A 144,179-nucleotide genomic window follows, 5' to 3' on the forward strand; every position below is an offset into this window, starting at 1 on the left:
CAAGATTCTATAAATTCATGAAACAAGACCTTAACCACCTTAACCATGGCTAAAATAGCCAAAATTCTGAACCTTAGTTGTATCTTGTGATGAAAGACATTCTTGTTTCTCACTTCTCGAATGGCCAGCAACACAACAACCCTTAGGTACAACCAACTCACCACTAATGTGAACGGTAGCTTCGAGGTCTCCCAATAGAGGGATTTTCCATTGGAATCCAATCCTAAACTTGGCCATCAGTCCCAACTGGCATACAGCCAGCTCCATCTTATGCGATACCTCTCGCACCACCGAGCATTTTAATAGAAAGTGTCTCAAGTCCTCTATGACCTTTCCACACATGATGCAAACTGGGTTAACTTACACACTTTTGATGATCTTTGACTTCACCAGCAATCGACTGATTAATATTCTTCAAGAGAATAAATTTGGCCTTGCCTACAGTATACCCCTCCTGTATTTCCTTTAGCCTAGCCTCCACAGCACCATACTGTGACTCAATCCTCATTTCTTGTTACGGGAGGCCGATGTCCCTTGGTCTCAATTAGCCATTTGTAAATCACCTTGGCCGATAGTTTCTTTACGGGAGTGCTTTCCAGGGTCCATTGCATACTCAACCCCTCCCTTACAAGTGTATAGTTTGACAGCCAACCCGTTAGGAATTTTCTCCAAGACCACCCTTAGCAAAATCTGTCTCCCCATCTATCAAGTAATATTGCACCATACCATGCCTCAATCCCCATTTATCGTTATGGGAGGATGTTGCCCCTTGGTCTCGATTAGCCATTTGTAAATCGCCTTGGTCGACAGTTTCTTAATGGGAGTGGAGTCCATTGCATACTCAACCCCTCCCTTGAAAGTGTATAGTTCGAAGGCCAACTCGTCGGGAATTTTCTCCAAGACCACCCTTAGTAAATATGTCTCCCCATCTGTCAGGCAAATTAGCACCCGCAGCTCATTAGCTGATCTCTAATCCACCCACTTCAGATCCAAGTCTCTCCAACCTGGTTTGGAATGTCATGCCAGGCAAAGTCCTCTCCCTGCCTCGTCGAGGCCTTACTCCACTAGATAGACTCTGATAGGCTGCCATCTACCCTTAGGCCCCTTTTACCTTTCCACCTAAAAATTCATAAATTATCACTAGGAAATGAGACACCAGTCTGTCATACTAGTTTAGGCCTAAAACAGACCTTTTCCTTTCAATTCACACATGAGCTCCTTAACTAACTCTACCCATGAAGGGGATATCTCGAATAGATGTGGCAACCATTTTCCTTTCAATGTTGTGTTTCAAAGCCTAACATCTGGCAACCCTACCCCACCATGCAATTTTAGGTCGTTTGGCTACTCCCATGGGGATGTAATGCATTAGAGTATCAAGGAGGTGGCAAGGGGGTCGATCTTGGCTTGAGAGCATCGGTTTAACTTCTTTAAGGATGCCTACAAAGCTCTCACCCACTAGGATCAGTTTGGGAATGTTGTAGCACTACTAAGTAGAGGGGATGCATCTCAGTAATTAGAAGAATTTTACTGCAAGAACTAAAATGTGGGTGCAAGGACAATTGGTAGTATACCTTCGAAAGGTTGGGGTATGCTACTTTTGTGAATTGCCCTAAGAGAGGGTCCTAATGCTCAAGTCGCTCCAACCCATAGATATGTTTAGTAGCGAGGAAGGGTGGTTTTGCTTCAAGACGGCCAATGTCTATTCAATACAACAGAATGTTGGCGGGCTCTCAACTCGAAGGCGGATAGGCCCTCCTTTCCTTTTCATAATAATGGGATTTGCGGCAGGGCTTTGGGAGATGTGGGGGCCATGCATTACAACATTTATAAGAGTAAATTGTGACATTTCTTATCCACGACTCTTATAATTCTATGGCTAATGTATGTGAGGGTTTCAACTTGAAGACACTAACCTTCAAGGCTTTCATAGCATACTAGTAAGAGCATTTGTGGTCCCGTACGAGGGTAAGTGAGATAAAACACCTCGCACTCTCAAGAGAGTTATGCTTTTTGGGGATGGATGCGGTGAGTTATGAGGATAAAATTGAGGGTTTTAACATTGAAATGAGCACTTATTGCAAACAAGGGTGCATTGGGTGATGGGAGCATTGCCCTATCCCTATCCAGTTTGATTTCGAGTCCCGTAGATCCTAAAGGGTATCTAGTGGACTTTAATAGGATCATATCATATTATATCATTGCAAAGAGACAAGCTACACAAAAAAACAAGATGGGCACAAAAGTGTAGAGAAAAGCAAAGGCATGCATTGTAAAACAATAACCATGCGGGAGGAGAAGAGTGGATGGTCTTAGAGAAACGTTCCAACAATAGGGAGCGTTGACAGCAATTGCAATGTTTGCTATTTTTGTCCCTACATGATGCCCATTGCACTTAGATGAGAGGTGCTTGCTTCACCCCTTTGCGAGTCAGGGTTGCTTGATCAATGTTCACCAATTGTTGCATTCACACATCTTGCCCGCTAACCAATGTCTAGCCAACCGCGTCCGCCACCTATTGCATTCACCATGTTCATTGTGCTAGACTATGATTAGTTCTGCACAAAGCACCGAAGGTGCTAAGCGAGTAGCAGCAATCTCCCCAAATGAAGCCATGAGGTGTTTGTCGATGTCACTTATGTTTTAAATGCCGATTTCACGCTTTATGAATGTGATTGGCCCTTGTGATTTTTCTGCCTCCTTTGTTTGAACCATGCAACTCCACAAGTAAGCATCTGCCTTGATTGGTTGAGTTGCTGTTGGAGCGTATGAGGCAAAGTATAGGGATTGCTTAGAGGTATAGTGTTAGGAGTATAATTATAGTTATCCAATAACGCCATGAGATCGTGATTGATGAGCTCTAACATGTGTTCCCTTGTAGAAATGTTGCCATTTGTGCCTAGTTAAAACACTTGAATCTTGATGCGTTTTGTCTCTTTGTTGAGGTTTTAGAGCGCGCGTGCGTGAGAGTTGCACATTAAGATTCTCCATGTTGCATTGTAGCAGCAACTAGAGCAAGAGTTTCTCTATGTTGCATAGTAGCAGCAAGGTGCCGGTTTAGGTGTTGACACGAAAACCTATAAACTATATACAATGAATGGTCATTTTCAACCCATAAACTACAATAATGAATGTTCATTTTCAAGTGTACTCTCAATTTTGTAAAATAGGCAAAATGTGAGGCAATTTAGTTTTAGATTGTAGCGGGAAAAAAAAACCTGCAAATTCTAAATTAAAAAATGTTGAAACCCAAAGTGTTGTGATGTGTTGTACTTTGTGGCAGGACCAAAATTATCCAATAAAAAGAATGCAAGGCTGGTCACATGTGCAACCTTCCAGAATGACTCTGTTCACAAGCTGATTCACAGGACCCTGCAGCCTCAAACTCCCCGTGGGATTGATGATCATTGGGTGGTCTGCCTTCTTCAGACAGCCATCATCTTCACTTACTCACACAGAAATGCAGCAGCAGCGACCTGAGACACAGTTGCTGCTGGAGCAGGACACCCACAGTAGAGCGAGCGCCAGCGAGAGCTCGAGAGCTCGAGAGAGCTAGATAGATAGACAAACAGACAGAGAGAGACAGAGACAGAGACAGATAGAGAGAGAGAGAGTGTTTTCCCATAGCTCGCGAGCTCAAGAGTCAAGCCCCTCAAAAACCCATCTCGAGAGCGAGACAGATGAGCGAACCGTGAGATGAGCGCATGGTGTACCGTACACTGATTGATTCATTGCTCTCGCCCAGATCGTCTCAATCGACATATGACTCAATCGGAGTGCATCTCCACGCATTGCACACACTGTGCGTCTCGTCGCATTGCACACATTGCTTGGATACGCTTCAGATATCGAGCTGAAGAGGAAGAGACACATTCAGATAAGAAAGACGGGCACAGAGATCGAGAGAGCGCGCCCTTTGGTTATACTTGTCAGCTCCCTTTGCTTGCTTGAAGAAGCTCTATCATCTGCCCGCCCTCCATTACCCAAGTGCATGGGCACAAGCTAGCTACTCCTCGCTTGTCTGGGCAGGTGCTCTTCTGTCCAGCATCTGTGCTTTGTCGAGTTCACATTTCATCTTGTTGGATTCCTGGATAGCGAGAAGGGAGCTCTTGTGCACATCTTCTTTATACGATTTGTCGTCATAAATATTGCTAGCTTCCTAAATTTCAGCCACAGCCTGCTATGGTTGATGTCCTATCAGTTCGGATTTGCCTCCCATTGGGAAATTATAACGAATAAACCGCTCACATCCTTATTTTGTTCTTCCATTCAATTGCAGTTAATTTGATACAACAGCTGCTGAGGTACGCCAGCGCTCCAAGGCGTTCCGTTCCGGACTATATCGATGTCTATCGCTGCTCTTAAATCTCCGCTTTGCAGTCCTTCTCCTGCTGCATCTCCTTTTTTGACCGGTGACTCTGCATCACAGTATTTTTCCTCCTTGTCGAACAGTTCATTGCTTTCAGTCAGTACCAGCGGCGCAATTGGCAGTAATTTCTGCAATCAGACAAGATGTAGCAGCCGGAGTTTGGCTCGGCAGTCGGTCCTCCCCTCTAAGGGTATTACTTGTGTGCAATTGATAAATAAGAGCTTTGGGAAACATACCAAAGGGCGGATCAGAAGAAAAAAATTCGAGGTGGGTGCGCAAGTGAATGCAGAAGGTGATGGAAGCGCAGACACCGAAGAAGGTCCAACTCAGGCTACTGTGGAACAAGGCAAAAGGATACTTGCGTTACAGAAAGACCTTCTTGGGCAGGTGATACTTGCTGTTCTTATTTTGTGAACACCTATGATCTCATGGAGATTGAACTCAGCAGGAACCAACTGTACGTCGGCTCGTCGTTTGAAAGTTTCTAAATAATCATAGTAGTTACGGGCTTATGTCATGGAGAGGGAGTAGGGATGTTCCCCCTCAGCACTCAAAGGAAAATAAGAGAGGCACATCAATGAGAGGGGGGGCTCTAGAGAAGTGTCATATCAATGATTCTCAAATGTGGGGGAAATAGCTCCAAGCATGGATTGCTATTTCACTCAGTCCCCTCTATTTGGCCCATATTTTTCTCGGTCTATTTGCACAGCATAAGGGAAATACCTACTTCCCCTTTTTTTACTGTCCATGACACAAGCCTCTTACTCACAAATACATTGTAGCACACAAGGTGGTGATGTTAAGATAGGAATTGTCTGTGTGTGTGTGTGTTCTAACAAAACCAGCCCCCCTCTCCTCTCCTCCCGCCCCTTTCTTTCTCATGCAATCCCTATCTCAAAAAGAGAGGAAAAGAAGTCTGGAACATGTAAGCATTTGTTCACGACTCAGACAAGGGCCCCCCATTACATCCTCTACCTCAGGAAAAGAAGAAATGAAGTCGAGAACATGTAGGCATGTGGTTACACACACTTTTTTTTTGGTGAAATTTCTTTTGTGTTATATTACAGAGTCACTATCCCAAAAAAAGGGACGTGCCCAAATACATCAAGAGAAGATCTCAATATATGACAAGTATACATCATAGTCTATATACTGAGTTTGCAGACAATCATAAAAGGATTGCTGCAAAGAGTGCCTGAAAAAAGAGAAAAGTGAAAAGAGAAAAAGGATTACACACACACACACACACACACACACACACACACACCCTTTAAAGTATGTGTGGGTGTGTGGATGCTCAAGTACGTGTGGGTGTGTGGATTTGTATGTGTGAGAGCATACTTTTATACTATGGTCTACACCCACTGTTGGGCGCTGATGAAGTCAGTGGCGATGTCATAGTAGCTAGTCCCTGCTATGTCTGATGGAGTTTATATTTTTCAATCTTATGAGTGACTATCGTAAGATTGAAACTGCACTATGTTGTGTTTTTAGAGGATGAGTTTGGGAATGTTCCTAGATTCATCTAGGTATACACACACACACCCACCCACCCACCTACACACACACACTCACTCACTCAGACAAAGACCCCATGAGAAGAACCCCATCATGCTAAAAGAATCCCTCAAGGTTTCGGAAAAGGTCACTCACTATACCAAAAGAGCCATCAGTCGTAAATCTCCATATTACATTTGCATAAATTAGTACTGATTCAGCCAGAGGCCCCCCTTATCCTCTATCTAGTGGTGTTGCACGTCAGATTCCTGAGAATGGCACCATACTAAAACAATTGCTCTAATTAGTGTAAAAAGTTACATTACCAATAAACTTTCATAGTGTACTTTATTAACTTTCTGTACAGCACAGCGAGTGATATCAAAACTACAAGTACTAAGTCTATACTGCAAAATGATTCTTATATTTTTCTTTGGGCATTCCTTTGCAAAGAGTCGAGATCCTGCTCCTTTCTTCTAGGATGTTTGTGGACGTTTCTGTAATGTGAGAATAAGGTTGCACTTTTGTCTGGAGTATATGCTGATCCTTATCATTTCTCATGAGGAATTCTAAAGCCATCTTCTTGTGTGACATCTCAATTGAGTAGTATTTATCTACATATCGGAGTCCCTCCTATAATAAGGTTTTTTTGTCATGGACCCTTTTTCTATAGAGTAAGGTCGCAGTCTTAGCTTGTTCTTGAGGTTTGCTATGATCTCATCTACCCTTATATGTCTATCATGCATTCTTTGTCTACAATAATTTAATTGGCTGTCTGGCCGTCTATGCCATATGGTCTGCTCGCAGAGGGGCTGTCAATTTTACTTATATTTGAGCTTTTCATATACAGTAGAAATTGGCTGCATTTTGGTCGTTTAATGCAAATATAATTGTTTTTGTCTTGTTTACATCGACATTTTAGGCCACTCGTCAAGGAAAATTTTACTAAGGCCTCAAAGAGGTTTTGTACTTCTTTTACTGAGATTGTGCTGTAGAACCATAACTGTCAACGAAAGGCTTACATGAGGGTTTATAAGTTTCTTCCATAGAATCATGTTTTTGGCATAAAATAGTGGGTTGAGTATTATGTAATTCCAAAGAAGATGGGAGCTAGAGGCCATTCTTGCAGGACCTTAATGTTTCTGTTCGTGGCTGAGACAAACATTCTTCTGCCTTGATTAAGCATGTAAGCTTCTTATTTATCTTGGTATTGCCCTTGTGCTATTTATTGGCATCTGGCCTCTTCCATGGACATACTTTGAGCATCATATTGAAAACGTCTTTGAAACCATGAAGCATTTAACTTTTCTCAAACGCTGAAATGGATAGACTCACGACTAACATTATCACGTCAAACACTAAAGGAGGCAAACCATGTAGATCAGATACAATGGAACGTGAGATTTATTGACGTATGCAAAAGAAAAGAAAGGCCTATGAGACCAAAATCCGAAATACCATCAAGGGGAATTAGAGATGTCGAGCACACCTCTGTGATATGTAATTTGAATGTTGGAAGAAAGAAACCCTTGGAGACTACGGGTATGGTTCAAAGGTGAGCTTGGGCTTGCCTTTGAAATATATCCGATATTTTTATCTGTATTCTTGCAACCTGCTTAGTGGGTCCATGGCATCGTGAGGCTGTTTGTGGTGTGATAGGCTGACGTCATAGGTTAGAGAGGCTTGGTCTAGAGTCCGCCATGAGTACTTGAGGCTGTGAATGATCCTAGCTAGGGTCGCCGCCATGGTCGTGGTGTCTATGGAGCATGTTGGAAACCTCTTTGTTGGGGTCCTTACATGGGTGGGGGACCTCACCTGAGGATATTGTGAAGCAGCGTGATGGTAGCTATCTTTCCACTCTCTAAGAGCACATAGATGAGCAACCAGACATAGATGCCAAAGGTCCTTATAGACTCCCTCCACATTGTTGCACAACATTTCTTTCCCTACACCCTCAAGAATAGATGGAAGCCACCAGAAGTGTTTTTACCTCAAAATAGTTGGTAAGCGCTTGCTTTGGGATCTTGTGGCCATTTGACCATTTGAATGAAATGACAATTTCTTGCCCACCATGAACAAGAGCTCTTAAATATTTTTGTATAGTAGTAACTTCAACGACTTTTGAATGAAATTCCTAGAAAGGAGATCACCATGTCGAATCTAGGAGCCTGTGGAAAGCTTACGTGGATATGCTTAATAAGGACCCTGACCAGTTTGCACCCATCCTAGATGACATCCCTTGCCTAACCACTTCCACACTTTTCAGCATAGCTCATTAAAAGAGTCCATGAAAGAGTTACAGAACGACGAAGCGAAGGATCAGGAGGTTGGCAAACCAGAACTTCTAACCCACAGGTGGAAGGTACGTGCCATGGGCGGTGAGTAATCCTAGTCAAGTTGTTCAATGAGGCCCACTATCATATCCATTCACAAGGCAGCGTATCCCATGGATGCAAATAACTACCTGACTATAATGGTTGGCCATTGACGGCCAAGGTGTAGAGGTCAGCTTTGAAAGATACACATTGATGAGCATTCGGAGAGCATGCGAGCAATTGTATAGGTAGGTGTTAGAGGTAGAGTGTGCACCATACATGGATGCGTCCTTCAACACTTTTCTTTCTTCAATTTGGGACCCCAAGGCTGCCACCCGTTTCTGTTTGATGGACAACATGTCCTCGTTGATTGGCCTTCTGTCTGTAGTCAAATGACGAGCTCCTCTGCATCGTGGTTCTTATATTGTGCAAGATTTGAGGTCGATTTGCACCGAACAATCTGCGCCTCATATTTTAGCCTGATATCCCGGAGGTGATCCTTGGTAGCATGAATTTGATTATCGTAACATTCCATGTTAGGCCTCTATTGCTTCTGCCATGGCCTAACAATGTTTCATGTATCGAGAGGCCTTCTTTGGACTTTCATTGATCTTTTGTGGACATACGAGGTGGTCAATGTTTGATCTCGGTATAGATGATCATACTTATCTTGCTATATGCTGATGATATGGTGCTGATCTTACGACATACTAGAGGGACTAGGATGCACTTGATAGCTTTGCAGGCCTCCTGTGGGAGCGGAGACATGAAGGTTAACCTGGGTAAAATCAAGGTTATGATCTTCAAAACTAATGAAGCTCAGCTTCAACATGAGGCTTTTAGACTTGTAGGGGAGCTGATTGAGATAGTATGCTTGGGTTACATTTTCACAAGCCCCAAGTTTACCATGAAACCGACAACACATGCATGGTTGATTAGAGGGCATTCAACACTGTCGGGATTGGAGAGTGAGTGTTTCCAAGCATATTTCCAGCACTTACACATGAGATTACTCATGAGAAAACTCTTGTTGATTCACTAGTCCTACTCGATGCCCCTATATGCAGGTGCTTTCTGGGCAGTAGATGTTAGAAAGGGCGAATGGAAGGTTTTGAGGGTCTATGGGTCATGATGTCGTCTGGCATCATTGCGGGAAGAGAAGTACTCTTATCCTAGTAGAATTTGCAACAAAAGTCGAGACCCTCCACACAAAGGCCTTTTTCTAGATCATTATCTATCTAGATTGTGTCAGATAGTTTGGATGGACAATGCATGGCTACATGGATTAACATAGCTGGCCCTCTCGTCATCTGTGCAGCTTGCAACTGAGGGAGATGAGTATTGCAAGTACACACGACTCTCCAAATGGCTCTGTGCACAAGGAATGCCTATTGACTGCTTATTGCCCTTCTTGCACTTGACATAACGAGAGAATTGCCATGTCATCAGGGACAATCTATGGCCCCCATGTATGTAGCCCTAGGACATGCGTATCGCGCTCATAGCCACATGTAACGAAAATTTCCTTCTATGGAGACCTCCTACTCCATCTCAATGAGGACCGCTTCATCTAGGCTTCACCTTTCCATGCAATATGGATCCCCATGGGCCAGCTTAGGGCTTCATCCCACAAATTCCAGATTGAGGCTGGACATGAGATTGCTTCCACATGTCATCGTAAAGATCTAAGGCTCTATACTCTTTGGGACAAAGGTCCATCAAGCATTCACCTCATTCGGGGTACTTTTCTTGTCGCATCTCAACATCAAGCCACCTCACGGCACCCTCTAGTACACATAGAGAGGAGTCCCGAACACCAGTAGCAGATCTTAGATATATCCATGAGACATCGTGACTCTTTGCGGGATCCTGGTGTCAAATTTTCTTCACTAAATACTTTAGTCGAGCACCATGCATAGCTTAGGTTACTCGCGATTGACACGACATATGATAGGACATACATCATGGCATGACAAGATCCACTCTAGACACACGGAGTTTTTTCATGTTTTTTGAAGTAGCGCGGTGGAGCTGTGATAAACAAGGCATCAAACATGTCAACTTCTGGCTTAGCTTTGCAGTCCACAAGAGGAGAAGCCGAATGTTCAGCAAAGATTACATCTCTATTGACAATAATCTTACGAGTATTTGGTTGGTACTCTGTTCTCTTGGCTGTAACCAATAAATATGCATTTGATTGCCTTATCATCAAGCTTATGTCTTAGCGGAGATGGTACATGAACATATGCAAGAGACCCAAAAACTCTCATGTGTGAAAGTGAAGGCTTCCTGCCTTTCCATGCTTCATAAGGTGTAACAGTCCTCAATGCCCTTGTAGGTGATCTATTTAGCACATAGTTGGCACACATCACTGCATCAAGCCAAAATTTGTTGGGCAAGGACTTGGCCTTAAGCATGTGTCTAGCCATCTCCATTAGTGGACCTGTTCTTCCTTTCAGGAATAGCATACCTTGTACATTCATAGGTGGCTATATCCCTTTGGATGAACATCTACCACCATGACCAGAAAATACGAGGTATTTTGAGACGTTTCCTGAATGCTTCAGCCCATACCATGGAAGGGGGTTTGTAGGCCATCTTCTCCCGGTCATATTGATGCCCTCTGGGCCCTAGTATGTGCCATGGAGCTTTAGTTATTGGCACTTAGGTCACCTAGTACTTTTAGTGTCTTATGACACCTAGTACTAGTGGTACCACTAGGACACTAGGTCCTAGGGTTCTCTTTAAATGTACCTTGTACTTTCATTTTCATTGTTGTTGATGTGATGGCTTCCACTTCTTGCTCCACTCTTTTGCATCCTTTTGCTTCCGTGACCTACACAATGGTAGGTACTTTTCCCAGTCTGAACCTTGGTCACCCATGTAGCATTTCAGCATATCCAATGCTGTAGAATTTGCTACCTCACTTTGATCATCTGTCTGGGGATGAAAGGAAGAAGAAAAATTCAGATTCGTCCCCATATTATCAAATAAAGCTTTCCAGAGTAGACCGGTCTTTTTGGGATCTCGATCACTGACAATGGAATTAGGCATACCATGGTGCTTAAAGATTTGTACCATTTCGCATCCCTGGCCAAAAGAAATACCTCTCTAGCGCTTGAGTTGTTGCTGTAATTCCTCTATGCCCAGTATTCCTCCAAAATCTTTTTTCTCATCTCCAAAATCTTTTTCCTCATCTCTTGGGTGATGCATAGGCAGTCATCTTTCATTAGATACCCATCTTTCAGGGAATAGTGACTGGTAGACTGCCCCTCTTGTACTTGCTGTAAAATCTCACCAAAATCTGCATCATTAGCATATTGTTCCCTCATGTCTTCCATGTCCTGATGATAAGCAATAGTCACATTATTGACCTAGGGTCTTCGGGACAAGGCATCTGCCACTCTATTCCGAACCCCTGGAGTAAGGACAATCTGAAAATGGTACATTGACAGCATATTTGCCCATTTCATGTGCTTCTTGGAGAGCTTTGTTTGAGTCTGACAGTATCTCATACTTTAGTGATATGCTTTAACAGTAAAATCTGCACCCAAAAGATAATGCTTCCATGTATGAATGGCATGAATTACAGCCAGCAACTCTTTCTCATAGATTCCCATATATCTCTCTGCATCTCAGAGTTTTTTGCTCTCATAGGCCACTACATGTCCATTTTGATGCAATGCAGCTCCAAACCCCACAAGCATCACGATCCACATCGAATGGCTGATACAAATTTGGAACTATCAAGATTGGCTCTGTGGTTAGCCCCTCTTTGAGTGTGGTGAATGCTGTCTTTTGTGGAATTCCCCATCTGAAAGCTGCATTTTTCTTAGTGAGATCGTGGAGTGGAGTAGCTATGTCCGCAAATGCCTGATAAATTTTTTGTAGTAAGAACACAGGCCTAGGAAACTACGGACTTCATGCACAGTTTTCAGCTCTGGCCATTCCTAAATGGCTCGAATCTTTGCTGGATCCATGCGTATCCCATCTTTGGATATTATATGCCCCAAGTAATGGATCTCTTCCAGGAAGGATTCACTTTTCTTATTGTTTGCATAGAGTTGGTGATTTCTCAGCCCTTGAAGTACTGTAGCAAGATGTTCCTTGTGCTCTTCTTCCACCTTAGAAAAGACAATTATGTTGTTGAAGAAGGTACCAGTGACTTTCTGTAGGGTCAGAAGATACGATCCATCATTCTATTGAAAGTAGCTGGGGCATTAGTCAATTTAAAAGGCATCACCAAATACTCATACAACCCAAAAGTAGTGCGGATATGCACATCTTGAGGCTGTATCCTCACTTGGTGATAGCCTCTCTTTAAGTCTATCTTGTTGAAAACTGAAACCCCATTTAATTGATCCATCACATCATCAATGCGCGGAATAGGGAATCTATTCTTAATGGTCATTTTATTTAGAGCGCGATAATCGACACACATATGGAATGAACCATCTTTCTTATGTACCAGCAGTACAGGGGAGCAAAAAGGAGAATAGTTGGGCTGAATCAGCCTTTTGGACAACAAGTCCCGCTAACCCATAATCTCCTCTCATTGAGTTGCACTAACTCTGTATGGGGGCCTATTGGGTGGCTCACTGCCAGGAGTAAGTTCTATGCCATGATCTTCAAGTCTCTCAGGGGGTAACTCCCTTGGTAGAGCGTTAGAAAAGCAATCTTGAAGAAGCTGAAATTTATTTCGATCTGACTCACTTATTTCAGCATGCATTTCCACATCTCTCTCTTTTACATTACCATGTAAGCTGAAACTGCAGACTTTATTTCTTTTCCAAGAGAACTATTTGATACAATGGGAATAGTTTCCCCTCTATTCCTAGCAACCACACGATGTACTTTGCCCCTATCTACAAACTCCAACACTCTCTCAGGAAGAGTCAACTTCAATTCCTTGCGATGGAACCAAGGCATACCCAAGTCTACATCATGATGATTCAATGGAGAAATGAAGAAGTCTTCCTGATCCACATTAAGGAAGGAAAAAGTGCAAGGGTATCTTAAGGGGAAAAGTGCAAGGGTATCTTAAGGGAAATTCTCTTCTTTTCAGAGACATACTCTCCCTACCAACAAGAACCTCCCATGCATAGGCCACAGTGCAACAACTACTACTACTAGGCATTTATTTTTTGCGGGCTTTGATCGTGAGCTTTTTCATTATTTTGCGAGCTTTCTTGGGCTGAGAGCTCAGGGGACTTGATTTTTGTGGCCATTTTTTAGAAAATTATATAACACCACTCTTGGGGTACTTCACATGATATAAGACTCACATATGTTGAGAACACTTATAACATAACCCTTAATCTATGATCACTTGAGAAGTCTGTACATGAAGACGGAGCTTCCCTATCAATGGAGTGATTGACACAGGGTTGCCGTAGAACATTTGGTTAGCATCCAGAGCCCTACCGAACTCCTCCGTCTTTATTCCGAGCGTCAGGGCTAAATCCTTTGATATAAAGTTATCTGTAGCCCCTGGTTCAAATAAAATCAGCACTTGCTGGTCTCTGACTTTCCTACATGATAGTAGCAATTCTCGTTCCTTTGGGTTCGAAACATGACCCAATATATAAGGAATTCCTTCCACCATTGGTTTGTGCAGACCCCGTGGCTTGGTTGCCTCTTTTCCCTTTAGAGTTGAAGGCTTTTCTAGGCACTGGGCAGCCACTGCCCCTCTTTGCCGCATCTGAAGCATTTACCCTCTTTCCTGAAAGTTTCAATCTGTTCAGGGGGTAAACTGTGGTCTTCCCTTATAGGGCCTTTGTACCTGGTTTCCCCTCAGTTTCCGAGGCTGAAATCCCCTCTTTTGAGCCTTGGTAAACTCTCTTGTTTCAGACTTGGGGGTCGCTGACTTTTTATCCCCCGGTATCCCTGCCTGTAGTGAAGGCATAGTAGTGGGATCCTGCATGTACACAAGACTAGCCACATTGGTTGAATGCATAAGATCTGAAATTTCTTTGATATCCTTAGTGTTCACTTGGGCCTGTATCTTTGGAGTGAGTCCTGCCCGATACTTCCTGAGTTGAGTCTTGTCAGAATTTTCTCGAAAGGCGAAACCTGCAAGTATCTTGTGGTTATCTTTGGAGTGAGTCCTGCCCGATACTTCCTGAGTTGAGTCTTGTCAGAATTTTCTCGAAAGGCGAAACCTGCAAGTATCTTGTGGTTATAAGACTCAAGTGTATCTTGTGCTTCCATATCTATACTCTCCCAACCAAGGAGATGATCCCGAAACTGTTTGGGAATAAACTGTTTGTAGAAACCTTTCTTGAAATGCTTCCATTTCTTGGGAGCTGTATAGCTAGCAGTTTTAGCTAGCCACCATGTACTGGCTGTACCAGTCAAGTGCAAACCAACCATACGAAGTTTGACGACTCACTGAAGTTTTCCAGTCTGAAGGCAGCATCAAACTGCCTTATGAACTGCATTGCCTTTTCAGCTTGGCCATACCGGCGATTGTAAGTGGCAATCTCACTGACTTCTCACCATCTTTGAACTCTTTAGTCTTTGCCTTCTTGCCGGACTTTTTCTTTTTCTTCTTCTTCTTTGGCTCTGAAGATCCTGAAGAAGAAGATGATGTCGAGGGTAGAGCTAGAAGAAGAAGAAGAAGTAGATGAACTATGATGATGCTTCGTCTTTTTCTTCTTGGGAAGAGGACTTGCTATCTGCATAGCCTCTGCTGCTGTACCTGATCAGACTCTGCCATTCCCTCGTGGGATGATTGGGCTTGCTGCTGTGAAGCCATCAATGAGATTTTGCACACAGAGTATATGCAACCAATGCACTCAGTCTGAGAAAAAAAGAAAACCTCAACAAGAGGTGTATTGCATTCACGACTTGTGCCAGTAATAGCTGTCAACTCGATGCATAAACCCCCAAAGTTTCTCAAGCATTCATTCTCCTTGTTGCCCCTTTTCTGGCTGCTGCAGAAAGCACTCAGAATGTGTCCGTTTTCCATTTTTTCTGTGCAAAGGCATGCATCTTTCTTGACTCAGCAAATCTCTGATTTTTCTGCTGTTTTCTGACAGATATTAACTGTCTCTGTCAGACAGAAAATGACAGGAAACACCCCTTCTTTTAAAATACAGGGTAACTGGATAGGTAACCGGCTGGTTACTCTAACCAGACTAGTACTGTTCTGGTCTGGTTAGAAGAACAGTCTAGTTGGTTTGTAACTAGACCACTGACTGAACTGAACTAGGCACAGTCTGATTACAGTGACCAGACTAGTCTGGTTGGGTCAAGCTAACTGGACCTCTAACCAGGTCACTAACCAAGGTTAAGTTAGATTAACCCCTGGTCTGCCACATCAGCAAATTTGTCCACCTCAGCTGTCTGCCATGTCAGCATGCACAGTCTGGTCTCCACGTCAGCCACCTGTCTGCCTCATGTCAGTGCCATGTCACCAAGGCTGACTTGTGTGCCACGTCATCACGCATGTATGGCAGCGTGTCACTGCCACGTCAACATCTCTCAGCCACTTGGCATTTCTTCTCAGCCCACGCCTGCATGAAAGGTTCAATGCACGTGAAGGTATCACCATCGCCGTTTTTCAGCAAATTCTTTGCAAGACTCAATCGAGCCGCCTAGTGCATGAGTTCTTCAGGGCGTCACTGATCACGGAAAGGCATGTCACGGCGGGGAGATCTCCATCGTCAAATTTCTCCTCAAGCACACACGATTTACCATATCGCCAAACACACGTCCGTTACTGCCGGCATAAAATCACTGGACATTGTGTTAAGCGAAACCTCAAAACGAAATCCCAGATAAACGTGTCCTGCGAATATTCCTCCGTCGTCAAAGGCTCACGTTTTACCCTCACACCAACACACGCCCATTATAGAAAATACTCTTGGAGTTCTTGCGCTGCCTTAAAGCCTGTGCTTGTAGGAAGACTTCTCCAAAGTTTCACCCGTGCACCCTCGTCTGGCCGGCTACCTTTGCCATTCAAGCTTTATTACAAGTGTATCGTCGGTCATTCGTCAATTTTGTCCGCAATCTCACGTGAGTCATTAGTTGCAAGCTTGCATACTCTCCACACGCTCCCAACGTAAATCATCCGTCTGCTTGCTGTCTTCAATCGTCATTGCCTAAGAAGGTAATGATCCAGGCTCTAATACCAATGCAATCTACGCCAGCTTCATCACTATGAACAGCTGTTTGTCTCTAGGACTTAGTATTGCCATTTTTCATTTTTGCATTTTGCAGTGGTATGGACGCTTGTTTAGTAGCTCCACTACCATAGCTTGTTGTATCATGATTTTCACAGTCTCATAGACCCATCGGTCTTCCGAAGACTTTAATAAACTTTCTTTCTTTCTTTCTAATGTAAAAGCCTCAATAAACTGCACACTCTCTCTTTTTCTCTCTCTCTCTTTTGCTCTCTGAATGCACTACACAGGAAATGGCAAACAGCAGAAAACAAAGATAAATTTGAGTACTATCGCACATATATCAACCCCGAATATTGGTCAATTTATACAGGAAGGGAGACAACAACGCAGAAGTACATATGTACACCTATAGCAGTGCATAAACGGAGGGCTTTAGCCTCACTTCGCACCCGATCACACCAGCTGCAAATAGAAACAGGGGGATGGAAAAAGATGCCAAGGGAGAGTAGAATATGCCAACTATGTGATCAAGGTATGGTTGAAACAGAAGAACACATGGTAATGATATGCCCTCACTATGCACACATTAGGGAAGAGTTCAATCACCTCCTTGAGGGACATAACAAACTGGCTGATTTGCTGCATAAAGGGTCACCTTCAGCTTTAGGAACATTTGTGTATAAGCTCTTCAAGCATAGGAATCCACCTGAATCCTAGAAGGTGGTTTCTCTTTCCACCCTCCCATCTTCGGGAGGAGCTTTCATGTACTTGTGATATTGTATTGCTCAGGTCCCATAGGCCGGTTTTGGTCTTCAGAGGACGATAATATATTCTTCTTCTTCTTCTCTCTCTCTCTCTCTCTCTCTCTCTCTCTGCAAACATGCTAGGGCCTAGGACAACGTGTCGGGCTGGACCCCCCCTTTAGGTATTTAATTCAAGAGAGAATTTTTGTTACAGAGTTCAGCGTAGAGCTGTGTTCCCAAAATTCTTGAACATGAATCAGAATACAAAGGAGCTCAAGGTTCATTCTTTTGGCAAGCTGCCACTTGTCTAATTTCTAGCCTAATTCTAATCCCATGTCCATGGGTAAGGTCTTTTGGGGTCTTCTTAGCACTTGGTCATGTGAATAACTCCTAATTGTTCGCGAGGCTCAGCAATACCCAAGTCTGGAACCTTTCTTATACCTGTAACGATTAAGTAAAGCGCATAACCATGGCACCCATTAATTGTTAGCACTTCACATGCAAATAATAATCTCTGGACTAATCCTAGTCACTGTGGGCGTCCCCACTAGGCAAACATAACACATAAACATAGAACAATTTATCTGGTCGACCAAGGCCAACCCTCTTGGTCATAATTAAGAGCATTGACCGACAGTCAAAGCGCCTTAATTATGGCCAAGTCTCTCCAACCGAAGTTGGCACATCTCTCCAATGGAAGTTAGCACACCTTGGTTAACGAGCTTAACCAAGTCTCGTTGATCGAAGTCAACACTCTCTGACCAAAGTCAACACTTTAATTGCTTGGTTAACCATTTTGGTCAAAGCGAGATCTTCCTAACCGAGGTTAGGCTTACTTAACCGAGGTTAAGTATCTTTGATCGGAGACAAGACTTTGACCAAATGAAAGTAACTCTTTGAACATAATTAAATTAAAGAAGAACTCATTAATTATGATCAATAAATGGTCAACTTATGCTTTGACTTTGGAATATTTAGAGCTTGGTGACAGACCCACATTGGCCCGATCCTAAATTCATCGATGAAGATGCTCCAGTAGCTCTCGTGTTGTAGCCTTCTGAAACACTTTGGTGTCGTCATAGTCTTCTCTTGGTTTTTCAACCAGTGGCTCTTGCTTTGCCATTAAGTCATGAACCCGCCTCTGAACTCCAGCTCTCTAGGTACCAATATCCTCCAACCGTCCCCCTCATGATAGGTGAACAGCTTGAAGTCCTCTAGGCACCAAGCTCTCAAGGTCTGTTTCTGTTTCAACCTGTCCTCTGTCTGGCTAGGTCTGCAACCAAACAACATACCTGAGACATCATATCCCAGGCACAAATCAGATTACCTAGACCGTCAAGCTCCAACTGTGGTTCATATTGTTGTCCCCTTGCCTTCGCCTAACCCTGAGTGCTCATGTCTTGTCGAGGAATCCACTTTTGCTTCAGTAACACCAGCCAAGCACCCATATGACTCCAAGCACTTGTCACTATTCACATAGGATCCTGACTTTTCTTTTGACCAATCCTCAACGCTTGACATTCTGATAGTCACACTGGGGTCCACATATCTAATCTCAGCAGCACATGGAGTTGCTACCAAGAGAAGTTCTTCTATCGCCACTTTAGCTGACTCCTCTGACGGGCACCCTTGTTTTTCTGATCAGCCTTCTCTTTTTGCTATCTTTCACAAAATGTCTTGGCTCATCGCAATACAAGCTCTTCCTCTCTTTCTTTCTCTTCTTCTTGTTGTTTTGATATGAAGAGTCCACTATGTCGTTAGATTTGGGCTTAACTTTACCAAGCTTACCCTTGCCTTGAGCTATTAGGGCCTTGTCATCCTTCTCTGTACCCTCGTACTTCTTTTCCCGAGCTTCTTGCTGCAGCAGTAATAGAACTAGCTCGTCAAAATGATAGATTCGTCATTTTGATTCCCAAACCTCATCCGTCAGCTTATCTGTCTCTCATTCCCTAACCATCATTTTGAATCCCTAATCTCTCTAGATGCAATACTTGGTAGTGTGAGTCAAATGGTGAGTGAAGGTCTGAGCGACAAGTGGCAAGGCCATGAGATATACCAATGGAATAGTGCATTATGTCAACCATATCCTTCATTCAAGATGGATGTATGTGCGGCACATCATGTGGCCCCTTTTAAATCTTTTACGCCTGTCCACGACATAACGTCATGGATGTCCGTACCTAAGGACATAAGGTCCACCCATGAGTCTTTTTGACCTTTTATTACTCCTAACCCAAAATCACCCAAAGGGTACTTTAGTGAACCAAGTCCGTAGCTCTCCACTTTTTCCAACAATTTCATTTGGGTCCCACTTGAAGGCCACCATCTGTAGGCCCGGATTATATTGTGTTGGGAGCTAATTGGGAATGTTGCAGGGATCGCACTCATGAAAGGATGGGTTATGGAGGGGCTATGCTGATTGTATGGCTGGCGTCTGCTGAGGCTATTGCTGAGGAATGGCTGCCGACTGATGAGACTGATGGGGCTGGTGGAGTAGGCACTGCTGCTACTGTGGGAAATGCTGTAACGTGTCCTGCTGAGCAGACTGCTGCTGCAAAGCTGTAGGGGCTGCCGGTAATACTGGGGTTGACCCGGAGCAAACAATCCTTCGCATCTCCCATCTCAGGAGTGTGCAAGGAATCTACTAAAATCCTGTAGAAGGAGAGCCTGGTCACTTGTTGTGGAGCTTCTATTCTAAGCTTGTTTTGGGAAGCATCTATACAGATCTTTTTTTCTTTTCCAAGAAAGGACTTAAAGCTATTTGTAAGAAATATATCCGGAGGGCAAATGCTCATGGCAGAAATACATTGTGCAGAGCATGACAAACAAAATATCTGAAGTGGGCAAACAACCTGCTCATCATGAAGAGCTAGTCAAGCACCAAGGTTGAAGGCAAGGGAGGGATTTTCAAAATATTCCCAATTCTCCAAACCTAAGTACTTTTAAGGAAATGCGGTCTACTGAACTCCTTCCTACCATAATATGAATTAGGGAGAGGCTGAAAGTGCCATCCCAGACCCCTGTTGAGCCACTCCACTCCCCGAGGAAAATAGTCCTCCTAGTAGATGCTGCCTGGTATGCAGATCTGTTTTGATTCCTCTCTCTATTTCTCTGCCGCCGACACTGCCTCCAGATCTCACAGGAGGGCTTCATCACACCTCCGGGTTACACACAGCTTCACCTACCACATGCGCTCTGGATCTCCCTTGGTCAGTTTAGGGTCTTGTCACACCGATTACGGATCGAGAGTGAACGCGCAGAGGGTATCCCACGAGAGGACCGCCTTTGCCCACTTTGCAACTTGCAGGAGATCGAGTCGGAGGAGCACTTTGCTTTCAGATGTCCTATCTATTATGCCATTCGAGGCCGGTACCACTGCCTCTTCCGCGACGGATTCGGCTCCCTCCCACACATGCTGCAGTTCCCGGATCAGCGATGCCTAGCCGCTTTCTTACATGAGGTGACTCGCCACCGAGATACCTCTCTCTGAGCACGGCGACACGAGCAGCACACACAGCGTGAGGACACCCAGCGGCCTATCACTGACTTCTTCCAGTCACAGGATACCTCTTCTCAGTCTAGTCGACAATGCGGACGTGAGCGAGAGCCAGAGCCACGATAGCTGCGCCAGCGGAGAGACTCACACATCCAGATCCATGACATCTCGTCTTTGCTCTCTGCCCGCCCCACCGAGGTTACCGTTGCCCTCATCCACAGGGCCACCCGCCGCCCTCGATGACCGAGCTCGACTAGGCCGCGTGACGTCAGAGGCCATTCATTTATCGTAGGGTTTTTTCCGACCTCCCATTTGACGGCCCCTCTATGATTGGTCTCTGACGATCACCACCTGCACATGTATACTGTATCTCCCCCCTCTGCCCCATTTTTGGTGCCCCCCCCTTCTTTTTTGTATCATCTGGAGGTAGACACATATTTTTTGTATCAGGACTAGACACACAGTCCTTCATAACCTCTTTTTTGTAGAAACGGTTGGCTGGCCCATTTTGAGACCGCCACCATTATGCTCATTGTATCAGTTATCTTTAGTCTCATAGACCTTCACAGTCTCCCGAAGACTTTAATAAACTTTCTTTCTTTCTTTCTTTCTATATATATACACACCGGTCCAGAGTTCAGATTGGATTTGATTTGAGACAATGATGGTGATGATGATATAGATGATGTTGATGTTAAGACTGTGTACTACTGGTACCTTCTATGAGTGTGACATTTAGCATCTAGCATGGGTGATGATTCTCATTTCAGTAGCTCCAACCTTTCAGAATGTTGCATCAGTTTTCTTATAGTCTCATAGACCCATCGGTCTTCCGAAGACTTTAATAAGCTCTCTCTCTCTCTCTCTCACTGAAGTGTATGAGAGTTTTTGGTCTATATATACTTCTGGTATTTCAATAAATATCTGTATAGTTTGCCAATGGATGTGAATATTGAGTTGTCCTTTCTGCTTGTTTATGGTAAGTTACTGATTTTCTTCATAGCAAATTTGAAATGACTTGGTAAATGGAAATTAGGGATTAAAGTTTTATTTTTTACTGTTTGTTTAAAAAAATAATCAATATTGAAAATGAGGTGTTTAATAATATTATTGAACTTATGTTTATGTTGTAGATTGCAGAGCGCAAAAAGCTTTTGACAGCTCTGAAGGAAAACCTTGGCAAACCAGCTGAGAAAATCAAGGCTTACAATGATGCAGACAAGCCAGCAAAGGAAGAAGCCACAATTCGACCTGAAGAGTCTCGAAGTCAAAGCTCACTGGGACTAAGAAATCTGTCTAAGTCTCTTTCTAATAATATAGCCATGCCAACTGATTCAAGACTGCCAATGGATGCAGCTTCACAGCCTGATACATCTAAACATATGAAGTCACTGAATCCAGAAAGAATGGGAAAGTATGGACCTTCAAGAACACCTTCCAATGACTATGTTCCTCCACCTCTACCAAGAACTCCAACTGTCCCTTTCCCTGCTCCAGATGTGCTGAGGCCAGAAAGAGAAACCAAGGTTAGGCAAGAAGCTGTGGAAGAACAAAAAGAACACATAATAAAGGAGTCATTGGAAAAGTCAGAGACAGAAGCTACCGTAGGAATCACCGAAGAGAAGCCACCACCTCTTGCAGGACCTAATGTTTTGAATATTATAGTTGTTGCTGCTGAATGTGCCCCTTGGTCTAAAACAGGTATTTTCTTTTCTGAAGGATCATTCCTCTGTTTCTGCTCACGATCAGCAGTTGAGGTTTTGTGTGTGCTACTTCCTGCGGATTTGTTTATAAATAACTCTATATATTTCAAGGGAATTCTGTATATCAGGCCTCTGTTTCAGAAAGTATATTCAAGGAACTTGATTGTGCTGTTATGAATTTTCCTAAGAAATTCTGTGTTTTAAAGGCATAACTTGTTATGTACTCTCTGAAAAGATTGCTTATGGACAATTTTTTTTCGTTTAAAGGAGGATTGGGTGATGTGGCTGGAGCTTTACCCAAGGCATTAGCTCGACGAGGCCATCGTGTTATGGTACTTGTACACTTTATTACTGGTCTACACAGCTAAATGACAATTCTTGCATGCTGCTCTTAGATTTTGGTGTGTCAATTCTAGACAAGCGTTGCATATCACAATGTATCAGCAAGTTTTTTCCTTCTGCGAAAATGTACATGAACTAACCACTCAGCATGTGTCAAGCCCCAATTTTAAATACTCTTGGCACCCTGAGGTAAGCAAACAGAAAAAGGATTGTAGAAGCATAATGAAGCTGATGGGGCAGGGCTAACATCAGTGTTGTTTCCACTCTTCTGCCGGATATGTATGGTGATTTATGTAATTGGTTATTGCTGAAATTTTTGAACAACAGAAAATCACTAATTGTCTGCTGGACTTCATGAATCAGTCTGAAAATCACAGAGACAAAGTCGAGCACAGGGATTTGAAGCAAGATTATGTTGGGCTTGTTAAAGATGGCAATTTGTCCTTGCTGGTCCAAATGCATGAACTAACCACTTTGTAGAGCCCAAATTTTAAATACCCTTGGCACCCTGAGGTAAGCAAACAGAAAAAGGATTGTAGAAGCATAATGAAGCTGATGGGGCAGGGCTAACATCAGTGTTGTTTCCACTCTTCTGCCGGATATGTATGGTGATTTATGTAATTGGTTATTGTTGAAATTTTGAACAACAGAAAATCACTAATTGTCTGCTGGAATTCATGAATCAGACTGAAAATCACAGCTACAAAGTCAAGCACATGGATTTGAAGCCAGATTATGTTGGGCTTGTTAAAGATGGCAATCTGTCCTTGCTGGTCCAAATGAACAAGGAGGCTTAAGGACTTTCTCTGTCTGATGGTGGTTGGTCAAATGGATATGTGAATCACTCTCTCTCCGATCTCCCTCACTAATTTCTACACAAGTAGCACCAAAAGAACACATAAATTCGGAAATGGCTCAGGAATATAGAGGCTGCAAATGTATACTGCGATGCTCAACTGAAAGTGGAGTGGTCTAGTGAAACACTCTCACAAAATTGTGCATGCAGGCAGCAATGGGCAGCTCTACCTATAGGGGGTGCACCAAAATGAGGACTCCTATAGTTAGAGGGGTTCCTACAACTGCTAATCTCTCTCTCCTTGCTGCATGCCTTATGAGGTTTAATGGCTGATGATGGCTGTGAAAGAAAAGTAGGTTTATTTGTTAGTTCGACCAAGAGAGGGTACACACAATAGCCCATGAGCTCACACGGTGTGTGTGGGGAGTGGAATCGCAAACCTCTTTTACTTGTGTGCATCAAATAGATGTGCAGACTCATATTAGGCCTAATACTATGTAGTCTTTGCGATATGCATGAGGTGGAGGCACGCTCTGATGTGATGCCCCACCTACTACATTCAAGGGTGTTATCATTGCCCATTTATTCATGGGTACCTAAACCATGAATCAGGCCATTGATTATCGAAACACCAATGCACTGCACTTTTCGTACACGAGGTCAATGAATCCCTTCTGTTGGACATGGCCCCAAACAGCAAGAGATCACACACTAGCTCAGCAAAAGAAGCCCACATGACTATAGGTCGTCATCGGGCTTGGGAAATTTAGGGACGTTAGGTCAGCATGAGATTTGACTCAAGCCCAGCCAACTCCCACAACATAAAAGGCACTCTCATTGCCACATCACAGCATCATCCTGCCCTGCAACACCCACTCGTGCAACCCAGTAGCAGATTTCAAACATGGTCTAAAGGCACTAAGACCCACAGTGGAAATCCATGCAAGCCCGCATTCAGCCAGATATAGAAGCTACCAAAAGAATATATGTTTCCGTCCAAAGCTATGGACACGATACAAAAGAGAGAGAGATCCGAAGTCCCACCAGAGCGTGGTCCTTTGATCTTACCACCACATACTTCTACTATCTGCCGGATATCTCTAAACTTGAGTCCGCGTGCTCCACCTTGAGCGTATGTAGACTCTCCATCCTTTGACCTCAGCTCCTTGCTGCCCTAGAAGAAAGCCAAAGTCCCGGCCCTCTACGAGCTCAGTCTGCAGCTCTTCTTGATCTCGTCTGCCTCCTGGATGTAGGCCTGAGGGAGTGTGTGCTGCTGCTCCTGCTGCTCCCAAGTGTGCTGATTGCTGGATGCAGTTATGAGGCCCAAATGCCTCCTTTTATAGGCCCCAAGGGCCACTTGAAATAGCTGACTGGTCAGCCCCTTGATGGCCGACTCAGTCTGTCAAAATCCAACCTGGTTGGCTGCCCCTACCAGCCCAACCAGGTCCCTATATAAGGGCTTTCACTTGCCATTTAAGGCCTGCTGGTTCTGCCTTTGTTCAGTCCTCTAGTCAGGCCTGGTTGGCTTACTATATCAAGCCTAACCAGCCTGCCCGCCAAGGTCTTCTCCTCTGCTGTCCATCTGCCATCCATTGAGCCAGTTCCAGGGCCTTGCTGCAGGTCAATTTCCTGCCCACAAACACTGCCAACAGGTTCACCTCTTAGTCGTCTTTCTCCTGGGTATATTCCGCTATCTGGTGCTGCTCCAAATCTGCCTCAACCAGGCCAGATGAAGGCTAACTATACATAGCCAACTCTCCGTCCATGAGCTCCATTTGTTGCAGCCACCATGGCTCCTCCAGGTACCTCACTTTTCTTCACTCTTTGATTCCTACCTACATGGCAGACATAACCTTGCCCATGTGTCAGTCTCCCAAGACCCAAGTTCACCCCCCCCATGCTCTCCTCATATGGGGGCTTACAGATGGGGAGGGGACGTTTCCAACATTGTTAACGTATGCGAAGGGCCAAGAGGCCTATGACAAAATTACATTATGAGAAAAAACACCCCTAATAGGCTATCTAGTGTTGTCTAGACCACCCCTAAGAGTCTAATGTCGAAACTGAATTGGAAGTAGAAGTAGGAATACGCCCCATGTGTCAAGAATTGTCTTGTTTCATCCACGAGTGATCTATAGTGTCATATGTCTACAATGTCATACCTTGCTATTAAGCCCCTTGGTTTGGGTCTACTAATACTTGCTCGAAGATTCAAGCTACGACGACATAGGATTTCGGCATCAGACTCATAACCCAACTTATGGTAACTCTCAGGCTGGAAGATCTAGGGTGGTTATAGAAGCCTTGGCATCCCATACCACTCAAGCCTCAATCCTTAGGTGAATCCACAATCCCTAGGGGCCAAGACTACATGAAATTGTCTAGGCTCTAGTCCCCATTAAATGCTTATATAGCTTTAGCCCCTTTCATCAGTAGCAAGGCTAATCGTAATTGACTTGCTGACATCCCATTAATACCTTAACCACCTAGGCTTCCCTCAACCCGGATTAGGTATATACTAACCCTTTCTTAGTTAAAATAGCCCCAATCAGCTATGCATGCAAAATTATTACCCTTGTGATTAAGCATTCATTGCCTATAGAAGAAGTTAAGTGAATCTTTTCTTAAGACCATGCATCATCTTCCCGTCAATATCTGGCATGTTGTCGTCTATACCCTGCGAGCTATCAGGGAGCAGAGTATGGAGGGGTATAGGAAGACCACCGAAATGTGGGAGTGCTTCTGTAAGGTGTGGCCTACATTTCACGGATTGAGGAATCCACTAGTTGTATAGCCCTCTACCTTTGCTAGTAGTGTCTCCTTCTAGATACCTTAGGCAGTGAGTTGGGATCATTAGAAGCAAGCTACATAGCAGCCTCTACTGATCAGCATTAGTTTTTCCTTAAAGTTTCTTGTAGTCTCTAGAAAAGGAAAAGGTAAGTTCAATTGATCAAATACTGATAATGAACACTCTTTCTGAAGTGTTTCTTTCTTTGAACAAGAACACTCTCTGGTTATAAGGATATATATGAAGATGTTTCTAACAAAGGAATCTGCTCCTTTTGAGGAATCAATTCATATGTTGCACTGAGATTTTCATTTAGCCTGCTCACCTCAAGCACTGGATGAAACGTAACATGATAGATCCCTCATCCTCAATGGGAGCACCTAATACATAATGCTGGTTCCTATTAAGAATATATAGCGCAAGGAGAGAAGACATTTCTACCCTCTCAGTCATCTTTGTATCCATTATTCATGACAGTGTGTCTGGTAATCGTTATCTTTTTGTGACTTTGCAACATGCATTTATTGTGTACCAATAATGTGAAGGACAAAACTGAAATAGGAAAAGGGTTTAGATTGTCGTACACCTGTTTGAAGCTGAGCCTCCCACCTGGGTACAATCCTTCAAGCGCCTACCTGAACTTGAGCCTCCTGTCTGGGTACGATCCTTCAGACACCAAAGCTTATTCCTCCAAGCAATGAATCAAGGTCGTCCTCCAGCAATGTTCTTGCCTTCAAGCTCCACTTCCCAAGAACTTCCGTCAGGGCTCTAATACCATGTTAGAAAAGTGAACTCTCACATAGAGGGTATCCCGCAGCAGCGGAATACTTATAGATAGCCCAGGAATTATACACGGAAGTGTTTCACTATGGAATCAAGCTTCATCAAGTGTGTATACTTCACATCATTCTTGTGTGTGTGCAGGCTAGCAAATATGCTGTGCTCAGAGACAAATATAGAAGCAATGCTTTAGATTTCCATCCGTCCACCAACTCGACAGGATATAATACCAAAAGATTTTCCTACTATATGCTTGGCATGTCTAGATCTCTAAGCTCGTGTGCTCCACCTTGAGCTTATGTGGACTCTCCGTCCAGATCTCTAAACCTTACTGCCTTGGAATATAGCCTAGGCTTCAGCCTCTCCTGAGGTAAGTATGCAGCCCCCCTGATCCTTCTTCACCTCCTGGATGTAGGCCCAAATAGAGGTCTTCTTGCTGCTTTTTCCTGCGCAATTGGTTGCTGCTTGCTGGATGCAAATGAGGCCAATGGCCTCAGGCCCCAAGCCCGCCCAAAACAGCCGACCAGGAGAGGGGAAATGGCTGACCCAATCATCCCTTCCCTAGCTGACTTTGCTGCTGACAAAACCTCCCCAATGGGAGTATCAAAACCGGGCCTTAGGCCCTCTTTTCCATGCACAGGCCCAGGTCCTATGCTGGTCTGTTGAGCCGACTTGGTTGGTTGGCTCAGGCCAACCAGCCCTTATAAAAGGCCAGCCCCCCTTGCTTCTTTCTCTGCCCCTTTTGTCCTGCTGGTCCTGCACCTGTTCAGGCCTGTTCCAGCCCTTAGAACCTGCTCCAACAGCTCCGTACAAGATGCTGTCCTTTCCAGTACAGTTGCTGATGTCATCGCCAGGTCAGTGCGTCTGCTCCAGCTTGTTTTCCCTGCGCAGTACTGCTCCAGCCATCTGTAGAACAGTCACGTGGCGTTGCGCCACCTTCCCTTGCTTTCCTGCTGCTTCTCACAGCCAGGTATGCCATGAGGTGTGCTGCCCACATGGCAGCCTGTTTGCTGCCCATGTGGCAGCCCCACAATCCTTTCCTTCTGTCTGAATGACGCCCCACATGGCAGTCACAATCCTGCCCATGTGAGCATTCTCTCAAACGCTACCAATGCTGTCCTCATTTGGGGGCTTACAAACGGGGAGGTGACCTATGCATTTCCAACAGAGGAGAGCTATACTTTTATACGCTCATTTAGAAAAGTCTAATATTTTATAATCGGCGACTACATTACTGCCAGTTAAGCAATGGGATTAGACATAGTCTTTGTGGTGGGGTGAATTTTCTAAACATGCTTGTAAGACATGCTGTCTCTTTATGACAGTTCTGACGAGGAAGAAATATCTAATGTGTTGGCAGGTCGTTGCTCCCAGGTATGGTGAATATGACAATGCTTGGGAGACTGGTGTACGGAAAAGATACAATGTGGCAGGACAGGTATTGAAATCTAATTTGTATGGGGCATCTCAGTTGTGTAAGAACTGCAACTCCATGTGGTATGGCGTGGAATTTTTGGACTAATGTGTAGAATGCAACTTTCAAGGATATGGAGGTTGGCTATTTTCATGGGTACATTGATGGAGTAGACTATGTCTTTGTGGACAACTCAGTATTTCACGGGTTTGCAAACAACATTTATGGTGGAACGCGTGAGGTTGGCGCTTTTATTTCCATTCTTGATGTCCAAACATAGTCTCTCATGTTTGCCCTTTAGGAAGGTGAAATACTTGTTCTGCCAGTGTTCCTGCATATGCGAGTATGAAAGTAGTTTCTTACAAAATGACAGTGATTGGGAGTGCAGGATGTTCTGAAGCGTATGGTTCTTCTCTGCAAAGCAGCAGTCGAGGTGGGCTTTTATTATTTATTCTGTGCATTGCAAATGGAGATGGAGGAGTGAGCTCAGTTTGAGTTTTAGAGGGTTGATTTTCTCATTGTCAGCACCTGAATCTTTTGGGATGCATGCGGAGATGAGTGGACACAGAGATGCACCCCATATATATATCTTTGCCCCCTTCTTGCTCTGCAATGTAAACATATGCTTGTTGAAATCCTCCCTCCTTACCTTCTCCCCAATATGATCAGTTTGTCTGTACTGCACGTGTGCACAAATCCATGCGCATACGCGACTGCACCGGGGATGCATGCATCTCGACATCACACCTCAGCTCTTGGACACAACCATACATACTGCTACCTTCATTGCACATCCTTCATTCGGTTGGTGGTTATGGTCTTGCTTCTGTATTTCTAATCAGAACATTGTGGCTTGGGCTGCTTGCAGGTACCATGGCATGTGCCTTGTGGTGGAGTTTGTTATGGTGATGGAAACCTTGTTTTTATTGCAAATGATTGGCACACTGCACTGCTACCAGTGTACTTGCAGGCATATTATCGTGACCATGGGCTGATGAGTTTTACTCGTTCCATCCTTGTGATCCACAACATGGCTCATCAGGTGATTGTGCTATGGATATGCCAAGTGATGACAGCTGGACACCTGTTTTTCCTTGGGTTTTCTCAATTAATATCTATTGGAGGTTGCATATGATGTATCTGACTTTTTTACTCCTGGAAAGTTAAGTTAAATCTGTCCTAAACTATTCAATGTGGGCATTTAGTTTGTAGCCATGTGCAAGGACTGATGTTCTAGCAAGGCCTCCAATAGAGCATTACTGGCTGGTGCAGAAGTTGATATAATGTACTGCATTGAGAAAGGACAAACAAGTAGGCTGCATGAGACCAATTGATGACATTACTGAGCAAGAGATGGTTGTTTTCCAGGCATTTTAAAGGCATGTCAGCAAGAGTTAGCTCATGAGTATGCACACATGAAGTACATTATTAAATTTCTCTTTTTTTTGAAAGCCCACCTCTTTTTTAAAATTAATAAAAACCATTAGTCATTATCTTTCTGCAGACTTTCCAACCTTGTGTAAAGAGTTGGTTGATTGCGATAAATGTAACCTGCTTACTAGATCTTCATAAGATGTAGCCTGCTTACATCTTTCATTTGTTTTACCCAAAAAAAAGAAATTAGTTTGTAAGATTGGATAGATTCTAGTCTTATGAAGGGCTGTGTATGTGTGTGTGTATGGCTCTCTCTCTCTCTCTAAGGACTTTTGGGGGAGATTTCTAGAGGGACGGTCTCCCTCACCACTCACTGTCACTGAGGTTTGGTATGATTATGCACGCACACTTTATGACATCCCAAATCAGCCAATCCCTAACCACTCACATATGCCATGCCCCACTTCCTGCACCCTCTTCACTACGGGGGGGGGGGAGGGGAGGTAAAGGATGGCGTAATGAAACTTCATAATGGCCGAGTGAAGGATCATGGGAGACTATGCACTGAGTTCATTGCATATGGGATTAACCCTTTAGCCCCGATCTTAGCAAAGATCTTTAATGAAGTTGTTTGTTTTGGGTTTCCACGCATCTGGACCATTAACACTATCTCACCCATCCACAAGACAAGGGATCCCATGAGCCCGGAGAACTACAAGATCATTATGATTGGGCACGTCATGTCCAAGATTTATGCATCAGTACTTGACTCTGAGGTCAGTAGATTTGCGGAGTGTCGAGGACTTAGAGCAGCAAGATAGGCCGGATTCGGACGTGATCATGGAACCATGGACCACATTCTCATGCTCAGATGTATCATCGAGGAGGCTAGGCCACAGAAGCAGAGGGTATTGTTGCTTTGTGGATTTTCGCAAGGCATTTGACTCGGTTCCTCGAGCCCACCTCATACGGCGCCTATAGGATTTGAGTTATGATCCGGAGATCATTTGGGTTATCATCGCACTTTGTCAGAGAGTTTCAGGCAGAGTCTGGGCAGGATCTGGGTGGACAAACGAGATCAGGATCACTATCGGGGTCAAACAAGGGTATCCATTATCACCTACCTTGTTTGATCTCTATATTAACGAGCTTGAGACAATGATGCCGACACAAGGAGGTAGGTTGCTCTCTTGTGGGCATGCTGATCCGGATATTGCTTTTCGTAGATGACGTGGTTCTCTTGTCTTCCTCAGCAGAGGGGCTTCAGAGACACCTAGACGCACTATAGTCCTTTTGTGAGTCTCATGATTTAAAGGTTAACCTAGGTAAAACCAAGGTTATGATCTTCAATACATCTCGAGCTGTCATGCGCCAGGAGCAGTTTACATTTGATGGGTCACTTGTTGAGATAGTTTCATCATACACTTATCTTGGGGTTGTCTTGTCCGGACCCATCTTCACTATGAGACTCGTGATGCAGGCACGCTTGAGTAGAGGATATGCTTCATTGGCTAGACTAGAGAGGCAGTGCTTCCGCTCACACTTTTCACGATCCATGGACCAAGGGGTTGCTTTTTGACTCCTTGGTCCGTCCAACGGGGATGTAAGCCCTTGTTGGGGGCCAGATTTGTCGGATACAGAGTGGGTCTGTGTGGAGCGGCTACAGGTTCTCACATTATCACGGATGATTCGTGGTAAGCTTCCTCACTAGATCATACAGGCTGAGTTTGGGTCACCCCCATTACAGCTAGATGCTGCATTTCAAGTCATCACGTATTTGTACCGAGTTAGGGAGTATGGGTATTACACCTGTGGGCGTAGCAGGCTATCATGGTTAGCACTGTTCTCTTCTATGGCACTTGCAGCAGGAGGAGACCAGAGATGCTGGTATGCAGGCACAGAGAGATGGTTTGAGCGATTGGGGCTCCACATGGATAGACTACCTACCTTCCTTCCAGTACATTATGGATGCTCCATTTTCTCCCCTCCTATCACTTGAGGTCAACCGGGTTATTCGTGAGGATCTCTTACAGCTACACACATTTCGGACCTGGTTGGGACTAAGTGAACTCCCAGTGAAGCTTAGATTCTACATAGATCACTTCTTACATATCACAACTGAGGGTTTCATTGATCCCCCAGGATACACGCATATCTACTTACCCCACTCATTGAGGATCTCTATTGGGCAGTTCCGGGTCTCTTCACATAGACTTCGTATCGAGAGGGGCAGGGCAGAGCGACTACCCGCCCAGGGAGGGTCGCATATGCACATTGTGTGACATGTAGGAGGTTGAGATAGAGAAGCACTTCATCTTCAGATGTCCTGTTTACTATTAGATCTAAGTGAGTTTCAACTGCCTCTTCATAGATAGCTATGGGATTTTGGCCCGATTCCTTTCCTACCCAGACCAACGATGTTTGATAGGTTTCATTCATGAGGGACTTAGACACCGTGAGAGGATACTTTGAGCACGGAGACATGAGCAGACTTTTTCTTTGGTTGTTCTCTCTTAGAGCTCTATCACGAAGTTTTTCAGCCTGATCACATGGACCCCCACGAGATGAGGCATCGACGTGACCGTGACTAGGAGCCAGTGACCCGACAGCTCAGACAGAGGGTTGACACACAAATCACACTAGGGACATCCCCTCCCTGTTCTGAGTCGGAGCCCGTCCGGCAGGGGTCACAGTATTCCTGGTTAGATGCAGAGCTATGACTAGGAGACGTGCCAGGGCTGCACCCATGAGTGGCCGACAACACTCTATCACAGATTTCATGCCCCCATTGCCTCATCCACCCTGATGTCCTGATGATAATGATGATGATGAGATTGATATATAGTCGACCACTGACTGTTAGAATTATTATTATATTCTAGGCAGTGGCCAATGTAATGCAATAAGTGGGTTAGGGGCACTTTTCCCTCTTAGAGTTTTTTCCCCCTAACCACAGTCTAATCCCTAACTACGGTTAGTGATTAGATAGGGTTTTGTCACTTATCTCTTTTGTGCTACACTTCATTTCAGTCCACTATTGAGTGACCTACATTCAGCTCACTCTCTTGCTCACTCTTGCTCTTCTTCTTTCTCACATTTGGTATTAGGGCAGTGTTTCTTCCTGGACCTGCTCCCAGCTCCCGCATTTGCTATCAGCTCCTGTCCGTACAGCTCCCATACTTCGTCCCGTTCCAGCTCGAGATTGCCATTCTGTATAGTTTGTACGATTGTACGGATTCTGTACCTGCTTTCGTCCTGTTCTATTGCCAAGCATTTCGTACCAGCTCGCGGTGCAGCTCCCGTCCGTATACCTCGATGTTCGTACAACGTATGGACTAACTGTCTGTACCGCATGTAGTCCATCCGTACCTGCACGTGTGATGCCGCCTTCGTCCGTACAGCGCCGCCATCAGTTCACCGCTTGTCCGTACAACAGCACGGTCACTTGTACTGTTCCGTACACTATATCATACACGGTACTGTCAGAGTAGAGTATTTCTGCAAGTTGTCCATTGCGTACAAACTGTATGGATTCCGTACACAGTCATGCAGTCCGTACCAGGCAGCTTCGTAGTCCGTACATATGGTACTCCTAAAGGGTGGTCTTTTACAGAGTTTTTCTTGCAAGTGATTCTTGCAGGTGTTCTTTGGTGGGCATTCTTGCAGGCATTTTATATATATATATATATATATAAAACTAACCTTTGTGAGGACTTACGGAGACAAAATTCCAGATGGGGCTTGAGGTCCCCTTGAGGCTTGAAGCTCATGATTGAAATTGCTGTACAGTAACGACGTTAGAAAACTGCTATCCAAAAACCAAACACCATCTTCTTTTTTTATGTGACTCATTGCAGGCTTGCAGGGATCCTCCTTGACAGACCTTTATGTGGATAACAGTGACTTGTTTGACTCATTCAGTTTAGGTCTCCAGCTACTGCCCTCTCATTGAAGCACCATGTGTGGGCTTTCCTTCAACACAGATATCTAATGCAATTTAGTAGTTATATAAATCAGGTTGTCCATTTACTGTTGCCCAAGATTCATGGTATGGTAATGAATCACACTGAAAGCCTTATGTTTGTACTTGTGTTGGAAATGTAGTTGCCTCTAGTTGGAAGTGAACGTATACAAAGGCAGCAATCCGCAAAGGTGCTGTGAGAACTAGATCCGTGCTGGCTGCTTTGTAAGGCACTCTTTCCTAGTTCTCTACTTCGATCACGGGAGCAGCACCATGAATCACCTCCCAGCCATATCTCGCTGAGGCTGACAAGCAGACAGAGATCTTCATTCGAAAATGAACGTGAATAATTTCCTTCTCTTCTCTCTCTAGCCTCAACAAGCCCCAATTCCCCTAGATAGATCTAGATGCCACATGTCATCCATGTAGGGCCTTCCTAATGCAACATTTCACCCCTCTCTTGGGATGCATTAAATCCTTTGCCCCTAGGCACAATCTTTGCACCAGGCCCTTGGCCTTAGATCTACCTAGTTTGGTGCTATCATCCCTCACCTAGGACCTTGACATTAATTCCTTCCCGATCATTTACATGAAGCGCAAACAAATATATCACAAAGATAGATCCTATAAGGGAAATGTCGACTGATTCTTCCGAGGTCATGTTACCTCAACTAGAGCGTAACAATCCTTCCCTCTTCAGACATCAGCGTCCTCGATGATAAAATCTGGGAACACTCTCCACAACTGATATACGGATTCCCAGGTAGCTTCGGATAGAGGCTGACCATGCCATGCAACCAACACCGTGGGTATCTTCCGATTTCGTATTTGCATTGTTCCTCGGTCCAGGATTCTTGTTGGTTTGCGCCTTGCAATATCCTCTATCTCCTGAAACAAAACCACACCTTCGATTAGTGAGTCACCTGTATGTAAAAATTTCTTTAAGCGCGAAACATGAAAAACTGAGTGCACCTTACACCCCTGTGGTAATTCTAATTTATAGGCTACACTGCCTATTCTCTTTAGAATTAACCACGGCCCACAGTATCGAGGTGATAACTTAGCACACTCTCCTGAAGTCAACGACTTCGAGTGCGAAGGAACTCTGAGAAAAACTTTTTCTCCTTCCTTACATACTCTTATAGACCGGTTCTCATCCGCATACACCTTGGCTCTATCCATACCTTGGCGGATATTAGCTCTCGCAAGTGCTTGCATCTCCCGCATCTGAACTACAAAGTTCGCGGCACTAGGCACTTTCTGAGGTACTCCAACTATAGTTGGATGTGCTGGTCTATAATTATAGTTCAGCTCAAATGGACTGAACTTGGTAGAGGAATGTTTTCTATCATTGTAGGCAAACTCCAACAATGGCAACCACTTGTCCCACGTATGTTGCCTCAATGACACATATGCCCTCAGCATATCCTCTAAAGTCTGGTTGACTCTCTCCGTCTGACCATCCGTCTCAGGATGATCCCCACTACTCATTCCCAACTCAGTCCTTAGTGTCTCAAATACCGCTGTCCAAAAATGACCGGTAAATCTGACATCTCGGTCTGACACTATGGATCTAGGCAATCCATGCAGACGAAATATATGTCTAATGAACAAATCCGCCACTTGCGGGGCACTAACAGACTCCCTAGTCGGAATGAAGTGAGCCATCTTGGTTAGATGATCAACCACCACAAGGATAGAATCATACCCTCCTTGTGTCGTAGGCAGCCCTACAATAAAGTCCATGGAAATGCTCTCCCACTTACTTAGTGGTATTTCCAAGGGCTGTAAAAGTCCGGGTGGCTTCACTCGCTCGGCCTTGCTTACCTGACACGAGAAACACCGTGTCACATATTCATGAATATGCTTTTTCATCTTTGGCCACAAGAAATCTCGCTTCACGAGATCATATGTCTTCTCGACTCCTGGATGTCCCGCACACGGGCTATCATGGCACTGTCGAATGACTCTCTGCCTGAGATCATTCTGACTAGGTACTACACCCTTGCCATTTCTAACTAGCATACCATCCCTTATGGTATATCTTGCATAAGTTTGGCCTTTTCTGGATGCCAGGTCATCCTTTTTATTTTCCCCAGGTTTTAACACATGAGCCTTAGGCCATAAGCTCTGGACAAACTCGTCCACCTTTTGAGTTTCTCTAATCTCGGTCATTAGAGCACTCTCTAATACCGTGAAACTCAGGTTGTGCATAATGCGAGACAAGGCATCAGCAACCTTATTGTCTTTTCCTCTTCGGTGCCGAATTATTAAATTAAACTCCTGCATGAGCTCTGCCCACCTAGCTTGGCGGCTCCTCAAGTCAGGCTGTTTACAAAAATGTTCCAGAGTATCATGATTCACATCCACATAAAACTCTGAACCATACGAATAATGCCTCCATGTTTTCAAAGCATGGATAACAGTGTACAACTCTAATTCATGAGTTGGCCAATTCCTTTGAGAGGGAGAAAGCTTCTTGCTTTCAAAGGCCACTGGCCTTCCCTTTTGAAGGAGAACTGCTCCTACCGCAATGCCATTGCATCAGTTTCTAGGAACAACGGTTTTTGGGGATCAAGTATTTTTAACACCGGTCTTGTGACCACAGCTTGTTTTATGGTGTTAAAACTTTCCTGTTGATTCTGTCCCCATATAAAAGGTACTTTATCTGAGGTTAGGTCAGTCAATGGCGATACTATTCCGGAATGTCCTTTGATATGCCTTCTATAAAACTGGACAAATCCCAAGAATGATCGCAACGCGGTCAGACTCTGAGGGATTGGCCAAGTTAGTATCGTAGCCACTTTCTTCGGATCCATTTCTACCCCCTGTGGAGTAATTATGAACCCTAAATATTCAAGCCTAACCATACACAGTATAGTTTTCTTTTTATTTACATAAAGATTGGCTTTCCTCGAAGTACTGAACACTACTCTTAAGTGTTCACGATGCTCAGTAATACTTTTACTGAATATCAGGATATCGTCAATAAAATGTACTACGAACTTTTCGATATACGGACGTAGCAAATCGTTCATAAGCGTGACGAAGGTCGCTGGAGCATTGGTAAGCTCGAAGGGCATTACTTAAAACTCATAATGACCAAACCTGCTTCTGAAAGCGGTTTTATGCACATCCTCGGCTCTAATCCGGATCTGATGGTAGCCACACTTAAGATCCATCTTGCTGAAAATCACGGCTCCATGTAATGCATCTAGCAAATCATCAATCCGAGCCATCGGATACCTGTGCTTAACAGTGATATTATTCAGTGCTCTGTGATCTATACAGAGGCGACACGTATCATCCTTTTTCTTCTTTAATATCACTGGCGAAGCAAAAGGCGAAAAACTTGGTTTAATCTGCCCCAACTTGAGGTATTCTTCCAGTTGTCTACGAACCTCCGCCTCTTCAGTAAAACTCATTCTATAGGGAGGTCTATTTACAGGTTCCGCCCCCGGGATCAGTTCAATCTTATGTTGAACTTTCCGCTCTGGAGGTAACCCATAAGGTAGTTCATCCCTAAAACATTCAGAGAACTCCTCTATTATAAGATTAGCCAGCTTGGCCATCTCACCACTTTGCGTAACATCAGTGCTAGCCGAAGAATCATCAACCGGCTCTACCGATGCTGTGCAAAGGAATAAAAACTCTACTTGAGCTTTTCGGATTTCCATCACGGAAACCAACGGTCCCTGAGGTATATCTTTTTCACCTCGCAAGACATAAAGCATATCATTCATCTTGAATTGATATACGTGCTTTTTTCAATCAATGGCTGGATTCTTCTTAGAATGCCACGCCATACCCAAGGCTATATCTGCATGAGCAAGCTTGGTCATTTCAAAATCAAGCTTCTCAGCATAGTCCTGAATACGAAGCTCCAACTGGGTAACCCTTTGGTCCCATACTTTAGTTGAACTTCCATCTGTCATCCTGATTGTATACGCATAGTCAGATGGACTTGTCTTTAATTTCAGCCTCTTCACGAGCTTGGAGTTAATCACATTGTGAGTTGACGCCGAGTCAAACAACACAATGACATCATGATTGGCCACTTGCCCTTTCATTTTAATTAACTCCGTATCATTAAAGGCTGTATACCCCGTTGCTGCGGGCTTAGATAGGATGTTATCAGGTGCACTCGTCACTAGCTTAGCAACAGACACACATAACAAACAAGGTACTAACCTCTGAGAAGATCCCGCTAGCTGAATTTGCATCTCTTCCGCTCTGGGACTTTCCTGCATCTCCACGTCGCACTCTGAGATCACCATCTCAGCCATCCGACGATCTTTGTTACGTGGACAATCCTTCCACTGATGAGGCTTAAGGCAACCAAAACATAAGCCTTCTCTCCTTGCTTTTTTCCTTTGTTCTAGGTTCAAGGGAGACTTAGACCAAGCCCGGGCTGCCGTTGGGGTTACTTTCCTCTTCACTCCAATGGTGGTACTTGGTTTAGGAGTTTCAGCTGGTCTCGCTTGCTTGGCTTGACCACTCGGATGCGAACCACTCCCTCTACTAGCCCACTTCTTCTTAAACCCAGATTTTTTCGGATATCTATACTAGGTTTCGACCTACGTAAACCCACTTGGCTTGCTGCCCTTGGCATCCTCATAGTTCAGGGCTATAGCTATTGCATCATCTAACATGTTCGTGTACTTAGCCCGAACTTCCATTTTTATTCGATCATTCAGTCCAAATATGAAATCTTTCACTTGGATTGATTGAGGCAGGGGTTCGTCAACCTTCTTTACACTCTCTCGAAACTTATCAGTGTATTCTGCCATTGATGAATTTCTCTGACGAAGATTCCTATATTGATCCCAAGCTCGGGATGCTTCGTCAGGAGGTAAGAAGTGTTTCCTGAACTCTCTTTTAAACCCCTCCCAGGTAGTGGATGCTATACCATCTTTTTGTCGTTTAATCCACCACCGATCCGCTGCCTCACTAAACATGTGGGTGGCCTTGCGGATCTTCTTGATGTCATTTGTGATTTCACAAATGGCGAACGCCTCGTCCCATTTGTGTAACTAGGTCTCAATGACATCGGAGCTACGGTTGTTCATCCGACCAAAATACTTTTCCGGTCTGTAATTGGCAATATTTGGCACTTTAGCCTTAATAGGCTCGACCGTATGGACACTAGACTCCGGTTCCATTGGAGCCTTTCTCTTCTCCATAGTAGGTTCAATGGTTATCTCCTCAAGAGGGTTTGTGCGGCCACAGTTGCCTTATAGATGTGTAGGAGGCTTTTTGCTTAATCTTGGCCTGCTGAACTCTTGCCTCATCCCGTGCTTGCCTTTAAATGCACTAGACTTTGGCCTTTATCTCTTTCTCTTGATGGATGGCTTGGAGGGTTTGTGGGGTCAGTGGCCCATAGTAGCATTTTAATTTTCTACCATTGATGTACCCATCCATCTCTACCCCGTCTAAGGTAGCAATTCTGCATGTACCTTGGGGTGTTATTTCCACAACTTTGTAGGGACCCATGCCCCTATATTTGAGTTTCCACTTTGTATTACGAACACTATAAAGTAGAGCATGCTCCTTGGAAGCTCCACGCAATTCGAGTCCCCGAAGCCTGCAGCCTCCACGTACTGTCTGCTCGCAACTGATACGACCTTTATTTTCTTTTACTTTTGTTTGGAATGTGTCACAGCTTGAGAGAGGTCTGTGTGGCCTTGGACGAAACCGATAGGTTGTTCGTCAACCTGTCGTCTACCTTCACCAGCCCTGCGCTCAATCTGCGTTCCCAAGGGTCGCTAGATCGTCGCTCCAGTCACTGCTTACGAACAGACTGCTGTCGTTAGAGATCGCTGCGCGTACGTGTGCCAAGGAAGCAGACCACAGGCTAGCCAGCTTGCTCTGCGCCCTCTCCGCGTTCCAAACGGTGTTAAGATGCGACGGATGACGTTCGACTAGTGCACTGCATCGATTCAGGCACCGTCACGAATTCCCGCTGTCCGTCGTCACGGCACACCCCTCTCTGATTTCGTTGTAGTTGCGGGAGCGCCAACAGCCCCAAACTCCAACCACGGTTCAGAAGCCTTGGTCAACAAGCCTCCGTCCGTCGTAGACGACCTCCATATTCGTCGAATGCCCGCATGGGATCTCCGTTAAGGTAGTCCAGCGCCAACCGGTGCGTAGGCCAATTGTCCGTCGTCACGTCGCTGAGGTACTTCGACGATCCCACTCTATACATCACGTGAAGGTCACCGTTGGGTGACTCGCCACCAACGCTCCACGCCTTTCCACTGCGTTGCAACTCTGCAATACGTTTGACGAAACACACGAAGCCATCTCCCTCCACTTCGTAGCCTTGGCTGTGATACCAATTGTAAGGCACTCTTTCCTAGTTCTCTACTTCGATCACGGGAGCAGCACCATGAATCACCTCCCAGCCATATCTTGCTGAGGCTAACAAGCAGACAGAGATCTTCATTCGAAAATCAACGTGAATAATTTCCTTCTCTTCTCTCTCTAGCCTCAACAAGCCCCAATTCCCCTAGATAGATCTAGATGCCACATGTCATCCATATAGGGCCTTCCAGGAGGAACTTTCCTTGTTGCTTTTGGCACCTTCTCTTAGGAGGACTCAGGCACAGATCCCGAGGCAATCATTTCGAGACAGATCTGTGAACCATCTTTCCTCTACAGCGCTTTCTTGTTCAGCCTCTGCTCTCTACCTTCATTTCTCTCTTCTCCTGATTGCTGGAAGACACCTGCACCCTGCGAGGAGCCTGGACAGAGGATAGGTGCGAGGAAGGAGCTCGTCCCTCTGCCACAGATAGCAGAGTTGGTCCCAGGTTCGGTTTTTCCTTGTTCTTTCTTGCTTTGCAGCTTTTTGCAGTGCATGCGTGTTGTGTGCTGTCCTTTCAGGACTTTAACAGGTTCTAGGAAGCACCCAAAGGCAAGGGTGATCCTGTGGAAGGCCTAAGGACAGTGTGGATGCATGTGATAGCCTTGAGGCTGCCTTGAGCTCAATTTGCCAGTGGTTTGGATGCCTGAATGCCTCTAAGTTGTGTCAGATCAGAAGTGAATGCCTGAGTATGCCTTGCTAGTGGGAATTCTAGTGGTGCACTGGGATTAGATGCCTTGAAGACAAGTAGAGGATTTGCAGAGAGGAAGAGTGCAGGGTTGAACCCTTGTTGTAAAGAATTTCCATTCAGAAGCATTAAATAAATATCGTAAGGGGCGCCAAGGCATTTGGGGCCAGTGTGCACTGTGTACTATTTTCATTGAGCAGGGGCGTTCTAGCCTCACCTTTGTTGTTGTTGAAGCTTGTTTCTAAGTTGTGCTAAGTGATTGAAGTGGCTGAAGCTTGCATTGTGGCTATTTATGAAGTTTATGACTGAGTAGAAGAAGATCACTGCCCTTTTGTTTATCGAAGGCCAGTTTCAACAGCAGGGGTGGTCATAGTGGTGGTGCATGGGGGCAACAACAAGCTGCACTAGTTGGACAAACACAAGCTGAAGCACGTGCAAGGTGTTGTTTTTGAGTAGAGGAGGTGGGATATGCGAGATGCACAAATAGTCACTCTTGCCGGATTTAGAAAGCTGCTTGTGATGGTTTGGAAGCAATGTATCAAGCTCGCAATGAGGCTAGAGCCCCATACTTGTGTAGGGAGCTTGATTTGGTGCACATGGATGAAGGGGATTCTATGCAATATCATGTCACTAAAATTTAGGATTTACGTGAGCAATTGTTGAATAGAGATGACGGTATTCGAGATGCGTAGGTTGTATCCGATACTTTGAATTCCTTACCGGAATCCCCTATGTGGGGAAATCACAATCCTCTTACTTTTCAAGAGTTGGTGGAACTCTTGTAGACTCGAAAGTATATGTCATGAAATTCTTGTTGTTGGGAGTAGGCCTTTACAGCAAAGGACAAGGGAAAGAAAAAATATCACCTGAATATGTTGCTGGTCATAATCCTGGGAATACTTATACTTCCAGACGTGCAATGCATCCTGCCATATCACATCCAGAAAAGCATTGTTTGACATGTTGTCTTGTGCATCTATTGGCAAGAAAGTCTCATGTTCCAACAATTCTTCTTATCTAGTTAGAGATCTTGCTCACAGCCTTCTATGGCTCCGATCTCCAGATCCAGGATGCTTTGTTTGTCTGTGGAATTAAGAAGAATTTGCTATCAGGGTCCTCATTCACTAGAAGAGGTTTTGAAGTTATCTTTGAAGATGACAAATGTACGGTCCGTGATAGAGATGGAGATTATGCATTGGTGTTGACAGGCACGCTTTGTCACGGTTTGTTTGAGCTTGATGCCTATGAGAAAAGAGCACATTCAGCTTATGTCGCTTATACATCTATCTTTGCCATGAAGAATATAGAGTTATGGCATGTCCGGTTTCGGCAAGTAAATTCTGGCAGCCTCTTGTTATTGCAGAAATAAAAATTGGGTGATGCCTAACCTTGTATGGAGGCCCCTCATAAGGATATATGTGAGTGCTGTTTTTTGGAAAATGCATGGATTCTCTTTTCCATGGGATGGTCTAGTCCGGGCTGCGAGAAAGTGATGTTTGTGGTCCAATGCGGACACAATCTCTTGGGTGTTATCTTTGTTTTGTTCCTTTCATAGATGACTTCAGGAGATTTCAAGAAAAAGTCTAAATTGCTCACTGTGTGCAAGCACTTTATTACCTGAGTAGAGAATTCATTTGAATGTAGGATGCAGACTCTATGTTTAAATCGAGGTGGGGGGAGTATATGTCCAAGGTATTACATATTTTTTTGGCTTAGAGAAGGCATCAAACATCAGTGCACGGTACGATACACTCCCTAGCATAATGGAGTGGCTGAACGGAAAAATAGGGCACTTCCAGAGATGGGAGATGCGTGCTTAAGGCCAAAGGGCTTCCACATAAGTTTTAGATGGAAACTGTCATTGCTCAAATCACATTTTGAATAGGTGTCCCACCAAAGCAATTACAGTGGTGATCATAGTAGGTGCGGAGTTTCAAAACCGGTATGTTTTGAAATGAGTTTTGGAGTTTCGGAAACGTTTTGGGGCAAACCTGAAACGTCTGTAAAAACGTTTCGTGCATAGTAGGGTATATAGTTATATATATTTTTCCAAAAAGATCAAAACATTCTAGATTATTACCACCAGAGCTCCAATACTTGAAAAAAAATCATGAAACACTATGCACAGACATTTGATATGTCAAGGAAGTGAACTTGAAACATATTACTAATTCTAAAAAAACAACATATTGTTGTACATTCAAGAGTGAATAGTGACATGCTCATATTTCAGAATTGAGAAAGATACATAAATGATGAATCATGGATCGTGATTCATGTCGTTGTATCACGAGAATCATGACAAGTCACAAGAGGTTCAAATTTCAAAGCTGAAATGATGCTAACACTAAATAGGTACTCCGATGTTGTTGGAAAATATAAAAAAAGAGTACGTAACAAAATATGAAAGTACTAAAGTAGTCAAGACTCAAACATGAAAGTACTAAAGTAGTCAAGACTTAAAACATGAAAGTACTAGAGTGACAAAAAGAGTCCTCAATCTGAACGGGCTGAAGAGCTTGTATGGGATATGCCGTATATTATATAGCCAACGGGTTGCTATAGCATGTACAGCGTGTACGGATGAGCTGCACAACATGTATGGCATGTACAGAGGCCGGGTGTACGGGCTGAAGGCAAATTGACGCACAGAGCAAGTACGGGCACTGAAATCGATATGTGAAGGTAAGAAACCCAGAAATTAGAATTTTTCGGGCTTTTCAACATTGGGGCCCCTGAAACGTGAGTTTCAAAACTGAAACGTTTCAGGCCTACCCGAAACGCGTTTCGGGCCAACTATGGTGGTGACGCCATATCGGGATTGGTATGACAAAACCCAATATGGGTTATTTCTATACATTCGGTTGTGTAGCCTATGCACATCTACCTCAAGATTTGAGAGGCAAGCTTGATGATAAGGTGGAGTGCAATTTTGGTAGGCTACAATAGTGAAAGCAAGGGTTATAGGCTTCACAATCTTGTGACCAAGAAGCTGTTTACCAATTGGGATGTCATTTTTGCAGAAAATGTAGATCTGCCCCTTGCTGTTTTTGATAGAAATTCTGATGCCTTTGAGGAAAAGACACAGTCTTCTACACAGAGACACATTAGAGCCCAGAGCACCGCTTCCCGGTGGTTAGCGAATACACTTGGGAGTTAGCCTACAGGGGGGGAGACGAGAAAGACAGGCAGAGTCCGGTATGTACAAATCATCTCTTATTGGGGCGATTTCAGTTGAGATGAGAGATTCCCATCATAGGTTTCTTTGGATCCGACTACGACGCACCACCAGTTGTGATCTCTTCGTAGCGACCTACTACTTCCCATCAGAGACCTCACATTTTGTGAGGGCAGTACGGGAGGAGGATGAGACATCACCATATACGTCCCTCTATCATGATATCATGGATTTCTCGAGCCGCGGAGATGTGTCATAGATCGAGTGTAAACTATGTCTCGGTAGTGAGAGAAAAATCTCTTAGTGCAATGAAGGATGCCTACAAAGGTGATAAAGAATTTGGGACTATCTATAATGCATTACTTCAAGGACAAGGTGATTCCTTAGAGGGATATGCAATTCATGATGGGTACCTTCTTAGAGGATGCTTCATCTCTGTACCCTCCACTTTTAGATCCCTAGTTTTTGAAGAGATGCATAGTAGTCCCTATTCTAGACATAGAGGTATTAGAGGAACCATTAAGAGAAATGAAAGATATTTCTATTTGGTCAGGATTGAGAAAGGACGTAACTACTTAGTCCAATAGTGCTTAACTTGTCAAAAAGTTAAGAGTGATCCTGGTAAGACACCAGGATTACTTCAGCCATTACCCATACCTAGTGAAAGAGGGTGCCACTACTAGATTTTTGAGAGGATGCTGTTTTACTTTTTGACATAGATCTGACTGATGTTGACATATCATGAGTGTCTGCTGATAGACAGGCCCCTATCACTTCTTACAGACCTGCATTACTAGATCTAGGTACGGCACACGATCTCATTATCCAAAATGGTCTTGAGCGATGGCCCTCCTCTAGCGGCTTTACGTGCTTTCCACATGGAGGGGGATCTAGCGAAGCTGATTATATCTTGGGATCCCCTGCCTTCACATCACATATCACAGACATATATCTCTTCTTCAATATCACCACTCCCCGCCTTGCGCTACCACTTACCACACCACCCACCTACACTACTTATCACGACATACACTATGACCACAGCCTCTCACCCATATACTGTGCATGGCTCTACGCTTTACTCACCTATATTGACCACATACCCCTCCTAGAGGACCGGGCTGCGTTGATTAGCCCATCACTGCACGAAGTCGCCCTTCACGCCTTCCCATACACCACACGTTCAAACCGTCCACCGCCTTTAGGGTCCGTGCCATGTAATAGGTGGTACGATGATGAGTGTAAGGCACTTCGCGGACAACTCCGATTCGAATCCCAACATCGCCTACCAAGTGAATGTGACACATTATGCGAGTATCATCGTCTAGTTTGCCAAAAGAAACAAAACTTTGTTCGCCAAAATGAGGATGAATTATTGAATATCCTTTTCAATAATAATTCCAAAGACTTTTGGCGACGGTTTCTTGAACGGTGGTCCCCCTCGCCACTCATAGACACTCAGGTTTGGTACAACGACACCTGCACGCTTTATGACATCCCTGACCAGCCCAAACTTGATCCCTCACACATACCAGGACCTACCTCTTGCACTCTTTTCATCAAGGGGGGCATCAAAGATGCAATCATCAAGCTTCATAATGGTCGACCCAAGGATCATGAGGGATTATGCACCGAGTTTATGGCATACGAGATTGATATCCTAGCCCCTATTCTGGCAAATCTATTCAATGAAGTAGTTTGTCTCGGCTTCCCACACACTTGGACCCTCAACACTATCATACCTATCCACAAGGCAGGGGATCCCATGAATCCAAGTAACTATAGGACCATTATGATCGGGCATGTCATGTCCAAGATATATGCTTCGATGCTAGATATGGAGGTCAGTCGCTATGTAGATATGCAAAGACTCAGAGCAGATGGATAGACATGTTTTCGATGTGACCACTGGACCATGGATCATATCCTGACACTTAGGAGTGTCAAAGAGGAGGCTAGGATACAGAGACAGAGGTTATATTGCTGCTTTGTGGATTTCCGCAAAGCCTTTGATATAGTACCTCGAGCACGCCTCATTAGGCGGCTACAGGAGCTAGGGTATGGGCTGTTTGGGCTGTTATGGCACTTCATGAGAGGACCTCTGGCAAAGTTCAGACGGGGGGGTGGATGGACAGATGAGATGCTGAGCACCATTGGGGTCAAACAAGGTTGTTCACTCTCACCGACCTTGTTTGGCCTCTACATAGATGAGCTTGAGTCTTTTATGAGGACATTAGGAGGTGCTGGTTGTTCTCTTGCCGGTTACTTGCACCAGATCCTGTTGTACGATGATGATGTAGTGCTCTTATCCTCGTCCGCTGAGGGGCTCCAGAGACATCTACATGCACTACTGGCATTTTGCGAGCCTCATGACTTGAAGGTCAACCTAGGTAAAACCAAGGTTATGATCTTGAACAGTTCTAGAGCAGCTGCACACAGAGAGCAGTTTACTTTTGATGGGGCACTAGTTGAGATCCTTTCATCATACACATACTTGGGAGTTCTGTTCTCAGGACCTATCTTCACGATGAGATCAGCTTTAGCAGAGGGTAAGTAATATGGAGACTTAATGGAATTACCTCCACCTAGGGTTGATACCTCCATTGTTCCTAGCCACTATGATAGCTGTTTTGCACCTCATGAAGCTTGTAGTTTCATTGATATTAGCCATTTTGATAGCTGATTTTGAAGGGGCATGCTTCTTCGTTAGAGCCTTTCACCAAGTTATCTGCATTTTTCCTTCTCTCAAGACTCTTGTGGAAGAAATCATCCGTCCTCCATCACACGCATCTAAATTTCCTAATATAGAATTGGCAGCTTTGTAATTCAACTAGTACTACATGTTTTTTGATTGTATAGTCAGTGCCAAATTCACTTGCAGGGCTGGTTGTTCTGAGACCCAAGTTCGCTTAATAAATGTAAATTCTAAAAAGCAGTTTCCAAGCTTCACATTTTGACATAAGATATGGCAGAAGGGGTGGGTTTAAAATATGAAAGCTCCCTTTTATGCAGATTTGGTAGTTTTCCCACTCCCAAAAGTATACGCATCCCTGCAATGACTCCATAGTTTTTCCTGGCTCTTTACTTTTGTGCCAATCCCCTTTAGGGATACCTTACTAGAATAATGGAGCCTGAATATGTGGGAAACAAAGGAAACAAAACCCTGTCTAGATTGAGTATGCGAGAATCCAAATAATATATGGTTTTTGTCAGCACTTAGCCCTGGTATGGCTTTGGTATGGCCTTGTAGGCTAGTTAGGACGTTTAGTCCTAGCACACCTAGTTCATTTAGGACAGTCCTTAGTCAAGTGTTGGTCACTCTTGTACTTTCTTCATGATCCATTTGCAAGTACACTCAGTTCTCTAGTTGTTTGCTCAGTTGCATTCATCTTGCATTTCATTGCTTCCTGCACCCAACAGTGGTTTTAGAGCAGGATTTCTTGCTCCTATCTGCGTGCTTCTGTGCTCTAGCTTCAGCCCAGCTCATCCCTTTCAACGAGGTAAATGCCACAGGTGAAGAAGGAGACGATCTGATGCGTGATGAAGGGTGGGAGGGTTTGTGTTTGTATGCTTTGAGCATTAGTCTGGCCTAGGGAGTGTTACCAAAATAGCAATTCAGCTCTGCCTCGCGACATCATTTCACCTCAGTTCTCTCAATTCTAGGCTGCTCTATCTCACCCACGACGGCATTTTGGCATTTTGCATTAGTCCGGGCTAGGGAGTTTTCCCTTAGTTTTGTGCTGCCCCGCCTCACCTGCGAGGACATTTTGGTATTTTCACCTCATTTTTGCGCTGCTCCACCTCACCCGTGACCCATTTCTAATCCATGACACCATTTTGCCATTTCTTGTTCAATGCCGCCCAACTGTCACAAGTGTTTTATGGGCTTTCATGGGCAATCCGTACATTCAACAGTACACGTACATATCCATACAGTCTCATTGTCCGTATAGGCATCGTCAGCACCTGCATTCCATATGCCAATATCTGTTCGTATTCGTATGATTGCACAGATTTTGTAGTTGCTTCAGTCTGTGTGCAATGAACACTCCTGCATCAGAAAACTTTGTGTGTTTTTTTCCGACATTTACAGATTTTGGGTGAAAATCCTTTGCTAGTAGCAGTTCAACATTGACACACATTGCAGCCCACATTGGCTCAAATTTGCAGACAGAATGTAGAATTGCAGAAAAATTTGGGGCTTTTTCACATTTGCCCTCTTTTTGGCACATTTGCCCTCTCCACATTTGGGGCTTTTGCCAGGTTTGCTATCAAGTGCAGTGGCATTTGCTTGGTACAGGTCAATTTGGGGTTTTCTTGCATTTGCCCTTTGATTTGGGCTTTTGTATCCTGTGCCCTCCATTTTGCTCTAGTGCCTCGTGGATTGCTATACAGGTAACATTCAGCTACTATTTGTGGGCACATTCAGCTTAGATTTGGATTGGACTTTGTGCTGTCCCATTGGAGAGATTTGGTAGACATTTGCCCTTTGATTTTGGCCCGTGACTTTTACAGGACAGATCACTTGTAGGGTACCTTTGGGTGGACAAGGTGTATGCACTTCTTGCAGCAGCCAGCCCTTGCAAGACATTTTTGGGGACTACTAGTGCATTTTGCTTAGTGTTTGAGCCCTTCATTGGGCATTCACATTTGTAGGGCTTTTGCTGTCATTTTTGGGTTGACATTTGCAAATTTTGTGTCAACTTTTAAGCAGCCTGCTAATTGCTGTGATAGCCTCGAGGCTTCAAAATTTGCGAGGCACTTTCTTTTCATGAAATTTTTCTAATGGCCAATACTGACTTGTTTGGAACGATTTCAGCTGAAGACAAACTATAATGGTATCGAGGAATTTCCGAGGAATTGTATCTGGACACCTACTACCACCGCATTCAGTACAGGTGGTGCTATTGCTACTACAACCACTTTTGGCTCTACTACCATTGCTGCACTAAATTCTTCTACACCGGAGCACATGCGGTGATTGCATTTGTATGGAAGAGATTCATTATCCCTCACATCGGATCTTGCAAGACATACTTTGGCCCGATTGTATTAGGTTCGAAAGCCAGAGTTGCCTTTTAGGAAATAGGTTGATGGTGTACACATGCAGTAAGGGGACAGCATAGATGCCTATCTCATCAAAGTCAAGGACTTTTTGTGAGCAGCTTATTAATGCCGGTCAGCATTGGTCTCGTTTCCATGATACTTGATGGGCTTCTTGACTCATACTAGGGATTTGCTACGACATTGAGGTTATTGGCTATGGGTAACCCAAATCACTATGCTTTTGATCAGCTTATTTCCCTACTCTCGCAGAGTAGGAGGAGCAAAGTCGACAAAATGGGGCTGCTTTTATTAACACAGATCAGGCCTTTGCCATAGATCACATGGGCAAAGGAAAAGGGGAAAAGTTACAGCAAGCCCAAGCCTTCATTTGGCACCTCATCCTCTTCTTCCCCTCCTGATGGTAAGAATAAGTACCGCAAGAAACTAGGCCTCGACATATATGAGTGCTGGATCCGCATTGCTTCTGAGAAGAAAAAGAAACAGCAGGGACTTGTAGTACAAATGCACCAGCTGCCTATGAGCACAGCAATGAGGCAGCACATTTTGCTCATGATGAGTGGGCATTTGTTGTGACATTCTATTATATCCGTCATTGAATTCTTCAGCCTTAGCACTTTCAGATTCTGACTTTGACTGGTATTTGATTGTGGTGCTTCAAAGCACATTAAATCCTGCAGAAATTTATTTCAGACATTGCATGATGCCCCTAAGGGAGGCATGCCACTTGTGCAAATAATGCCTCTTATTGGGTCAAAAGAATTGGACAGGTTGAGGTTACCTTCTGTGTTAGGGGATACGATCACTCTTCTAGAAGTGTTGTTTGTTCCAGGCATCAAGAAAATCTGATTTCCATTTCAACCATTTCTACCAAGGGCTTTAGGGTTATTTTTGATGGTTATGGTTGTGCCATTTATGACAATTGGCAAAGTAACTGCATTGTGCTTAGTGGGATGCTTTCTAGAGGGCTTTATCATATATGAAAAAACTTGCAGAAGCTAACTTCTAAGGCACTTGCCTGTGCTGCTAATTTGTAATTTCAGACACACTTATGGCATGAAAGGTTGGGGCGCCTCAATTATAAAAGTTTCGTCAAAATGCATTCACAGGACATGGTTTTGGATCTTCCAACGGTGTACGCATGCAAACAGCACATTTGTGAGGGCTGCTCGTTAGGTAGAATGCATCAGTTCTCATTCCGAGAAGATGGGACACTTGGTGCATCCGGAAAGTTGCTCTTAGTGCATAGTGATGTCTGTGGTCCAATGTAGACAGCTTCTCTTGGGTGTTCCTATTATTTTCTCTCTTTTGGGGATGACCACCAAACACACATGGGTCTATCCTCTGAAGGCCAAGTCGGATGTCTTTGTTTGCTTCAAAAATTTTTTAGCCCTGGCTGAAAAGGAGAGTGGATGTAAGCTGACCCTTTGTACAGATAGAGGGGGTGAGCATATGTCTCGAGAGTTTGCTGATTTTTTGGCAGCCTGGGGTATCATTCATCAATGCGCTCCTCACATCCTGCAATAGAATGGTATTGCAGAGTGGAAGAACCGGTCTTTGCCTAACAAATTTTGGGTAGATGCTATCATGTGTGCAAAGTACATGCTGAATCAAGCACCTACTCGGGCATTGAAGAGAATTACACCTTATGATGCATGAACAAGTCGTAAGCCAGCGATTTCTCGCATGGTGGTGCTTGGATCTTTGGCATTCGCTCATATTCCCTGTCAGCTTGCAGGCAATGCATCTTCATAGGCTATAGCTCACAAAGCAAAGGTTACATGTTGTTATAAGGGTGCTATTTTTGCTGAACATGCAGCCCTACCTCGGCTGGAGTGTGATACCTAGCTACCCTTCTTTCAGTGTATTACAGATTCAGATCAGCTTTTGCAAGGTCAAACTTGCTTCTAGCAGCTCTGAGCCTCCTTAGTTCCACATGCTCAGCCTAACTTGCAGCCACATGATGATCATGCAATTGATGAGGCAGTTGAAGAGGAAAGGGCTGTCATTAGACAGTAGAAAAGAGTTCCAAGGTGGCTCTTGGACGCTTTACGGGACAACAATCAACTGAGCCCTTGGCTGCCCGCACAAGGGGTGCGCAAAGATAGATGCATGGCAATTTGTTTGATGTTGCATCGATTGCCACTGCTTGTAATGAGGAACCTCTATGTCACCGAAATGTATTTGCAAGCAATGAATGGAGAGCTGAACTTGATTCCATTCATGCTAATGGCACTTCGGAGTTCTGTGACTTGCCTATCAGCAAGTGTGCCCTGGGCACTAAGTGGGTGTGTAAATTGAAATGCAAAGCTGATGGCAGTGTTGACTGTTACAAAGCCTACCTTGTTGCAAAAGCTTATGCCCAGCAATATGGCATTGACTTTGAGGAGACATTCGCTCCCACGTCACGCATTACTACCATTTGGTGCGTCAGTGTTGCATCCTTGGGAGGTATACCAGCATGAATTTAAGACCACTTTCCTTCATGGGATTTACTGTAAGAGGTCTACGTCACCCAACCTCTAGGATTTGAGGTTGCAAGTTTTGAAATCAGGTAATGCGGTTGAAAAAGGCCCTTTATGGTTTGAAGCATGCATCACGGGCATGGTATGCTAAGACACATTCTTTTTTGCTATGCCTTGGAATTCATAATGGTCCTATAGAGGCCACTCTTTATGTTCAGAAGAGAGAATTCGATCTTTTGATTGTAATTCTTTATGTGGATGACGTGCATGATGTGCTTATCACTGGGCCTGATACACATAAAATTGCAGATTTCAAGGCTGATTTGCAGAAATTGTTTGCAATGTCAGGTATGGGTAGGTCACACTACTATTTGGGCATCCAGTTTGCTAATTTTGAGGGGGGCATGATGATGAGTCAATCCAATTATATTGGATAGCTCTTGCAACTCTTCCAAATATATTGGACAGCTCTTGCAATGCTTGCAATTTGAGGATTGCAAGCTGGTTTCTACCCCATTGGAACCTAGCTCCGTTTCTTCTCTGAGGATGGGAGTGTCCCATTTGCCAACTTTTTACCAACAGGCTGTGGGCTGCCTTATTTACTTACGTCATACCAAGCCTGATCTTTAGTATGCCATTGCCTAGTTAAGCAAGTACATGTACATGGCCAGCACATAGCATCGGCGAGCAGTGAAGTGGCTCTTTAGTTACTGGAAGGCCACACAAAATTTGGGACCGTTCTATGGTGATTAGTCTTCCCTAGTTTTGCATTCATGCATGGACAATGATTGCGATGACACCCGTGTGTCACACAATGGGAACTGTTTCATGCTTGGCTATTCATGCATCTCTTGGTTCGGCAAGTGGCAGCCTACCGTTGCTACTTGCAGTTGTGAAGCTGAGTATAAGGCAGCCTTCATAGCTATAGTAGAGTGTGTTACACAAGTTACTTTCAAATCTTCATGTAACCCAAAACACACTGAGATACACTATCATTACATTCGAAAACGATTGTCAGATGGAGATATACAATTATCCTACGTTCCCACGGAGGATAACTTAGCAGATCTCTCCACAAAAGCTCTACCATGACCCAAGGTTGAGGCTTTTCGGCATGCCTTACACTTGGCACCATTTATTACATGATGTTGATCTTTATGTACTATCATAGCTTGCTATATCCTTCTTTGATGAACATGTGCAACCATGATATAGTCTCTAAGTATAAGTGAGATGTCTCTAGGATACTTCAGCCATAACATGGAGGGGGGTTTGTTAGCACTTAGCCCTAGTATGGCCTTGTAGGCTAGTTAGGACATATAGTTCTAAGTACCCTAGTTCACTTAGGACAGTTTTGTCCTTAGTCAACTAGTTGACCTTGGGGCCACATGTTGGCCACTCTTGTACTTTCTCAATTATCCATTTGTAAGTACACTGAGTTCCTTCAGCTTGTTGTTTGCTCCCTTGCATTCCATTGCTTCCCGCACCCAACGGTTTTCAGAATATGGGCCAGCTCTTGTGACGTAGAATTAGAAATTGAAAGATGGAATGAAATTGTTATGTAGTATATGAATCACACATCTCACTAAAAAACAATGGTTAAAAATGAGGACTATGTTTATTTCAGCAACACAAAAGAGAAACTATGGTGAGTAGATGGTCTTGTCTTATTTTTCAAATTACATCATTTGATTTCATTGCGCTTTTTTGATTGCTTCCAGCATCATGTTTCATATCTTGTCTTTATATCTTCATCCTGCTGCTTGACGTCTTTTCATGAGATTTAACGAACTGCTTTGTCCTTCGCAATTTGGAGATCATCCTTGTGACATTGTTTGTTATGTGCAGGGACGTGGTCCTTTATCTGATTTTGCACTGCTTGGACTGCCAGATCATTTCATCGAGGACTTCCGACTATATGATCCGGTTGGGGGAGAACATATGAACATCTTTAAGGCTGGCCTCATCACTGCTCACCGCATTGTGACAGTTAGTCATGGGTATGCTTGGGAGTGTCAAACACAAGAGGGTGGCTGGGGGTTGGATGGACTTATTCGTGAACAAAACTGGAAACTCAGAGGTATAGTAAATGGTATTGATGACAAAGAGTGGAATCCTGAACTGGACGTTCATCTCAAAAGTGATGAATATGCAAATTATTTCCTAGATACCCTTGAATCTGGTAAGGCTGCTTGCAAAACTGCCTTGCAAAAGGAGTTGGGCCTGCCTGTACGAAAGGATGTTCCCATGTTGGGTTTTATTGGACGCCTTGACCACCAGAAAGGAGTGGATATAATCGCAGATGCCATGCACTGGATGATGGAGCAAGATCTGCAGTTGGTGATGCTTGGGTCAGGTCGGGCTGATTTGGAGAACATGTTGCGTTCATTTGAAGGTCAGCACCGTGAAAAGGTCAGGGGATGGGTCGGTTTCTCTGTTAAAATGGCTCATAGGATCACTGCTGGATGTGACATTTTGTTGATGCCCTCACGGTTTGAGCCATGTGGCTTGAACCAGCTGTATGCCATGCGATATGGTACAGTCCCAGTTGTACATGCTGTAGGTGGTCTTAGAGATACTGTGCAAGCCTTTGATCCCTTCTCTAACTCAGGCACAGGATGGACCTTCAATAAAGCAGATGCAACTGCAATGATACATTCTCTTGGTAACGCCATGTGGACTTATCGAGATTTTAAGGATAGCTGGAGAGCAATACAGGAAAGAGGAATTTCACAAGATTTAAGCTGGGACAATGCTGCAAAGCAGTATGAGGAAGTTTTGGTTGCTGCCAAATACCAATGGTAATGTCTCTATTCAACCTAGGTTTTTTAATCAAGTCATGAAAGGAAAGTTAAGTTCTGAAGTTCTGTTTAAGTCTAATGCTCAGCTTTAACTTGATGAGAAGACTGATTTTGTGACGCAGAGGGAAATTTAATTGAGAAGATATCTGCTTGATGTGTGTGCGTGATTTTGTAATAAAAATGGTATTTGTGCAGCTTTCTGCTTACGTAACAGTTTCTTGAAATATTGATTGTGCACATTCTTCCAATTTTCTTAAAGATGCTGCTTTATTTTTTCATCGTAGACTTTGTGATCATTCTTGAGCTTTGGTCCTCTTTAGTATTCCATTGTTTGTTGTCTCATTTTCTCATGCTTTTTAGACATTACAAGAATATTTACTGCTGGGGAGCTGCAGGACTTTGGAACTATGTCATGTAGAGCTCTGTAATATGCTGAAAAAAGCATGCACTCCGTTTTGATATCTGTACAGGTGATGGAAGAAGGGAACTGAGGAATGGAACTTCATTTGTTTGATACCTGCTTTCTAGTGCCTGTCCTGTTTTGAAGTATCCCAGCTTGTGATATCATGAGTGAAGCTGAAATGAGTGAAATTTCTCTTGAAAAAGAAGAGATGTTTGTGAGCATCCTGATTGTTTTTTGGCATGGCTGGTTATTTAATGACTCTACTTAAAAAGTTTAAACAGATTTCCTTTGCAAGGCAACAAGAAAATATTTGAGTGAAATTTTGAAACTCAATCTAAAGTTGATTTCTTAATAGAGCACTCTTTCAAATACCTAGTATTCTCAAGAGGTTATGTTAGCATGGATGGCGAATTAGAACTAGAATCTGTTGTTTGTGTCGTGCACCGTTCACAAAGACAGATGTGTAACAGTGCGACTGTAGTGATGCCTACTGTTGTAAAATAAAATTGGAAAGTAGGACGAGGCTTACATGTGCTGTAGCTGTTAGACAAAAGCAAGCAGCAAAGTTATTTTGTGTTGCACCTGACCCTTGAAGCAAGAGAGGAAAGTCGCAGGCTGATGAACTATTCCACTTTTATTTTCACCAAAAATTGATTTTATGAAAGTTCAAGGACTAGCTTGGGATGGGTTAATTACATCAACCATCACATATGGGTACATCGATGTCATGACATGAAGTACTAAGGTATGCTAAATTTATATGGATGTGTTAAAGAGGTAAATGGAGAACCTGCTGTCAGTTAATCTGCTTAGAATCTTAATTGTCAAATGGCCTCATGTGCAACCAGGAGAGATTGAACAAAGTGGGTCTGGCATATTTGTGGGAGAGTGTATTTCTAGCTAATTAAAAATTCGTGTAAAGTAGTGGTCAGTGAAAAAAACACACGAGATGCCTGCTAGACTGCGGTGTCGTGCCCTCCACACTGAGGTAGGAAGAGATGCACACACATGAATTGCTGCAATGGGAATGGCAACAACTGGCTAGAATGAAAGCATACAAACCCTAACTGAGGAGGTATGGTGGTAAGGAAAGGGAGAAGCTTCCTGAAAAGCTTCCCGGTGGCGTCTCATAGAAGTGCCCTATCCTATGTGGCCCACACACACAATGTGCCCAATCAAAATGCATCAAACACATGCACTAGATTCAATACTTGCATTTGATTGGCTGCCCTACGTGAGTCAGATGGTGAGGGAATGTTTGTGCAAGGCCTCAACAATGGAACAATGCCATGTGGCAACCATCCCTTCATCCAAGATGGATGTATGTGGTGGCTTGCCACATCATGTGGCCCTTGAAAATATCGAACCCTTGTCCATGAGATAATGTCATGGATCTCCTATCTAGGACCAAGGTCCACCCACGACTCTTTTTTTCCTTTTAATTAACACTAACCCAAAATTACCCTAGGTATTAATGAACTACCATAGTTGATCACTTTTTCCAACATCAGGGCCTCCTAAAAGCATGCCAAAAGTCACATTTAGGATGTTGGGGTTGTGCAATTTGAGAGGAAGGGAATGGATATATCATGGGCACCGAGAGAGGGGGATTCCCTTCTTTCGTTTCACGGTTGGCAATGCTAGGAGGTTTCAGCTGAACAGTAGGGGTTGGATTCCCTCTAGAGCCCCCCATTGGGAAAGCTTCTTCATCACCACAGACTTGCGTAGAAATTTTTGGAGGAGGCTCTGGAAATCCCTCAGAAATAGAAAGATCACTCTTTTCTTTTGGCTTTCTATTCATGGAGGGATTGCAGTGAACCTGTGGAAATCACGATTTGGGGCTGATCCCACTTGTCCTTGATGCCATTTTGCAGAGGAGTCAGTGCGATATTGTCTTTGGGACTGCAATCAGGCAAGGACTGTTTGGAAAGGGATTGCTCGGATACTCAGCATCTTTCACACTTCCCCTTTCTTCATGACTTGGGGCTCGGTCGCATGGTTCTCTCTTACCGGGCCCCAGGTGTTTTATGAGGGTGAGCCTTCTTCTTGGGCACTCTCGGTCCGCCGGCAGGTGATAGAGCCCTGCTCTCTACAGGATGTACCACTTACTCCCTTCAGAGCTTCTCATGTTTCAGTGGACACCTCTTGGGAGATTTTGGCTAGCATTTCCTCTTGGCATATTTGGAGAGCCAGATGTACTGAGGCCTTGGATGGCACCCAGATACACCCATTACAAGTTTTCACGGGTATTTGGTCTGACACGGTTCACACTTTGATAGCCATATGGGCTAGCATGCAGGGCCCTTCACGGGCAGCCTCTTCTAGGAGGACTATATTTCTTCGAGTTTGGAGAGGTTCTCCCTTTTTCTCGGAGGTTTCTACCGGATTGAGATGGCACTATCAGCCTCAATCCTTTCTTTTTGGCTCTTGAGCTTTTCGTGCATTGCATGATGTATCCCGTATGGAGCTTGCTCTAACGGTTTTTCTTTAATACTTAATAGAAGTCTCTTTTTGCAAAAAAAAAAAAAAAAAACCTAGGTGCACTTGGAGCTACTTTCACCTATAGTGAAAAGGCAATGATGCAAACTGACAATGGCAATCTGCCAATTGAAAATTCTGGTCAAGTAGGGGGCCAGAATCTACGGAAAGCATGCAAGTCACATACACGATATTGGGCCTATGCAATTTGACTGTCTTTTATAGACAGGAGGGGAGTTTGAACCTAGGTGCACCTAAAGCTTTTGTCACCCTTAGTGAAAAGGCAATGATGCATTCAAGTGAGGATAGAAAGATGTCTTTGAAAGTGTACAATCTGGGAAAGCCAAAGTGTTATATATGTATGTAGGTTGGGTTTGGACATAAAATTGCTCTTTATTGTATATTCTTCTTGCAATTGAGTCTTCACTTTGCTTTTGTAGAAATAATAGATACTTCAACATGCTGGTCTTTCATATGTATTGCTCCCCTGCTTGCCAATCGAAGGTTCCCAGTAGGTGTGGGAGCGTCCTGTGAGGACCTTCCCACAATTACTGGTCTGAGAAGCTGAAAGCTTGTGTTCCTGCAATAGGAGCACATCTACCCTTCCCACCAAGGCTGGCTGGAGCTCCTGTTTGAGCATCATCTTCCTGGGGCTGCAGGTTCCTGATGAGTGGAACTCGTTGACGTTCCAAGAGATAATGCATATACTCATGAAAAGGGGAGATGGGCCACAAACAGTTGTCTGCTTGCGGTCGATGTCGAGGTGGTCGGAGGATGTCCATTGTGCAGACGAAGGCGCTTCTGTGAGGGTTTCGAAGGAGAGGCTGGATCATCGGACCCATCCTCTAAAACCTTCAACAGAGGGGAGAGGCCCTTCGTCCCATGGTGGTAAGCTCTCTCTAACCAGCTCGACGCCTCTGCCAGGGAAATACTGTAGAAGCTCGCTATCTCTGAGGTCCTCCACGGGCGAAGCCCTTCCGCGTAGACCCACTCCAGAGGTGGCTGAATAACGACCAAAAGGCGGAATCGTTTGGCGCTGTGGCGCCATCTCAGACGAACGCCACCCTCCTTCCACTGTTGTTGAAGAAGCTCCGCTGCTCTGCTACCGATCCAGTCCTGCACCTGCTCCTAGGACTGATCTCGAATCGTCTCCCAAATATTTTCATTCGTCCATTGCTCATTCTCGTCACTGGTGATAGTGAAGGAATAGCTAGGACCATCGTGGGGGGCAAGGACGGACACCTTACCCTCCGCCCCCTTGCGGAGGAAGAAGATGCTGATGTGTAGGCATGCAGGGAAGGAGCCAATACCCGCTGCATCCAGATAATCCCAGGGTCCTGCTCGGTAAAACTCTAGAGGTAGAGCTCTAGGAGCAGCCCTTAGGTGTGGGGACGAGGATGAGGAGTTTGAATCAGAGAGAGGGGTGCTGGCTGTCGAACAAGATGGAGTGGTACTGGTCTTCTGCAGGGAAGGGCCTCTCCCCTCCGCCGGGCCAGGAGGGATAGGTGCGGGGGAGGTCTGTGCTGGCTTCGGGGCTACAGGTGGCGCAGGCGGAGAGGGGGGTTCCCTCTGGATCATGCTCGAGGAAGAGAGGGGAGCGGAAACCACCAGTGCTGGGGGGGATCTTGGAGGGGGTGGAGGTCGAGGGACCAAGGAGGAGGGGGGAGGGGAGGGAGGGCGGGGTGAAGGATGGGGGGGAGGCTGGCTGATCTTCTCCTTCCCTTTCTCCTTCCCCTTACCGGGCTGCTGCTGATTGGTGACCACAGGGGGGGGCTCTTGCTGTAGTTGGGAAGGCTTTTTTGGTCCTGCTTTGTTTCCTTTCCGTTTTCTTTTGACCTCAGTCCAGCCTTCCTCTTTGGGAGGGGGTGTCGATGCCTGGCGGCGGGGGGGATCCTGAGTTACCTGGATGGGGGCCTTCTGAGGTTCTGTCCTCATGAAGCGAGGGCAGGAGCACGCCTGGTGCCTGAAGCCGTGGCATCTCAGACACTGATCTGGGCGACCAGTGACCATAATGCGCTGTGTCACCACACCTGTGTCTGTCTCGATCTCGAACTCCGAGGGGATACTTTGCAGATCTAGGACTGCCACTTTGACACGTGGCACCCCTTGGGATACTGCCGCATCAATGTAGGTGTCCTGCATGGGCCAGCCAAAGTGCGCCCCCAGGTCCTTGATGATCGGGCGAAGCTCGGTTGCGAGGCCTGGGAAAATGAGGGTAACTGGATGGCGAGGAATGCGGAAGCGGGCATCGAAGTCCGCTACACTGAAACCCTTATACCATGGGACCATAAGGATGATCTTCCCACCCACAAAAGTAGGGGATCGCCTGACCATATCGCTCGTAGCCTGTGCTGAGGAGAGCTTGAGCCAGAAGATACCACATCCCATGAGTGCAACCTCCTCAATGTGGCTGTCCTCAAGGTAGAGGGTGGACTGCAACCAGTCCCTGATGTTTGCTCGTGAAGGGGAGTAGCCAATGACTCTTCCATAAACGGATGTCTGGGAGAAGTCCGTGGCGACCTACTTCACCAAGGAGACCTGGTGCTCTGTCAGTGTTACGCGGTAGGCTGATGGAGGGGGGGGGGTCCGTCTGGTCCACCGGTTCCGGGCTCTTGGCCGCCATACTGCACCGACAAACTGCGAACGCTCCAAAGTCGGGGGATAGAAAAGGAAGCGGCAGAGACGAAGGAGGGGGGGAGTGGTACGGAGGCGGGGAAGGGAAGAGGGAGGGATGGAGAGGTACGGGGAAGCGGGGGGGAGAGGTGGTGAAGAGGGAGCGAGTGGTGGAGGGAAGGAAGGAGGAGAGAGGGGGGGGGCAGCGCAGCACAAGGAGGGGGAGAGGAGGAGGGAAAGGGAGGGGGTGTGGCAGCGCCGCACGAGAGGGGGCGGGGAGGAGAGGCAAGGAAGGAGGGGAAGGGGGGGGCAGCGTTGCGCCGCAGCGGGGGGGGAAGGATGGGGCAGGGGGGGTGGTAGCGCAACGCGAGGGGGGTGAGGCGGGGTGGGAACGGAGAGCGGAGAGGGGAGGAGCAGAGCGGGGGGGGGAGGGGGGAGGTGGGGTGGGAACGGAGAGCGGAGAGGGGGGGGGACGACGGGCGGAGAGGGAGGAGAGGGGGACGGAGGGCTGCGGCGGGAGGCGAGGCGAGGGAGGAGGGGGAGGGGAGGGGCCGCGTAGCGCGGGGGGGGGGGTAGACGGGAGCGGGGGAGGGGGGAGCGTTCGCACCCAAGGTGCATATGATTCTATCCTTGTGGTGGTTGATCGTCTTACCAAGATGGCTCACTTCATTCCGACTAGGGAGTCTATTAGTGTCCTGCAAGTGATTGCTGGAAGTAAAGGAAGAGAGAGGTTGGATTTTTAGGGGTTCCTTCTTAGTGGAAGTATGTGCTATGTTGCTGTTTGAAAGTATAATGCTAACCGAGGGATATCAACAAGGTTTTGAGATTCCCAATGATGAACATGAATCGTAGGGAGTCAAATCCTAAATTTTTCCTCCATCATCCTCCAACATGTTCAAAGACCATTTCAATAAAAAGGGCTGATTTGGGACATGTGAATGTGCCAAATGCGAGTGGGAGGCCTTGCTTTATAACGGTCCACCTAGAACAGTGTGTTTAAGATCCGGGCTTACACTTTTAGAAGGAATGTCTACCTATGTACTTAGAGCTCTATTGTTGGGGTTGATTGGTGGATTGTGCTTGCAATATTGAGAATTATGTGAAGACACAGATGAACAGAAGTCTTCAAGTTACCAAAGTATCAAGTTTCACCTTTGGAAGAAAGAGTCTTTGATAACTATATTTATGTCTGTAGGCTAGGGCAAGCAATTTAAGCTCAAGAAACGAGGGAGAGAAGACAAAAACGAGCTGCTGTAATGAATTGCTGCAAAACTGAGTGGAGGCTCAAGAGAGCGAATATAACAAAACCTTGGGCAAAGTGTCCTAACTGGACTAAGTGTCCTGAGTGGTACTTGTACTAACTGTACCAACAGACCTAACTGACTGTAACTAGGCCTACAAGGCATATACCAAGGAATGAGTGGCACCTAGGGATAGCCATAGAATGGCCTACAAACGCCCCTCCATGGTATGGGCTGAAGTATCTTGGACACACCTACCCCCCTGAATATCTAATGTCATGGTTGCACATGTTCATCTTGTAGGGATATAGCAACCTATGAGTGTACAGAGTATAACAAATCAAGTGACAAACGGTATTGATCAAGTGACAAAAGGTACTAAGTTTAAAGCTTGCCAGAAAGCTTCAAACTTAGGTCGAGGAAGAGCTTTCGTAAAAAGATCTGCCAAGTTGTCTTCAGTGGGAACATAAGACAACTGAATATCACCTACTGATAATCTCTCTCTGACATAGTGATATTGAACCTCAATATGCTTTGTGCGAGCACGGAAAACTGGATTCCATGCAACATCCAAAGCACTTTGACGATTAGTGAAGATGACGGTAGGAGCAGTTTGACATGCATGAATATTTGCAAGTAGCTTTCGGAGCCAAACACACTCCATTGTAGCTGTAAAAGCTGCTCTGTACTCAGCTTCACAGGTAGAGATAGCAACTATAGCTTGCTTCTTGCTGAACCAAGAAATGCATGAAATACCAAGCATGAAACAATTGCCACTATGTGACACACGGGTGTCCGAATAGCGAGCCCAATCACTATCAGTGAATCCATGCATGATAAGTGAGGAATCGGCCTCATAGAGAAGGCCCAAATGCTGAGTGCCTTTGAGGTACCTGAAGATATGCTTCATGGCCTACCAATGGTGTGTAGAGGGGCTGTGGATATATCTGCTCAACTACGAGACAACATTCTGAAGATCGGGTGTACTACTTGCTAAAAGAGGGTAACATTACATGCACCACTGCCATCCTTGGAAGAGAAGTGAAAACAAGGCTCTAATGGTGTGGATACTTGCTTGCAATCCTCAAATTGAAAACGCTGCAAAATCTGTCCAATATACTTGGATTGTGACATCAAAATGGTCTTCAATGCATTTGTGGGACATCTGTTCAAAATGTAATTAGCCCACATAACAGCATCCAACCACAACTTGTTAGGCAACTGCTTGCCTTTCAACATACACGTGGATCTCCAGACTGATCTATTCTTTCTCTTAGCCACAGGATTCTGCTAAGGAGTGTAAGGCACAGTCCACTGATGATGTATGCCATGTGAGGCCAAAAAATCAGCAAATTCCTTTGATATATATTCACCCCCCCTGTCGGTATTAATGTGGGCAATTTTCAGCCCCGTTTCATTCTCAAACAAGGCAGTAAAATGCCTAAAGCATGCAAAAACTTCAGATTTGGATTTCAAAGCAAAAATCCAAGTATACCTGGTGAAGTCATCAATGAACGTGACAAAATAATAGAATCCTCCAAGAGCTGTAACCCGCATGGGTCCACAAACATCACTATGGACCAGATACGGCTTGCACCAACTCTCCCATCCTCAGGAAGAAGGCGATGTTATTGGCGATGCCCTAGTCAGAAGGTAGTACGGGCCTTGTATGAAAGTACGGGCTGTACGGAGGTATGGCCCTGTACGGCATTGACGGTGCTGACGACGGCGGCTGCTGTACGTTGGTGTTAACGATGCTCACGGCAGTTGATGGGCCTGTACGGAAGTATTGTACGGCATTGACGACGGTTGTACGGAGGTGTTGATGGTGCTGACGACGGCTGACGGGCCTGTACGAAGGTATGGAAGTACGGACGACGTGGGAGGTATGGGCTACGGGAGAGAGAGGTACGGGCTACGGGAGAGGTATGGGAGAGAGGTACGGGCTACGGGAGAGAGAGAAAGAAAGAAAGTTTATTAAAGTCTTCGGAAGACCGATGGGTCTCCTGTGGTATTGGAGCTACTAAACGAGAGAGAGAGAGAGAGAGAGAGAGAGAGAGAGAGAGAGAGAGAGAGAGATTAACTTCCTCGGGAGGACTCACGGGCCTATGCGACAAAACACACAGCAATAAGGTAAACACCAAACATTAGTTATAGACTGAGAGTCTCTTGGGAGTGTGTATAGCACTCACAAAGTTATTATAAGTTAACTACGGTCTACTACAAACGATGATTGGCCTGCATTACATCAGTTTAAGACTGAGAGTCTTTAGGTTTGGATTCGAAATCTTTGATTAGTGCTTTTCCATCTCTGCAAACAGCCCATTTTCCTTCCTTTCAAGCATCCTTCACTTTAGTCAATTCAGTGGCCTTCAGTTTGAGCTGAGTTGGGGTGAGCTCCTCCACGATCCATATTTTAGTGCCTTTCAACTTACTGGTTTGCTTGAGAATCTTGCTTCTTTTCATCTTGTTCTGAAAGCATACTTTGGCTTGTGTCCCCTCCTATAGGACAACTATCGCATCTTCAACATCCCACTCTATTTGTGGGGTTCTTTCAATGATATTTTCCAGCCTTTCCTTTTGACTTCCTTCAAACTAGCCCCCCTATGCATATGAGTCATGCATTAGCCACCCTCTTTTCCTGTTCTTTGTACTTCTTCATATGCATCCGAGGTGTTGACTTTAGTATCCAATGTTGCTGTAATTTCCTGTTTTACTGATTGGACCTGAGTTGTAACTAAGTCCTGGACTTTAGTCACTATCTGTGGTGTGGGTGTTGTTGTATTGTGTATTTGCAATACTTTGTGAATGATTTCCTGTTTCCTTGTTCTTCCCATGCATTTATTTTCCTCTCTAGATCTGCAAGTCTGAGCTTGAGGTGCTCCCCCTCTCGCAGCCTCTCCCCCCCCCTCCCCCTGTTGCAGCCTCTCCGCCCTGCTCCCCCTCTCGCAGCCTCTCCGCCCAAGGAAGCTCCCCCTCCCGTAGCCTCTCCGCCCCCCTCCCCCTCCCGTAGCCTCTGCGCCACCCCCCCCCCTCGCAGCCTCTCCGCCCCGCTCCCCCTCTTGCAGCCTCTCCGTCCCCCCTCCCGTAGCCTCTCCGCTCTGCCCTCCCCCTCCCGTAGCCTCTCCACCCTGCTCCCCCTCTCGTAGCCTCTCCGCCCCCCCTCCCATAGCCTCTCCGCCCCTTTTCCCGTAGCCCCTCTTTCTCCGCTCCCCCTCCCGTAGCCTCTCTGCTCCCCCTCCCGTAGCCTCTCCGCCCCCCTCTTGTAGCCTCTCTGCTCCCTCCTTCGTAGCCTCTCTCTCCGCTCCCCCTCCCGTAGCCTCTCTGCACCCCCCCCCCCCCCGCAGCCTCTCCGCCCCCCTCCCGCAGCCTCTCCGCCCCCCCCTCCCGCAGCCTCTCCGCCCCCCCTCCCGTAGTCTCTCCGCCCCTTCTCCTGTAGCCTCTCCTAGCTGGGCTGAATCCCTAGTTAGCTAGGGGGTTAGCTCAGCCAGGGGGTAACAGGAGATATGGCCAGCAAAGCATGGCCGAGGCTACCTTCCTCCTCTTCACATTCTCTCTAATCCCGAGTTGGGCTAAACCCCCAACCCAACCCGGGGGTTACGTTAAGCCAAGGGGGTTCATCATACAGCCAACTATGGATTGGCCTACCCTCTCCTCCAAGTCCCCCTCAACCCCCTCAACTCCTTTAACATCCATCAGGACTCGGTACTCTACAGTTGTAGCCATGACACCCTCTCCATACCCACGGAATTACCAACAAGAAGGCTCAAAACCGCCCATCCTCGGGCAACAGGATCAGATTTTTTATCTGCAGCAGGCAGTGAGAGAGATACGATTGGAGTTGGCAGAAGTAAAGGCCCGACTTCACTTTGGAAGGGCTTGGTAAGCAGGCAGTAGTTGATGAGGCCGTAAAATCTTGTAAGGATTCCCCCCCTACCCTACAACTAGTCTCTACAGTCAAAGATCTTGTTCACACTGAAGTACAAACTGCTAGGAAGGAAGTGTTTGTGGAAGTTGACAACAAAGCAAGTAAGTCTGATATCCAAGAAGAGGTTAAAGAACACGAAGCTAGATGTGATAATGCGCTGAAGATTAGAATAGGGGGGCTCCCAAAAGATTGGTACAAAGAGGAGGATACATATAGTGAAATATTGACGATGAGCAGGATGGTGACGACTGCAGGCCAGCTTCTATTTTGCACTATAGAGGTCATGCAATCCTTACACTGAAGTCAAAAGATATGTGGATCAAGCTTCTTCGACAATCTTACAAGCTGAAGGGCACCAAAGTATGGGATAGCAGAGGAGCTTACACAAAATCAACTCAAGATTAAGGCAACTGAATTAGCTAAAGTCAGGGCTGCCAGAAAGGATGGAAAATGGTCAGTTTACTGTGAAGGGGTAGCACTAATCAGAGATTTTAAATCAAAACCAAAAGACTCTCAGTCTTAAACTGATGTATGGCTGTTTACTCTCCAGAATATCATGTAGGTACTCTAAATAATTGGGGTTGCTTTTTGCACTCCTTGGGAGCTGCCATGTGCCCTCCCTAAAGCAGATGTACTAGAGGGTTTCTTGCTGTCCCATAGACCATTTGGTCTCCAGTGGACGTTAATAGACTTTCTTTCTTTCTTTCACCGATTTTCTGTAGGTAATAAATATGGTCTTGTGGGTCTATCATGCTTACCATCCTCCTCTATCGTAGATAGTTCTTAGCATATGGGGAAGGCGTCTCTGCAAGCATGTAAGGGGGGGGGGGGCGAAGGGAGGGCCACGACTAAGGAGTATCAGGCTTTGGTTAGGGTCGAGGTAAAAGTCTTGACCTTGGGGAAAGCCACATGCGTCCTAGCTTCCCCATTCATGGTGGCCTGCGTGTATATTACCCCCCCCCCCCCTCTTCTGTGATTAACCCTGAGGGTTGGGGGTCGGGGGCTCAGCCCAAACCTTGGAGAGGGTGAGTCTTGCTATAAGCTCCTGCTCCGGCTGATGCGTTGGTGCTGACGAGGAGGGCCGGGCTAGCGCTGACGAGGCAACTGGCTGCGCAACTGTTGCTGCTAGCTAGTTGTGTGTTGGCGTGGACTACATCGGACTGCTACAAGCGTGAGAGGCTAGTGGAGGGCCAACGTAGGCCTAGCAGAGGGCTTGCACAACGCGAGAGAGAGAGAGAGAGAGAGAGAGAGAGAGAGAGAGAGAGAGAGAGAGAGAGAGAGAGAGAGATCTTTCTATAGGGTCCAACCGAGTGGATAGATAGATAGATAGATAGAGAGATGTGCTCTATATTATCGCTTTTTCCTTTCTTATTTGTTGAAAATCGTCATATTGTCTCAATATACTACTTCTAGGTCGAGTTTGATTGCAAGATATGCATGTAATGCTTTCATGGTTGTATATTAATTGTTAGGGTCTAGCATTTAAGGATGAAGGTCTACGTGAGAGGTTAAGGGCATTAATATCCCACAAGTACTAATGCCTCGTTTGCTAAAAGGACAGACTCCCCCCCCTCGGCGGCTTCTTGAGTTCTTGTAAGTGTGAGCAATCAAATGCCCAAATTGTAGTTTGACTGAACAACTATTTTATAGGGAATGTCTATAGTGACTTGGGTATATTCATGCCTATAAGATGTAAAATCTATGTAGATACAAGACAAGATGCTAGACTTGATATGCCTATAGGATAATACATGGATTTCAATAGGCCTATAGGACATGTGGGAAAAGGCCAACCAAAAATAATGTCCTTGACTAGCCCCTCAATTGGACTAATTTCTTAGGAATTAATCAATGGAGAAAAAGGAGACAACTTATGAGTAGAATTCAAACTTCAGGTTCCTAGAAAACACAATGGAAAAAGGACATTTGATAGGGTTAAAGAACACGTGCCATGCAATAGTCCTTTTGGACACATGGCAATTTCTGGGAGAAGAGAAAACTTATCTAACATGTGGAAGAGCTTTCTTGAGCCCTTGGCCAGCCTGCTCCCACCACTTGTAATGATGAAATTCTCACTTGATACTCCTCCTACCATATGTCCCAAATTCCCAAACATGTGATCCAAACCATACACTTCACCCACTACTAGGTGGCTCATGCTAACTAGTTTGAAGTGGAGCTTGCAACCTCAAACCAAGAACACTAATGCAAGTGACTCTTGAAGACACAAAAAGAAGATAAGCAAAGTCTTGAGTCTTAAACATGGTGGTTATAAGTAGAGACCATCCCCTTAGACATGGCAAGGAGCGATGCAAGGACAAGCTTAGCATTGAAAAGACATGGCAGGTGAGGTAATTGTACTCTGTACACTAAAATGTATTGATGAAAAGGATAGCCTTGCAAGGTACTCTTAACCTACATAAATGAGGACCTCACACTCCAAGTGGGGCAAACAAAGATTGACCTCTAGAAGGCGATGAAAGCTAAAACAAAAGGAAAGTGGGCAGTCTATAGGAATGGTAAAGTTGTCATCTTGGTCAAGAAACACTCTGTCTCATCACATAGGGTACACAGCTTGCAGGACCTTCCTACCTGCAATCCATTCATGTTTTGAGACTTGTGCTTCTTGCATGATGGGCAAGCAAGCAAGGCAGTGTCATGACCAAGATTGACTTCTCGAGAAAAAGTCTGAGGCATTTGAAAAATCAAAGAGTGGCTAGCAATGGTTGAGAATAAAATGTGAAAGAAACAAAAACTATGAGGACGTATAGGGGAGGAGAATTCCTGTCAGCAGAATTCAATCAGTTTTGAATCTCATTAGAGATCAAGCGTCAGCTTACTACAGCACTTACTCCATGGTAGCAGAACGTAAAGACAAATTTATAAGGTAGAAGTGCCACAAGGCTTCTCCTTGCTCGACACCTGACTGCTAGCTGGCATTCCCTTCAGCCACCTCCTTCCCTCTCTTGCACCATCTCTTCTTTCCTGTCTCCTTTCTGCCCCTTTCTTTCCCCGTCCTAGCCCTTGACAAGCCTGTTTGCAGCTCGTTTTGGTCCATTAAAGAGCCCATTGCTGGGCTGGTTGTCTCGCCACCCGCGGCCTCTGTTTGTGCCAGTCCTTGCTGGCTTTCCAGCCCGTTTTGGGCTTCAGCAAGGCCTTATCTCTCCTCTATGCCACCTCGGACCAGTATGGCCCCCCACGTTGGCCATTAGAGCTATTTTCTCCTATTTGCTGCCCTTGCCTCTCTTCCATTGGCACTGCTTCCCTCGTCCCTCTTTGTTATGTTTTGCCAGTCCTAGGAATGGCTTCTCTGTCTTTTCGGATCTATGAGCAGGCCCTAAACTGACCCTCCCCCTCAAGGATGTCCTTTCGGCCCCTTGTGGGCTCCTTTCCTTCATCTAGAACTCCCCTCCCCTCCCCTTTTTTTTCTTTTGTATCCCCCTCTTCGCTTCTCTCTCCCCTTTCCTTTCTTCGTCCCCTTCTTCTCATTACTAGTATTGGCCCCCCGAGGACGCTAATAAATTCTACTTCTACTTCTACTTCTTCCTCCCCTTCTTCTCATTACTAGTAGATGATGTTTTTGTTTGGCAAACTAGATTGAGATTCAGAAGAGGACCCTTTGGTCTGGCGAGAAAGGCTCACACATGACGCCCTTGACACCCCCAACTACCAACGGGTGCATAAAGCTATACAGTCCCTTCAGGATAGAGTTTTGATGGCATTGTTTCCCTGACAACAAGTTTTAGATTGGTCTAGGCAAGTTAAGCTGTGGAAGGTGACCATATCCAAGATTGTTAGAAAAGAGAGTGTGAGAGCAAGAGAGCTGAAGGTAGTGCTTGCAATAGAAGAAGTGAGTAATACAAGAAGTGGGATAGGTTTTGTCTAAGTGACAAAACCTTATCCTTCACTAACCGTAGTTAGTGAACTAATTGTGGTTAGGGGGAAAAACCTCTTAAGGAGGGAAAAGTGCCCCTAACCTACTTATTACATTACATTGGTCACTGCTAAATTATAATAATAATTCTAACACCCCCTTGCAGTGCCAATGTCATGTACAAGGAAATGATCAATCACCAAAAGGAGATAAGTTTAGGGCACTATGAAATGCCTCAAACTTTTCACGTGGAAGTGCTTTGGTGAAGATGTCTGCAACATTGTCATGTGTTGACACATAGATCATACTGATCTCTCTTGCATGCAACTTCTCTCTGACATAGTGATAGTGAACCTCAATGTGCTTCGTGCGAGCATGAAACACAGGATTCTTTGCCACTGCTATAGCACTCTGACTATTAGTGAGAATCGGAGAAGGACCCTCCAATGAAAGATGAAGATCAGCAAACAAATGATGCAGCCAAACACATTCAACTGTCGCTGTGAAAGCTGCCCTGTACTCAGCTTCACATGAGGAGGTAGCCATTGTAGATTGTTTCTTGCTCAACCAAGAAATGCAAGCATGTCCTAGAAAGAAACAATGCCCGCTGGTGGACTGCCTAGTATCATAGTCTCCAGCCCAATCTGAGTCATTGTAAGCATGCATCTCCAAGTTACCCCCCCTGGGAAACATCAAGCCAAAAGACCTTGTACCTTGCAAGTAATGAAAGATGCGTTTTACAGCCTGCCAATACATAATCTTTGGGATGTGCATACACCTGCTCACCTGAGAAACTGAAACCTGAATATCAGGTCGTGTATTGCAGAGATAAATGAGGCATCCAACAGCCTGACTATAAAGTGTGACATCAATTGATTCACCCGCATCATGCATTGTAAGCTTCAGCCCCGGCTCCATGGGAGTGGACATAGGCTTGCAATCATCCATGTTGAATCTGTCTAAGAGCTTTTGAACATACTTGGATTGAGACATAACAATGCCATGTTTCTCTTGAATAAACTGGATCCCCAAAAAGAAATGTAACAAGCCTAAGTCTGACATATCAAATGTAGCTTTCAATTGGGCCTTGAAATCTGCAATTACTTCCTCATTTGATACGGTGAGCAGCATGTCATCTACATAAAGAATAATGACCAGAATATCCCCCCCATCCTTCTTGATGTAGAGGGTGCTCTCAGTTGGACTATTGTGCAGTTCCTTGTTGGTCAGAAAGGCAACAATTTTGGCACCATGCACGTGGGGCTTGTTTCAGCCCATACAAAGCTTTATTCAGCTTGCATACCTGAAGTGCATTTCCTGAAATCTCAAAGCCCGGAGGTTGTTTGACATAAACCTATTCCAACAAGTCTTCATTAAGGAAAGCTGTTTTAATTTTCAATCTGATGAACATTCCATTCAGAATTTGCAGCCATGGCTATAACTGACCTGATGGTGGTCATCCTGGATGTAGGAGCAAAAGTCTCCTCATAATCTATGCCTTTTTTTTGAGCATATCCTTTTGCAACCAACCTTGCCTTGTACTGATCAATGGACCCATCTGGCTTTCTTTTGACTTTGAAAACCCACCGTGTACCTATGGCATTCTTACCTGGTGGCAAATCCACAACATCCCAAGTCTGATTTTTATGAATGGACTGCAACTCATCGTGCATGGCATTTATCCAATGCACATTATTTTTTGCTTCTTCAAATGTCTCAAGCTCCTCCTCATCAAGAAGAGTACTTGCATAAGCTAATTCAACTGAATGAGCTCCCCCCATGTGCCTTACTGCACTACGAGTTCTGCCAGGCAATGGAGCTTCAAGCCTACTCTCCCTGAGAGTCTGAAGCAACCAATGCGGGACTGTTTTGGTTGCGTTTATCTCTTGAATTTCTTGCCTGACAACTTCATCCACACCTTGAGGTTGTACCAATTCAGCTGGGGGTTGAAGTTGTACTTGTGGAGTTGGCGGAGGTTGCTGTAAATTCTGACTTTCAGCGGGGGAACCAAATGCTATAGGAAGCATCCCCTCAAACACGTCATCTGAAGAGGCCGGAATCTGAAATTCAGCATGTGCATGTGCAGAATTTTCAGAGAATAACATCTCTACTAACAAAAATCTTGTGCGTAGCAGGATTGTAGAGACGATAGCCTTTGCTTTGTGAACTATACCCCACAAAAATGCATTTTAGTGTCTTATCTAACAACTTGTGTCTGAACTCCACAGGCACGTGGGCATATGCTACACAACCAAAAACTCTGAAATGGTCTGCTGAAGGCTTTCTCCCATGCCATGCCTCATAGGGAGTGATTGTCTTCAAAGCCTTTGTAGGAGCCCGATTTAAAATATAGTTGGCACACATGAGGCCTTCCAGCCAAAACCTGTGAGGCAACTTCTTACTTGTGAGCATGCATCTATCCATTTCCATGGCGGTGCGATTCTTCCGCTCAGCTTTGCCATTCTGTTGAGGTGTAAGCCTCACTGTAAGCTGATGCATAATGCCTCTTTCTTTAAGAAATTTCTCAAATTCATGAGACATATACTCCTCCCCTTGATCTGTGCGAAGTGTCTGCACCTCGAGTCCTGTCTCATTCTCAACCATAGCCACAAAGTGTCTGAAATGCATAAACACTCCTGATTTTGCCTTGAGACCATAGACCTAAGTGTAGTTGGTGAAGTCATCTATGAATGTAACAAAATAGAGATAACCCCTAAAAGCAGGTGTCCTAATGGGACCGCAGACATCACTGTGAATAAGCTGCAATTCTTTTGTAGCTTTCAATGCACCATCCTTCTTGAAGGGAAGCCTATGCATTTTGCCAAGAATGCAACCTTCACATGCATGAGGAGGAGGCGACTCCAAAGGAGGTAATGCATCAACCATATCATGCCTCTGAGTGTCATTAAGCTGCCATAGCTCATGTGTCCATACCTAGCATGCCATAACTCCGTATTTTGCATCGCAGCAGTGGGAGTGCTAACTGATAATGCAAGATGGGATCTTTTTTCATATAAATCAAGCTGAAAAAGACCCGGATACAAAGTGCCAGACAATCTCAAAGCATATTCATTTTCTTTGTCTCTGATTGCACACTTGTCATCATAAAAAACAACCTGAAACCCTCCTCTATTGAGTGAGGACACTGAAGGCAAATTCTTCTTTATACTTGACACATAGAGTACATATGAAATTCTGAGATCTGTGCCATCAGTGGATGTGAGAATAATGTCTCCCACTCCATACATTGAATAAGAAGAATTATTTGCACAAGTTACCTTCTTCTTGGTGGGTGAAGAATGCAGAGTTACAAACAGATTTTTCTTGCAAGTGATGTGCTTTGAAGCACCACTATCAAAATACCAAGTATGTAGTGTCTCATCAACACTGAAAGAGCATTCATCCTTTGAAGGATCGTAACTGCAAGTCAAAAAAGCATATGGGTCATCATGATTAGTGGCTGTAGTATCTGAACTACCCACTGAAAAATCTGAAGTGCAAGATAGAAAGGCATAGTGCTCTTCAACCAAGTTGGCTGCAACATCTCCTCCATCATGGCAATGTGGACCTGATGCATCTGATACAGCCATACTGGAATCCCTTTTCTTTTCTTTGGCTATGCGCTTCTTGCACTCTCCAATATAATGACCTGGCTTCTTGGAATAATGACAGATGCCCTTCTTTTTCTGCTTGTTTGTATCACCCTGTGCCTTATAAGGAGGCCGTCCAGAATCAGCTTTATGCTGATGTGTGGGCTGATGGGCATGTGGCTTATGCTGCCCTTTACCCTTGGGCTTGAACTTGGAGAGCATAGCATGCTCGCTAGCCTGGGTTGCCATATTTTTGCATGTTTGTTCCTCCTGCAACAGAAGTCCTACCAACTTGTGAAAGGAGAGAGGATTGTTGGCCCCCCTCAATGACAAATTCAGCGAGGTGTGGAAACCGAGATAGCACTCAGGAAGAGAGTTCAGAGTGGTGGAGATCATCTCTGAATCCGGAATGACTTCATCAATGTTCAGCAATTGTTCCTTGAGATCCTGAAGCTTTGTGAGGTGAGAATTCATGGAATCTCCCTCCTCCATATGTGTATGGGAAAGTTCTCGCTTCAGAAAGGAAACCCTGGCATCGTTCCTTGCTGCAAACATACTCTCAAGTATTACCCAAGCTGCCATAGATGTCTTGCATGACCGAATATGAGGTATAATGAACCTCTTGACAGAAAGAGAAATTACTGAAAGAGCTTGTGCATCTCTAGAGTCCCATCTTTTTGGCTCTGGTGTGGGAGCTCCTAGAGCGGCTGCTCCAATCACGTGTGCTGTATTTGTACCTCTACCCCTACCTTCAGCTGTAGGAGTGACAGGTATAGGCGTTGTATCTAGTCTTTCTTCATCTCCATTGACATAATCCCAAAGATTTCTGCCAACCAAGATATTGCGAACCATGAAACTCCACAAGGAGTAGTTGGTGCCATCTAACTTATCCTCCTGTGTGAGAACCCCGAACACCTCATTTGAGTTGTTCTGAGCCATTTTCACCGGATAATCTCAGAAAAAATACAGCAGATAGACCAGGTGAAATCCCTTCTTGGGATATAAAATGCACAAGTAAAGTCTGCAAAGAATAATATGCCCACAGTGACAAATACTGTCACAGCTTGTCAAAGGCTCAAAATGCACCACATTGCTCTGCTCAATGCCGCAAAAATCTGCAAATAGAGTCTGCAAAAAGTGGCAAAAGTCTGCAATTTGACTCGTACTGAGTCCAAAACTGTTTGCAAATATCCAAAATGCCCTTTTACCTACAAAATTGCAACCCAAATGCAAAAGCGCCAATTTCTTGTGGGAAATTGCATACAAAAGAGGGCAAATGATCTGAAAGCCCCAAATGTTGCACAAACTACAAAAGCCCCAAATTTCATTGCAAAATTGCAGTGTAATTGTGAAAGCCCCAATTTCTTGTCAGAAATTGCATCCAAAACAATGGCTCACTGCACAAATGCACTTGTGTGCATATGCAAACAAAAGAGCCCCAAAATGTACTTATAGTACGGAGCTGCAACCTCAAAGAAGCACCTTGAAGTCGGGAACAAAAGTTTACAGACAACTACACGAATAGTTGTACGGTCGACAGTGTATGGATGCCAGTGTATGGATGGCTTTGTACGGATTCCTGTGTACGGACAAAATGTACGGATTCCTGAGTACATTGTGTATGGACAGCAACGCAAGAGCAGCGCACGGATGACAAGCTGTAGTACGGAAGTCTGTACGTTGTACGACGACTGTACGGCACATGATAGTATGGGCTGTACGGACGGGATTTGCGAGCAGGGAGCTTGGAGTAGGGAGAGCTTGCGGGCAAGGAGCAGGGAGCAGGGCAAGGAACTAGGAGCAGGGTCTTGCTGCTCTGATACCAAATGTTAGAAAACAGACTGTGAGAGAAAGAGAGCTGAATGTAGTGCTTGCAATAGAAGAAGTGAGTAATACAAGAAGTGGGATAGGTTTTGTCTAAGTGACAAAACCTTATCCTTCACTAAACCGTAGTGAGTGAACTCATTGTGGTTAGGGGGAAAGACCTCTAAAGGAGGGAAAAGTTCCCCTAACCTACTTATTACATTACATTGGTCACTGCTAAATTATAATAATAATTCTAACAAAGATGTCACCATCTATAGGGCCAGCTCTAGGGATGATATTTGTAAAGAGCTGCTAGAAGCTAAGCAAGGTTGCGCACTCACCTTTGAACCAATGTACAGTCTTCTTAGGAATCTCAACCTCCTTGATATCTTGGGTCATCAAGTCCAATGAGATCTATAGTACTACCAAATCTATGGCAAAGTCCTCACACTGAGATGTGGCCACGTAGGCTTTCAGTCATTGGAAGGCCTTGTTCATCACCTTCCCATCATCTCCATCCATTGGATACTTGTGACCTTGAATGTGCATGGGTTTCGTGGCTGTGCACATAAGCAACCACAGTCCTTGATCCCGTCAGGAGTTGTAATGAACCCCTGCACGGTCAGGAGTATTCGTTCTCAGCTCAGATATCCACCAACAAAGCCGCATTCTTCTAGGAAGGGACCCAGTCACCTGGTCCTCGATAGTGAAACAGAGTTGGGTTTCTTTCATCAGGCCCTTGCCCAAGGTTGGATTTGCTGGATCCCGAAAGGGGCGGACCAAGTAGACATTCGTCAGTGGCTCCCAATCACATTACTGGATATCACGTACAAGATCCTAGCCAAGCTCTTGGGTTTGCAGCTTTGCCCCCACCTCCCCATTATCATCCATGACACTCATACAGGTTTTGTTTAATAGAGGAGGATCCTAGACAACTTTTTCACTATTTTGGAGGCCATCGATTGGCCATAGAGTCCCAGCCTCTCTCTATCCTCTTGTTGGATTTAGAGAAGGCTTATGACCTAGCCCCTTTCCTTTGTCTTTTTGTGGCAGAGGCACAGGGGTGTCTATGCTCACCAATGATTTGCATCAGACTTTCAAATTAACATAGTTAGTCTGTCTGTGTGCAAGATTGATCTACCCTGAAGCAAACTGTCATAAGGGTCTTCTGGGTCTTAGAAGCCTGCTCAAAGAAGTGCTTAGATTGACGGATGTGGATGCAATACCTTACATTTATTTCTATGGAATTTGATGTGCATGCATGCAATCCCTGAAGAAATCTAAGGGGCTTCTTGGCTGCACATAAGGAACTTGTTTGCCTGTGCAGATAAGAGAATTTAGAAATTTTAAAACTTGTCACGCTGTCTTCACACCAGCTTCTGTCATGCACTATCATCTTGTGACTCTTTCATCAGTTGTGTTCTCATAACCCCAATTGCATATGCTTTGATACCACTATAACATGTCACAACTCTGGCATTAGGTGAGCAGACTGTCTTTGTCCTCTCAGCCATGTTGTGTGTGCCAGCCATGTGGCTGCTAGCTCACATTTCTTAACTCCATGGGCTATTTTTTCAAACCCTGGGTTTAAGTAAACCTTCCATTAAGGATTCTTGTCCCTAGGGGCCCTCTTAGCCCCATAGGTTAAGCCCATGGTTCACTGCTCCTATAACCCCGGGTATCATCACCATGACTTTGTAATAGGTGACATAACAGATGGTCTAGCAAAGAGAGGGTCTAGCAAAGAGAGGGATGAATTGGGGGGATGTGTCGGCTGGAGCCAGTATAGAGAAAGGCTCGATCTTTGTATTTCCATTGGTTCCAGCTCGTTCAAAGAAATGCAACCCCTGAAGCAAATTTCTTGAAATCTGAAGGGGCTTCTTGGCTACACAAGGAATTTGTTTGCCAGTACAAATGAGAGAATTTTTAAAACTTGTCATGCTGTCTTCACATCCACTTCTATTGTCTTGTGACTCTTCCATCAGTTGCTTCTCATAACCCCAATCGTGTGTGCTTTGATACTACTGTAACATGTCACAACTCTGGCATCAGATGAGCACCATGTGCGTTTGTCCTCACAGCCATCTTGTGTGTGCCAGCACAGTGGCCGCTAGCTGAAGTCCCCCAACTCCATGGGTTATTTTTTCAAACCCTGGGTTTGGGTAAACGTTGTATTAAAGATGCTTGTCCCTAGGGGCTTTCTTAGCCCCATGGTTCACTGCTGCTATGACCCCAGTTTGTAGGGCATGTTACCCTCATTATGTGGTATTGTCACGATCACCTTGTAATAGGTGATGTAACAGGCCGAAGGTGACAGGTGGTCCACAGAGGTGAGGGACGAATTGGGGGATGTGTCTTCAGGAGCCATAGTATAGAGGAAAGGCTTGATCTTTGTCTTTCCATTGGTTGCAGCTCGTTCCAAAAAATGAAATACATGTAACAGAAAGGAATGTTCACTACGTAAGGGACTTGCTTTGATTTTGCTTTTTCCTTGTCTTGGATTAGACGAGGAATTTGGATTTCGGTTGGACAAAGTCATTAAACCTATTTTATCTGGTGAATTTGATGCAGGTGACTGAGGTCATGTAAGATATGTGGAGAGATGCCAATCTTCAACAACCAATGACGGCTATGGTCTTTGATGAAGCAGGCTTGGTGGGGATTAAGGCAGTTTGACGAGCATTGAAAATATGACAATTTAAATATCAAGAAAACGCTTTTCTGAAGTGCACATGTAGTTCTTAACTCCATACCATATTGTGCTCCATGATATAGGAGTTGTCCTAGTTGTGTTCAAATTTCTTGATATATAAAGTTGTACTGCTGGTATTCAGACACTACACGATGGTGATGTCTTTCCAATATATGTGCTCTCTTGAGGCGGGGTACTGTACCTTAGTTCTATCTCCTTATTAACCTCAACGCTTATGTGAAAAACAAGCAGCCCCTGTTAGAGAGACAGAGTTAAACATCGAGCTCTCATAAAGCAGGTGATAAATGTGAATTTCTTACTGAAACTCCTCTTAGTATAGCTTAGACTTATTTTTATGATGCATGTGTTTGTTATAATTTTGTGAGTCGGGGGTGTAATTTCTGTAACAATCTTTAAGAACGCAGTCTCTCCTTTCGCAGCAATGTACATGGAAAATATTCTTCTACTGTTCATAGAATTCTCTCCATAGATGATGATCATATGAGAAGATATGTGTAGGGTTTCCATGGATGTTGATGATCTTCCTCTCCCTTTTGAATGAATGTGCTCTACCGCACACAATAGTATGTGCTCCCTGCTTGTCGAGCTCAAGCTAGCCCCCCCTTCTGCCACTGTCTTCCTTGCCTTCCCTGCCCCTACTCCAGCCCCTTCTGCTTTATCTTTGACCTCTCCTTCCTCTCCCATGTGGTTCTGTAGAAGCCTGGTAACGGGCTGCTCCCTCTTCCCTGCTTTTCTTCTCCCCTCCTCTTTCCAGCCCTTCTTCTGCCTGGATTTGCCAGGCCTTTCCTCTCCTTCCTCTTCCCCTTCCTGCCCCCTTCGACCTTGTTTTCACCAGCCGATGCTCCATTTGCGTCTGCCCTCTTCTGCCTCTTCCCTTTTCTGGCTGTGCCGTCACCTATCACAGTCATTTATGGGCTGTGTTGTTTGTAAGACTTCTTGGCCCACAAGCTGTGTTAGACAGCCCGGCTGTGCCGTCACCTATCACAGTCATTTATGGGCTGTGTTGTTTGTAAGACTTCTTGGCCCACAAGCTGTGTTAGACAGCCCGTTTGGGCGGTTTGCCCCTTGAGGGCTGCTCCTTGGGCCCAACAAGGGAATCCTTTTCCCTCATCCTTACCTCTCCTTCCCGTCCTTTTGGCAGCCCCCCCTCTCTCTCTCTCTCTCTCTCTCTCTCTCTCTCTCTCTCTTTCTCTCCCTCTCTCTCTCTCCATTCCCGTTCTCCTTCCTTTCAATTCTCCCTCTTGCCTTTTCCCCATTCCTTTCTTCTTCCTTCCCCTCTCTTTCCCCTTCCTTTCTTGCGGAGGTAGTTGTTCGTGCCTTCGGGTTCTCTAGTAGGTAAGGTCACCCTTTTGGATCTGGCGAAAGGAGCTCAACCTAAGATAAGAAGCAGGGTGATCATGCAGTATAGGAGCTCAACAACAGAGCAATCATTGGACGTCTCATGGGTCTTAAAGCTTGTTGTCCAGAAAACGATTGGAGCCTATCTAAAGGGAATTGCTTCAACTATTGGAGGTGGCAAGGCTTCTAAGCTAGTGCCACCATTGTAGGGAACTTGGCCATAGAACAAGTTTGCTCAACTTAATATTTTCTGTCCATTTGGGGAGAGGCACTGCTACAACATTAGGAGCCATCTCAGTCTCCCATTGTCCAAACCCCCGCTGGTGCAGGGTATGCCTTCATAGGTTCCCTAGCATGGCTTGGGTGCCAGCCTGGAACCGGGAAAAATGGCACTAAGCCAAGGTAAGTGCAAAGTGGAGAGCCAAACCTTGGCAACACTGAACAGGCAAGGAAGAGTTGGGTACACCTATGGAGACGAAAGCCTCCCCTAAGGACTAGGGCAGGCAGCAGGGTGAGGAGTCCTCTATGGAGTGCTTTATGTTGCCTCTAGTGGGACCATAAGTATCGGATCTTGCTTCATCGTAGGTAGTTCTTGATCCCACAACGACAGGAGTTCTTGCTCCACTGTTGACAGATCCTTAGTCCCCATATGCTCCACAGCAACTAGCAAGCTAGCTTGGCTGAGGTCTTCTTTACAACATTTTAGCATCTTTGGGACGAGGCTCTTCCTCGTCCACTCCCATGGAGCCTGTTGTCCCCTTGCTTGTTAGCCCAACTGTGTTGTAGGGCCCTCCCCCTTCTCCTCCTTGGTTCCCCCAACCAAGAGCTTGAGGTAGACTCACATATTAGGAAAGAGAGTGGGAGAGGTTGCTTGCGTAGGTCAATGCTCCCCGCACACTAAAGCACAAAGAGAGAGCCCAGGAATCATACAGTGGTAAATTCAAATCCAACTTTACTTCTGTGATGTGTACTATGTAGATGTGCAGACAGTAAACCAACAAGGCACAAGAGACATGTAGAAACAGAAATATATCTGTCCATGTTGACCACATAATATACAAAATGTGTGTCTAGTGTATCACTCTCTATCAGCAAAAGCAATGTGGACCCCTTTTCAGTCAAAACCTGTTCTCCTGCCTCCTTGTTGCACCTCAAAACACTTGGCCTGTGTTGCTCCCCTGGAGCTTATGTGGGCCTCGTATGTGTGCCGCCCCACAAACACACCTTCCTGGACAGCCTATCGTAAGGTAGTGCTTATGATGGATGCTTGACCTTCTTGCTGCTCTGATGACAGCCACTTCTGAGACACAAGTTGCTCCCTGATCACGTCTTCCTTTACTGGTGTGAAGGCAGCCCTTGATGAAGACACTTGTTGTTCTATCTTTGCTGTAGACAGCCAACTCCTTTGCTGCACCAGATAGTCCCTGCTTGGCTCCCTGAGGCAGGCTGATCTGCCCAAAGTCTGGGCTAACTGAATGGATAGAATGAGCCCCTGAAGGGCTTCTTTTATAGGGCTGGAGGAACCCTAGTCTGGTCTGTTTTGTTACAGACTGGGTCGACCCAGTCTAGTCTTTTCCCTACCAGCTGACCCTGTATAGGCCAATTCATAGGCCGCAGACTGCTCATGGTGTCTTCCCGCCTCTCTGCAGATCCATCTCCAGCCAGTCTGCACCTGTTCGAGAGCCTTTCAATGCCCATAGACCTGCTCCATCTGTCCGGACCCTGATCCGTACTATTCCTGTTGATTCTCCCACTCTAGGCCACCTGCTGCTGCTCCAGATACTGCTCAGCCAGGCCACGTGACCCAATGCCTCTGCTGCACCTATGGTCTGGTGCTGTCCTGACTCCAACCATCACTTTTACTGCCCTGTTCAGTTCTGCACTATTGCACGGTACTTTGGTGCTCTCTATGACAGGCAGGTGTGGTCCCTTCTGCGCCCATGTGGAAGCCCTGATTTCTCCTTCTACTTTATGTCTTGCTGCCCATGTGGCAGCCTAGTATTTCTTGTTAGATCTGCCCGTGTGGCAGACTCACTCTCTGCCTACATGGCATCTAACCTATGGCAATACACCTTCCTCATGCTTGCCTCATTTGGGGGTTCAAAAATGGAGAGGTGACCACCTAAACTCCAACACTCCCTCGCTGACACATCATCGGCTAACCCCAACTTGTCGATGCATATTGTCCATTGGCTCCCATGGAGAAGCCACCCGAAACAATTCAGAGTTGTCGTTCTTCCTTGGTCTTTTAGCCAGCAGCTCCTGCTCCTCCACTTCCAGTCCTGCACAAGAGAATCATTCTGGTACACAGGTCAATCTTGGCAATACCACAGGCCACCATTTAAGTCATGAGCCCGCAGTGATCCTGAGCAATTCTAAGGCCAACATCCCCCTCACAGTAAGTGAACAGCCTGGAGTTTTTCAAGCATCACGCTCTGGAGGTATGTTTCAATGTGTCCTTCCTCTGGCAAGTTTCGCATCTAAGTCACCTAAGCAATGAGACCCTAGTGGATGTTTGAAGAAGCACTAACACTTCCTCTTCTGCCTTCCAGGAAGACACACACCTTTCAATCTCTCATAATCTGAGAAACATAAAGAACAGAATCTTCCGAAAGCATGCTGTTAAGGTTTGACTGAATATACAATGAATGCACATACTAGTAGATCCACCTTTCTTTGCTTTCTTTGAAAACAAGCCATGTACCTCATGGAGGCACCCACAGCTTCCCTGTGTTATCCTTTTCTGCTCTCTTCAGTGCCCCAGCTTTTGAATCCAAAGGTCTTTCCAAAGAGACTTCCCTCATGTCAATGATACCAGCTCCACACACTCAAAGCAACCTGAGCACTCCTTGTTCTTCTTCACCTCCACCACAAAGGTTGTTGATTCCTCTTCAGACCACCTTTCAATATCATACATACATATTGGAACACCAAGGTATGCATACTTTCACTCAGTAACACATGGAGATGTCATCAAGGAAAGTTCTTCACTGGTTACCACATTTGCTATCATCTTTGTCTCTCCTGATTCTTGACTGGACTCCTTTTGATCTGCCTTCCTTTTCCTGCAGTCCTTTGCAAAGTGTCCTGATAGATCACAGTAGAATCACTTCATTGGGTGCTCTCTCTTTTTCTCGTTTGCACCATCGGAAGCATCCCTGTCATCCTTAGATTTGTCATTCTTCTCGGGCTTGTTTGTTGGGCTTGCCATTCCTTGTGCCTTTGCTCTTGTTCAAATATTAAAGGTGTTATCATTGGATCCTTCATGTTTCTTCTCTTGCCTTCCTCTTGCCGTAGCAAAGGCACTAGTTGCTCAAAACTTACCATGCCGACCGTTGCCTTGCAATCATAGTCATGATGAAACTCTTGTATTTTCTTTGGAGCATGCCAAGTAAGAGCCTCTAGTTGAAGCCGTCGTCTAACCAACACACTATTTTTTTAGTGAAAACTTTTGATTGATTATATTACAAGAGTAGCAACCTCAAAACAAGGCGGCCAAAAGTACATTAATTGAAAATCTCAGTGTATGCTAAATATATATGCAGTGTGTTTGCAAGCAATGAAAGAAGGATTGTTGCAGAGAACGCTTAAAAAATAAAAATAAGAAAAATATGGGATCAGTAAAGGCTTTATAGTTCTTGTCTGTCCATAAAGTCCGGAGTGCCTAATAGCGAACCCAAACAACGAAAAGATGAAACTCTGGTTTGGGTGGATGAAAACCAAAGAGCCAGAAAAACTTCCCAAACAGACTACTCGGGAATTTGGCTTGTAGGTGAAAATCTTTGGTGTTCCAAAGATGGTAGAAAAAGTATCAGATTGCTTTCAGTGCGTCAACTTTGTTCTCCTAAGATGCATGGCGGTTTGAACATCATGAATATCCAAGTGCAAATCCTTGCTCACAGGGAAAAAATGTTGCTGCAATTTTTGCAAAGGTGATCAACGTCGGGCTCTTATGATTAGATCTCTAGTTACACATATCAGTATTGCTGCCTTTGGTAACTGGCAAATCATTTATTGGGATTTCTTATTTGGTTGCATCGATCGCACTTTGCCCTGGTTGCCCTTTGGTCTCCAGTTTGCTTCTTGATTGGAAGCACGTCCTCTCTCATCAAGAAGGGAATGGTCGACAATCTTTGCTGGGGAATTCTTTGCGAGTTGAAAGCATTCACTGGTTGACAGTTTTTCAGTCTCCACTGGCTTTACAGGAACCTCGCCATTTCTTTTTTATTTCTTTTAAGGACATCACTTATATTGTTGATGTTATTCAGGATAATGTCTCTATGCTATCTTTTTCTGTGGCAGCTACACGGTATGGCTTGGGCTCTCAATATCGTGCTTTATGGCAACAAGTTACTCATATACTTTCGCCTTTTGTTCCGATTCCTCCTCTGTAACTTCAGGACAGGTTGGAGGATTGGACTTAGACTTCTCCAGGACCCTCTTCTCGCCATTTGAGGCTCTCTTAGATTACGGTGTCTGCATTGTATAAAATCCTTTTGCCTCAACCTTGGGTTTCTGAGAAAGGTAATTCTATTTGGCGAATGCACTGCACAACCAAGTGGTAGAGAAAGAGATTAAAGCAGCTTTGGGCTTACCAAACTCCTCTTCGGCAACAGGTTTTCTTCTGGCGAGTGTCGCCTCCATTTCTTACGCATTCTTGAGCACTTATGTCTTTTTAGGACACAACTGACACTTATATACATCGAAAGATGGGCTATATGTTTGCTAATCGGGATCCTGTCGCTATTGCCTTCATCAATAAAGAGGTTATAAAATTAAAAGAAGCTAGTAAAGATGAATTGACATTGTATCATGCTTATACAAATACTAGAACACGACCCTATCTTCCCCGAAAATCCAAAAATTTGATAAACTAAGACTCCACTAGTTTTGACCTTACTTGGGATTGTCTCTTCCATGGGCTAATAAGACACCCTTTTGGTATACCTAGTGTGTAGCATCCCTCAGTGCAACTTGCACCTTTTTAAATAAAAAATTCTTTTTGGATTTGCATAATGGTCAAGTTGCATGTGTTGCCTTGTAGGTATCTAATTGCGATTTGATATTTTAATGAGTTCCTAACATAGTGACATAGTCAATTGGTTCATGCCTTCTCTATGGAAGGCTAGATGAATGTGTTTTAATACATTTTTTCTTTTTATTGTCCTTCTTTTTGTTTGCTAAAAGCTAGTGTTGCCTCCTCCATGGAAGGCTAGGTCTTTGCTTAATTTGACACAATTGATTGTTTCATGCCTTCTTTATGGAAGGCTAGATGATTGTGTTTTAATGTTGTTTTTTTTCCTTCTATTGTCTTTCTTTGGCTAAAGCTAATGTTGCCTCCGCCATGGAACGCTAGGTCTTTGCTTAATTTTATGAACTAGATGCTTGCTACATGGAAGGCTTAATAATCTATTATGCCTTCTTGATGGCAGGCTAGGTTTTTGAAAGAAAGTAATAATCTTATAGAATGTGAGAACATCCTCTGCTTGAACTATTCATATATACCAACTCAGTTATGACACAATGTAATATGATATTGTAGTTTTGGATGGGCTGTGTACTTTTGACTTAAAAAAGCTAACCTATGTTACACATTTTTCATGAAATGCTAGAGCACTGTTCGGTGTTAAAAAAGGCCCTTCTTATGCCGGTCTATGTCTCCTATATGGAAGGCTAGGTAATTTTGCTTCTAGATTATTTTCATTAATCATGCCTTCTATATGGTAGGTCAACACTTTTGTCTCGAATATTTCATAATGTCCCCCTAGCATTTTCATTTTACAAATACGAGTGCGGATGGATCTATCTTTCCTAGGTAAAGCAACAACAAGTCGGGGTGTGCAGGCATTACTAGTCTACCCATTTAAAACTCCGTTGTCCTAACAACTAGTTTTTTCTAGATAGTGGCAGGTAAGTGGACCTCGATCTCGGAACTTAGACTATCGACATGGATTTAATTTTTTTTAAAAAACCAGTTGTACTTATATATTCATATTACAACATGAAAAAAGTTTTTTCCATCTTTATCTGAGCATTGTGTGCCATCTTGTTTATAGGTTTCTTTTTTTAAACACACATCCCCAAACCTTGTTAACCTTTGGTCGGGTTAACCATGGGTTATGTTGGTAATCCTTAGCTGGGCTACCACGTGTTCCATGCCACGTGCCACGTTGCTCGATAAGCACTTATTGAGTTACGCAAGAATACTAGTTTTTGCATAACTTGAAATTGTTTAACCTTTCCAATATTTTTCTACTCTACAAGGCTTAAGTGATATTAACCAAGGGAGAAGCCTTTACAGTTATAGGCTTATTGCAAAGTTTTGGATATAATTGAAGACATTATGTTAATTTGACAATACACTACATAAGGAGAGTAGTGTATTGATTAATGTGACTCAATAAAGTTGCTTGATCTCCTCAAAATCTGCGTGCGTTAAGTAATGTACACCTAGATATGAGTGGGCTTGCATGAACATGCATGGGTTTTCTCTACATTCTAAACGGAAGGAGGGTGGACTTCATCCGGTTGAGAAAGAAGACTTGGAAGGCCTAACCCAAGACTTTACCTCTGGAAATTCTCCTGACAATCCTCTTGCAGAGTTTGTCTCCTTCATTTCTCTACTTCCCCCTGACAACTTGAATTAGATTCTAGTGGTCTTTTCCACAAACTCTAGGCTTTTGAGACTATTAACCACCGTGCTCCCTTTACTCTTGATTCACTCATTATTTTATGTAGTGTATCATCTGATGCAGTTGACCAATGCAAAGTATTTGTCTGGCAAGGCAAACATTTTCTCTCAGCAGACCTTAATTTTACCCTCCCTTTGTTTTCCCTCCAAACCTTTGACTAGTCCAAATGTTCAAGCCATGGTGTATACTTCCGTACCAAAGCTGTCCCTATAGAGAAGTTAAGCAAAAGATACCTCAAGACTCTTTGGAACATTTGTAGGCCTTATATCAAGTGTCGGTGTTCTACTTGTGATGGATGTGGGTATACTTCCTCTATCATGTGGCTTGACCATGTCCTCTAGTACATGATCCACAACCTTCAAAACCTCTTTAAAATTGATTCTCCTAAAGGTTGGTTTTATGCTTTTATTGCTTGGATTGCTTCTCTTTCCCTTGAAGTAAGGACAAGTTTGATTGCTTATTACCTTTTTCAAGAAAACTACTTGAAGGTGCTCGTAACTTGACCCGTGCTACTCCTAGTTCTCCTCTTCTGCAAAAAATCAACCATACTCCTCTTGCTCTCATTATTGAATAAATCCTCAAACGTAGCCTCGCCATTGAGTCATCCAAGGGATCTTTCAAAAAATCAAGGATTTCTACTCCACATGGATCCTCATCTTCCCACTCCAAGCGTCCTATGCATGGAGCCAAGAGGTACAACGATGCTTCGGACATCGCCAAACAGATCACATTCGAGTAATGGCCCCCAACGGTCATTGGTGATCCAAATCAATGGTATGAAGACCCTTTTTGTGGAGAGGAAGATCTTTAAAAGATTTATCCATGTTTGTTTTTCCTCAAAAGTTTTTGAGTTCATTACACCTAGTAGGGTCTTTTTGAAAGTTATTAAAAGTTTTGATCCCTCTAAAGTATACTTGTTGAAAATATTGGCTTTGCATGGTCTTATACTCCAAATATCTCAAATTTGTTTTATCGTCCTATGGACACATATACCACTTCTTAAAACACTTCATGCATATGTCGACAAAGCAAACGCTTTGCACCCTTTTTAAATGATGGATTCCTAGATGAGCCATACATGCTCACTACAGACGTATCTTTTCGAGCATGAATGGCCTGAGTTCTGAGTTCTTCACCAAGTAGGTTTGACTCGAGTTCTTCCAGTGTCGGAATTTGCCGTTGAATGGCAATACTTTAGAATAGATTCTCATATCCCTCTCCTAGTCCTTCAGGATGACTTGAACCATTTCTACGGGATTCATGGTCTCTCTTGCTGCTGCAAGTTAATTGTTGTAGTCTTTTATCCGGAGTACATAAGCATGACCGGTTTCGCTACTGTTGTGGAAACTCTGGTTGATTTGGTTTCTCAGTGTGAGAATCCTAGATGTGTTCTTGGACTCGTAGAGAGCTGCAAACATATCCCATGCTTCTTTCGATGTCTTGATTGTGTTGAGTTGTCCTAGCATGACATCTTGCACATTCTGCTTGATCAAATGATCTGTATACTTGTCTTTCTTATCCCATTTTGCCTGAGCTCCGGCAATGGCAGGATCTGCTACGGGTGCGGAAATTGTTTGTGTAGCTGTATATCCCGTTGCTGGTGCTATGACAACAGGTGGAGTAGAGCTATTGCTGGTTGTGTCATCCAATGGTCTAGGTGTAGACCCATCGACATACTCCCATTTGTCCTAAAGTTCAAGAGTGGTCTCCATTCGGTATTTCCATGTGTCGTAATTGGAGTTATCTAGCTTAGCAAATGCGTCCAGATTGAGGTTGCTAGTTGTAGACATGGTGCAGAAAATGTACTCAACGTGTCGTGAAAATCACTGTACGAATCAACTGCCAAACACTAACTATGGCAAGTGAATTATGAATTGTTGCAGTGAAGATAAAATTGTAATATATAAACTCCGATCTAAATTCCAAGGCTTGTGAAAAATGATACCGGGAATAGCCAAGAGGCTTTACAAGGTTGAAATGATGTGCACAATGCCGTAAAATAGCCGAATAGACTTTACAATGATGGCATGTGTGTGTGAAATAAAATCATGTGTTATCTGCCCACTGAACAATTGCCAATGCCTCTGAACACTCTGAAGTTTGCTCACTGAACTGATGAATGTTAGGTTTTAGGTAATGTAATGATGTGAAACCTATGTGAGCGTATGGACTAGAGTAGGTACTAGTCATGATTTTCAAGCATGGCTTAGATTGGCAACTTGGGGAGATTCAAAGCGCCCCCTCTATGGCGATCTAGTCTACTCTAATCTAGATCTATACCAACCGTCGATCAGTGAAAGAACATCAATGATTTTTTTTTTCTTTTGTTCTTTTTAAGTGCTGGATTGAATGCGTCGATGTAGAGGCAAATGTGCATGTAGGATGTTGATTTATTGCTGGCAAGGCTCAAAAGTGAGTAATACTTGCGTTGAAATATGTGCGTGATGTGACGAGCGCATAGAGCACAAAAAATCGATCGTTTTTTCTTTTTGGAGTGCCCTCAAATTCTTCTTGGATCAAGAAATACGACTTGATTTAGGTGGAGGGGCAAAAAAAGCGTGAAAATGTGCTCAGTGATGATGTGGCCACTGTGTTCACATGCAGGGGTGTGCCTGTGGAGCAGTGCGCTAAGGTGGCACTGAGATTGGTGAGGTGGCAGTTTGGTTGACCTAACCCATGGTCAAGTTGACCTAACCAGGGTAAAGGTAACCATGATGATGTGATAGGATGACAGCTGGCAAGTGAGTCAGCAATGATGTGGCAGAACAGGGTCTGCCTACATGGCATGGATGATGTGGTTGGATGGTGATGTAGCTACCACATGTCAACTGAGGTGGCCTACTGATGTGGCTGAGGATAAGTTGATGTGGCAATCGTGCCACGTGTCAAAGTTTGAGAGCCTTATTTACCACATGGCAAATAAGATGATGTGGCACACGAGCCACGTGTTAGAAGGTGAAGCTAACAGAATCTTTTGATTTTGACGAAATCTTTGGGATTCCGTCGTCTTCCTCATGTGCGTAGAAATTCGTTGCACAAGCTGAGGCTTGTGAAGTCGACCGTGAAGCTTATGCTAGAGGCGCGTTGGTCGGCGCTGCTTGTGGCGTCGTTTGGTGGGAGTCACAGGGTCGTTGGTTGCGATGGAAGCGCTGCATTGGCTGAGCGTCAAAGGTTGGCTATGTTTGGAGAGTTGGAGATGTGAGCCCGCTATGGTTGCTGATGTCTCGCAGGCGAGTTCCTTCCTGCCGCCGCTGGCGAGGTATAGCTGATGGGCTGTGTAATGGAGCTTAGGCTTGGAGCCTTTGGACGTTGAGAGCGTTGTTGTAGAAGACTTTCGTGCAAGAACATAGAGGCGCCTGTGTGCTCAACGTGGAGGCGCTAGCCATGGTGGAGTAGCCAGCAGCCGCTTGGAGTGTTGGTGGTGAGGAGATAAAGAATGGTACGAGTGCCACAATGGCATTAGTACCATTATCCACAACCACATAGGAAGAATTCCCAACCACATATGAGATTGTAGAGAATGGTAATATTGCCATTCTCCATGACCTCATTAGGAGAATGGCAATAGTTCCAATTCCGAGGGAGAATGACACAATTCAAAGAAAAAAGTATTTGGTGCTATCTTTTTTGTGAACCTTTCTTACCTTTGTATATCATGGCTAGTGACAAGTATTTACAGGAAATGGGGCTATACCTTTGGTCAAAAGTTTTAATCGATGGAAGGATGTGTACCTAGCACATATACTACATACACCTATGGTCCAAAGTTTCAATCGATGGATGGATGTCTACCTAGCGCATATATAATGCAACAACCAATGCTAGTAAGCTTTTGTAAACGCTGGAAGTTATAGGATCCATCTAAAAGCCTGGCGAGTGGTGATCTCATTTTTTTGATATTTTTACATGACTTTGTATTAGTCACTCATTTGCTCATCTAGCCCTCAAACCACCAGATTCTTTCTTGTGGCAACATTGTGTACCGATGATATGCTAGGATAACAGGAAGAGATTTTGAGTTTTATGTTCTTCTTTGGAATAATCACAATTGGTCACCGCCCATCTTGGTGCTTGATTTCATAAATGAATCCAACATCTAGTAATTTTTATAATTCTTTAGTACGTGGGTGCCATACTTTGGATTTGTCCATAGCGTCCACATACCTTAGGGTTTGGAACCTTCTCTAAAAGGTATGATATGTATTGCAACTTCAAAGGAAATTCTTTCATTTCTTAGTAGGAGCAAGCCATACAATCCATGTATTCCATCATTAGTGCCTTTAATTCTTTTCTTTATCTTGTGTGAGCTATCCACTGATGTACGTAGGCTTTTCTTCTTCTTCATCCAAAGGAAGATTCATTTTCTTGTCTTGGTTGACCCCTCATAAACTGGGTTTCCCTAGGCTATGTGTTTTTGTGAGTTTTAACTATCTTACTCATCTAGGCATTGCTACTATTGCATCTCACCCCATATAGTTTTTGAAGTAGTCAGGAGCTTCCCTTAGGCCCTCGTAGCATTGTGCTTGAATATTGTTACTACTAGTTGTTGGTGACGATGTTTGATTTGTTGCTTTGGTGTTCAATTTCTTCTTCCTGTTTTTTGTATTCTCTCTTTCGTCCTTCATTCTCACATTGATTTTGAACTTCCAAAACTTCTTACATTGTGAGATTGGTGATGGAATTTCAGTGGGAATTGGGTTTCCAAGTATTGGTTCCTTTGCCATGCATGCGCCTTCAAGTCCCTTCGGATCCCATTGGATGGGAGCATATTACTATGGACTTTGTGTCAGGATTCCTAGTGGGGGACTTCAACGTGAGGACAGGGGCAACTCATGTGAGATTTGCTAAGTACAACTCCACCACTCTAGCTTGTATCCTTTCATATTCATTGAATTCCTCCACATTACCTTTTTGGCATTGCACACCCTTTTATTTTTCCTTGACCATATACTATTTTATAATGCAAGAGTGTCTAGCTTGGGGTACTCAACTAGTATTAGTGCTTGAAAAATTATGGTATTATATCCTTTAGCCCATACTATTCTTGGACTCCAAAGGCCCTTATGAGGAGGTCACTGAGAAACCTCATGAAGAATAATAATCTCTCTTGTAGGAACCTTGCCTGACCACGACACTTGGTACTAGGAGATCATGTCAATCCAATTGATTGAAGATATCTTAAACACCAACAGGTGGTGGGGCAAACTCCAGATCTTTTAGTTAAGTTGCAAAGATGTTATGGAGGTACGTACCCTCACTAAGTTACTCTAGAGAAGTTTTTGCAACTGGCAAAGTGACAACCAGGCACACCCGCAGAGGCTACACACGCTCAGATCACAATAAAGTGCCCAAAACAAACATAGAAGCATGGTTACAGCCTCAGTGGAGGCTTCCATTTTTGCGACATGAGGCATTTTGGCATACATAATGTTCAATGGGCATAAAATGATGAGTCGACCCCACCTATGTTGCCATTCAAATGTTGTTCTTTTTTGTTATTCTTTGCATTGAGTCTGTAGACTAGGTAGTTTGACATCCCCCTATCACAACAAAACCTGAACAAAAACTTCAAAATCATCAAAAGCCAGTTGGCAAAACTGTGAGTTCGTATCCCGTCGACCCATTGCCATAATTTGGTATCCTGCTGATCCATCGCCTTAGTCCTTATCTCATGCTACTATCTCACACTGATTGACACATGTCAGCCACCTAAGACACCTACAAAATTTATTTTCTAGGAGGGTTGACCCGGGGTTATAGCCTGCTATCCCTCCGCCCAATGCTATAGCCGTATTCCTCTGACCAGTGCCATATTGATCATCCCCTTGACATGCTATTCCATCAAGTTGGTGCTTTAGCTCTATCCCAATGGGTTGGTTCTTTAACTCTATCCTGTCTCATCGGTGCGTTAACTCTATCCCACCGAGTTGGTGCTTTACTCTATCCCACCAACTTGTGCCATCCATCTATCCCACCAAGCGGAGCCATACTGATCATCCCATCGACCTACTATCCCATTGGCCAGGTTGATGCTTTAGCTCTATCCCAGTGAGTCGGTGCCTTAGCTCTATCCCTCTATCTGATGGGATAGCACTCTAGAACACAAAAATCAAGAAAAAGCAGGTATATAAGTGTAATCTAGCATCTGAAAGTTGGGACCCCGAGCATTGAGAAATGATGAAATTTGCATTCATATTGCATTGAAATAAACCACAAGGGACTAACTCCCCTTGACCCTGTGTCGAGGTGGACCCAACCTAGAATTGGGGCATCAACTACGTAAACTAACACATGCACTTGAGATCAAGAAGAATTCAGAAGCTGACCCAGAGCACAAAGATAGTGCCTCAAACAACATTCTGTCTAGCTACGTGCCAAGTTTCACAATTATTCAATTAGGATCCTCAAAACTTAGTGCCCACTCATCGCACGGACCATCCCAAGTTGAGTTGTCTAGCTCTAAAGATTCAATGAGCTTTGACGGATAGATGGGTGAAATCCCAACCTTAGAGCATCTGTAGCTCCAAACTATAAGTTTAGTACATCCTCAATCACCTACTCCTTCCACACCATCTCAAATATGGCACTCATTTGGGCAGATTATGGGCAACGATAGAGCCTCAAATGCAGACCCAACCATCGATATCACAAGAAATACTCAGGGAACCAAGTACCACGATACCTACTGGCAATCAATCCCCATCGTACCAATTCTTCGATGATAGACAATCCTATGGGGATGGATTTGGACCCAAATTCTCACAAGGTTCCCAAATCCTAGAATAAAGGGGACAGAGGAGCAACATCGAAGGCCCACAATTAAGACCCTCCACTTCGGAAGCCGCTATGATTGAGGCCTCCTGTTGGTAATGAGCAGCCTATTCTATAACTGCCAATGCTTTTACGGCTTCGCCGATGGACCTCCAAGCAATCACAGAAGAGATGGACCTCTAAGCAATCACAGAAGAGAGAATAGAATCTAGAAGATTTCCAAGCATCTTCATAGATTTCGATTGAAATGGAATCTTTTCTAGATTTTGGTGGATCTAATCTCCACCAAGGTGTCCACACGTGGCATCACCACAGAATGGCCACGTGGCACCTCATCCACTAGGGCTGCATCATCAGCCCATCCTTATCTACCACATCATCCAAGTAGACCTTATTTGCCATGTGGCAACCATCTACCACTACCATGTCACTAGAGCTAATACATCAACAAGAGCGCTAAAGGGCCACATTAGTTAATACGCATCATCACAATCATCATCAATAGCCATGTGGCAGTCGCTTGCCATGTCAGCATCCCAATCACAACAAATGCCATGTCATCCTCCAACTGACACATCATCAACCACATTAGCAAGTCCACGTCAACATGCCGCGTTAGCTGACACACACATGTCCTACCATTGAGTCCCTTGGAAGGCACACTTATCCCTTGTCAGGCACTACATGTGGACTAGGATGCCACATCACAAAGTGCCTCATAGGCACAGCTCTTCACAAGCACACTTTTGCATGTGACCCCACAATGCCACATCATCATTTGCATCCTTTTTGCCCCTCCACCTACATCAAGCCATATCTCTTGATCCAGGAAGAATTCAAGGGTGCTCCAAAAAGGAAAAACGCTTGATTTTTTTTTCTCTATATGCTCATTGCATCACACACACATTTTAGCCTCGGAAAAAAATCCACTTCTTGCACACACATCAGCCTCTACATTGACCCATCTGACCCAGCACCTAAAAAGAATAAAAGAAAAGGAATTATTTTTTGCATTTTCATTGCTTGATGGTTGGTCTAGATCTACTTCAGAGTAGGTTAGATCATCCTTAGAGGAGAGAACTCCAAAGCAACTAATTGAATCCATATCAAAAAATTCCCAAATAGTTCCTACTCAGAGTCAGTTTCTTTGCTTACATGTGGTTTCACATCATTACATTTCTTGAAACACGACCACCATCCGTTCAATGAGCAGACTTCAGAGTTTTTTCATAAGCATTGGCCAATTGATCAGAGGGCATATTGCACATGATTTTACTTTACACACATGCCACCATTGTAAAGCCTATAGGCTATTTTTAGGCATTGTGAACATCATTTAAGCCTTGTAAAGCCTCTTGGATATTCCCACCATCATCTACCACACAAGCCTTGTAATAGATTGGATATATATTGCAGTTCTATCTTCATCAATAGTTCAAATTTCACTTGATACAGATAGTGTTTTGCAGTTGATTCAGACAGTGATTTTTCACAGTAGATTGAGTACATTTCTTGCACCATGTCTACCACTAGTAACCTCAATTTGGAGGCATCTGCTAATCTGGAGACTTCAAATTATAGCACATGGAAATACTAAGTGAAGACCATTCTTGTGCTTCAAGACAAATGGGAGTCTGTTGATGGGTCTAACCATCTGATGGTCCAACGGTAGCTCCCACTATTGCCGCAGCACAAGCAGCGGGAGATACACTTGCACCCACAATGTCCGTACTTGTAGTAGATCCTGTCGTTGCCTGAGCACAGGAAAAATGGGACAAGAAAGAGAAATGTGTATATCATTTGATCAAGCAGAATATGCAAGATGTCATGCTAGGATAGCTTGACACCGAAAACATCAAAAGAAGCGTGGGATATGTTCGCAGCTCTTTATGAGTCTAAGAACACTTCCAAGATTCTCACACTGAGAAACCAGATAAACTAGAGTTTCTGCAATAGCAGTGAAACTGTTCATGCTTACGTACTCAGGATCAAGCATTACAACAATCAACTCGCAAGAACTCAAGAATTAGTCCATTCACATACGCAAAGGTCATTCTAATGATCAAGCATTCACAACTTTAGATAGAAGCAGAGGCAGAGGTAGAGGTAGAGGTAGAGGTAGAGGTAGAGGTAGAGGTAGAGGTAGAGCATTTCAGTGAAGTGGTCATCATCAGCAACAAAGTCATCATCAAAGTCAAAATCAGCATCAGCATCATGCTCAACAACATCAATATCAACATCCATGAGAAAATCATTCCAACAGAGGAAGATTTCAAGGAAGAGGACATGCATCCACCAACGTGTCAACATTCAATGCAACTATTGTCATAAGTTTGGACACTATGAAAGAGATTGCTGCAAGTAGTAAGACCAAGGAGATTAATCTAGCAACAATCGAGGGAATTTTTGAGGAAGAAGAAATCATCGCGGTGGACATTCAAGTCACAATCATTATGCCAATGTTTCTTGCAAGTGAGGGTATGCAAAAGACTAAAACAGTGTATGGTAACATTGATTGCAATTCAAAAGGAGAATGCAGTTATCAGGTTGATCAAGTAGATCAAGATCCTTGATACATTGAAAATGGTGCATCATCTCATATGACAAAGCATCAGGAATGGTTCACAGAGATGAAACCATTAAAAGGACAGAAGAACATTATTTACACTACACGTAACACACCAAATCCAATTTAGGGAAAGGCATTGTCCCTATGAACAATTTCAAAGGTATAAAAGGATTGGTGAAAGATGTACTCTATGTTCCAAAGTTCAGCAAAAACCTCTTGTCAGTTGGGTAAATGACGAAACATAACTATCAAGTCATCTTTGATGAGATGAATGCACTATCAGAGACAAATCTAGAGGATATCAGCTAGTAGGAAAAGAAGTCAAGGAAGGACACTTGTTTAGAATGCTAGCTTCAATTCTAGATTTACATGCCATGTCAGCTCAGTTGCAACAGATGTCACTTTTTGTAGTATGGCACAAGAGATATGGACATGTCAATTTGAGAAGATTGATACAGCTACTAAGAAATCAAAATATGGCAAATGGAATTCCTAAGCTTTAATTTCTTGGAAAAGTTTACGAAGCATGTTGCTTCACTAAACAAAAGAGAACCAATTTTGACAGAAGTACCTCTCGAGCACGAGAAATTCTTGATTTAATTCACACATATGTATGGGGTTATGCCACAACATCAATGGTTCACTTTACTACTTGAATTTCATCGATGACTACAGCAGATATTGTTGGGTCTACTTTTTGAAAGAGGAATCTGAAGTCTTTTCTAGATTTAAAGAATTTAGAGCCATGGTTGAGAAAAAGACAGGCAAAAAGATCAAAGTCATGAGATCAAACAGAGGAGATGAATACATGTCTTCAGCATTCATGAACTTTTGCAAAAGTAACGACATTCGAAGAAAATTCACTTGTGTAGTCCTCAGCAGAATGCAAGAGCTGAAAGGAAGAATGGTACTTCGGTGTATTGAGAAACCATGCTCAACATCATGTGATCATATGTGCATAGCACTAACCCAATAGAGTACTATAAAGGAAAGGGTTAGGTGGCCTAACTCTAACCCTAAAAGGGTTTGTATATATTCTACATTTTCAACTAAATTTAGCGTACAGTTAGTCATTTGTGGTGTGTTATCTAGCTATGGCCTCTCTCCTCATCTCCACTCTTCTCCTCTCCCCTCTTCATATTTTGTCATGGTACCAGAGCTCCCTTACCTTTCGATGAGGCTTTGCGATCCATATGAGAGAGTGTGATTGATTAAGTTTCTAGGAGAAGGAGACCTGGTCTCCCATGTTGAGAGATTTGAACAAATCTGTAAGACCTTTGGTGATATTAGGGATCTAGACAAGGTCAATGCTTTTAGCTTGAGTCTTGATGGCAAGGATGGAACAATGGTTTAGAGCCTTAAACCCTGAGGAGAAAATTAATTGGGACACATTGCATAAATCTTTCATTGTGGGGTTTGCCCCTAGTGGTTCCAAGTGGAGCCAATTAACCAGCTTTATGAGGTGAAGTAGAAGGACGCTCATAGATGGGTATGGAGCAACCCGTAGATGTTGGAGCGCTAAGGCTACGCTGCGAAGTAGGTTGTTGAAGCACGCGGTTGTGTAGGGACTGGGCTATGCTTGTTGATGGAGAAGGAGCCGTCGGCCGCAGTGGGAGCTTGAGTTAGCTTGAGCGATGCAGAGTTCCCTTCCTCCTTGTTGTAGTAGAAGGTCGTTGGAGACTCAGGTCTTAGAGGTTGTGGCAATAGAAGGTCATTGAGCTTGTTGTAGTAGATGGATTGCAGTTCGGTTGGCCGCGTTGTTGCTCACGATTGCATGAGCCTGCTTGCTGTGTTGAAGATGGACATGGAGGGATCGAATGGAGCTCTCACAAATACTATACTTTCTTCCTCTTAGCAGAGATCCAAAGGAGGTCTCTCACAAATCTCTCTTTGAAAGACTCTCCTCTCTCTCTCTCTCTCGTGGAATAAACTAAAAAACTCTCTCTCTTTCTCTCCCTAAGAAGAAGGGATAAACAGAAATCTCTCATGCAAGTGTAGACGGAAATTCTCTCACGGAAGAGAACACCAAAGAAAACTCAATCTCTTAATCACTTTCTCACACTCTCATAAGCGGATCACAATGCCTCAGCGGAAGGCAAGGGAGCTCTGATACCATGACAATATATGAAGAGGGGAGAGGAGAAGAGTGGAGATGAAAATGACTAACTGTACACCACAAATGACTAACTATACACTAGATTTAGTTGAAAATGTAAAATATATAGAAACCCATTTAAGGTTAGGGTTAGGGTATCTAACCCTTTCCTTTATAGCACTCTATTAGGTTATTGCTATGCACATATGATCACATGATGGTGCTATGCACACATGTTCACATGATGTGAGCGTGAACTCTCAACAACCCCACCATAGCCCCCATGGCTTTAGCATGCCTTTTGTGATTGGATGGAGGGTAGTTAGAGATATTAAAGTTTGAATAACTGGCCACACTATTTTTGTTTTGAGACCTTGCATGTTCAACGCGTGTTTGATAAAGTCAATTGCATTAGTTATTTCACCTTCAATTCCTTTAATCTTTAGCCATTTTCCTAGGAGGGGTGATTGAGATTCTTACCGCCTTAAAGGATGGTGGGTCATCAACATTCAAGAACTATGTGTAAAATATGATCTAAACAAAACGTGTACCCAATGATGAGGTACTGATGTGGGAGATTGGTGGCCCTCCTTATGCCCTTTATGATTAGGAAGGTAAGGATTCAAGAGTGGTTCAATGGTGAGAGACAGGTGACCGGCTCTGAGGGAGGAAGGACTTCTGGCGTTGCTTGCTTAAAGATCTCCCCATGTTGTTGCCAGGATTGGGGGAGTTGCTGAGTTCCATAGCTCAACCGTGAGGGAAACACGTCCCCACGCTTTGCTGCTAAGCTGCTAAGCATTGTGTTTGGCCTACAAGACTAGCCAGGACGTATGGGTCGAGTTTTGTCTGAGCACTCATAGAGGCAATGGGCTAGTAAATGAAACTCACGACAATGGAGGATGTAGCCTCCTAGGTCTGACACGATGACCTGTTCTTCCCTTACAATAGTCTAAGGGCCTTATGTCATGGAAGGGAAATACGTAAGAAATAGCTATTTCTATTATGATGGGCAAATGCATCATGGGAAATAGGTGGGGACCATGGGAAATGGCACTCCATGCTGTAGACCTCAAGGTGCTATTTCCCACACTCTTGAGAACCATTGATGTGACATTTCCTTTATAGCATGTCTCATTAAACCTTGGATCATCATGTCATGCATCGTAGGAAAAACATCCGAATTAGGCTCTTCCAAGGGAAAAGCATCCAAATTAGCCATCATTATTTTCCCCCTTTTTCCCCTCCATGACATAAGGCCATAATGCTAGGCTAGAGATGGTGAAACGGGGAGTGTGGAACCCTGGTTGCAAGATCGTGGAGCACGTGAAACTGCTTTGCGAGTGGGCATCCTTGCAGTGGCCCGCTAGAGCGACAAGAACTTGCCCCGAATATGGTTCCTTTTTTGGAAAGTCTCTTCTTAGCAAAACAAGAGCATTGCAGTGCCACTTGTTTTTCTTTTTCGCAACGACTTTCCCGCCCGAGGGGCAACGTCTATATATATATATGGACGCATCTTTCCCATTGAGACAAGACCACTCGCCCCTCAAGGCAGCGGTGGAAAAGAGGAAGGGTGACAGTATATTTGCCTTGCCCTTTTCCAACGCTGCCTCGAGAAGACGAGGAAAACATGAAATGCACGTATGATCGGCCGAGGAAGGGCCTCGTCGAAGCTAAGCGAATTGGGTGTCTCCATTGGGCACTTTGCTGAGATGGTGAATGCTTGTTTTATTTATCGTTCTTCGATGCAGCCTGATTTATTGGATTGTTTGGGTAAGAGTTACCCCGGCAATCAGCCGTGACGTTGCGCGGTTTAGAGGAACTTCTAAGGCCTCGGTAGGGAATGCTGGTACTAAATCAAGAAACCTTCTCAGGGTTATTTAGAATTCCGGAATCTCGGAGCGTTGGAGTACATGATCACCGTGAGAAAGGAAGCCCAATATTTGGTGAAATCACAAGAAGTCAATGCGCCAACTTGTTTGTGCCCATTGTGGAGTCAGGGTCTAAAAAATTCGAAGCGATTTATGGTCGCAGTGCTTTTGTGAAAGGGTTCTACCCTGATATCTTGTTGTAGGGGTTGGAGAAGATGTGAGGTAATGTGAACCGCTTCCTCCTTTTTGGAATTTATGTGGCGTTCTGAATAAGTTTGCAACGATGATGATGCAAATCTGGTGGTAAACATACAAGTAGCGGGTGTGAGTTTGTTGTAGTTTGCGATTATATACGATATATGGGCTAGTAGGCCTATTTGAAGACATCTGCACAGTATAACCGATCGGTGCTGATTTGAAACAAAGATGCGAGGACATGGTGGCCTGCATCTATACGTATAATGGCTAAGCTTGTTAGGTTGATTTGCTGAAGATGATTGAACTTCAAAATGAAGAAATATGGTCTGGTCTTTTCTTTATCACCACTGATGAAAGCAATTGCAAGTTCTATATCAGTTGCATAGTGGGGTTTTATAGCCCACAAGAAATTTGGCAGTCTGTAGGAGATGGCCAGTGGAGGCCCTCAAACTCGGCCACTTAACCATACAAGTGTGGTCGACAGAAGACCTTGATTGGGTATGGGAAAAGGCAAATCGGCCTGTTAGGTTGATGCATTGGGGCAGCCAGCTCCATAAGCGCAAAATCCTGTGGGAACAGTTGCATTGGGTGTTGACCCAAGTGTACAGCCAAATGCTATGCAGTAATGCAAACACAAATGGCTTCTGTGTTGCAAGTTTTGACTCAGCTCACTCAGAGTTTTGCTGAGATTGTGCGTAATCCAGCTTTGATGCCGAGAGCAGAGGCACAACCCATTCAGGGTCCACAAATGCATGTGGCACAGCCACTACCAGAGCCACTGACACCAGTGGTACAGCCACTATCAGAGCCACCGACACCAGTGGTACAGTCACTTGCAGTGCCATAGAGGCAAGGACCAAATGGGAATGAGCATGGTAGCAATGCTCAAAATGTGCAGCAAGGGCAGTAAGCCCAACCACAGTATGTGGTTTAGCCTATACACTTTGGAGGAGGATCCATATTTCAGGCCATGACCTCACAGCCAGCCCCAAATTCTTTGTATGCTAATGTGGGGATACAGCTGGACTGCAGGGAGGCAGTCCCATGGTGTCACACACTCAGCCAGTACCACCTGTGCCTCCAAACCTAGTTGTGGGGGGTGTTCTTCAAGCTCCTAAAGGACCCCAAGGACAGCAGCCTCTTTATTTTCAGTTGGAGTCCAGGCTCAAGATGAAGGATTACAAGGAAGGGGGGGCAGCAGTGAAGTTTGAGACCTTCAATGGTCATGTAGATAGGATGAAGGCTCTTATTTTCTTGCAGCAATTTGACTTGGCTTTTATTGGAGGATACTTCAGAGAGTCCTCGAAAATTAGGAAGCCAGCCACATTTGTTAAGGGTAATGCCATACAGTGGTGGTCTAACCTTCTCCTTTAGGGCCAAACACCCGCTACATGGGTTGAATTTAAGAAGGCATTCTTAGCCGCATGGCTCACCACTACTTTTGAAGTGGATGTCATGACTTAGTGGCATAACTTGAATGCTAGGGAATGTAGGAATCTAGAAGATTACAACAAGAAGTTCTGGGATGCACTTCTACCTGTGAGTCCCCATTTCAGAGCAAGCTGAAAAGTATTGTTGTGGTCTTTCCAAAGAGTTGAGGGACTATTGTACCAGGATGCACATTACCAGCATGTCACAATTGATAGAGAATGCCAACGCAACTTACTCACTCATGCAGCGCAGAGTCTCTAGTTTCAAAAGCAACTTCAAGGAGGAGCCAAAGAAACCACAGCAAGCTGGGAAAGTCCCACTTAAATCAAAGTTTGTGACAGGACAAAGGAGAAAACAATAGCCCTCTGCTCTCACTCTTGAAGAGAGGGATAAGTTGTTTGATGAAGGGAGGTGTTTTCTCTGCAAAAAGACTGGACATAGGGCAGCAGATTGTCCTAACAAGAAGAGGAAAGAACTTGCAGCAACTCGGGTTGACTCTAATCAAGGCACTAGAGAGGACCCTAGAGGCAAGAAACCTAAGCCAAGTGCTGGCCACATTCTTGACATCATTGGAGGTGAGCATGATGAGAAGAAGACAGAGATGTCCAGAGCATGGGGCAAGCTACGACTTCTTTGACTCAGGAGCTAAAGAAAATTTCATTACTCTTGAACTTGCGGTCTTGGTCCTCTTTGTGAGGCCAACATGGCTAATCCGGAGCTTAGTACCCTTGTCACTCCTATCATAGGGAAGCTATGGATTCACATTCAGGGGTATGTGGACTATGAGGATTTCTATGTGATGCCTTTACCTGAGTGTGGTGTTTTGCTAGGGATGCCTTGGATGTACCCTGTGCATGCTATCATTGATACACATGATAAGAAGCTTACCTTGACTTATAGGGATAAAACCCAAGTCATAGATGTAAACTCGAAAGGGGAATCAGTCCCAGTTATATGCGCTTCGGCAATTTCTTCTATAATGAAAAAAACATCCTTTAGCGTATTTGATTTTTGTCAAAGAAAAAGAACAAGTTGAGGATGAATCTAATTTTTCCAAGCTGGAAAAACAACACATTGAGTTTTTATTTCAGTTTCAAGATTTTTTTTCAAATGAATTCCCAGAGGAGTTACCTCCTGAGAGCCTAGAAGATCATTCCATTGATATCATTTTTGGCAATTCTCCACCTAACCAACTACCATACAGGGTGAGTGCGGCACAACAAGAGAAGATCATGTGTCAGGTGAATGAATTGTTACAGAAGGGGCCGATTCAGCCAAGCTCTTCTCCATATTCTTCTCCCGTCCTACTCTGGTGCAGAAGAAGGATGGATCTTGGAGAATGTGAATTGACTACAAGGCTTTGAGTAAGATCTCAATCAAGAATCGATTTCCTATTCCATGCATTGATGACATATTGGATTGATAAGAGGGATCAGCCATCTTCAGTCTCATTGACTTGAAGAGTCGTTACCATCAGATACGAATCAGGCCCGAAGATGTACATAAGACTGTCTTCAGGACCACTTTTGGGCTTTATGAGTTTCTTGTCGTGCCATTTGGTTTGACTAATGCTCGTGTTACCTTCAATCGTATGATGAATTGCATTTTCAGAGAGCGCAGGAAGTTTGTGGGTACATTCTCTTTGATCACATTATTGTGCACTCAAAAGATGAAGAGGAGCATAGGCGACACTTGGCAGTTGTATTTGCAGAACTTAGGAAACACAACTTGCTGGTCAACACAAAGAAGAGTGAGTTCTTCATGCTAGAGATACATTTCTTGGAACATATTATCTCATGAGATTGAGTGAGGATGGACCCTGCCAAGATAGAGGCAATCAAGAATTTGGTCTCTATTGAAGAATCTACACGAAGTCCGTAGTTTTCTTGGCTTGTGTTCGTACTACAGGCGCTTCATTCGCTACTTTGTTGAGATAGCCTCACCTTTACATGCAGTGCCTTTCCGTTGGGGAAAGAAAGAAATTGCAGCATTCAATGAGTTGAAAGGAAAGCTATGCTCTGATCTTGTCATCATTTTGCCAGACCTGCGAATGCCTTTTGTTCTTCAATGTGATGCAAGTGGCAAGTGTTGGTGGAGTGCTTATGCAGGAAGGCAGAGTGGTTGCGTATGAGAGCATGCTGCTCCAAGATGTTGAACACAACATGAATGTATATGAGCGAGAGCTGGTAGCTGTAATTCATGCTTTACTGTGTGGAAGCACTATCTTTTAGGTGTTGATTTTTATGTGCAAACTGATCATCAATCGCTGCAATACTTTCTCACTTAGAGAAAGTTTTCAGAGAAGCACATGAGATGGGCAAACTTCCTTTCCATCTTTCATTTTTAGATTGTATATCAAGAATTTGGTCTCCATTGAAGAACCTACACGACGTCCGTAGTTTTCTTGGCTTGTGTTCGTACTACAGGTGCTTCATTCACTGCTTTGTTGAGATAGCCTCACCTTTACATGCAGTGCCTGTCCGTTGGGGAAAGAAAGAAATTGCAGCATTCAATGAGTTGAAAGGAAAGCTATGCTCTGATCTAGTCATCATTTTGCTAGACTTGCGAATGCCTTTTGTTCTTCAATGTGATGCAAGCGGCAAGTGTTGGTGGAGTGCTTATGCAGGAAGGTAGAGTGGTTGCGTATGAGAGCATGCTGCTCCAAGATGCTTAACACAACACGAATGTATATGAGCGAGAGCTGGTAGCTGTAATTCATGCTCTTACTGTGTGGAAGCACTATCTTTTAGGTGTTGATTTTTATGTGCAAACTGATCATCAATTGCTGCGATACTTTCTCACTCGGAGAAAGTTTTCATAGAAGCACATGAGATGGGCAAACTTCCTTTCCATCTTTCATTTTTAGACAAAGTTTATGTAATGGGCACAATACTTTGCATGCACCTCAACCTAGATGGTATGGACTTGAGTGCAAAGTTGCATGCCCATACGATAAGTACTTGTTTGAATAACACACCTAGGACTATGTTTTTTTATGGTTGTGCATGACTCTAAGGAAAAAATGATGTTTAATTCTTGATTGACCATACAAAGCATTTCCGATGGGCACAATATTTTGCACACACCTCAACCTAGGTATTATTGAGTTGCATGCAATCTGGCCTGCCCATCCACTAAGTACTTGTTTAGATAATACACTTTAGGAGCGTGTTTTTTTAAGGATGTGCATCACACTAAGGAAAAAATAATGTTTAATGCTTGATTGACAATGCAAAGCTTATCCGATAGACACAATACTTTGCAGGCACCTCAACCTAGGTGGTATTGACTTGGGTGCAAAGTGGCACCCCCATCTGATAAGTACTTGTTTGGATAACATGTCTAAGAGTTTGTGAAGTTAATAGTTTAAAAAAAGGCGTGATTCAATGGATAGCCAATTTTGAGTAACAATTGACATTAGAAAAGTATTTGTGAGGTTAGTAGTTTCAAAAAACTCGTATTCATTATGCAAATAATTGAGTCTAATTATTATGAAATCATTTGTGCTTAGTAGGATATTTATTAATTAAAAGAAAGAGAAGGATGACATTAGAAAACTATTTGTGATGTTAGTAGTTTCAAAAAAAGCGTGTTTATTATGAAAATAATTGAGTATAATTACTTGATAACAATTGTGCTTAGTATGAAAGAAAGAGAAGGGTGAAAGGAAAGGAAAAGAAAAAAGACTAGTGAAAAGAAAGAAAAGGAAAAAGGAAAGAGAAGGGTAGAAAAGGGAAATCTTAACTCAATCTTAATCTACCCTAAAGAAGTATAAAAAGGTCTTCTTCTCTTCATTCATTCTTATCTCAATCAATTGGAGCAAGAAGGAGCAAGAGGAAGAATTGAGGAGAGTCTACATTCTATTTACAAAACCTTCAGCCAGCTTAGCCAGGTATGAAGAATTTATATTCATGTTTCCTTTTCTTAAATATTTAATAAACAAAAATTGAGAGAGAAGGGAGAGGGGAAACGAATCTTATTGAGAAGGAGAGGGAGGCCATGGCCGATGGAAAAAGCAAGAGAAGAGAGAGAAAGGATGTGCGCAAAGAGATGGGAAGGAGAGACAAGATGGAGGTGCAACGGAAGGATGGGGTGCAACGACGGAGGGAGGGAGCGCAATGACGGAAGGATGGGATGCGACAGAAGGAGAGGGATGGGAGGCAATGGAAGGAAGGATGGGGAGGCGATGGAAGGAGGGATCCCCTTCCCTTATTCCCATGATAGAAGGAAGGATGGGGTGCAACCGAAGGTGGGGGATGAGGGAAGGAGGGATCCCGTTCCCTTATTCCCTCGTGACCGCAGCCGCAAAGGAATAAGGGGAGGGGATAAACCTCTAGTTCTTTGGCAGGTGATGGCGAGTGATGTGGTGAATGACAAAAATTTTGAACGTATAATTTTTGAACGTATAGTTTCGAACATATAATTTTGAATGTGATGGGCGATGCGAGCGATGTGGCTGGTGATGATGAAAAATCGATGTTGTGGTGGGGGACAATGGGAAATCAATGCTGTGGCGGGCGACTGACATTCGAACGACAACTGAAATTTTGATGGATGGACGTTCGGAGCGGGTGGAGGGAGAGAAAGAGATGGGAAGAAATTGGGATGGGGAGCCAAGTAGAAGTGTCGTACTATTAAAAAATACAAGCGAGAAAGAGTGTCGAGAAGATCTCTTACCAGTGTACTATTGTCGGTAAGAGATCTTGGGAAAGAGAATGTCGTGCATGTTCAGTGAGGAAAGGATGAAATAATATATGATGGAAGAATGTTTAGGAGAATGTCGGGTTTTTGGTTTAGGAGAATGTTGGCTCTTTTATTTGTAGGTTAAATTCAAATCCTCCCACACTTTTTGTTTACACTTCAAATTTAAATCTCTCGGGCAAATTTTCTCCTAAACTCTCTAGAAATTTGAATCCCTCTCATTTCAATTCTCACTTTCCTCTCCTCTTCTTCTCCTAATCTCCTCCTCCCCTAATCCATTGTCGTTGACTCTAACAGGTAAAGATTTTCCTCTCTTCTCCCCTTTCTTCTCACCCCTTAATCGCCACCACTGCCTTTAGCTCCCAATCACCTCCTGAACTTCCGTCAACCTCCCAAACTTTTATCACCCCGCTCGAATCTTTGTCGCCCAGACGATGGAATGAGGAGGTGCATAGACAATGGAAGGCGAAGGCGGGGGCACAGGGAGGCAATGGAGGGATTATATCCCTCCCCTTATTCCTGTCGACCGTGCCCGCTTGGGTAATAGGGAGGGGGTTAGTAAATTAATTAGTTAGTTAATTAATTAGCTAATTATTTTAGTTGATTAGTTAGTTAGTTAGTAAACCCCCTCTCCTTCCTTGGCAGCCACGGTTGCCAGGAAATAAGGGGAGAGGTTATAGGGAGGGGGTTAGTAAATTAATTAATTAGCTAATTAATTAATCATCTAATTAATTAATCAACTAATTATTTAGTTAATTAGTTAGTGAATTAGTTATTAGTTAATCCAACGTAAAGGGGAGAGGGAGGGTTTAATTAATTATTATTTAATTAATTTGTACATCTCAAGTAATGAGTAAAACATACGCAAGGTGTAAAAAAAAAACAAACTACTTCGAACTTTCACGAACATAACACTCAAGGGCAAGGAGAGTAAAATTTTTTTCCATTTCTAGCCAAACATATCTACCTTAAGCATTAACCTTGGGTTACTACCTAAAGAAATTCTCTTTATTTCTTAAATAGAAGCCACTTGATAAACAATCAGACTAGATAGTGGACACAAATGCGTAGAGCTTGCAATTTCAATCATTTCACCTATTTGCAGAAGAGCAAACCGAGCTATTCATAAAAAGTTACAGCTCGGGAAAAAAAAGCTCGGGAAAAATTTAGGGTTTAACCCTTAAACCTAAACTCATTTCCTATAAAATCCCACTCCACCCCCTCATTTTTCATCTTTCACATTTTGCCTCCATCCTCTTCTTCATTCCGAGCCCTACGCAAGACACTCCTCCCTCTCCACCACCACCTTACTCCCATCCTCACATTGTAAGTGACTTCAAGCCCATCTTGCAGTGATAACCTAGCCATCCACCCATCGTCCATTGTTCCTCAACAATCCCATTACATCGAGAAAGACTTGGAGAGCATTCAAGTGACCACCTCTTCCTCCCTTTGGATTTCCATCCGTCAAGTTTTATTTTCTTCTCTTTTTTCCCCCTCCCATTTCCACCACCCCCTCCCCCCTTCCCCCTCCCATTTCCACCACCCCTTCCCCCCTCCCCCCCTCTATATCCACCACCTCCTTCCCCCTCCCCCCTCCCCCCCTCCATCTCTACCACCCCCTTCCCCATCCTTCCTCCCCCCCTCCATCTCCATGACCCCCTTCCCCTCCCCTCCTCCATCTCCACCTCCCCCTCCCCCCCTCCCCCTCCCCCTTTTCCATCCCCATCCCCCCTCACCCCTCCATCTCCCCCTCCCCCTTTCCCCCCTCCCCCCCTCCCTGCTCCCCCCCTCCATCTCCCCCTCCCCCCCTCCATCTCACCTCTACCTCCCTCCCTCACCCTTTCCATCTCCACCATCCCCTCCCCCCTTTCCCCCCTCCATCTCCATCTCCCCCTCACCCCTCCATCTCCACCACCCCCTCCCCCTTCCCCCTTTCCCCCCTCCTTCTCCACCACCCTCTCTGCCCTCCCCCCTCCATTTCCACCACCCCCTTCCCCCCTCCATCTCCACCACCCCCTTCCCCCCTCCCCCCCTCTCCCCTCCATCTCCACCACCCCCTCCCCCCTCCATCTCCACCACCCCCTTCCCCCTTCCCCCCCCCCCCCCCCCCCTCCATCTCCATTTCCACCACCCCTCTCCCCCTTCCCCCCTCCATCTCCACCACCCCCTCCCCCCCTCCCCCTTCCCCCCTCCATCTCCACCACCCCCTCCCCCTCCCCCCCTCCCCCTTTTCCCCTCTCTTTCTCTCTTTATCCATCCCCCTTTCTCTCTCTTTCTCTCTCTTTCCCTCCCCCTCTCACTTTCTTTCTCTCTCTTTCTACCTCTCTTTCCCTCCCCCTCTCTCTTTCTTTCTCTCTTTCCCTCCCCCTCTCTCTTTCTCTCTCTCAATCTCTCTCTCTGTTTTTCTCTCTCTCACTCTCTCTCTCTCTCTCTCTATCTCTCTCTCTTTCTCTCTCTCTCACTCTCTCTCTCTCTTTCTCTCTCTCACTCTCTTTCCCTCCCCCTCTCTCTTTCTTTCTATCTTTCCCTCCCCCCCCCCTCTCTCTCTCTCTCTCTCTCTCTCTCTCTACCCCCCCTCGTCGGCCGCTCCCTACACTAACCTAAAAAAAAAAAACTAAACTAACTAACCTAAGCAAGGGCCTAGGCCTTTGCTGCTGCAGCGCACGCAGACTCACCGGTGACAGCATGCCAATAGTGCCCGGCTGTCCCACGCCGCTGCTACACCCCACCCCCTCCCCTCCCCACCCTACCCGCAGTGCCCTGCTCTGCCCAGCCCACCTGCTCGTGCCCGCCCCCCTTCCCTCTCACTCCCACGCCCTCCCCTTTCTCTCCTACCGGTCGTCCCTGCCACCCACTTCCTTCATCTCTCCACCCTCTACCCTCCCCTCCCCTGAAAAATCCCCCCCTCCCTACGCCCTCCCTTCCTTCCCCTCGACCTCCCTGCCCTCCCCTCTGTGCGAAGAAACCCCCCCCCCTCGCCCACCGCCGCAAACACCCCCACCCCCTGCCACCCTCTCAATCCCCCCACGTCACCGTCGTGAACCACCCCCCCACACAGTGAAAAAAAAACCTAAAATTAACCTTAGGTTAGTTAGTCTAACTAGGTTAGGTTAGGTTAACCTAGGTTCATTAGTCTAATACTGATAGTTAGGTTAGTCTAACTAGCTTTAATAAGTTAGTAACTAACTATAGTTAGTCAACATAGTTAGGTTAAGCTCCCAGTTATAGTAACTGGGAGGATATAGGTTAGTTAACCTTGAGAAGATAGTGGGAGAGAAGGAAGGAGTCTCACTTGCGGCTTTCTCACATACACAATGGGGGAATACACACAAAGGTGGAGGCTGAAAACAATTTTCCTCTTCTTAGTTGTGTAAGCCAAAAGAACTCTAGTACAATGAAATAGAGGAACCCTATATGTGGGTCTCAGACCAAACTCAGCTAACTAAGGTGGCATACTAACTGAGCCACGAACTAGAGTACATGAGGATAGCTATCATCCAGCTATTATTCACTCATGGGTGGTGTACCAACTGCATCTGCAGCTAACAAGTCGGTGACATAGATGCACAACGGTCACCCTGGCATATCACGAGTGGAGCTCAATATCTCAACACTCCCCCTCAAGCTCAATCCCAATTCCTGCACACCAAGCAGGTCTCTGAACTTGCGCAGCTTCTCTGTGCCCAATGCCTTTGTAAATATGTCAGCTACCTGATCCTCTGTGCCGACATAAACTAGATCAATAAGACCTAGTAAAACCTTCTCCCGCACATAGTGATAATGCACCTCAATGTGCTTTGTTCTAGCATGATAGACTGGGTTATTTGCCAAGTGTATACTGCTTATGTTGTCTTTATAAATGACAACTGGCCCATTTGTAGACTGATGCATATCATAAAGTAGCTTATGCAACCAAGCTACCTCACATGTAGCCATTGGTGCACCCTTGTACTCAGCCTCTATGCTCCATAAGGCAGCACTTGTAGGCTGTTTCTTGCTGCTCCAAGTGAGTGCAGCACTCCCAAAAGAGAACACATATCCACTGGTAGATCGTCTATAAGAAATACTACTAGCCCAATCAGCATAAGTGTATCCATGTAACTATATCTGAACCCCAGCCTCATAAAATAGTCCATACTGCAATGTGGACTTCACATACCTGAGTATGCATCTAGCCGCATCCAAATGGGGTTTCCTTGGAGCATGCATAAATTGACTTACCAATCCAACAGCATAGCTCCAATCTAGCCTAGTAATAGTCATATATTAAATCAAACTTCCTGCTATGTGTCTGTACATAATAGTGTCTTCCAGAAGCTCACCTGCATCTGCGCTCAGCTTCACATTCTACTCCAAAGGAACTAAAATAGGCTTACAGCCTGTCATCCCATATTTGGACAGCATGTCCAATCCATGTTGCCTCTGCAAGTGCCGTATCCCACTTGGTGATCTAATCACCTCAATGCCCAAGAAATAATGCAACTCTCCCAAATCCTTCATCTCAAACTTCTGCTTCAATAGCATTTTCACATGAAGGATATCTTCATCACTATCACTTGTGATGGTCAAATCATCAACATAAATGACAAGCAGCATAATTCCTTTCTCTATTTTTCTCACATAAAGTGAGAAATCTGCCTTGGAAATCTAAAAGCCAATAGTGACAAGATACTATCCTATCTTGTTAGACCATGCTCTAGGTGCTTGCTTCAAGCCATACAAGGCTTTCTTCAACCTGTAAACAAACTCAGGATGAACAGCATGAGCATAACTTGGTGGCTGCTCCATAAAGACCTCTTCTTGCAAATCACCATGCAAGAAGGCATTCTTTACATCCATTTGATGTAAAGACCATCCCTTTGATGCAGCCATAGCAATGACTGCTCTTATGGTTGCCATCCTTGAACTTGGACTAAATTTTTCTTCATAATTAATGCCATATGTCTGTGCATACCCCTTGACAACTAATCTTGCCTTGTATCTGTTCACAGAACCATCTGCATTGTGCCTCACCTTATAAACCCACTTACGGACTTTGCATTCTTATCTTTAGGCAATGGCACCAATTCCCATGTAGCATTTGCTTCCAAGGCATCCATTTCTTCATCCATGGCTTTCTCCCATTTTTCTTTTCCCATGGCTTGCTCAAAAGAAGTGGGTTCTAGTTCCTATATCACTTTGACCATATAGGCATAGTGAATGGCTGTATATCCATCATATTTCAGCCTATCCAAAGGATACCTAGCTCTGGTACACCTGCATAGAATAGGCTCACTTCCAGGTGCTCTCAAAACATCCCTAGTCTTCCTTACTCCAAGTGTAACAATAAAAGGAATACCCAACTCATCATCAATGCTCTGTTTTGAGCCACTGGATTCAATATCCAAATAAGAGTGACCTGCATTCACATCAAACATGGGCTGATCTACCTTCTCTTTTCCTTTTTGTGATACTTGCATACCACTATCTGCATTGCTTTGAGGAGATTCTCCTGATCTCAATCTGCCTATCCATGGCGAAGTATGTGAACCACTACTAGAGGACACTCCAAGTCCACTAATATTTTGTGATTGCTGCTGTGAATTCTATGCAGCATTACCATTTTGTGCATCTACATCATCAATCACATTTACTGGTTTATACCAGCTGCTCATCTCATCAAAAACATCTCTGCTCATTGTAAACTTACGAGTAGAAGGGTTATAGCATCTATACCCTTTCTGCTGCAGAGAATAACCAATAAAGATGCATTTCTCAGCTTTTGGATCCAACTTGGATCTCAACTCATCTGGCACATGAATATAGGCAATGCAACAAAAAATTTTCAAATGAGAAATATCTGGTTAAGTACCAGTATACATCTCCTCTGGCGTCATGCCATGTATTGCTGCAGTGGGAGTCCTGTTCATTGTGTAAACTGCTGTAGCAACTGTAGCAACTGCTTCAGCCCAATAATAATCTGGTAGGTCTTTTTCATTTAGCATGGCCCGAGATACCTCTCCAATATGCCTGTTTTTCCTTTCTGCAAGTCCATTTTGCTGTGGGGTATGACTGCATGAATATTGCTGCTTTATGCCATGCTCCTACGGGAACCTTGGAAACTCATTTGAGAGGTACTCTCCCCCTCCATCTAACCTTAGGCATTTTATTTTTAGGCTTGTTTCTTTTTCAACCATAGCTTTAAAAGCTTTGAAATGCCCAAACACTTCGGTTTTCTTTTTCATAAAATACACCCAAAATTTCATGCTATAGTCATCAATAAAAGTGACAAAATAATGACAGCCTCCAATAGATACAGCTTTAGTAGTCCACACATCAGAGTGGATTAATTCCAATGGCTTCTTACTCTCTTGAACATGTCTAGGAAATGGTTTCCTTGCCTGTTTTTCAAATTGATAGGCTTCACATACCTTATGCATTTCTGCAACCTTGAATTTAGGCAATCCTGCAACAATATTTTGGGCCTGCATTGATTTAAGTCACTGTACATTAACATGACCAATGCGTTTATGCCAGATATCAATATCTACAACTTCACCGGTCCCATGTGCAAACATTGCTGCACTCAATTCAGGCATGTCTACATCCAACGTAAACATCCTGCCCTTCTTCTTTCCTTTTGCTATTAAGCGACCGTTATTTTTCATATCCTCAACAAAGCATCCATGAGGATTAAATCTGACCTGCAAGCCCTGATCAACCATTTGACCAATAGATACCAAGTTCTTGGTGATATTCGGGACATTCAATACATCAGACAGGTATTTATTGTTCCCATCCTGCATAGACAAAGGAATTTTACCAATCTGCACAATAGGATGTGTTGTATCATCACCAGTCTCCACAAATCTTGGGTTTTCAATTTTCCTTGATCATGCATCCATTCTGCATGACCTGTCATCATGTGGTTTGATGCACATGAGTCAACATACCACACATCATTGCTTTCTTCTGCACTTGTCACAGAATTGGTCATGTGCTGCACCATAAACAGATGCTCATTTCTGTCATCACCCTGTCTACTAGAAGATGCATAATTCCCTTGCTGCAATTTTCCATTCATGATGTCATTCTGCTTTTTATAGCAGTCTTTAGCCATATGACCCATTTTACCATAGTAGTAGCATTCAACATTGTTGTTTGCATTTTGGCCTCTCTGCCATCCACCATGACCTCTTTGGCTCCCCCTACCTCTAGAGTTACCATGTCCTCCTCCATAGGATTGGTTTTTTTGAGTTTGCTACATATTCTGATTTCTATCATGGCCTCCAGATCGGCCTGCTCTACCTCTTCCTCTACGTTTTCTAGCATTTGAGTAGAAGACAGTTTCTATTGAAGTTCCTCCTCAAGAAGATGCACCACCATTTCTCTGCTCTTTAGAAATTAGAAGAGCAAACAACTCCTCATAATCTGTAAATTTTTCACGGACGGCAATGGATGTCCGAAACTGTGCATAATCCTTTCCTAGACCATTCAAGGTCACAGAAACTAAATCATCATCTTCCACTGGCGACCCAATGGAAGCAAGTACATCTGCAATTTTCTTCACCTTCATGTGGTAGTCATTGATGCTCATATTTTCTCTCTGCACATTGTGCAACTTCTGCTTGAGCTGCATTTTCCTAGCTTGCATATTTGTGCTATACATTTTTGCCAAAGTATCCCATGCCTCCTTTGGCATACGTGCATCTTGAATATGCACAATCATAGAATCTGAAATACTGATAGACAGCCAGTACATAACTTTTCTGGCTCTCTCATGCCATCCTTTAAATGCATGCATTTCCTATTGATTGGGAACATTAGGAAGAATTGGTTCTTCTTCTTTTCCTATAATGAACTCCCAATAGCATTTTCCCATAAGGAAATTCGTCATTCTAAACTTCCATGCTTGGAAGTTATTCTTGTCAAACTTTTCAGTGACAATCTCTGAAAGAGAATCAGACGCCATTATAGAACACTGCAAAATATTCTATTACTGCAAAAAACATAGCTTCTGCCTCATAAGGGCAAATTTGCAAAACTGACGAAAGTGGTATTTGACCACATAGTCACTTCCTACTGACGATTTTGCATGAACAGGCAATAAGGATGATTCTGTAACTCCCAATATCTCTGCACATAGGCATACGATGCAATTTCTGCAACAACTTTTCACTGACTTGTAGAGCAGTGGTCGCACAGCAAAAACAGGGCCTTTTTCTCAGTGCTTGTGGAGAACTTCCACCTTCAAAACAGGTCCTGAAATGGCCTCGAATGAGAAAAATACTTCCCTCTCGCCACACTGCAAAGGGTGTCTCAATCTGAGACAATGCACTCTTGCACTTTCCAGCTGTGCTACCTGCAATGATTTGCTCCCAAACTAAAAAAAGGAAAGCAACACTGATCCTCTTACTAGGACACTGCGAACTTGGTTTGCTTTCTTGAGCTCCTTACCACGAACCAGGCTCTGATACCATGAGAAGATAGTGGGAGAGAAGGAAGGAGTCTACTTGCGGCTTTCTCACATACACAATGGGGGAATACACACAAAGGTGGAGGCTGAAAACAGTTTTCCTCTTCTTAGTTGTGTAAGCCAAAAGAACTCTAGTACAAAGAAATAGAGGAACCCTATATGTGGGTCTCAAACCAAACTCAGCTAACTAACGTGGCATACTAGCTGAGCCACGAACTAGAGTACATAAGGATATCTGTCATCCAGCTATTATTCATGGGCGGTGTACCAACCGCATCTGCAACTAACAAGTCGGTGACATAAATGCACAATGGTCACCCTGGCATACCACGAGTGGAGCTCGATATCTTAACAAACCTAACTAGATTCACCTAGTTCCAACCCCTTAGTTGGACCTAAAGTCCATTCACATGACCCTTAGGACCGCCCCCCCAAAAAAAAAATAAAAATAAATAAAATTTACCCCTACTTTAACCCCTTGTAACTCATCCATTTGGGACCCAAATTGAACCCCATTTGAAACCATATTTCAACATGAAAACACCATGCTACGGGCTATTTTTCCATCCCATTGCACACCATTTTGGCATCCCTAACACTCACTCATTCATGCCCCTGTGTGGATCTCGTTTTGCACAAATTTGCTCATACCTTCATGTCGTCACCTTCGATTAACGATCCGTCTACACCGACACATTTTCCTACACATGTAGGAAAATCTTCTTAGGCACATTATTAACACGATGGTCCCTACATAAAATAACACCACTCTAACCCTCCCAACTGTTAACACTACATCCACACCCGCACTTGTGGCAGAGACACCCTTGTGAAGAGAGTGGGAGAGAGGAGTCTCACTTGTAGCTTTCTCACATACACAATGGGGGAATACACACAAAGGTGGAGGCGGAAAACAATTTTCCTCTTCTTAGTTATGAAGGCCAAAAGAACTCTCTCTAAGGACAAAAGGAATAGGTGAACCCTATATGTGGGTCTCAAACCAAACTTAGCTAACCTAGGTGGCATACTAACTAAGCCACTAAGATAAAGATAACTGTCATCCAGCTTTTATTCATGGGTGGTGTACCAACCGCATCTGAAGCTAGCAAGTCAGTGACATAAATGCACAACGGTCACCTTGGCATATCATGAGTGGAGCTCGATATCTCAACACTCCCCCTCGAGCTCAATCCCAATTCCTGCACACCAAGCAGATCTCTAATCTTGTGTAGCTTCTCTGCACCCAATGCCTTCATGAATATGTTAGCTACCTAATCCTCTATGCTGACATAAACTAGATCGATACAACCTACTAAAACCTTCTCCTACACGTAGTGATAATGCACCTCAATGTGCTATGTTCTAGCATGATAGATTGGGTTATTTGCCAAGTGTATACTGCTCATGTTGTCACAATAAATGACAACTGGCCCATCTGTAGACTGATGCATATCATAAAGTAGCTTACACAACCAAGCTACCTCACATGCAGCCATTGATGCACCCCTGTACTCAGCCTCTATGCTCCACAAGGCAACTATAGGCTGTTTCTTGCAGCTCCAAGTGACTGTAGCACTCCCAAAAGAGAACACATATCCACTTGTAGATCATCTATAAGAAATACTACCATCCCAATCAACATCAGTGTATCCATGCAACTGTATCGAAAACCCACTCTCATAAAATAGTCCATACTACAATGTGGACTTCACATACCTCAGTATATGTCTAGCCGCATCCAAATGCAGTTTCCTTGGAGCCTGCATAAACTGACTTACCAACCCAACAACATAGCTCAAATCTGGCCTGGTAATAGTCATATAAATCAAACTTCCTACTATGCGTCTGTACATAGTAGCGTCTTCCAGAAGCTCACCTGCATTTGCGCTCAACTTCACATTCTGCTCCAAAGGAATTGAAATAGGCTTATATCCTATCATCCCATATTTGGACAGAATGTCCAATCCATACTGCCTCTGCAAGAGCCATATCCCACTTGTGGATCTAATCACCTCAATGCCCAAGAAGTAACGCAACTCTCCCAAGTCCTTCATCTCAAACTTCTGCTTCAATAGCAATTTCACATGAAGGATATCTTCATCACTATCACCTGTGATGATCAAATCATGAACATAAATGACAAGCAGCATAATGCCTTTCTCTATTTTTCTTGGATAAAGTGAGAAATCTGCCTTGGAAATTTGAAAGCTAATAGTGACAAGATATTGTCCTATCTTGTTAGACCATGCTTTGGGTGCTTGCTTCAAGCCATGTAAGGCTTTCTTCAACCTGTAAACAAACTGAGGATAAACAGCATGCACATAACCTGGTGGCTGCTCCATATAGACCTCTTCTTGAAAATCACCATGCAAGAAGGCATTCTTTACATCCATCTAATGTAAAGACCATCCCTTTGATGTAACCATAGCAATGACTGCTCTTACAGTTGCCATCCTTGCAACCAGACTGAATGTTTCTTCATAATCAATGCCATATGTCTGTGCATACCCCTTAACAACTAATCTTGCCTTGTATTTGTTCACAGAACCATCTGCACTGTGCTTCACCTTATAAACCCACTTGTAGCCAATTACATCCTTGTCTTTAGGCAAAGGCACCAATTCCCATGTAGCATTTGCTTCCAAGGCATCCATTTCTTCATCCATGGCTTTCTCCCATTTTTCTTTTCCTATGGCTTGCTCAAAAGAAGTGGGTTTCAGCTCATGTATCACTTTGACGATATAGGCATAGTGAATGGCTATAAATCCATCATATTTCAGCCTCTATCCATAGGATACTTAACTCTGGTAGACCTACGCAAAATAGGCTCACTACTAGGTGCTTTCAAAACATCTCTTTTCTTCCTTACTCCAGGTGTAACAAGAGAAGGAATACCCAACTCATCATCAAGGCTCTGTTTTGAGCCACTGGATTCACCATCCACATAAGAGTGACCTACATTCACATTAATCATGGGTGATCTACTTTCTCTTTTCCTTTTGGTGATACTTGCATACCACAATCTGCATTGCTTTGAGAAGATCCTCTTGATCTCAATCTGCCTGTCCATGGCGAAGCATGTGAACCACTGTGAGAGGACACTACGGGTCCACTAATATTTCTTGATTGCTGCTATGAATTCGATGCAGCATTACCATTTTGTGCATCTACAACATCAATCACATTTACTGGTTTATAACAGTTGCTCATCTCATAAAAAACAACATCTCTGCTTACTGTAAACTTACAAGTAGAAGGGTTATAGCATCTATACCCTTTTTGTTGTAGAGAATAACCAATAAAGATGCACTTCTTAGCTTTTGGATCCAACTTGGATCTCAACTCATCTGGCACATGAACATAGGCAATGCAACCAAAAACTTTCAAATGAGAAATATATGGTTTCCTACTAGTATACCTCTCCTCTTGTGTCATGCCATGTATTGGTGCAGTGGGAGTCCTGTTCATTATGTAGACTGCTGTAGCAACTACTTCATCCCAATAATAATCTGGCAAGTCTTTTTTGTTGAGCATGGCACGAGATACCTGTTCAATATGCCTATTTTTTCTTTCTGCAAGTCCATTTTGCTATGGGGTATGACTGCATGAATATTGTTGCTTTCTGTTGTGCTCCTGTAGGAACCTTGCAAACTCATTTGAGAGGTACTGTCCCCCTCCATCTGACCTTAGGCATTTTATTTACAGGCCTGTTTGTTTCTCAACCATAGCTTTAAAAGCTTTGAAATGCCCAAAAACTTCACTTTTCTTTTTCATAAAATACACCCAAACTTTTCTACTTTAGTCATCAATAAAAGTGACAAAATAATGACAGCCTCCAATAGATGCAGCTTTAGTAGTCCACACATCATAGTGGATTAATTCCAATGGTCTCTTACTCTCTTGAACATGTCTAGGAAATGGTTTCCTTACCTATTTTCCAAATTGACAGGCTTCACATACCTTATACATTTCTGCAACCTTGAATTTAGGCAATCGTGCAACAATATTTTGGGCCTGCATTAATTTAAGTTGATGTACATTAACATGACCAATGCATTTATGCTAGATATCAATATGTGCAAATACACCGGTCCCATGTGCAAACATTGCTGCACTCAATCTTGCCATGTCCGCATCCAATGTAAACATCCTTCCCTTCTTCTTCCCTTTTGCTATCAAGTGACTTTATTTTTCATATCCTGAACAAAGCATCCATGAGGATTAAATCTGACCTGCAAGCCCTGCTCAACCATTTGACCAATGAAAACCAGTTTCTTGGTGATATTCGGGACATGAAAAACATCAGACAGGTATTTCTTTTTCCCATCCTGCATAGACAAAGGAATTTTAACAATCTGCACAATAGGATGTGCAGTATCATCACCAGTCTCCACAAATCCTAGTCTTTCCATTTTCCTTGCATCTTGCATCCATTCTGCATGACATGTCATGTGGTTTGATGCACCTGAGTCAACATACCACACATCATTGCTTTCTTTTACACTTGTCACAGAATTGGTCATGTGTTGCACCATAAACAAATGCTCATTTCTGTCATCACCCTGTCTACTAGAGGATTCATAATTGCCTTGCTACAATTTTCAAGTCATGATGTCATTCTACTTTTTATAGCAACCTTTAACCATATGACCCATTTTACCACAGTAGTAGCATTCAACATTGATGTTTGCATTTTGGCCTCTCTGTCATCCACCACGACCTCTTTGGCTCCCTCTGCCTCTAAAGTTACCACATCCTCCTCCATAGGATTGGTTTTCTTGAATTTGTTCCATATTCTGCTTTTTGCCACGGCCTCCAAATCGGCGTGCTCTACCTCTGCCTCTACCTCTTTCAACATTTGAGGAGAAGACAATTTCTTTTGAAGTTTCTCCTCAAGAAGATGCATCACCATTTCTCTCCTCTTCAAAAATTAGAAGAGCAATCAACTCTGCAAAATCAGGAAAATTCTCACAGATAGCAATGGATGTACAGAATTGTACATAATCCTTTCCTAGACCATTCAAGGTCACAAAAACTAAATCATCATCTTCCACTGGCGACCCAAAAGAAGCAAGTGCATCTGCAATCTTCTTCACCTTCATGTGGTAGTCATTGATGCTCATATTTTCTCTCTGCACATTATGCAACTCCTGCTTGAGCTACATTCTCCTGGCTTGCATATTTGTGCTGTACATTTTTGTCAAAGTATCCCATGCCTCCTTCGGCGTGCTTGCATCCTGAATATGCACAATCATAGAATCTGAAATACTGATAGATAGCTAGTACATAACTTTTCTGGCTCTCTCATGCCAGCCTTTAAATGCTTGCAACTCATGTTGATTGGGAACATTAGGAATAACTGGTTCTTATTCAGCTCCAGTAATGAAATCCCAATAGCCTTTTCCCTTAAGGAAATTTGTCATTCTAAACTTCCATGCTGGGAAGTTGTTCTTGTCAATCTTTTCAGTGACTATCTCTAAAAGAGCATCAGGCGCCATTACAGAACATTGCAAAAATATTCTGTCACTGCAAAAGACACAACTTTTGCCTCACAAGGGCACATCTGCAAAACTGACGAAAGTGGTATTTGACCACACAGTCACTTGCTAGTGACGATTTTGCATCAATAGGCAATAAAAATGATTCTGTCACTCCCAATATCTCTGCGCATAGGCATACGATGCAAATTTTGCGGTGACTTTTCACTAACCTGTAGAACAGTGGTCGCACAGCAAAAATAGGGCACCTTTTTGAGTGCCTGTGGAAAACTTCCACCACCAAAACGGGCCTCAAAATGGCCTCTAATAAAAAAATAATGTCACCAAAGGCTTTGCCCTCTCTTGCAGCATATACTGCCCTCTCGCCACATTGCGAAGGGTGTCCCAATGTGAGACAGTGCACTCTTGCACTTTCCGGTTGTGTTACCTATAGAGATTTGCTCCCAAACTCAAAAAAGGAAAGCAACACTGATCCTCTTACCAAGACACTATGAACTTGGTTTGCTTTCTTGAGCTCCTTACTAGGAACCGAGCTCTGATACCATGTGAAGAGAGTGGGAGAGAAGAAGGAGTCTCAATTGCAGCTTTCTCACATACACAATGGGGAAATACACACAAAGGTGGAGGCTGAAAATAGTTTTTCTCTTCTTAGTTGTGAAAGCCAAAAGAACTCTCTCTAAGTGCGAAAGGAATAGGTGAATCCTATATGTGGGTCTCAAACCAAACTCAGCTAACCTAGGTGGCATACTGACTGAGCCACTAACATAAAGATAGCTGTCATCCAACTATTATTCATGGGCGGTGTACCAACCGCATCTGTAGCTAACAAGTCGATGACATAAATGCACAATGGTCACCCTGGCATATCATGAGTGGAGCTCAATATCTTAACAACCCTTAGCAAATCTCATGCAATCTGCATGCAGCTATGTTTTGACCAATGCCTTTGACTCCAACGCTTGCCACATCTGCATATAACTTGGCTACAACCACTACCCATGCCAATCTTCTATCCCAAATTTGCCCCTGAGATTCAAGCACTCCCGATGCACCCTCCATGCAATAATCTTTGTCCTTCCTGCCAAAAAACCATTCTTTCTTGAGAAGTTTCTCTATTGCCATTGTTACATAGCTATCCAACAAATACTTTACGAGCCTCCACATTCTTGTTGTCACGTCTTTATTCTCATGATTCAATCTTTTGGACTCAATCAAATATTTTGTTGGATGCTTAAAAATACATATTGTGGCCATATAGAAATTGAAGGGAAGAACCCTCAAAGGCTTTACAAGGCTCAATATATATACATAAATTTAAAAATAATAGCCAATAAGACTTTATAATGAGATGAGAAAAAATAAATCTATGATGTGTCCATCATTAACGATTACATTGTGCCCACTAAAACTCTGACTCTCTGTCATCTGTCATCTAAAACTTTGCTCATAGGGTTGTGTTATGAGTGTGAAATTGCATGTGAACGTAGGACTGACACCGATTAGGAACTAGTCAAGAATTTTTGAGCATGGCTTTGATTGGTTTTTTTGGAGTTCTCTCCTCTATGGATAAACTAATCTACGGTAATCTAAGCTATACCAACCGTCGAATCGAAGAAAATGCAAGAAATACTTTCTTTTTCTTATTCATTTTAATAGGTTACTTGTAAGACAAGAGCTATAAACAAATTTTGATTCTTTTCATATACAATTAAAGTATATTTAATTTAGAAAAATAAATTAAATATACATTTAATCTAAAATGAATTAAAAATTAAAGATTAAATAAAAATTACAAACTAATAAAATAAAGATTATGTAAAGAAATAAATTGTAAACTAAGATAAAATAATTAAAAATAAAATGTTGAAATGATAGACATTAAAAAAATCCTTCATTTTTTTCTCTTTTATATATATATATATATATGTATGTATGTATGTATATATATATATGTGTGTGTGTGTGTGTGTGTGTATATATATATATATATATATATATACACATACATATATATATATATACATACACATATATATATGTACTCTCTTTTGATTTTGCTGCTATTGTTTATGTTTTACTCAAAAATGTTTTGATGAAACTCTTCCCATGGGGGCTAGTTGTTCTTTACAAAAGAAAATGTAAATACTTATGATGATGATGATATCCTAATATAACAAAAACTTTTTCTGCCCAAAATAATAATAATAATTCACAAGACTTTATATACAATGCTTCAATGAAATGGCCAATACGGCTTTAAAGTACAAATTGAAAGACAATATATTTTTCTCATCATATTGTAATGTGTCCAAGTTGAAAGACAATGCATTTTGCCCATTATACTGTAATGTGCCCAAGCTGAAAGACAATGCAATTTTCCCTTGATAATGTAATGTGCCCAAGCTGTAATGTGTCCATTGATACGATTATGTGTGTATCAATTTAACAAAATCTTTGAATGGATGATAATAGCCTCGAAGGCTTTACAAGGCTCAATATATATACATAAATTAAAAAATAATAGCCAATAAGACTTTACAATGAGACGAGAAAAAATAAATCTATGATGTGTCCATCATTAACGATTACATTGTGCCCACTAAAACTCTAATTCTCTGTCATCTGTCATCTGAAACTTTGCTCATAGGGTTGCATATGAGTGTGAAACTGCATGTGAACATAGGATTGACACCGATTAGGAACAAGTCGAGAATTTTTAAGCATGGCTTTCATTGGTTTTTTTGGAGTTCTCTCCTCTATGGATAAACTAATCTACGGTAATCTAAGCTATACCAACCATCGAATCGAAGAAAATGCAAGAAATACTTTCTTTTTCTTATTCATTTTAATAGGTTACCTGTAAGACAAGAGTTATAAACAAATTTTGATTCTTTTCATATACAATTAAAGTATATTTAATTTAGAAAAATAAATTAAATAGACATTTAATCTAAAATGAATTAAAAATTAAAGATTAAATAAAAATTACAAACTAATAAAATAAAGATTATGTAAAGACATAAATTGTAACCTAAGATAAAATAATTAAAAATAAAATATTGAAATGATAGACATTAAAAAAATCCTTCATTTTTTTCTTATATATATATATATATATATATATATATGTATGTATGTATGTATATATATATATGTGTATATATATATATGTGTGTGTGTGTGTGTGTGTGTGTGTGTGTGTGTGTGTATATATATGTATATATATATACATACATATATATATATATAGCAAAATATTTTAAACTAAATTAAATATACACTTGATCTAAAATGAATTAAAAATTTAAAATATAAATACATTATCGAAGATATTTAAACTTAAATTAAAAAATACAAAAAATTATATATTAAATTAGTTAATTTTGATTTAAATAAATAAATAAATATATAATAATGAAATAAAAATTATGTAAACACACAAATTGTAAATTAAGATAAAATAATTAAAAATAAATTGTTGAAATGGTAGACATCCAAAAAAATCCTTCATTTTTTTTGTCTTATATATATATGTGTGTATGCATATATATATATATATATATATATATAGTAATAAGTTACCTTCAATACAAGAGTTATATATACGAACTAATGAAATAAGACTATGTAAACACATAAATTGTAAACTAAGATAAAATAATTAAAAATAAAATGTTGAAATGGTGAACATAAAAAAAATCCTTCATTTTCTTTTCATATATATATATATATATATATATACATATATACATACATACATACATACATACATATGTATATGTATGTATATACATATGTATACATAATATTTGAATTTAAATTCTACCTAGCATGGTCATATAAAGAGATGAAAGGAATTTCACTAGAAGTGGCAATACACACGATACCTATAAGGGAAGGTGCTCACCCTAAGGTATGTGGACCTTATCACACAAATCCTAAATATGGCACCATGGTTTATGACGAGATGGAAAAACTACTAGATGCTAGATTCATCTACGAGATAGAGCACAGTGATTGGATTTCACCCATTGTCGTTGTACCTAAATGCAACAAGAAGCTCAGAATATGCGTAAACTTAAAAAATGTGAATGCCACCACAATTAGGGATCACTATCCCCTACCCTTAACAGAAACAGTGTTGGAAAAGGTGGCAAGATCCGAAATATATAGCTTCTTGGATGGCTTCAGTGGCTATAACCAAGTGCAAATTTCTCCTCAAGACCAATCAAAAATAGCATTTGCTATAGAATGGGGTATTTTTGCATATTCGGCCTTTGTAATGCCCTGGCCACATTCTAGCGAGTCATGTTCACAGCTTTCAAGTCATTTTTGAATAAGTTTTTATAGGTGTTCTTGGATATTTGTGCATCCATTCAAACAAACACGACCACTTCAAATGTCTGGAAGAAGTACTAATCAAATGCACGAGTATGGCATCTCGCTAAATCCAACAAAATGCCAGCTCATGGTCACCCACGGAGTTGTTTTGGGACACATTGTCTCTCAACATGGGATTGCAATTGACATGGACAAAATCAAAATCATCATGGAATTGCCTCCTCCTACAAATTCCAAAGGTGTACAGGTCTTTATGGGACATGCCGGCTATTATAGAAGATTTATATTGCAGTATGCCATGATAGCTAGACCACTTTACAAATTATTAGTGGAGTTCTTATGGATCGAAGAGTGCGACCAAGCCTTTGAGCTTTTAAAGTGGTGCCTAATCATAGCACCCATCCTTATATCTCCCAATTGGGATATTGATTTCATGTACATACTGATGGATCCAAGTATGCAATTGGGAGTGTGCTTTTTCAACTGGTGAACATAAGAAAGACTACCCCTTCTACTTTGCCAATTGACAACTCAATGATGCAGAGATCAACTATACCACCACAAAAAGAGAAGCCATAGCAATGGTGTATAGTGTAAAGAAATTTCCACACTATCTACTGGCAAATGATTTTGTCTTCTACACCAACCATCAAGCATTTCTTTATCTTGTGAACCGTCCATGTACAACAGGAAGAATAACTAGATGGCTCCTCTTGCTTCAAGAATTCAACTTCAAAATTGTGGTCCGTAAAGGTGCCCAACACCACATTGCCGACCACATGTCTCGGGTCAAGTCAGGAGAAGAAGCCACTGGAGTAGAAGACGACTTACCAGATGCCACACTAGTTCAAATAAATGTTGTTCCAAAATGGTGTGGAGATATCAGTGGGTACTTGATGGCAGGAAGACCACCCCTTGACATGAAAGCAGTAGATGCCAAAAAATTGATTCTAAAGGCTGCACCCTATCAACTCATTGCAGGACAACTGTACAAGATGGGTAAGGACCAGATATTAAGAAGATGTGTAATGCCTCATGAGATCTTGCCAATCCTAAGTGAAGTCCATGAAGGCATTGCAGGAGGACACTTCCAAGGGCAAGCCACAGCAAGAAAAGTTCTCCTTGCAGACTATTGGTGGCCAACACTGTGGGCAGATGCCTATGAATATGTAAAAGGCTATGATGTATGCCAACGGACTATTGAACCACAACACAAAGACTTCAATCCCCTAACACCAATTGTTGCACAAAAACCATTTGAAAAATGGGGGATTGACTATGTGGGTCCCATACATCCAGCAGCAAAAGGAACATAGGCACGCTACATCATTGTGGCCACTGATTACTTTACAAAATGGGCTGAAGCTAAAAGCAGTCAGAAAGGCAAATGCTAGAAGCACAGCAAGATTCTTATATGAAAATATGATCACTCGATTTGGATGCCCCATTGAAATTGTGTCGGATAGAGGCATACATTTTGCTAATGAGGTAATCCAAGAACTCTTATCTGGCTTCATGGTAATCCATAGAAAAAGCACACCCTCCTAACCCCAAGGGAATGGACTCGCAGAATCCATCAACAAAATCATATGCATTATCCTCACCAAGGTAGTAGAACCACAACGTTTTGATTGGGCGGAGAAACTAAATGCGGCCTTATGGGCATACAGAACCACATTCAAGGTCAGTACAAGGAACACACCTTTTCAATTGGTGTATGGCCTTGAAGCTGTGGTCCCACTTGAATTTGTAATACCAAGTCTACGCATTGCAGAGTACAGGAACGCATGGGAGACCATGAATCCTTGAAAGAAAGGCTCCATTAGTTGGAGAAGCATACAGAGACAAGACTAGTCACCTACCATGCCATGACAACAGAAAAACATAGAAGAAAGGCATGGTTTAATAGAAATCTGAAAGCTAAAGACATCAAGAAAGGCGACTTAGTCCTATTATACAATGCCAAAGTACACAAGGGGAAATTGAAGTATCTAGGTCAAGGACCATATCGAGTACAAAAGATGAATCCCATCGGAGCTGTGCTGCTAGAAATATTGGATGGAGTCCAATTCAACACAACAATAAACGGGAGCCGACTGAAGCACTACTACATCAACATGCAAGCCATCCCCGACAAAAACGAAGATTTGGGAAACCAAGTCTTCCTTAGTTAGGATTATATTGTATCACAAGCACTCACTTGCATATGTACCTCTTCGCACATATAGGTAGCATCAATCAATTTTACCTAGGGCTTAGAAGTGATGAATGAGTTCTAGCTGACCTATGAAAATCCCAATAAAAAAGCATATAGTTAGTCCCTACCTAGCTACTAGGTCACGTGCACTCACATGCTTTCGCTTAGACACATAGATGATTGCATGAATAATTGTACCACACACTTTCATTCCACACTCTCAAAGCATGTATAAAAAAAGATCTCTCTCCCACACACACACACAGAAAGGTCATACCGACATGCCAATCAATCTAATGATCAATGGTACACTACATGCACATGGATGCAGGTTCAGAAAAGATTCCACCACTAAAGAGGATGCGTAGAAAGAGCCCACCACCTCAACCATGGGACCCCCCCTAGAGTTCATAGCCATCTACATCCTCTCAACCACGGAGACCACAGCCATTCGTGGTCCAAAGCGATAGCTTCGAAGAAGATTCAGTGCATGACCAAGTAGAACAAATGCCACCCCAGTCACAACCGGCCTACATAACCATTAACAAGGCCCAATCACTGGAACTTGTCTGGCCACCCTCATCGACTTATGCTCTTTCCCAGGAAGCAACATCTTACTTAGCAACGGGGTCTAGGAAGTTTGCATGAGAGCCTCAAATCCTTGGAGGACAATCCTACCCTGACCACCTACATCAAGGACTTCCTCCATTCTTACTACTCCAGCAATGCAAAGGATGGCAAGTATGGTACAATCACTGTATAGTAGAGCCCACTCAACATTATCCTCGACAGTACAATCATTCAAAGGGCTTTCTCACTGCCAAAACAAGGTGGCAAATATCCTAAATGGTCTGCTGATGCAAAGTTTATCAAAGTACATCCTCTCCTCACCAAGGGCACATTGATCCATAGAGATGGCATATTGCTTCGCACAATCCTTGACCATCACCTCAAGGAAGCAACACAATTCCTATCCATAATCCTAGGAATTAAGTACGGCAAAGATCGCTCCCTTCCACTCCGCATATTTGTTTTGCTGAGTAGGAAGCTAAAACAAGATTGGATCTAGCACTTCCTCATTTTCTTTATCAAGAAACTCGATGGTTCTTCAGGCCAAAAATAAAAAATTCCACACTTATTGGCTATAATCATCAAAAAAGAACTACAAGAAAGAGAAATGACTCTGCCCTAGTCACCAAAACCAATTGAGGAGTTGGACATACCCTTCTCACCAGTATGGGAGCCGTCACCAACTTCTCCAACTATCACATTGATAAGTGCAGATGCCTTAGTAGAAGTACCTATTCTGGAGGTCGGGATTGCAGAATTGCCCCACGAGATGCTACAGCTTGGTGCACAATTGCAACCAATAAGTCTCCACCAACAGCACCAACCAGAGCTCGAGACAAGATCAGCACCCGAACCTGAGGAAAGATTGGCACCAGAGCGTAAGACTACATTAGCACTCGAACCGCCCATCGACGCCATGCCAGTCGATGAGCCACAAGGGGAGCTAGTGCCAAATCAGCAATATGACTATTGTACACAAGGGACTGACATGCCATTGGAACAACCTCCCCCAAGAACTATAGAATCATTGGGATGGCTACATGGGCACCACTTGTATCAGCAATATCACCAGACCTCATCACCATCTGTCATTCTCCAACTTCAAGCTAGCCAAATGATCCAAATGTCAGAACTATTCACGAGCTTGGCCAAGGAAGAATATGCAAGAGAATTGGAAAGGCAGACTGCATCAAAAATCGAAGACTAATTCTAGGCAATCGCCATAGAGGTAAAGGCACTTTGGGCATAGATAGATGAGAAGGAGATAGAAGAAATGTGCATGAACCAAGCTCTCCAAGCTCAAGAGAAGGCAATAAGGGATGTGACCTCCAACCTCCACCAAAGTCAAACACAACTGACTGCAGTAGTAGAAGCAACGGCAATCCTACAGACCTACTATAAGTCCTTGACATCTACACATGCACAATAGACAGAGGTAGTGGCACAAGCTCGACTCACTCTAATTCACAAAGAAGAAGAGCTCTAGGATTGCAAAGACAAGTTTGCAGACATGAAACAATCTTTGGCAGTACGTGCCTTCAACATTGATAAGCTTACAAGGGAATGGCGAATCTTAAAAGACCAACTTGCTACCGTTCAAGAGGCCAGCACTTCACAAGCCCAAGTCTTGGACCAATGGTCTAATACCACTGAAGACATTCCTCAATAGGAAAAGGTCACCTTGCAAACGAGAAAGCTTAAGGAGGCATACACAACCATCTACCATTAGTACAAAGAAAAAATGAATGAGATGCACTCCCAAAAAATTATCATCTCCAAGCTTGAACTCCAATTGCTAGTGCACAACAATGAGGCATTGGAAGACAACACCAATGATGCCCCACTACAATGCACAACCGTGGTGTACCAAGAGCTTGTGGCTGCTCTACAAGTGGAAGATCACCTCAATGCACACTTACTTATCTAATGGAAGCAACTCCAAATCAAGATCATACCTGCTCATCCAACAATCAAGTGGGAACATTCCATCGGGACTAAAACCCTACGCATAATTTGCCAAGACTTGTCTAAAGATGAGAAAAATATATTCTGCCTGTCTACACATGCTGGGTTTAGAACACTCAGGACGGATGCTTTCATTGCATATGTTTGCCTCATGGGTAGTCCTTCCCTCAGGGTTATTGCAAGTTTGTTGCCATTGCTACAACGGCCATCCCTATTATTTGCATGGCATGACATAACCGACATCCCACCCATGCAGCTAATCATTCCATCGCACCAGCAAAAAGAAGTGTCGAAAGATGACAAGGCCTATCTCACATCCAACTTCCCATATCTAACCACTCTTTCTGCCAACATCATAACCTCACTTCCCCTTGCTGCTACCACCCTCTTAACCTTCCCTGAGCTCCATCTTAACATCTATTCCCTCCATCATCTCTTTGCTCATGCCTCTCACCATTTTCAACTAACCCAACAGTCACAAACTTACGAACCCCTCACACCAAGCTTTTTCCCCCCCCTTGCTAATACTACCCTTGAGGATCACCAAGCTGCTCAAACCATTTGCCCGGTTCTTCCCCCCCTCCCCTCTGCTCCCCCTTCTGCCACTATCACTCTGCCATATTTCTCCCCAATGTCCCCTAATTCTCTCCCTGCCCTGTCATCACCTCCAACACTTCTGGTGCTTCCATCAGTAGAAAATGACACAATATTTGATTTTGAATATCAAGATCCGAATAATCCAATTCGTACGCCCATGCCAACTTCCAAGTTCCAATGATGGGTATGATTTTGATGAGATACCACTTCCTAGTAACCCCATCAAGGAATTTTGGAGCAAATATCCTAATATGAAAACTCGAGGTGGATGGACCCTGGACAACTTTCCTACCAACCTTTGTTAGCATCAAATTAGTGAAGGTTGGATTAGCAAGTTGGATCCACAACCTGATTGGCGCCGTCCCAAGCTCTTTGATGTAATCTTCTTAAAGGAGTACTTACGGGCACCTCCATGTCTCAGAACATCCCAAGTTCTATGCAATTCCACGACGTAAAAAATGGGAAGCCAACATACACACTTTGGTTGAAGATCGAGTCATTAATTGGCCAATGATCGAACCCTACTCTAGTGTAAAATGGGATATCCAAGGCACAATGGGCTGAGCACTTCAGCAGCATGAACAAATAATGCGCAGCAACATTGATCGCTTCCTTCGCCAAAGTGCTATATTCTATAAAACATTGGAATTCATTCTGGAGGTCCCATGTTACCTTGATTCCCATTTGCCTCCACTCAGCTTTAATCCCAATGAAAGGGTTGATGCTCAGATTACAAGCCGGCTCTATCAAAGAGTGATCTTCTTAGAGGCATGCCACATATCTCTATTCGAGCAAATAGTGGATACAGGCTACTTGGAAACTGCACAAAAATTGTATGGTGCTAAGGCTTTACAGCAGGATCAACTGGCACGACACAAGTTCCACAGCCAATGGACTAAAAACATGGCAACCCAGGTACGTGATCGCAATAAGCCATAACCCGAGGATGGGTATTAAAATGGATCCGGGAGTATGTTGACTCTGTGCCAACATGAACTTATGTAAAAAGAGAATGTGATACAACTTTGTGTTACAACTTTGTGATACAACTTTGTGTTACAACTTCTACATGTAGAGAGAGAATGTGTTACAACTTTGTGTTATAACTTTGTGTTACAACTTTGTGATACAACTTTGTGTTACAACTTTGTGATACAACTTCGTGTTACAACTTTGTGTTATAACTTTGTGTTACAACTTCTACATGTAGAAAGAGAATGTGTTACAACTTTGTGACACAACTTTGTGTTACAACTTTGTGATACAACTTTGTGTTACAACTTTGTGTTACAACTTTGTGATACAACTTTGTGCTACAACTTTGTGTTACATGTAGAGAGAGAAGCTCTCCAACTTGTATAAATACCCCATAATGGAATGAAGCCCACACTCTTTAGGGCATTGTGTTGAGTCTACTTTGGTATTCCAAGCATTTGTCTCAAGTGTCCATGCTTCCTTGCACTCCATGTCCAAAAGCATGTCCTAACCTTGCAACTCCTCCTCCCCTCTCTTCCAACCTTGCAACCCATCCTCTCCCTCTCCTCCTCCCTCCTCCTCCTTTCTCCTCCTCCTCCCTCCTCCTTCCTCCTCCTCCTCCCTCCTCCTCCTCCCTCCTCCTTCCTCCTCCTCCTCCCTCCTCTCTCTTCTTTTCCCCATGCTCTTACACCTTCTTCCTCTCCCACTCCTATGCTCCCCCTAAACCCTTTGTTCCTCAACCCTTAAACCCCATGATCTACGAGGGAGACGAGTTCTCCATCATGTACTCTACCCTGAACCTTGGAACCTCCTTCTAACCCTGGCCTACTTCTAAACCCTGGAACCTACTTCTAAACCCTGGAACCTCCTTCTAACCTTGGAACCCCCTTTTGAACCTTGGATCCTCCTTCTAACCTTGGACTCCTTCTAAACCCTGGAACTCCTTCTAAACCTTGGAACCTCCTTCTGAACCCTGGAACCTCCTTCTAACCTTGAAACCTCCTTCTAACCCTTAAACTCCTCCTAAACCCTACAACCCCCAATGAAGGTGAAAGCCTTCATTACCTCAATCATGATGATGCACGTTCCTTTTACACATGCATGCACTTTATTTGCTTACCACACTTAAGCCTACGTCTCTCACCAAAACACGACTCGAGGTCCTAAGCTACACGTATACTACAACTGACAACTCTAATATATCTGTAGGTAACAAAAAGCCTTAGAACCCTACATACTGAGAGAACCCTGCTCTTCCTACGAAAGCAGTAGGAAAGAGCCAACACTTATGTGGTAGTTGATGTGGCATGGGGTGATGTGGCACCTAATTGGACTATTGATGTGGTAGGCAGTTGCCACATGGCAAATGATGTGGAAGATAAAATAAGGTTGCCACTGTTGAGATATTGAGCTCCACTCATGATATGCAAGGGTGACCGTTGTGCATTTATGTCACTGACTTGTTAGTTGCAAATGCGGTTGGTACACCACCCATGAATAATATGCCGAAGGAGGCGTGGGATACTTTGACACAAATGTATAGCACAAATACACAAGCTAGGAAAATGCAGCTCACGTAGGAGTGCATAATGTGCAGAGAGAAAATATGAGCATCAATGACTACCACATGAAAGTGAAGAAGATTGCAAATGCACTTGCTTCCATTGGGTCGCCAGTGGAAGATGATGATTTAGTTTCTGTGACCTTGAATGGTCTAGGAAAGGATTATGCACATTTTTGGACATCCATTGCCATTCGTAAAAATTTTCCTGATTTTGAGGAGTTGATTGCTCTTCTAACTTCTGAAGAGCAGAGAAATGGTGGTGCATCTTCTTCAATAGGAACTTCAAAAGAAACTGTCTTCTACTTAAATGTTGGAAGAGGTAGAGGTAGAGGTAGAGGTAGAGCATGCCGATCTGGAGGCCATGGCAGAAATCAAAATACGCAAAAAATTCAAGAAAACTAGTCCTATGGAGGAGGACCTGGTAACTTTAGAGGCAGGGGGAGCCAAAGAGGTCGTGGTGGATGGCAAAGAGGCCAAAATGCAAACAGCAATGTTGAATGCTACTAATGTGGTAAAATGGGTCATATGGCTAAAGACTGCTACAAAAAGTAGAATGACATCATGAATGGAAAATTGGAGCAAGGCAATTATGCATCCTCTAGTAGACAGGGTGATGACAGAAATGAGCATTTGTTTATGATGCAGCACATGACCAATTTTGTGACAAGTGCAAAAGAAAGCAAAAATGTGTGGTATGTTGACTCAAGTGCATCAAACCACATGACAGGTCATGCAGAGTGGAGGTAGGATGCAAGGAAAATGGAAAGACCAGGATTTGTGGAGATTGGTGATGATACTGCACATCCTATCGTGCAGATTGGTAAAATTCCTTTGTTTATGCCAGATGGGAAAAATACATAACTGTCTGATTTATTTCATGTCCCAAATATCACCAAGAACCTGGTTTCTGTTGGTCAAATGGTTGAGTAGGGCTTGCTGGTCAGATTTAATCCTCATGGATGCTTTTGTTGAGGATATGAAAAATAAAGGTCACTTGATAGCAAAAGGGAAGAAGAAGGGCAGGATGTTTACGTTGGATGCAGACATGCCTAAATTGAGTGCAGCAATGTTTGCACATGGGACTGGTGTAATTGTACATATTGATATCTGGCATAAACGCATTGGTCATGTTAATGTATAGTGACTAAAATTAATGCAGGCCCAAAATATTGTTGTAGGATTGCCTAAGTTCAAGGTTGCAGAAATACATAAGGTATGTGAGGCCTGTCAATTTGGAAAATAAGCAAGGAAACCAATTCCTAGACATGTTCAAGAGAGTAAGAGGCCATTGGAATTGATCCACTCTGATGTGTGGACTACTAAAGCTGGAGGCTATCACTATTATGTCACTTTTATTGATGACTACATCAGAAAAGTTTGGGTGTATTTTATGAAAAAGAAAAGTGAAGTGTTTGGAATTTCAAAGCTTTTAAAGCTATGGTTGAAAAAGAAACAGGCTTGCAAAGAAAATGCCTAACGTCAGATGGAGGGGGAGAGTACCTCTCAAATGAGTTTGCAAGGTTCCTGCAGGAGCATGGCATAAAGCAGCAATATTCATGCAGTCATACCCCACAGCAAAATGGACTTGCAGAAAGAAAAAACACGCATATTGGAGACGTATCTCATGCCATGCTCAATGATAAAGACCTCCCAGATTATTATTGGGCTATTATTATTGGGCTGAAGCAGTTGCTACAGCAGTCTACATAATGAACAAGACTCCCACTATAGCAATACATGGCATGATGCTAGAGGAGAGGTATACTGGTAGGAAACCAGTTATTTCTCATTTGAAAGTTTTTGGTTGCATTGCCTATGTTCATGTGCCAGATGAGTTGAGATCCAAGTTGGATCCAAAAGCTGAGAAGTGCATCTTTATTGGTTATTCTCTACAATACAAAGGGTATAGATGCTACAACCCTTCTACTCGTAAGTTTACAATGAGCAAAGATGTTGTTTTTGATGAGATGAGTAGCTGGTATAAACCAGTAAGTGTGATTGATGATGTAGATGCACAAAATGGTAATGCTGCATAGAATTCACAGCAGCAATCATAAAATATTACTAGACCTGTAGTGTCCTCTAGTAGTGGTTCACATACTTCACCATGGACAGGCAGATTGAGATCAGGAGAATCTCCTCAAAGCAATGCAGATAGTGGTATGCAAGTATCACAAAAGGGAAAAGGGAAAGTAGATTAGCCCATGGTTGATGTGAATGCAAGTCACTCTTATGTGGATGGTGAATCTAGTGGCTTAGAACAGAGCCTTGATGATGAGTTGGGTATTCCTTCTGTTGTTACACGTGGAGTAAGGAAGACAAGCAATGTTTTGAGAGCACCTAGTAGTGAGCCTATTTTGCACAAGTCTACCAGAGTTAAGTATCTTGTGGATAGGCTAAAATATGATGGATTTATAGCCATTCACTATGCCTATATGGTCAAAGTGATACATGAAAAAAAACCCACTTCTTTTGAGCAAGCCACGGGAAAAGAAAAATGGGAGAAAGCCATGGATGAAGAAATGGATGCCTTGGAAGCAAATGCTACATGGGAATTGGTGCCTTTGCCTAAAGACAAGAATGCAATTGGCTGCAACTGGGTTTATGAAGTGAAGCACAATGCAGATGGTTCTGTGAGCAGATACAAGGCAAGATTAGTTGTCAAGGGGTATGCACAGACATATGGCATTGATTATGAAGAAACATTCAGTCCCATTGCAAGGATGGCAACCGTAAGAGCCGTCATTGCTATGGCTACATCACAGGGATGGTCTTTACATTAGATGGATGTAAAGAGTGCCTTCTTGCATCATGATTTGCAAGAAGAGGTCTATATCGAGCAGCCACCAAGTTATGTGCATGCTGTTCATCTTGAGTTTGTTTGCAGGTTGAAGAAAGCCTTGTAAGGCTTGAAGCAAGCACCTAGAGCATGTTCTGACAAGATAGGATAGTATCTTGTCACTATTGGCTTTCAGATTTCCACCGCAGATTTCTCACTTTATGTGAGAAAAATAGAGAAAGGTATTATGCTACTTGTCATTTATGTTGATGATTTGATCATCACAGGTGATAGTGATGAAGATATCCTTCATGTGAGAATGCTATTGAAGCAAAAGTTTGAGATGAAGGATTTGGGAGAGCTGTGTCACTTCTTGGGCATTGAGGTGATTAGATCCACAAGTGGGATATGGCTCTTGCAGGGGGAGTATGGATTGGACATGCTGTCCAAATATGGGATGACAGGTTGTAAGCCTATTTAAATTCCTTTGGAGCAGAATGTGAAGTTGAGCATAGATGTAGGTGAGCTTCTGGAAGAGCCTACTATGTACAGATGCATAGTAGGAAGTTTGATTTATATGACTATTACCAGGCTAGATTTGAGCTATGCTGTTGGGTTGGCCACCTTTGTGTGTATTCCTTTTTGTGTATGTGAGAAAGCTGCAAGTGAGACTCCTTACCTCGCTTTGACTCTCTTCACAGCCACATAGCTTGTGGATAAGGTGCCACCTAGGTAGTGATGTGGTAGTCCAGATGACATGGCATGAGGGCCAGTGTGCTGATGTGGCCTAGGGTAAGGTGCCACCTGTCAAGGCCCTGACCAAGTTGTGATGACCTAACTTGATTGGGCTAAATTGACTAGGGTTAAAAAGCTGACCAACCCTATCAGGATAAGGTGGACAGGTGTCAAACTAAGGACCACCCAGTGGTGTGGTAAGATTATTGCCACATGTTAAAGAGCTTGGCTATGGTTGGCTCTATGGAGCAGGGCGACGGAGCGTGGAACCACAGAGATCTTTAGTATGTTGGCTCTTGATAGCTTCGTTATGGCAATGGAGATAGAAGCGAGGCCCTGTAGCATGCTAATGTTAGATAAGCCGAGTTGTTGACGTAGCAGCGGGGTGGCCTTGGAGGCCTTAGTGTTGTGCATTTGTTGGCAAGTCATTTTGTGGGAGTAGCAGAAGCTCGCTGTTGGCGCAAGAGCTTGGAGTTGGTTGTTGGGCAAGCAATCATTGGAGCGGTTGTCATTTGGTGTTGGAGGCTCTGCAGATAAGGACATTGAAGAAGGGCATCGGGGCAATTGGCTTAGGAGATCCGAGATGTGCTATGAGCCGAGCTTATATGAAGCCTTAGAGATACCTGGTGCTATGCAGCATTCATTGAGGCTCACAGATGGCATGCTGTGATGGAATATCTAGCTGGGCGAGGCACTAGAGCGTGGGCTAGATGGACGTAGGCATTGATGTGATGCTTGGTTGTTGCAGTCGTTTTCTACTCATTGTTGTAGCCTTGTGAGTTAATGGCTATCTCATGTAGGTCATAGAGACCTTGAAGATGTTGCCATAGCGCACGTAGATGATTACCTTATAGAGTCAAGTTTGCAGTTGGAGCCCTCATTGGAGGCTGCAAGGTTGTAGAGGCCCTATACTCACCACTTGAAGTTGTTCAAGGTGAGGAGCATGGTGAGGCTATTTTAAAGGCATTGTTGCTTGTGCTATTCAAGTGGCATGTGAGTCATAGGAAGTGCATTGCAGTCTACTTTGTTGCATGGATTTGGAGCCCTATGTTGTGGCTGCTATTAGGCTTTGCTATAGATAGAGTTTCATGCTCAAGAGCTATGTGAAGAGCTCTACATACTCTAGCTACTCAACGAGCAAAGGTGTCCTTCTACACAGATTGCAGAGGCTTCTCTCTACAAAAAAACCTAACCTTATAGAAAATGCACATGACTTCACACAAGAACTCAAGATGCTCTATCTCAAGCTCTAGGAAGTGGATTCATGAGCTTTTTGAACCAAAACAGAGGTGAGAAGCAGCTCTACGATGAGAGCTCAAGAAGTGATGAAGTTGCCTCAAAGAGAGGGCTTATCTCTCTCTCGACGAAAAACTTTCAATGGATAAAAATTTTCTCTTTCATCAATGGAATGAAAGGACACTCAATCTCTTTCGATCTCTCAATCACTCTCTCACGATCTCACAAGGATCTCCATGTCTCAAGAGAAGACAAGGAAGCTTTGATACCATGACAAAATATGAAGAGGGGAGAGGAGAAGAGTGGAGATGAGGAGAGAGGGCACAGCTAGAGAGCACACCACAAATGACTAACTGTACACTAGATTTAGTTGAAAATGTAGAATATCTACAAACCCATTTAGGGCTAGGGTTGAGGGATCTAACCCTTTCCTTTATAGCACTCCATTGGGTTAGTGCTATGCACATATGATCACATAATGGTGCTATGCACACTGATCACATGATGTTGAGCGTGAACTTTCAATAGGTTGCAATTCAAATTATCATTACATTCTCAAATCAAGGCCACTCTTGCACACTCCATTGCAATGAGCCATCTTACTCCCTTGCACATTCCCTTGAGATTCCCTTATAATCTTGGACCTTCTGCCCTTGCACACTCCCTCGTACTCAACTATCTCCTCCTACAACTTCTATCCCATCTCACAATGGATCCCTTTGCACACACAAAGTTTTGAACCTCACCATCCATTCCCTCCCCACCCCCATGGATCTCTTTGGCTTTCCATCAAGTGCCTCCCTAATGGATCTCTCTAGCTCACCATCCAACCCTTTCCCAATGGATCCCTCTGGACACACCTAGTTTTGATACTAGCCATCTATCTTGTCCCATTTTGAAATTGTGAGCAATAGTCTCATCTAGCTTCAATCCAAGTCCTAGAATCTTGAAATCATGAGACATAGTCCCATCTACCTTTAGATACCCAATATGGGTTCTCTTGTCAACTTCACCATGAATCTTGTCTATCACAGTCAAAAACTTTATGTCAATGGAAGACAAAAAAAAAAGGCACTCAGTCACCCTAGAGGCAGTGAGTAGAAGTAGTTCATAAGCTTGCTCCTTAGAGAAGGCATGGAGGAAAAATAACTTCTAGATTTATTCCTCAGAGCTTGAATTAGTAAGGATGGATATAGTATTTTTTTTAAAATACATATTTTTTCAATAAAAAAATGCACCAAAATGTTCCAATTGCAAAAAACCTTTTTTTTCTACCACTAAAAGAAATACATTCACCAGATAAATCCCACATGGTAGATTGATACATTGTGCAATTTAATGTGAATCCACCATGTGCTATTTTAGAACACTATGTGGAAAATCGATACGTGCACGTGCACTATGTGTCTTCCATGTGGTGGTTTTTCATACATCCAGGTTCTATGTGGTAAATCAATATACCATGTATGCTGGTCTATAAAAGTTCCCCCTTTCCATCCTAGAATTCTATTTTGTTCATTTTTTATGGCTTTTTAGGTTTTCTTTAAGTTTTATTAGTTGTTAATCGAGGCTAGGTGATGGCTCACTTTCATTGACTAGAATTTCCTCATGGTGGTTGACATGGAGAGAGAGAGAGAGAGAGAGAGAGAGAGAGAGAGAATCAAAGTTTGGTGATGGCTCAATTTGACTGGTGAAAAACCTAGTGCTTTGATATGTACTATACATACATACATACAGAGAATTATGTACATACATGCATACATAAATAGCCAGACGCGCGCGCGCGCACACACACACACACAGAGCTACAAGTAGAGCTGGTTATTATCAAGGTGATAGGTTGCTTTTGTTAGTCGGTTCACTTGATAACAACCTTCTCAGCTAGATGTGTGATTGGTAGGCCTGATCTCGGGGGGTCCACCTTACATAAGCCAGCTATACAAGTGCATTTGAAAGGTATTTTGAAAAACCCTCTGTAACCACATTTTATCTATTTATATACCCCTACTATGAATTCTTGGATCAATAATTATATCCCTTCAATAAATTTAAAATTTGAGAAGCCTATATTTTTTTCCCTCCTCTTGTACATTTTAGTGTAAGTTGAACCAAACACCTTTTTTGAGGAATTGTATTGTATAATTGAATAAAACCATTTAATTTGTATGTCATGGAGATGCATGCTTTACACCCATACTAGTACCTAATAGAATGTATTTTCAACTTTTGATCTTTTCAATTCCCAAAATCTCATGTATTTACTCCATGTTATCTAATTTTGTTTCCCTTACATGCTCCTAAACTGTCACTACCTACTAGAGATTTACATGAAGTAACTTGAATCGAACTATGAATAAAATGGCACAAACTTATAAGAAGATGGCCAAAACTTTAACCTTGTGTTGATCTAATGGGAGTTTTTACATTAAATATGATGCATGTAGTAGCATTATGTTGATGTAGTGCAAGTGTTTATATTTAATATGATGCATGCACTAGCATCATGTTGCCTATATGCTACTTTCTATATTAGGAAAAGATAGTGTTTATCATCTCATCATAAAGGCATCCAACTTAATCATGTTAGGAAACCAGATAGCATCTTCAATCCTGTGGGATTGACACATTCTTTTGAGGAACTGGCATTGAATGCTTCCCTCTTTGAACTCATAACTGCCTTCCACTTTAAGGAAAACCAATCAATCAACTCTTCTTTATTATTTATATCTCTGGGATTGAATGTGCTTGTCTGCTTCGTGAAGATAGTGGGAGAGAGGGAAGGAGTCTCACTTGCGGCTTTCTCACATGCACAATGGGGGAATACACACAAAGGTGGAGGCTGAAAACAGTTTTCCTCTTCTTAGTTGTGAAAGCCAAAAGAACTCTAGTAAAAAGAAATAGAAGAACCCTATATGTGGGTCTCAAACTCAACTAACTAAGGTGGCATACTAACTGAGCCACAAACTAGAGTAGATAAGGATAGCTATCATCCAGCTATTATTCGTGGGCGGTGTACCAACCGTGTTTGTAGCAAACAAGTCGATGACATAAATGCACAATGGTCACCTTGGCATATCACGAGTGGAGCTCGATATCTCAACACTCCCCCTTGAGCTCAATCCCAATTCATGCACACCAAGCAGGTCTCTGAACTTGCGCAGCTTCTCTACGCCCAATGCCTTCATGAATATGTTAGCTACCTGATCCTCTGTGCTGACATAAACTAGATCAATAAGACCTAGTAAAACCTTCTCCTGCACATAGTGATAATGCACCTCAATGTGCTTTGTTCTAGCATGATAGACTGGGTTATTTGCCAAGTGTATATTGCTCATGTTGTCACAATAAATGACAACTGGCCCATCTGTAGACTGATGCATATCATAGAGTAGCTTATGCAACCAAGCTACCTCACATGTAGCCATTGCTGCACCCCTGTACTCAGCCTTTGTCTCGACAAGGCAATTGCAGGCTGTTTCTTACTGCTCCAAGTGATTACAGCACTCCCAAAAGAGAACACAATCCACTTGTAGATCGTCTATCAGAAATACTACCAGCCCAATCAGCATCAGTGTATCCATGCAACTGTATCTGAACCCCAGCCTCATAAAATAGTCCATACTGCAATGTGGACTTCACATACCTGAGTATGCGTCTAGCCACATCCAAATGCGGTTTCCTTGGAGCTTGCATAAACTAACTTACCAATCCAACAGCATAGCTTAAATCTGGCCTGGTAATAGTCATATAAATCAAACTTCCTACTATGCGTCTGTACATAGTAGGGTCTTCCAGAAGCTCACCTGCATCTGTGCTCAGCTTCACATTCTGCTCCAAAGGAACTGAAATAGGATTACAACCTATCATCCCATATTTGGACAGCATGTCCAATCATACTGCCTCTGCAAGAGCTATATCCCACTTGGTGATCTAATCACCTCAATGCCCAAGAAATAACGCAGCTCTCCCAAATCCTTCATCTCAAACTTCTGCTTCAATAGCATTTTCACATGAAGGATATCTTCATCACTATCACCTGTGATGATCAAATCATCAACATAAATGACAAGCAACATAATCGCTTTCTCTATTTTTCTCACATAGAGTGAGAAATCTGCCTTGGAAATCTGAAAGCCAATAGTTGCCATATGTCTGTGCATACCCCTTGACAACTAATCTTGCCTTATATCTATTCACAGAACCATCTGCATTGTGCTTGATCTTATAAACCCACTTACAGTCAATTACATTCTTGTTTTTAGGCAAAGGCACCAATTCCCATGTAGCATTGGCTTCCAAGGCATCCATTTCTTCATCCATGGCTTTCTCCCATTTTTTATTTCCCATGGCTTGCTCAAAAGAAGTGGGTTTTGATTCCTGTATCACTTTGACCATATAGGCATAGTGAATGGTTGTAAATCCATCATATTTCAGCCTATCCACAGGATACCTAGCTCTGGTAGACCTGCGCAAAATAGGCTCACTTCCAGGTGCTCTCAAAACATCCCTGGTCTTCCTTACTCTAGGTGTAACAACAGAAGGAATACCCAACTCATCATCAATGCTCTGTTCTGAGCCACTGGATTCACCATCCACATAAGAGTGACCTGCATTCACATTAAACATGGGCTGATCTACCTTCTCTTTTCCTTTTCGTGATACCTACGTACCACTATTTGCATTGCTTTGAGGAGATTCTCCTGATCTCAATCTGCCTGTCCATGGCGAAGTATGTGAACCACTGCTAGAGGACACTGCAGGTCCACTAGTATTTTGTGATTGCTGCTGTGAATTCTGTGCAGCATTACCATTTTGTGCATCTACATCATCACATTTACTGGTTTATACCAGCTGCTCATCTCATCAAAAACAACATCTCTCCTCACTGTAAACTTATGAGTAGAAGGGTTATAGCATCATACCCTTTCTGCTACAGAGAATAACCAATAAAGATGCACTTCTCAGCTTTTGGATCCAACTTGGACCTCAACTCATCTGGCACATGAACATAGGCAATGCAACCAAAAATTTTCAAATGAGAAATGTCTGGTTTCCTACCATACATCTCCTCTGGCATCATGCCATGTATTGCTACAGTGGGAGTCCTGTTCATTATGTAAACTGCTGTAGCAACTGCTTCAGCCCAATAATAATCTGGTAGATCTTTCTCATTTAGCATGGCCCGAGATACCTCTCCAATATGCCTGTTTTTCCTTTCTGCAAGTCCATTTTGCTGTGGGGTATGACTGCATGAATATTGTTGCTTTATGCCATGCTCCTGCAGGAACCTTGCAAACTCATTTGAGAGGTACTCTCTCCCTCCATCTCACCTTAGGCATTTTATTTGCAGGCTTGTTTCTTTTTCAACCATAGCTTTAAAAGCTTTAAAGTGCCCAAACACTTCACTTTTCTTTTTCATAAAATACACCCAAACTTTTCTGCTGAAGTCATCAATAAAAGTGACAAAATAGTGATAGCCTCCAATAGATGCAGCTTTAGTAGTCCACACATTAGAGTGGATTCATTCCAATGGCCTTTTACTCTCTTGAACATGCCTAGGAAATGGTTTCCTTGCCTGTTTTCCAAATTGACAGGCTTCACAAACCTTATGCATTTCTGCAACCTTAAATTTAGGCAATCCTGCAACAATATTTTGGGCTTGCATTGATTTAAGTCGCTGTATATTAACACGACCAATGCGTTTATGCCAGATATCAATATCTGCAACTACATCGGTCCCATGTGCAAACATTGCTGCACTCAATTCAGGCATGTCCGCATCCAACGTAAACATCCTACCCTTCTTCTTTCCTTTTGCTATCAAGCGACCGTTATTTTTCATATCCTCAACAAAGCATCCATGAGGATTAAATCTGATCTGCAAGCCCTGCTCAACAATTTGACCAACAGAAACCAGGTTCTTGGTGATGTTCGGGACATGAAATACATCAGACAGGTATTTCTTTTTCCCATCCTGCATAGACAAAGGAATTTTACCAATCTGCACAATAGGATGTGCAGTATCATCACCAGTCTCCACAAATCTTGGTTTTTCCATTTTCCTTGCATCCTGCATCCATTCTGCATGACCTGTCATGTGGTTTGATGCACCTGAGTCAACATACCACACATCATTTCGTTCTTTAGCACTTGTCACAGAATTGGTCATATGCTGCACCATAAATAGATGCTCATTTCTGTCATCACCCTGTTTACTAGAAGATGCATAATTGCCTTGCTGCAATTTTCCATTCATAATGTCATTCTGCTTTTTGTAGCAGTCTTTAGCCATATGTCCCATTTTTCCACAGCAGTAGCATTCAACATTGCTGTTTGCATTTTGGCCTCTCTGCCATCCACCGCGGCCTCTTTGGCTCCCCCTACCTCTAGAGTTACCATGTCCTCCTCCATAAGACTGGTTTTCTTGAGTTTGCTGCATATTTTGATTTCTACCACAGCCTGCAGATCGGCCTCCTCTACCTCTGCCTCTACCTCTTCCAGCATTTGAGTAGAAGACAGTTTCTTTTGAAGTTCCTCCTGAAGAAGATGCACCCCCATTTCTCTTCTCTTCAGAAATTAGAAGAGCAAACAACTCTTCAAAATCAGGAAATTTTTCATGGACGGCAATGGATGTCCGGAACTATGCATAATCCTTTCCTAGACCATTCAAGGTCACAAAAACTAGATCATCATCTTCCACTGGTGACCCAATGGAAGCAAGTGCATCTACAATTTTCTTCACCTTCATGTGGTAGTCATTGATGCTCAAATTTTCTCTCTGCACATTATGCAACTCCTATTTGAGCTGCATTTTCCTGGCTTGCGTATTTGTGCTGTACATTTTTGCCAAAGTATCCCATGCCTCCTTTGGCGTACTTGCATCCTGAATATGCACAATCATAGAATCCAAAATACTGATAGACAACCAGTACATAACTTTTCTGGCTCTCTCATGCCATTCTTTAAATGCCTGCATTTCCTGTTGATTGGGAACATTAGGAAGAACTGGTTCTTCTTCATTTCCTGTAATGAACTCCCAATAGCCTTTTCCCATAAGGAAATTCGTCATTCTAAACTTCCATGCCTGGAAGTTGTTCTTGTCAAGCTTTTCTGTGACAATCTGTGAAAGAGAATTAGACACCATTATAGAACACTGCAAAATATATTCTCACTAGGAAAAACACAGCTTTTGCCTCACACGGGCGGATCTACAAAATTGACGGAAGTGGTATTTGACCACAGAGTCAGTTCCTAGTGACGATTTTGCATCAACAGGCAACAAGCATGATTCTGCAACTCCCAATATCTCTGCACATAGGCATACGCTGCAATTTCTGTGGCAACTTTTCACCGACCAGTCGAGCAGTGGTCGCACAGCAAAAATAGGACCTTTTTTTGAGTGCCTGCGAAGAACTTTCGCCTTCAAAATGGGCCCCGAAATGGCCTCGAATCAGAAAAATATACTGTGCTCTCGCCACACTGCGAAGGGCGTCTCAATTTGAGACAGTGCACTCTTACACTTCTGGCTTTGCTACCTGCAGAGATTTGCTCCCAAACTCGAAATGGGAAAGCAACACTGGTCCTCTTACCAAGACACCGCGAACTTGGTTTGCTTTCTTGAGCTCCTTACCACGAACAAGGCTCTGATACCATGTGAAGATAGTGGGAGAGAGGGAAGGAGTCTCACTTGCGGCTTTCTCACATGCACAATGGGGGAATACACACAAAGGTGGAGGCTGAAAATAGTTTTCCTCTTCTTAGTTGTGAAAGCCAAAAGAACTCTAGTACAAAGAAATAGAAGAACCCTATAATATGTGGGTCTCAAACCAAACTCAACTAACTAAGGTGGCATACTAACTGAGCCACAAACTAGAGTAGATAAGGATAGCTGTCATCCAGCTATTATTCATGGGCGGTGTACCAACCACATCTACAGCTAACAAGTCGATGACATAAATGCACAACGGTCACCCTGGCATATCGCGAGTGGAGCTCGATATCTCAACACGCTTTTCATAAACACTCTTAGCTCTCCCTAGTCCTATGCGAATACTCACACAAAAATTATCTTGAAATTCATATTGCATATTCCCTTGTGGATCCTCATTCTTCATCATGGTAATGACATAAAAGGAAAGATCCACACAAAGCTTATCCATCCCTCTTTCCCTCAAGTCAAAATAATTTTCCAAATCTTCTTGTGTTTTTGATAACAAGCTCATGCAAAGACACTTTGAGAAAATTTTTTGCATTTCTTCCTTGAATCTATATTCATATAACATGTGTTTTTTATGACTCTTCATCTTGTCCATGTTACCTTCTGCACATAAAACACAATTAATTTCTTTTGTAAGATTCTCCTCTCTCTCTCTCTCTCTATCCCTCCCTCTCTCTCTCACACACAACTAAATAGTTTGATTCTGCATGTAGATGTATTTCCAATTATTGACTTGATCTCTAAGCATTCTACTAAGGGAATTACAGACCGTGTCAAGAGACTGAAGTGCTCCTGAGGCTAGATTGGTTACATACTATATATAGCACGACTTGATTCTCTAAGCATTCTGCCAGGGGAATTGTAGACTGTGTCAAGAGACTGGAGTGCTCCCAAGGCTAGATTGCTTACATACTATACATTGCATGATTTGATTTTATAAGCATTCTGTCAGGGGAATTGCAGACTGTGTCAAG

The 144,179-nt window shown here is 43.5% G+C and overlaps 1 protein-coding gene across 1 annotated transcript; it reads left to right on the forward strand.

The window, feature by feature from the left end:
* The first annotated feature begins 3,321 nt into the window (after positions 1 to 3,321).
* SS2 (starch synthase 2) lies at positions 3,322 to 77,215 on the forward strand. Its single transcript, XM_087393125.1, has 10 exons — positions 3,322 to 4,029; positions 4,280 to 4,756; positions 21,683 to 22,250; positions 22,520 to 22,584; positions 28,319 to 28,396; positions 28,503 to 28,613; positions 28,761 to 28,805; positions 29,241 to 29,414; positions 53,312 to 54,264; positions 76,769 to 77,215. The coding sequence occupies exons 2-10, from the start codon at positions 4,346 to 4,348 to the stop codon at positions 76,770 to 76,772; spliced, it is 2,409 nt and encodes an 802-aa protein (XP_087249251.1). The 5' UTR covers positions 3,322 to 4,029; positions 4,280 to 4,345; the 3' UTR covers positions 76,773 to 77,215.
* The last annotated feature ends 66,964 nt before the right edge of the window (positions 77,216 to 144,179 follow it).

The sequence above is a fragment of the Dipteris shenzhenensis genome, chromosome 22 (genome assembly GCF_047967505.1).
Source record: "Dipteris shenzhenensis isolate YYH24624 ecotype China chromosome 22, Dip_SZ_1.0, whole genome shotgun sequence".
Classification (NCBI taxonomy): domain Eukaryota; kingdom Viridiplantae; phylum Streptophyta; class Polypodiopsida; order Gleicheniales; family Dipteridaceae; genus Dipteris; species Dipteris shenzhenensis.

What these genes read in the sequence shown, in the direction of transcription:
- SS2 (XM_087393125.1), top strand. Translation starts at nt 4,346, where the DNA reads ATGTCTATCGCTGCTCTTAAATCTCCGCTTTGCAGTCCTTCTCCTGCT. An exon ending in AGAAAGACCTTCTTGGGCAG is followed by an intron (nt 4,757 to 21,682) that starts GTGATACTTGCT and finishes TTTATGTTGTAG; the next exon opens with ATTGCAGAGCGCAAAAAGCT. An exon ending in GACGAGGCCATCGTGTTATG is followed by an intron (nt 22,585 to 28,318) that starts GTACTTGTACAC and finishes ATGTGTTGGCAG; the next exon opens with GTCGTTGCTCCCAGGTATGG.